Genomic DNA, 106,385 nt, shown 5'->3' on the forward strand with positions numbered 1-106,385 from the left:
ACCGTGACAGCTCTATAAGATATGATGCTGTAGTTTGCTTCCTTCACAAGGTAAAACTATGATGGAAGACACATGCAAGGAAATAAACATATGTAGTTTGAATTCAAGAACCTATCATGTTTTATTCAGTCTGATCTGGGATTAAAAAGATTTTCCTGTTATCAAAAAGGGTAAGGGCAAGAACCCACGGGGTGGTTGAGTCATGCACGATAGATCTCTGCTATCGCGTGCGAATAACCACTCTGAAAAGGCTTTCCTTCCCTCTCTATCTCACTTTCCTAGAAAGTGCTCTAAAAGAGTAACTAACTGGTCCTCCTTCACTGGGTCCCTGTCCCTGACTTCACTAGAGTAGTTGGTGACTCTAGGGTAAATTATGGCTTTATTGAGGCCCTGTTGATCCCAGGCTCAGTGGACCTGAGACACAGCTAAACACTATATTGGAGTGCAAAGGGTGGAGTCAACCTGTAAACCAATATGGCACATATGCAAAACTATAAACTGGATACATGGGTATTTGCCCAGTAACATAAACTAGGGAGTTGTAGGGTTTAAAGCCATAGGGGCAGATTAACCCTATGGGTCCCTACACTTTTGTAACTTACGTATAAACTCCACTGCCCCCCCCAATTAAAATACTGACTTATTAGCACATTTATTTTTATGAACTACTACTGACTAGTTATTGGGCCCCTAAACTTAGGTAGTTTATGTATGTATGTATGTATATCTTTATTTATAAAGCGCTACTTATGTACGCAGCGCTGTACAGTAAAATACATTAATACAAACCGGGTTATTAAGATAATAATAGATAAATAAAAAGTAAAACAATAAATACAGATAGATACAACATAAATACAGTTGCAATAAGTCAAAGACACAAGAGGATGGAGGTCCCAGCCCCGTAGAGCTTACAATCTATATGGGAGGATAACTTACAGACACAAATAGGCAAATATAAGTGCTGTAGGTCACAGTGGGTGACACTACAATATAAGTGCTGGTTCCCAGATCAGGTGCTGGGTGAGTGCTCCAAAAGGCAGTCTTTAAGTTAAGTTTTAAAAAGACTGAGGGAGGATTCTCTCCGGAGGAAATCAGGGAGGGCATTCCAAATGTAAGGGGCAGCAAGGCAGAAAGGTTTGAGGTGGGAAACAGCAGTAGTAGTGGGGGGCGCAACCAAACAATTGCTCTGCGAGGAACGAAGGAGTCGGCCAGGAACATACGGAGACACAAGAGAAGAGATGTAGTGAGGAGCAGAGGAATGGAGGGCTTTGAAGGTTAAGAGGAGTTTGTAAGATATTCTTTGTTTAATAGGAAGCCACGATAAGGCCTTTAGCAGGGGAAGGGCCTGAACTCTCCTGGAGAGGAGGAGAATTCAGGCAGCAGTATTTAATACAGACTGTAGGGGGAAAGATGGGCGTTAGGGAGGCCGGTTAGTAGCAGGTTACAGTAGGCAAGTCAGGATAGGATGAGAGCATGCATGAGCAGCCTAGCTGTTACAGTAGAGAGAAAGGGACGGATTTTGGCAATATTGTGTAAGAAAAAGTGACAGGTTTTGACAGTTTACGTAACTTATACAAAACTGTACACAACTTCCATATTAATCAATGACAGCGCAGAGCAGGTGCAGGAAAGGGTTAAACTTATGGCAAACTCTGTTGACCCCCCAATGAATTGACTGAATTACTAGCACTTTACTCAGTGGAACGCTGTATATGAACTGCTTATTATACAGTAACATTAGCCGTTTATATCGCACACAAGGGACGTGGCCACATTTCGGTACTGCGCTTGCGTTCATGGGGGGGGCAAAGTTTCGGTAAGCCATTGCGGCCCTGAAATCCTCCAGAAATGCCATTTGCAGGGTATAAACCACCACTAACTTGTTTAAATGAAACCGCGCCTTCACCCGACTTTTCCTGTCCAATACTAAGCCTCACTCCTCCCACTCCCAGCCATGTGACCATAACATTAGGGAAAGTCCGTTCCGGCATTAGAATTTACCTTCCGCTTCTGGCAGTGCTAGAGATACAGGAGGGCGTGTCCTCAGTTTGAGCCAATCACATGCTCCCCCGGCTCTTGCTAGCGGCTGCTCGGAAGGGTTGGCGGCTTGTGGGACGGATAGCGAGCATTTCCGGGTTAGGAGGAAGAAGGAATGAGCTGTCTGTCACTGGAGCCTGGGTGGCTGTTGTGGCTGCTAAGGAACGCGTCCCCAGGGCTTTCTCCCTGAGTGAGACATACCGGCTCCCTGAGCTGCAATGCTTTAGGCTGCGGTACTGTACGGAAGGCACAGGCCTGGCCCCGGGGTGCAGTCATTTTCTAGGCATAAGGACGGTATATACGCACCGCTGGCAGGCTTCAGGGTAGGGATCCCTCCATACAGCTGCAGTATTATGGGCTCGGAGAACAGCTCCCTGCGAGGATTTACTCTCCAAGATCCTCCCTGGACTCAACCATCTGGGCTCACTATATACCCGGCTCTCCTAGCGGAGGGGCGTCCTGCTTCTGTGTTTGTCTATCAGCCGGAAAATCAGGATAAAGTGGATAAAGCTGCCAAGGTAAATGGCTGAGTTTGTGGTGATGGCTGTCTGTCTGTCTGTCTGTCTGTCTGCTGGGTTACATCAGGTGCACTCGGTAGGGATAATTCTGCCATTTCTGTAATTCTTACCTGCAGCTGTTGGGCCTGATAAGTATAGGGGGATATAAAGCCTCATACGATAGTCCCTCAGTCCATATGTACTCAAGGAAAGCTCTGTGGGAGTAACTTAGTGCCACTAACACCATACAGTGACAGTGTTTTATTTACATTTAGTGGTTCTGTCTGTTTGTCAAGAACCTGGAATTAAAGATTTATTGATAAAAGAAGCAGTATTAAAAATCTGATTGGGTGTTATTTCTTAACCAAAACTGGGCAGACCTCTTTTCGTTATTACTTTCAGTGGAGGCGCTTGACTTTAGAAGTGGGCCAAAGTCTCAATAGCTGAGAAATATTACGGTAATAATTGTGCCCATTACCCATGTCACTTCCTGTGATGGGGGAGCAGGAGGCGGCACAAGGCCACTAACGAAAAAGCAAGCTTAGCACTAGGAATCATATTGGATTAAGGCTGAAGACACATGGAGCTACTTAGTAGCAGCTATTGGTCACAACTACTAAATGCAAGAAAATACCCTGCTATAGACAATACTGAGAATTGCCTCTGCTAAAACACTCATAGAGACAATTATCAGGAAATGATCAGCATTGTCTGTAGCCGTTTCAAGTAGCTGCTACTAGTAGCTCTGTGTGTCTTCCAGACTAATGTCCCCGAAATGCCATCCCACTGGCTAGAATGTAAAATGCTGGTGGGATGGCATATGCAGCACCGCGATTTGCCGAAGTCGCTTGAGTTTTTGGGGCTAATCTCCCCGTGTGTCACAGCCCTAAGGGCAGTGGCAGACGGGGAGATTAGTTGCCCTGTGACAAATCTTCATTGCCGTGGACAACTAATCTCCCCACAGTGCCATCCCACCTCCAAGAATGTAAATCGCTGGTGGGATGGCATACGCGTCGCTACGATTTCCCAAAGTTGCTCTTGAGAGGAAACTTTGGGTGACTTCAGGAAATCGTAGTGACGCGTATGCCATCCCACCAGCGATTGCGGGGAGATTAATCGCCCGTGGCAACAAAGATTAGCGACTAATCTCCCCGTCTACCACAGCTCTAATAGTACACTGATAAACCCTCTGCATAAGGCCATGGGTTTTTAAACGGCCAGTTCGCTCCTTTGTTCAACATGAGCGCAATTAATAAGGTTTGTGCTGAACATACTTTTAGCCTATTGTTTTAATCACAAAAATCTATTGTTTTTGTTATTTTTTGAGTTAAACAGGGCAAACTGGGAAATTAAAGCTACTCAATGTTTGGTCCTTGTTAGGCTGATAATTAAATTTCTCCCTGAATAATGCTCATCTGCTTATCCCCCTGCTTATGTGCACTAGTAATCTAATTATCCACCTTACAAGGACCAAACATGGTGTAGCTTCACTCTCCCTCTTTGCCCAGTCATTAAAAGGGACATATTGCGTGAAAAACAATATTGTGGCAATGAATTGTATTCATCTGAATATAGAAAGAATGTGCTTTAAAAAGTAGCATTTTTGGCTGATTTATTGAAAATTTCTTCAAAAACCCCTCTAGTCCCGCCCATCTGTTCCACTTCCTACTTTTTCCTTTCCCAGGCTGTGCAGGGGGGACGGCGCACTTGGCACACTGCACTGAAGAGAACAGATCAGCCACTAGGGCCGGGCTGACCTGATAGGGAAATGAAGCCTGTCAGAACCACAGTAGGAGGGGGTTAGCCAAACACAGTCCTGCAGTCACACAAGACTGGACTGTTAGGATACTCCCACAACTCATTTGAAACACAGACTGGTACCTTAGCAGATCTATAGAGAACTCCAATAAATGGGCCATTTTTAAAGATAGTGTTTACTTTTAGCCCAGAGTGAAACCAGCACCATATATTATTCATAATTGCTTACTTTTTATCCTGTATGTCTCTTTTAAAACAATCTGCAAAAAGTATGTTTGTCATAAGCGCACGGGCAGTAGAGTGAAAAGCTGAACTTTAACAAAAAAGCAATTTTTTTCACTGTACTGTCATGCGTGGCCATGGGATTCCCAAAATAGACTAGAGAAGGAAGAGTATCACCGTCTCACATCTACCCTGGGCTGGTGTCGTTTTCTTCTAACAGGAGCACCAGCCTGGGGTATCAGGTAAGCAGTTACAATCACTGGGGGGTACCTAACATTTTGGCACCCCCCAGTGACTTTACCTTTCCTTCTCCTTTAGACCATGGGGCGGTTCGGAGCATAGTGGTTTCCTTCACAGTAGCCTAATGGTATTCCTCTTATCTGTAAGCCAAAACAGACACAACAAAAAGGGTTGAATCCTAAACAAACCTAAGTGTTTGGCCGAATGGAATCCAAACCATGTGAATGCAGCACTTTTGTTGGTTTTTGTAATTGATGCAATTTTTTAAAAATGCTTTTCTTAATATTGAACATGTAAATAAGGGCTCAGTTATTCTGCCAAATCTTATGTGGAGATTCGGTAATGGCCAAATCCAGCATTTATAGATCTGGTGCATCCTTAGTTTATACAGAGCTCATTCTCTCAGGTTAAACTAACTTAGCTGATTATAGGGAGAGGGAGCAGGATATAGTAAGTGTCAAAACAATTATCTAGTAGTGCTTTGTAAATAAAAAATACAAATGCTGTTATAGGCAGAATATGTTTTCAGCTTAACTGTTGTTTATTTGTCACTGTTGAAAATACTTCCTCTAATCAGTATATTGTAAACTGCTTATCTGCTATGCAAATATAGACCCTGCACTCAGCCCTACTGAAACTTGAATAACCCTGTCACCAGATAACAGCTTATTTATACAAATGATACAAGTGCTTCTGAAGCAAATACATTGTGTGTGGGGCAAAGCTGACCATACACAGGCTTATATTAGCTACCAGTCGCATTGGGGGCACAAAAGCCCTATTATGTGGTGCTCTACCAAACTATCTATAGGCATTTATTATTTTTCAATGTTTGGCCCAGGGGACAAATGATCAGATTAGGCTAATTTAGCCCACTGTGTATGGCCAATTCAGGTAAAATCTGCTTGTTTCGCAAAGAGCAGATCTGTTTGTGAATACCTATCTTAAATGGCAAGGAAAGTCCTATCTAGTCTATTAGGAAACCCCAGCTAAACCAATTACATTTTCCTCCCAGGCTGTTGCCCCTTAGGAAACAACATGCACCAACCTGGGGGGAAAAGTAGCACTGCCCTGCCATCATTACACTTATACTCACATGTGGACAGCCAAGTAAAATGTGAAAATATGCGCTTAGGATTTTGGGCTTTTCCTTTCCTAAAAAAAAAAAAATAGCAAAACATAATTCTTTCCTAAATAAAGCAATGACATCAATTTGGTTCATCACAAACCCTATGTGTTGCACAAGAGGATGTATTGGCCCTTTAAGGCTATAGCCAAAAGGGGCACTATTGGCACTATTTTCCCATATAGTATTAAATATTACCACTGATTTGCAAGATTTAACCCCTATGCTCTGATCAGCCCTTACATGTGCTTTAATGTGCCTTAATTCGGAGTCAGCCTAGTTACTGGGACAGATTTCGTGGCTGAGAAACGAGAGTATGTATTTTGGCACCAAAATCCGCTCTGTGCACCTGCACCCAGGCCAACACAGTGGCGCCGCATTCAGGCATATGTGATAGCTGATCTGAGCGTAGGCTCTTATACTCGCCCTGGGTAATATCGGTGGTGTTCCACATTTAGCAGAAAACAGTGCCATTATTTCCCTGCTAGAGTATATAATGAGGCTTCTGTTCTCGCTGGCAGGATAACACTATTTGGTTTGCAGTTGTTAAGACAAATCATAGCAAATAATGGATAACTTGTATCCATTAACACATGGTTTATTCTTGTGCAAAGTGTAAACAAAAAGATCCTCTTAACCCTTTCCATGCCAGCCCTCAAGTGAGATCACAAGTTGCCAGATAGCCTGCACTGAGAGACACCTGGAAATATGGAATCTCTGCTGCTGGCACTCTAACTTTGTACACAGGGGGTTATGTACTATACATGCCAATGCATCTGAAACACTTGAAACACTGATTTGAGCAGTTCAGGCTGTTTATACCCCGGTCTTTCATTCAAACCACTGCCCAGCTGCTAAGGTAAAACCCTAGCAACTAGAAAGCTGATGAAATTTTAGAGCTACTGAACAAACCGTTAAATTATTAAAATAAAAACACTCAGATAAAAAATAAAACAAGAAGTTTTACTGTCTATATAATACTAAAACATGCTTTAAAAAATATACAGTATGCATATAGGTTAAAATCATGTCAGCAGCTTATTGGCCCTTGTACGGGGCCCGTTACCTGATTGGCCCATAACGGGGCCTGATGTTTCTTTTGTTTGCATTAGAATGTCATGGAAGATCTAAATTCTATAAAGAAAGATTCAGACTTAATTTATTTGCATTGTTGTACTTTGTTTTTTTATATTTAGCACTTGAAAACACTGCGTCACCCATGTCTGCTGCGCTTCCTGTCTTGTGCAGTGGAGGAGGATGGCATCTACTTGGTGACAGAACGGGTGCAGCCCCTGGAGATGCTTCTAGAAAAGTTGTCAACAGATGAAATCTGTGCTGGCATCTATGATATTCTGCAAGCTCTGGTTTTCTTACATGACCGGGTAACAAGTTATAAGATTTAAGATATATGTTCTTTAAAATGTAGTAGTGAGCAAGCTACATGTGCCTGCCGGCCATTAGAAAAGTCTCTGTTCCCTTGCTGTCTCATATACATGCCCCAAAGGTTATGCACGCACCTATTCTATTTATACTCATTGTATAATGCATCCTGTTATATTACAATATATAATTGTTCTGCATTTTTCTGTATTGTAGTTTGTCTTCCCTAAGCTGTCCATGTTAGTTTTTCCCAGCCTCCCTTATCCCTCCTGTAGCCGTCAATGCCATGTAACTGTTATCATAGCTCCCACCCCTGTGCTTAGCACTTTTCTTGAAGTGTAGTGTCATTTGACTACTGTCCCTTTATTCTTATTTGCACAGGGTAAAGTGTCCCACAACAATGTCTGTCTGTCCTCTGTGTTTGTGAGTGAAGATGGGCACTGGAAACTTGGTGGTATGGAAATGGTCTGTAATTTAACAGAAGTGTCTCCTGAGGTAGGTGTTCTTCTTTGTTTCCTATTATTCTGTTGTTTTAATGCCTTAAAGGAACAGTAACACCAAAAGATCAAAGTGTATAAAAGGAACTACAGTATAATGTACTGTTGCCCTGCACTGGTGCAACTGGTGTATTTGCTTTAGAAACATTACTATAGTTTAGTGAATGAAACTGCTGTGTAGCCCCGGGGGCAGCCATTTAAAAGAGAAAAGGCACAGGTTGCATAGCAGATAACAGATAAGTTCTGTACAATACAATGGTGTTTTATCTGTTATCTGCTATGTAACCTGTGCCTTTTCTCCTTTTTCCAGCTTGAATGGCTGCCCCCATGGCTACACAGCAACTTTTTATATAAACTATAGAAGTGTTTCTAAAGCAAATGTGCAATTTTTACCAGTGCAGGGCAACAGTGCATTGTATTATGATTACTTAAAAACATTTTTATTTTTTGGTGTTACTGTTCCTTTAAAGTGAAATGGACCCAATATCTAACTTGCATTACCTCCAGTTTGATTGTAAGTCCCAGGGCATTGCTTAATGTGTGCACAAAACAATCACTTTGTGCTTTGTTGTATTTAAAATATTGATAGTAGCAGATCAAATAATGTTGTCTGCATTGATCTATGCTCTGGTTTCCTCTATACACAGAGAGGAATTTGCATACTTGAAGTAGTTGTTTATGCATACTGCTGCTTTAAAAGCCAGGGCCTGCAGGGGCTTTTTGATATTGCTGTGCCATATGTTGCCATTAAACATGCAATGCATAGTTAAAAAAAAGTAAGGTGAACTAAACCACTCCTTTGTGCATTTGTAAATGAACGCGCTAAAAACATTGGTACCTCCATCGTAAAGTTCTCTGCCCCCCCCCATACCAACTATTTAACTGCAGAGGACTTACATAGGAGTGAGTGGAGTTGGTGCCGCCATCTTTGGCCCCATCACATCCAGTTTCAGAATCCTTGTCACAAATCTGGTTGGTACTATTACCAATGCCAACTAGAAAAACCATTCATGATTTGTATGGTGGGTAAAACGGAGGGTTTCTTTTGGTAAATGTGAACAAATATTTGCTGCTTATTTGTCTGCTTATTTTGATCTGTGCATTAGATTACCTCTTCAGAGCAATCATAGCAGCTCCCACTGATAAAAATAAACAAATGCAGAAAAATAATAGCAACAGTAACATATGCCAGTAGGTTTTACTGATCACAAGTCAGTCGTATAGGTATCTGTACTCTAAGGCTCCTGTGTTTTCTGTACTTACCTCTTCATTTTTTGGGAATGGTATTGAATAGATTATAGAAAGGTTAAAGGCATATATTCTCACATAATTAACCCCTAGCTCTGTAATTCAGCTTCAATCGTTACTAGGGTATAATTACTGTTCAGTTAATGTATGTCATGTGAAAGGTGCTTATGTACCACTTTAAGGGACAAAAAGGCATTTCCCAACAAATTACTTCATTTATTTATTTTATGACTTGACTTGTAAGTTTTTCTGCAGCGTCTGTCACATTTAATATTGCATTTACTGGTGCACTATTCCACTGGGTAATGGTTTCCACAGTAGGTGTGATGGTGATTTTTGGGTCCCAAGATATTTCTTGCTGTCAGCTCCCTGGAGATTGTTCTTGGCTGACTTAATTAATGGCATCTTTATCATCAGTTCTTTGTGCAGCTTCACAGAAGCTGGCATACAAAATCATCTATGTTTATATCCCGTTGCTCATGTTGCTCTCTGATTGTGCTCATTGGAGCAAATATCATGTTTTGTAAATGTGAAGTTAGTGTTGTGCCCCCAGCTAATAGAGTTGTGAATTGCAGAAAAACTGAAGCAGCAGTGTTCATGTACAGCTTGAGCTTTTATCCAGAACAGACAATATCGAAGAAGCTCTGGTTTCATTATGGAACACCATACTATGAGGCATGCTTCTAAATGTGCGCTTAGAATAGAATATATCCAGTTTCTTTTCTGTGGGGTTGGGGAGAGGAAGCAGAATATGTTTATACTGTATTAATGCAAAAAATGTTAATTTTTTTGTTTTTTGTACAGTCGGCGGAATTTGGGATTATTCCAATGGCCCTCAGTCATGCCCGTGATGCATTCTCGTTTGGTCGACTGATTGAAAGTCTTTTGGCCCATGTTAGTGATCAAAGTAAGTACCTATTTTCATACAGAAATGTTTCTTTTGTATTGTGCCTAAGTTTCCAGGCCCTACTTTACTTTAGGAACTGATTTTTAGGATTTTTTTTTTACAAATGCCAATTTTAAAATAATAAAATATAGAACACTTGGATATCTCTAGTGAACTGATTTGTAGCTGTTAGAGGTCATTTTAGTTATACATTTGCAAACATTTTTTTAGATGAACCATTGTCCAACTTTAAGTCAACCGTGAAGAACTCTCTCCTGAACCCAGAACCAGAACTCCGACCTGCACTCTCCACTTTACTATCCCATGATTTCTTTAGGTATGTAATTGTTTGAATCCCACCTCAGTATCTGTTACTTTTCATATCCTATTTGGGGGCACAGATAATGGCACTGAGGTGTGCATCTGTCTGTACCCAGCAGCTAGTTGACAGATTTATTCTTCCTATAAGGAGGGCCTTGGGCTCTTGTTTTGGGAACTTAAACGCTAGAACCAATCCTTCACTTGACAGGTATCAGATGTTAGGGGACAGTCTAACCAGTGCTAATGGCTAATGACTTAAACACATGCTCGCAAAGAAATAAGGATAGAAGATATGTGTGTTGAAGCTCAGTAGGCCTTTATCTTTAATTACAGTTTTCATTTCATTCATAGTGCAAATGTTTGTTTTGGCTTTGTTTCTATTCATTGTCCTAATATTTTAGTACTTATTTCCCGTCAATAAATATATAGTACAATATAAATTAAACCTGCTGTGGAAAGACATCCTACACCTTTTCTATTTTAAGTTGGGAAAATAACTGTCTGGTTCAAATCCAGACAATTTTTTTATTATTTATTTATTTTTTCCAAAACTGTTTCAGTACTGGATGGGTCAGCCTTCACAGGATTCTGTCAGCCACTGTTGTCCTTCTCAGGGAAATACATGCAGTTTATGTGTAAACCAAGCAAATATATAAACTGTTGAATTAAAATGTAACCAGTTGTACCAAGGTACCTGCATAACCCCTCCTTCATGAGCTTTCTCTTGCTGGAGTCAGTAACATGGCACATCTACATAAATTAAGCTGCAGCCAAAATTCTGCTGCTCCAGTTTGGAACTGGAAGTTTCCAGCAAGTCATTTTTATTGGAGTCCCTGCTATGGTGTTTATTTACATTTTTTCTGCATTAGCACCTTGTGTGCTTGCAAACAGAGTTCCAACGCTCTGTCTGTTTCAAGTTTGTCCCTGAGGAAGGTCACATTTTGTGACTGAACCTTTAAACTAATCAAATAAATGTTTAATGTGCCTTTGATATATATTTATTATATTTTTGTGCTTTAATTACATTTGACAAAATTATGCCATGGTTATATGTTGAGCCATGACCATTTGTCATACCCTGAAGGATGTAGATAAGGATTGCATTTTACTTACTTGCTGTACCTGACTGTTATGTCACAACCACGTGGCCACTAACAGTGACAGACATTTTACATATCCAGTTACCATTTTGTTTTCTTCATTGAACAGGAATGATTTCTTAGAAGTTGTGAACTTTTTGGAAAGCTTAACTGTGAAAACAGAAGAGGAGAAGAATGAGTTTTTCAAGTGAGTTTTAAATGGCATTTACTGCATATCTATTATCCCAGTGATGCTGCAGCCCAGCTGTATTACACTTTTAGTATTACTTGTAGGAAATATTTAGTTGCCCTCCCAACTCTCTCTCCCTTTTACTGTCTGTTTTAATATGTTGGTTTCAATAGGAACTTCTGGGGGAATCAAACTAATTCCTGTTCAGAATACATGATCATCTATCTAAAAGACTTTAGTATAATTAATGGCATTGTCAGAATAAGTTTCTGATACATTTGCAGTCCTCTGCAGCTTTTCTAGCCTAATAATCAGATTGACAAGCAATATACCTACCTGTTTATGGGAAACATGGTACCTGAAGCACAAGTAGCAATGATAGTCAGACCTCTGTTCAGAAATGCTCTCCGTTTTAGCTGGTTTCTGCTCTGCTTGAGCATTTTTGTTAGCATTGTTGCTTTCATCCACCTCTCGTCACTTTGGGCAGGAGTTCTACAATGTTTACATGTACTTTTGGAGAAAGTGTTTGGCCATAATAGATTCCAGGACAGATATTTTGGCGGTATGCTTACTAATTAGATAAGCAGGACATATAGGTTTATGTTTGCATCTTATAATTACATACTGGCATTATAAAATCTTAATTTGTCTGTGTACAGATTTCTTTTAGACAGAGTGTCGTCTTTGTCAGAGGAACTTATCTCTTCGCGGCTGGTTCCTCTGTTACTGAATCAGCTTGTGTTTGCAGAGCCAGTGGCAGTAAAAAGCTTCCTACCCCATCTTCTCAGGCCAAAGCGAGGTACCCTTCTGCTTAAAGAACGCTATGCTGTAGTTGCTCTGAACACATATGAGCACTGATCAGTGATGTTTAGTGTATAATTGACAAAACATTTTTGGAAACCATATTTTCTCATTGTCTTCTTGCCTTACTTTTCTCAAATAGATATTATGGGACGAACCCGAGAAGATTGCCTTTTGTCCCCAGCACTCTTTCAGAGTCGGGTCATCCCTGTGTTGATGAAGATGTTCGAAGTCCATGAAGAACACGTGCGTGTGGTTTTGCTGACCCACATAGATGCCTATGGGGAGCTTTTCACTTTGAAGGAACTAAAAGATATAATTCTTCCACAGGTCAGAAGACATTAGTATTTAGTATTTTAGTTACTATTACAGTTTTAGGCTGTTGTAATGAGAGTGGTTTTGGGGATCTTTTCAGAGAAGGGAAAATAACAAGCAAGCTACAAACAGTATTGGAGCAATATGCTACAGAGTTTATGTCCAAATTTAACTGACCACAGCCTTAACTCTTATCAGGCCATGGTCTGGGTTGCTGGACTACTTCTGAGCTGACTTCTGCAAGTGGTGGACCTTAAACTTGTCTGTTTTTAAGAACTCTGTAGTAGTGTAGACTAAATAGAAAGACTAATTAACGCAGTGTATTTGGTATGTGTTAATACAGTATAGCCATTAAAATACTTGTTTATGTATATACTTCAGTTAAAAGCCAGTGGGGAATAATGTACTTGTGTTGCACTTTTTTTTATCAGGTTCTCTTGGGCTTGAGAGACACCAGTGATATGCTGGTGGCAGTTACTCTTCGTGGCCTGGCTGCCTTAGTCTGTCTGCTTGGGCCTGAGACGGTTGTGGGAGGTGGAAGGGTAAAGATCTTCAAAAGTACAACACCAGGATTTACAAAAAACGCAGACATCACTCCAGAAGGTGCCTATATCCATTTACTGGTTGTTTTTATAACTGCTTTATTTGTTTGAACTATTGTTTTGCATTACCAGTGTCAACTCAGCTGGAAGTAATAGAAGTAAACTTTAAAATGAAGTTGTAATATTTTATTATTTAGTCTGTGGTTTTTGGCATTTATTTAAAAAAAAAAAAATGTAAATGCTGTTTTGGTTACTAGGTTCAGACAGTGGTTTAAAGATGATGAATAGGAAAGGAGGTAAACAGAACCAAGTACTCTTTTTGGAGAGTCCTGTGACAAAGAAATAAAACTAAAGATCAGTTAAAATATGTTTATCTTTATGTTGACAACATACAAGGAATTAAAGTTTGGGGGTATAATGTCTGATTTATCTGCTGGTGGCTGTTAAGTGGTTTGAACTACAACAGAAGGCTTCCTATCCAGTTTGGCTATTAAGCAGACAAGTTGTGGTTCAGGCTTTTTAGTATGCAGCTGTTATGACTCTTAGGAGAAAATGCTGCATTGTGGGAAAATACATCTTTTGTCTGTTTTGGAATTTGGCACATTGCACTGTTCTTGAATGAACTTTTATATTTCACACATTTAAAAAGTAATGTGCTAGATATTTATTAGACAGGTTTACAAATTTCGTTGGGCATGGATTGCAACAACCATTTATGTGGTCCTCCCCTGGCACATGTACATTGGCTTCTATTATGATACAATTGTTTGTGCCTTGGCAAATACTTGGATCCATCTGGGTGGCCATAGATTAAACAAAGGTCTGATAGATTTGAGGGGGAGCTGTTGTAAAAGTAAAAATTTAAAATAAGCTTCATCTGAATGAAATAGGATATTTTCTAAATATAATTAGTTACAAATTCTGAGAAATCAAGTTACTCTTCACTGTTCCTCAGCATTCTGTCTTTCTTCATGCAGGAGTTGGGTTTAGATCGGGGGTTTATGAATAGTAATTTGATTATTTCAGAAACTGTACAGAATTTCAAAATGCATATATATATATATATATATATAGATAGAAAGCACTCACGGCATATAGAGATAAAAACAAAAGTTTTTGTTTTATTAGCTCATCGCATCAATGCGTTTCGATCCCAATAGGATCGTCATCAGGACGATGACGATCCTATTGGGATCGAAACGCGTTGATGCGATGAGCTAATAAAACAAAAACTTTTGTTTTTATCTCTATATGCCGTGAGTGCTTTCTATCTATCTACTTCCTATATTTTTTGGTTAGCACCCGGCTAGTACTCATATAAAGGTGAGTGCCGATTTCTTTTGGATTATATATATATATATATATATATATATATATATATAATATATATATAATATATATATAATATATATATATATAATATATATATATATAATATATATAATATATAATATAGAAACTTATAATAATTTTTTATGTTCACGATTGTTCCCCTGAGGTAAGAGTCCAGAACATTTTTGTGAAAGCTGGGGGCACATAGACAAACCAAAAGGGCTCAGGGACTCCTATGCATTTCCTCTTATCTTTTGGGGGGGAAATCATTTTTATTGCCCTTAATGCCCTGCCTGTATAGTTCTTCATTAGAGTTTTCTTTTGCTAAAGATTAAGATAATAAGATACTGTAGCTGAACAAAGGAGTTCCCTTAAGTACTGTACTGTTGTGACAAAATACAGAGCCTGAGTCTTTATCAAGGCCAATAATGATCTGTAAATGTTGAGCTGTGTTTTTGTATTGGGTTGTACAAATAGTGCTTTCTGTATATATGGTTATTGCTGTGGCAATGAGCAGCCGGTTTTGGTGCGGTGCTCCATAGGAAAGCGCAAATTTACAGCCTAGAAATCAAATTGCATAATGAGAAAGGGAATATTTAGCTGCTCTTCCACAAGAACAGGTTGTCATGAAGGAGCTACAATATTTTAGTAAACAACTGCTGTTAGAGGCAATGCAAGTCTAATTTTCCCCACAGGACGCTTCTCTCTATCTTTATTAGCTCAGTAGGGAACACAGAACACGGGAGGAATGCACTGAGACATTGTGTGCCTACTGGCAATTCAGAGAGATGCCTTTGAAAATAATCACTGTTTAGGATGTAAAACCTCATTACAGACAATTTCTTTCACAGTTATGTTTCGGTAATCCTTCTATTTATGTGAACAGAACCACTCTTTGTTTGTTTGTTTGTTTATTTTTTTAAGAGACACAGTGAAACCTCAATTTTCTCAGTAATATATAATGCACTTTCCCAGATTTTACATCAGTTTTTTTTCTGATCCCCTGAAAATAGTAGTTCTACTTTATTTAGGTGCTACTATAGAGCAAGCTGATCCTGGCATCAGGCCTGGTACCTGATTAATAGAGAGATAATTACAGCCTAGGAGAGATCAGTGTGAGAAAGTATCAAGGGATTTTACCTCTGTGGTTAGAATCCAGTCTCTATCTGACTTGCAGGGAACCATTTCTTTTTATATTTAGACCAAACAGGTTTACTATGTCTAAATGCTGTAGTTAAACCTGCTTATAGTAATAATGACACTGTGTACTGCCAGGAAAGTAAACGCCCATTGCACACTAGGCAGTCCTAACTGCTAACAATCAGATGTGTGTTTATGGCCATAGTTTTCTGCAGTCGCCGATAAGCATCTCCTTTATTTATTGTAACTTCCTTCTGTTCGGACAAGGATTATTGGGGCACATAAATCACATGTGAGTTAAACAGATATATTCAGAGGATTCTGCCTATACAAGAGAATATACCTTTATTACAAGGTGCTGCTGTGTTTATAAGCGGAATATCTATCTATCTATCTAGAAAACTCCATGTCCTGAGCATTCTTGATTTGAGTGCATTTATGGAAACAAAAATACAAATAAAATGATAAAACCGCAACATTAAAATCTCAGCTCAGCCATGGTTAAGGTTGGAAAGTAAATGAGCTATAGCTATTGTTTGTAAATAATATTGCCTTTATCACAGAATCCTAGGTGGGTAACTAAGATTCTCATGGCTTCATCCATGCAATGGACAGGCTATCTATGAAGCAGTGCATTTGTTTTAGACATTTTATAACCACACTAAAATATTGGGTTTTTCTTTATAGATATACCCTATACATCTGTTCACTCTCCTCCTGACTGGATTTAACTGTAAGACTGAAACGCTGCCATGGGCTGTAGGCACAATGGATCTTTCAGTTATGGGAAGCAGATGTCCTGTATTCAGCTCTGATCTTAAGGCGACATTAGCTATATTCAGTATAATGTCCCTACACGCTGCATGATGAGTGCATTATTTCAGTTCAGGTTAATCATCAGCAATATGGAAAATATCTTGTCATCTCTTACCATAATTTGCTTCCCTGCCTCTCGTTCAGAAACCTTGGGGGGCACTTTCTATTGTATGACTGATTAAGTTCAGTTTGTACACATAAGCCTGATGGCTTGGGCCTTTATTGGCCAGTACGTCTGAAATTGCTGACTTCTTGTTTGTCATTAGATGTTGCACTTTGGTGACTGATGATGATGATGGAGAAACTTCTTCTATAACAAAACGGAAAACCATGTCATTTGTCATCTCCTTTGCCTCCACCAACATTGCTTTGCTGGAAATATCCATTGCAACATCTTTCGTGTTTGTGCTGCGCCAATAGTCATGTGATTAATCCCAATTCCAAATCTGGATGAAATAACTGATCAATCAAAAGCTAATAATAACTTGAGAACAGAATTGAATGCCTTTGCAAGTACCTCATTCATTGTAAAGAAACCACCATTTCTCATCGGGTGTCAGCCTTGTGTTCAGCTTCAACAGATCAAGATTTTTTTGAATGATCGCATTTGTTAATGTTTATATTGTACACACTTGGACTGATTTGACAGCCGACTTGTTTTCTATTCTCCATCTTTAGAAAAGTAATTTCAAGAAATCTGTTTTGTTTGTAGAACCCTTTTATCTACTGGAATGAATGTAGCAAATGCTCTTGAACATGGCATATCCAGTTTGTTAGAACTTTATAGAACTTGTATGCTTTCATTTTTTAGCTTAAACAAAAGGACATAATGTATATTTTATTTAGTAGCTGTAGCTGGATTATATTTATTTTCATATTTATATGTTTTGGAAATGTGCACTTAATGTAATCTATTTTCACTATTTATACTTAGCAATTTATTTTTATTGAAAATGTTTCTGGTCTTAGTGGTTTTAGGGTTTTTGTTTGTGTAGAGAGTAGATGACATTGTGTGTCACCCCATAATGTAGAAAGAAGACATTTCAGGCGGGCGTCACACACAGAATGGCGCAGGTACATTGAAATGGCTTCTCCCTACTAAGGGGTAGGATCTTTGATGTTGGGGAGAGGTGGTGATAAAGCCCCTATTTGCTTCATGCAGCCAAACAAAGCACCAAAACACTATGCTGAATGCCTCTGTGCTACAGACTGAGTGTAGTGTATACATTGCATCACATGCCCTGGGACTTGTTTTTTTAATAAATAAAAGCCAGATAATATTATACAAAGGTAAGGTTTTCTTTTGCTGTGTGTAAAATGTATAACAGTTCAATACAATAAATACAAGTATGGGATCTAGTATCAGGAAACGCGTTATCCAGACTTCTTACTTGGAGGAAAGCCATCTTTCATAGATTACATTTTAATCAAATAACTTACATTTTTTGTATCTGTCATAATAAAACAGTACCTTGTACTTAAATACTAACTAAGATATAATTAATCCTTATTGGAGGCAAAACAATCCTATTGGGTTTATTTAATGTTTAAATGATTTTTTTTTAGTAGAATTATGTTATGGAGATTCAAGTTACACTGGGTCCTGAGCATTCTGGATAACCGGTCCCACACCTGTAAAATCACCCTTAATTCTAAAATCCCAGTGATTATACTTGTGTGTCTTACTTTGGGAGAGACTTGGGGGGACTTTAAACAGTAAACGCAATAGATCCTTGCTCCTAGCGTTACCCCTTGTATAGTTGTATCTTCCTGATAAATTATATAAGCTGCAGGACTGTATGCCTTCTGTCTTGGGGTTACAGTAATGCCATAAATGGCAACCGCCTGTTCATTTGTATATCTGCCCCATGTGTGCACTGACAGGAGGATGCCATTAATGTCAATTGTAAATAGACACAGGTGGTAGTAGCAGTGAATGCCACCTGTGAATTAGGATTAGAGGGGAAAATTGTGGTTTCATTGTGAATTCAACCCAGTCTATTGCAGATTATGTGATGGTTTATCTGAAATGACTATTCACAGGCTGTTACTAGGTGACTATATACTGACTACCTTACATTATCTTATTCCTTAAAGGGGATGAAAATTATTATGGGCTTCGTCACATGAAAATAAGAAGCTTCCTATTTATAATTAATTGAAAATTCTGGACTTTTTATTAAGCCATTATTCTTTCCTTTTCCCCTCAGCATCTATCTGTTCCTGCGCCCCCCCCCCCCTCAGCATCTGTCTCTGTTCCCCCCTCTCTCTGCATCTGTCTCTGTTGCCCCCCATCTCAGCATCTGTCTGTTCCCCACTCTCTCAGCATCTGTCTCTGTTCCCCACTCTCTCAGCATCTGTCTCTGTTCCCCCCCTCTCTCAGCATCTGTCTCTGTTCCCCCCCTCTCTTTGCATCTGTCTCTGTTCCCCCCTCTCTCTGCATCTGTATCTGTTCCCCCTCTCTCAGCATCTGTCTCTGTTCCCCCCTCTCTCAGCATCTGTCTCTGTTCCCCCCCTCTCTTTGCATCTGTCTCTGTTCCCCCCTCTCTCTGCATCTGTATCTGTTCCCCACTCTCTCAGCATCTGTCTCTGTTCCCCACTCTCTCAGCATCTGTCTCTGTTCCCCACTCTCTCAGCATCTGTCTCTGTTCCCCCCCTCTCTCAGCATCTGTCTCTGTTCCCCCCCTCTCTTTGCATCTGTCTCTGTTCCCCCCTCTCTCTGCATCTGTATCTGTTCCCCCTCTCTCAGCATCTCTCTGTTCCCCCCTCTCTCAGCATCTGTCTCTGTTCCCACCTCTCTCTCTGCATCTGTCTCTCTTCCCCCACCTCTCTCTGCATCTGTCTCTCTTCCCCCCCCCTCTCTCTGCATCTGTCTCTCTTCCCCCCCCTCTCTCTCTGCATCTGTCTCTCTTCCCCCCCCCTCTCTCTCTGCATCTGTCTCTCTTCCCCCCCCCTCTCTCTCTGCATCTGTCTCTGTTCCCCCCCTCTCTCTGCATCTGTCTCTGTTCCCCCCCCTCTCTCTGCATCTGTCTCTGTTCCCCCCCCTCTCTCTGTATCTGTCTCTCTCCCCCCCCCCTCTCTCTGCATCTGTCTCTCTTCCCCCCCCCTCTCTGCATCTGTCTCTGTTCCCCCCCCTCTCTCTGCATCTGTCTCTGTTCCCCCCCTCTCTCTGCATCTGTCTCTGTTCCCCCCCCTCTCTCTGCATCTGTCTCTGTTCCCCCCTCTCTCTGCATCTGTCTCTGTTCCCCCCCTCTCTCTGCATCTGTCTCTGTCCCCTCCCCCTCTCTGCATCTGTCTCTGTCCCCTCCCCCTCTCTGCATCTGTCTCTGTTCATGCAGCTTTATGTTGGGTATTTTTGATGGGCAGTTGGCTCTAACACACTATTGGTCAGTGCTGCCTGGATGATACACTTGTCAGTAGGGCATGGTTAGTGGCACGCAGGAATGATAATTGATTATTGCTCCCCATTGGTATATGCCACATGCAATAAGAAGCAATCGGCTGTAATGCCATGTGAATGCTTACTGTGCTCTTGTTTTATTGTTTGATTTAGAACTTAATGGGGAAATTTTACGCCAAAGCTGTCTGTTCCACAAGGAATGAACTTGTATTTCTAAGCAACATTCCAACATGCACATTTTTATGCTTTCAGTCCTCCTTAAGTTATTTTTAAATCTTATTGCTTTGAAAAGCCATGTGCCGTGTAGAAGTCCGTTCTTCTCCAGGTCTGTGAATCAGCTGACTTGCAAAGCTTGAGGAGTCAGAACCAGTAGTGCAGAGAGTGTAAACACAAGACAGTTACTGCTTTCAACAACTTTGAAACCAATGAATATTTGTAGTTAATTGGAAGTATTGGAAGGTTACTGGGGGTGTATGACCTGTCTAGGAACAACAAACTTACACATCAAAACATAAGTTCAAGGGGTTGATTCATCCTGCGTTTTTCAGAATATGGGGATACGCTAATAAATTGAATCATTCATTAAAGGTGATCCCTTTGAGATTGAATGCTTTGACCCATCCCTAACCACTCCTTAGGTTTACATATATGTGTAAATTGAAGGGGGGGGGGGGGTGTATATAGATAGAGATATATATATATATTGATAAGCACTTTATTTTTTCATAAGTCCTGTGAGAGCGGCTTCTATCCAACACATTATACATATAATGCGCGCGTGTTTATATAGGTATAGGTGTGTGTGTGTGTATATAAAGCAAGTGAAAGTGCTGAAAAGTGCTGTAAAGCACTTTTCAGCACTTTCACTTGCTTTATGGCTTCAGCCACTTTATGGCAGCACACTGTGATGTCACTTCCTATTGATTTACTGGTTTTTGGTGATTTAAAGATGTGTGTTACAAGGCATGGATGCCCTGAGAAAGGTCCCGATGGGGACCGAAACCAGTATGGTGCTAAATTCTGTGCAAAGTAGACAGTTTAAGGAGAGGGTCTGCTTTCCAAAATTACACAATTATTGCCAATATTTATCTCCTGTGCAATGTAGCTTTACTGTTAGCGCTCATAGTGCTTGTGTTTATGTGCAAGTGTTGTGGGATATAAAGAGCTATGAGGGGCAGTAACACAGATTGCTGGGAAGGCTTCTGGGGTTGAAGCTCCCTTTCACATTTGCTGTCAGTTGTGTATATGAGGTGCTGTACAGAGGGGAAGAGAAAAACCAATAAAATACGCAATGGAATACGCAGAAGGATACTTGTGTACTGGGGCTCATATGCTGGGGTCTAATCAGAAATAATGCTGCTGCCTTGGGAATACATGGTTATGTGTTGGCAGATAAGGGATATCAGTGATAACTGCTGAGTTTTTTGTTTTCCCTGTAGGTTCCCCAGTGCATTCCATCTATAAACAGCAGATGTTGCTGAATCAGGAGAACGTGCTGGCTAAAGGCGCTCTCTCTGGGATCAAGCCAGCCACCCCGAGCAGTCTCTTTCACCAGCATCGCACAAACCCTTCCAGCAAATTCACTAGTGGTAAGTTGCACCTTTCCGCCCCACTACAACCATGTTTCTGTGGCGTATATCTGGCAGTAAGTGTCTAAAGGGCAGGGTTCCCAAACTGTAGGGCCCAAGGCATAACTATGGGTATAGTGGCTTGTGGTGACAAAGCTTGCTATCTACACCACATTCATTCATAAATGCATTTTATTGCCATAATCTGAAGGGCAATATTTACTCATTTAAGGTAATTTTATAAAGTTTTTTTGGTTTTCTTTAAACGGGGAAGCCATATGAATTAATTCATATTTTTTGGACAGTTTTTTTTTTTTATTTTATTTATCCATTTCTGATAATGCATCTCATATTAGCATTGGCAAAATAGGAATAAAGGGAATAATGCCTGCAATGCAATGTGAGTAATAACAGTTACAAAAAATAACTTTATTTAGGGAAAAAAAATCACCCTCTGAATCATGTGTACAATGATAGCTTAGGCCTGTTTATATATAATGAAATGGTTCTTTTGTGTAATGCTATATCATTTGGGGGTATAGTTTTTCCCTTTAAGCTTAGTAAGTGCTAAACAAGTGGTATGGGCCAATGTGTGCAGTTGCTTTCTTGCTTTCCTTGGCCCTAATGAGATCTAAAGGGCACAAATAGATTTACTGTTTTCCAATACAGTACATAGAGTATTTTTCAGCTGGAACAGACAATATCCATACATACAGAAAAGGAAAGATATGCACAAACCATATGCTCTCGTGCAAAGGGGGCAGATGAAAGATAAAAAGTTCCTTCTGAACATCTATGTTTCCTTTCTAACTGTGAGTGGCGGTACCTGCTGACTGATAGCTGCCAGTCATGATGGCACTTGTGTTGTGCTTCATAGTTAATGACTTTCTCAGGACAGGGTCAGCATTACTGACTTTTTTTTTTTTTTTTTTTTTTTTTTTTTAAATGACTGCAACCAAAAATATTGCCATTTATTTTTTCCCCCTTTTTTACATTTCTACAGCAGATAGTTGTTCATCTCTGAATGGAATCACTGACCTCAAGAAGCCAAAGGTAACCAGCCATACTATTGTAACCAAGCCGCCAGAAGATTGGGTCGACTGGAACGAACCGGAGCCGTTACAGGGCACGGAGCAGCCTGTGAGGGAGAAGGTGCAGCCAGCAGAAGAGATTCGGATCCATGTGCTCCCCCAGGACAGTGAACCATGGGATGATTTTGGCTCATCTGATGATATTTCTGAACCAGCGGCTGCTGAAGGTCCAGTCCCTGCTCAGCAGGACGTTGGAGAGGGCACTAATAGCACTGCTCATTTCACTTCCAGTCTTAGTTTGGACAGTAATTCAGTTGCTCCGGTCACCAACGCCCCAAACCAGACTAAGGGAACAAACAAACTTGTTTTAACTCACCCTAAAGCCCCCCATGAAAAGAAATCCGCCCTGGGGTTTGGTCTGGGAGAGGAATTTACAATAACAGTAAAAAGCACAAGCAGAGATCCTGAGCTCGACCTGTTCGCTGACATGGCGCCCGATATCAAAGTGTCATCGTCTGTGTATAACGTACCTGCTGCTGGAACAAACGGGATTCTTGCACATTATGGAGAGATTAAAACTGAAGTTCCTGATGCCAAAGGAAGTTCCCAAACAACTGCTTTCTCTTCCAAGTTTGCAGCTGCTGCAGTGACAGAGGTAAGGTTATAGCTACCCCTGCAAGGCTCATTCTCATTGGTCAGAAAAGCTTTGCTTCTGTAGCTGGGCACAGCCATGGAAGAACCATGGGGGAGGCACATCCAGCAATAACATTCTGGGTTGTGTGAGTAGGAAAGGCGAGAAGGTAAGTTAGTGTCAGGTTTCCATTCATGAGAAAATCTAATGAAATATCAAATTGTCAGTGCTGTTTGGGGTGAACATGTTGGGGTTGTTCACCTTTACATTAACTCTTAGTATGATGTAGAGTGTTATGCTGAGGCAATTTGCAGTTGGTCTTCATTTTTTATTTGCAATTTTTGAATTTTTTTGCCTTTTGTTCAAGAGCACTCTCCAGTTTGGAATTTCAGCAGCCATTTGGTTGCTAGGGTCTAATTTTCCATAGCAACCAGGCAGTGGTTTGAAGGGAATATAAATAGAGGAGGGCCTTAATAGAAAGATAAGTAATAAAAGTCCCACGGGAGAAAAGCGCTTTACAAATGTTTGTTGTTGTTGTTGTTAAAAGTAGCAATAACAATAAAATTGTATCGTTTTTTGGCTGCCGGGGTCAGTGACCCCCATTTGAACGCTGGAAGGAGGCAGAAGAGGAAGGCAAACCATTAAAATACTATATAAAATAAAAAAATGAAGACCAAAAAATGAAAAATTGGACATTTTATAACATAATAAAAGTTATCTTGAAGGTGAAGCACTCCTTTACCTCCTGAATGTTCCACCTCAAATGGAAACTTTTAGGGCTCTGGCACACGGGGGAGATTAGTCGCCCGCGACTAAACTCCCCGAGTTGCCTACCCCTGCCATCCCACCGGCGAACATGTAAGTCGCGCGTCTTTTCCGGCAATTTCGGGAAATCGCGCCGCCGCGGGATGGCGGGTCATGGCAACTCGGGGAGATTAGTCGCCCGCGAACAGGGAGTTTTGTCGCGGGCGACTAATCTCCCCTGTGTGCCAGAGCCCTTAGAGAAGTTTTGGTCAGGCTGGGCATGTTTTTCTTATAATATGATGTGTTTGTACAATGTTCAATTGTACAATGTTTGTACAGAGTTCTGGCTGAATGTTGGTTCTGCTGGATGCTCAGAAAGAGACCCACTTTGCTTGTTACATCTCAGTGCAGAAATATCTCTCCTGAACTTAGTTTTCTTCCATACGTGACCAAGGCTGTTTCTCATTGGCTCTGCAGGCAGAGGGCGAAGGCTGGGGAGAGGAGAATGACTTCAGCTGGGAAGAGGATGCAAATACCTGGTGACCCTTCTGGGGCGCGCAGCCCAAGCTACGTAATGAATAAGTGACCCCCTATGGGACCCCTAGCCAGAGACTGAAGAGTGCCCTGTATGCAGTAATATGAGGGGTGCTGGGGCACCTTGCACTGGAACGTGCACAAGGGGCATTTCTTTGAGTGTAGGTGATGCTATGGGAATGAAGGAGATTTTCAGATTTTATATCTTATGGGCAGAAATGTTTTAAACTGGGAATTACGAGACTTTTGTACGAGACTTGGTGTTTGTCATAAGAACAAGAAACCCAGAGAAAAAATGCAGTTTCAAAGAATATAAAGATTTAATGGAAACCCTATGCCACCAGTTGCCACTGTGCCAGGCTGAAAAGAATCCTGAAATAATGCCACAGACTTTCTGTATCCAGGGATTTCCAGGTGTGTTTAAACTACAGCTCCCAGCATCCCACGGGCTTGTGGTGGGAGTTGTAGTCCTGGCACAGCTGGGATGGCAAAGGCTGCCTGCAATGTGTGGCTTTCTGTTTTACTGAGAACAATCCGCTTCATTTATCCCCTTGTGCTTTTTAGATTTAATTTCAGCATTTGCTTTATTTCTCCAGTTCTACAAACCTGTAGTTCAGATCTGCACTGCTGGTTTCACTAAGGAATAAGTGTTCTCCAAATCGCATTATTTAATGAGCACCGTACCCTTTAATGTTCCAGGATAATTTTGGTTACAGGGCAGTGCCACGCTGGCACAGGTTATGGCTGTACAGGCAATGAGTACTCCCCTGCCTGTTGCCAATGGCATTATACAGCAGGGGCTCTGTGGGAGTAGAGTGTGGGAGGGCTAGACACACATGTTTCATATATGGACTCTTGGTCACACAACTGTGCAGCATACACACTGCGCCTGGGGCCTTTCCAAGCAACCTAATGGGTTTTATGTTTGTTATGCCTGCTCTAGTCCCACTATAGGGTATGTGATTTGAAGGGAAATATTCTGTACTTTGCCAGAGCTAGAAGTCACTGATCTACAATGTATTCCAAGAGGCAGTAGCGCATCTTTCACCGTGGCTGATGAACTCCCACAAACATACTTGGTCGGCCACATTTTCAGCCCAGAGAGGCCACATTCCAGTGGTATCAGCATTGAACTGCTGCCCAAGAGCTGTAGGTGGGCACGTTGTTAAACTAACATGTCGCTCTGGGTATAACCAGCCCTGGTGTAAGTGATGATATAAAAAGAAAAAAATTGAAGTGTAGATATTCAAATCTATCCCATAGCCATCTGCGCTGAATGGCCATCTCAGGCAGTACTGTACAGGTATGGGATCTGTTATCCAGAAAGGGAAAACCATCTCCAATAGGCTCAATTTTAATCAAATAATTATTTTTTAAAACTGATTTTCTTTTTCTCTGTAATAATAAAACAGTACCTTGTACTTGATCCCAACTAAGATATAATTAATCCTTATTGGAGGCAAAACAATCCTATTGGGTTTACTTATGTTTAAATGATTTTTTTGGTGAATTAAAGGAACAGTAACACCAAAAAATGAAAGTGTATAAACGTAACTAAAATATAATGTGCTGCTGCCCTGCACTGGTAAAAGTTGTGTGTTTACTTCAGAAAGTCTACTATAATTTATATAAATAAGCTGCTGTGTAGCCATGGAGGCAGCCATTCAAAGGAGAAAAGGCACAGGCACATAGCAGATAACAGATAAAACACTATTGTATTCTACAGAACTTATCTGTTATCTGCTATGTAACCTGTGCCTTTTTTCCAGCTTGAATGGCTGCCCCCAGGGCTACACAGCAGCTTATTATATAAACTATAGTAGCGTTACTGTAGCAAACACACCAGTTTTACCAGTGCAGGGCAACAGTGCATTATATTTTTATTACTTTAAAGCTCTTTCATTTTTTAGTGTTACTGTTCCTTTAAGGTATGAAGATCCAAATTACAGAAAGACCTCTTATCTTGAAAACTCCAGGTCCCGAACATTCTGGATAACAGGTCCCATACCTGTAATAGAGGCGGCTGCTCTGGCAGTGTCTGTGAGGCCAGAGGCATGCAATGTAGCAGTTTCCATGCATTTGTATTGTAAATGTAGAGAAAGGAGTGGTGAGGAGAGGGAGTGCACAGTCTTCTCTAACAGAGGATTATTTCACTTAAAGGAACAGTAACACCAAAAAATGAAAGAGCTTTAAAGTAATAAAAATATAATGCACTGTTGCCCTGCACTGGTAAAACTGGTGTGTTTGCTACAGTAACACTACTATAGTTTATATAAATAAGCTGCTGTGTAGCCCTGGGGGCAGCCATTCAAGGTGAAATAGGGTTACATCTGGTGCTTATCTCTATGTAACCTGTGCCATTTAGCCCTATTTCAGTTTGGATGGCTGCCCCCAGGGCTAAACTATAGTAGGGTTTCTGGAGCAAACACACCAGTTGTACCAATGCAGGGAACAGTACAGTATATTTTAATTTCTTTGCGGAACTTTCATTGTTTTGGTGTTACCGTTCCTTTAAACCTTCAGTATCACTAGTAGAACAGCAAAGAATTTGGCATCTTGACCCATCTGTGTCAGTGTTTGCTGGTGGGGCACTCGCTAGCAGTAATGCTGTGGCCTATGATTCCAATACTGTTATTTCTGCTGCTGCTGCTGCATCTCCAAGGGTCTCATTGTCTTTGCACCAGGGGGGAGTATCTCCTTTTCCATTTTTCTAGTACATTATTTTGCTGCGTATAGTACCGAAGCCATAATAGGCCTGTCTGGGTTGTGATTTACATGCAGCACCTCCGCTGGGTGCTGTTCCACTTACTGGTGCTGGTTCCAGCAGTGCCCAACAGCAGCGAGCTGGCAAGTCCCAGGTTTTAAATTTGCACAGATGTACCGGCCGCTGCCTCCAGTCTCTGCCTCAGTTGAGGACCAGTGCTGCTGCTTAAGGGTCCCTCTATGGCCTTTGCCTGCTTTCAAATGACCGCTTTATGTTTAGAAAACCTTATTTTACTGCAAATTCCATTAAATTGGGTTTAATACAAAGTGCCAAACTTTGTATTGTGTGGGTACCCCCCACCCCGACTGTTGGGGATGCTGCTTGTACAGTTACTCATTATCATGTATTTATTTCATGGGGCAGAGATACTGGTTATAATGAAGTCGGGCTTCTGTTTTATTAAGCTGTGAATTTGTAAATAAATATTTACTGTGTGGAATTGTGTGAAGCCTAAATAATTATCCTATTCATGTCATTATAGACAGTGCACTAATTACATTCTGATTAATGCCATTGGGTACAACAATGTGTCACATCCTCCCTCCTCAGCACAGAAGGGGTGCAATAGTTCAGGGTTGGCTGATCCGTATTTATGACCATGGGGTTCTACTGTATATGGAGCACACAAACCAATTCTAACACTGTAGGAAGTGAGCAGAACTTTTGTCTGATTTTAAAAAAAAAAAAAATCAGTAGCCGTGTATACAAGGCCTGGGGCCACAGGGGGGGCCCTCTGTCTCACTGCTTCTGACTCCCAAACAGCAATGCTGTCTGGTTATGCAGTGTGTCTGGTTATGCAGTGTGTCTGCATAATGAAGTGTGTGCTCAGTGCAAACTACAGGCTTGTGTGATAGGAACTATGTGACAAGGGCCCAATAAAATGATCATGTAATACAGAGGAAAACACACCGGACAATATGTATAATTATATAAAGAAATTTATTTTCAGGATATCAACATTAAAATATTTACAGTAGGGAAACGGTTACTGGAAGGTATTTACATACATACAGTTCATGGCACAACTATTAAATGTTTTGGTTTCTGTACCAATTTTTTTTATGATAAATATTGTGGAAATTGCAAACAAATATAAATTCAGATCATTAGAGTTAATGGCGAGTAGCAATTCCAGTTCTTCAGACTGTTGGACAGATACCGGCCGGTAACATGGCTGCTTGTTCTATCATCATACGCGCTGTGATAATCACCACAATAAATAATAAATCTTCATTTGTGGCTAGAAACGTAAAATCCTATTTTTCCCCCACAGTCTGCAAAGCAAGCAGAATATATAAGCAGGAATTGTAACAATCACATTTATTGCAAAAATCGAGCTTCATTAAAACCCTGCATTAGCATGCTTGTACTCCTGTATGAGACTTCTGAGTATATTTATCATAAAACACAGAAAGAAATCGCCAGCGCTCGGTCTAACCCACGCTGTAGTGTTGACCAGCTGCTAGAAACACACTATTGTGCCAGCGCTTGGTCTAACCCACAATCTGGAGTTGACCAGCTGCTATAAACGATAAAAAGCCATTAATTATACACAAAGAGAAAGAAAGTTTGCCAGCGCTTAGTTTGCCTTTAAAAATAATTTTTACAAAAAATGAGGTGTTAGTACCACACTTTGGCCAAAATATGTAAGCTCACGTGCCACGTCAAGGCCCCTCACTGTACGTGAGTCCTACACTGTCTAATGACTTTGAGTCTGTGATGCAATTAAAATAAAGTCCCCCAGAAAACAATGTGACTGAGTAGTAAGACCTATTGCACCTACCTTTGGCTCAAAAAGGCCCTAGTGGGAAAGCAGGGAGCTTTTAAGCCCCAGCTCATTAGCACACACATGAAAGTGATTCATTGGTTTAAAGGCTACATAGCAGCTAGAAGCAAAATTTGGCTACAATTTGTACACAAAACACATCATGCTGTGTAAAAGGTTGAGTGAAACAGTACCAGTGATGTTGCTCATAGCAGCCAATCGGATACTTTGCTTTGGTTTTCTAACTGTTGAAACCTAAATGCTGATTGGTTGCATGATAAATATACCCCTTGCTGTACAGCAGCCTTTGGACCCAGTTTTAAGATGGCCGTAAATTGAGAGAAGTTACCAAGTGAGCAGATCTTTCCCCAATAGGCCTACCATGAGCTGGGCAATATCAGACAGATATCAGACAAGCAGGTTCATCTGAGGGCCCCATTCAAGGGCCAATAAGCAGCTTTTATCAGCCTGCATGGGCACCTTAAAGAGTTCTAACCCCGCCATGTGAATATGCCCCACCACTAAGTGCGGCAAATGTCCTGTCTGTACAGAAGCAGCGCAGTCTCTCCTAGGGAAGCTGTGCCCTTACTGGCTTGTTTCATAGCCCTGTGATACACACACTGGGTACAGAGCGCCAGTTCTTGGGTTATGTATCCGGGAGCATGACACACAGTAACAACAATTGCTGTTCTCCCTAATCCATTTACGGAAAGATAGGAAAAGTAGCCTGATATTTAAAGGAGAAGGAAACCCTGGGGACTCGCAGTTTGTAAGGAGCCGTATCAGACATGTGCGAAGCCACTAAAAGTAATGTGTTGGAGTGCCCAGGCAACATGGCACCACAGTGCCTCTAAAGAAAACTACCAGGACCACTGATCGTTCAAAAGAAAAGGACTGGAGTACCCAAAGGGTACCTTAAAATTGGCAAATTGTTAATATGATGGCAAGCCCTAATCAGATGGAGGTGGGTAAGGTTTCGGGGCCATACACAGTTAAACAGAATGACAATTTAGTCAAAAGGGCAACTTAAAGGGCAGTGTATATTATACTAGATTAAAACATCCAGGAGGTTTACAATACATATGAGCAGGCAGTGTATAATGTGTAGTGGATACAATACTAGTGACAGACTTGTGGCACATGAGGTCTATTCTCCGGTGGCGGTTTTTATATTGATCAGATACCCATAAGGCGCTCAACTTTGCCCCATTGCTCTGACCATGAAACAGGAAATAGTTACGTACGTCAGATCCCATTGAAAATAGTTTATTCCATATTTCCCACTGATTTGTTTCATACCAAGCCGTGTATAATCCTGGGCGCAATTATACAAACTCTCAACAGGATTGAACAGGCAAAGCAGAAAGGGCCTGAAACTTCATAACATGGATCTTTCACTCTCAGTCTGCTTTTACCGAAAAACACACAGTCTGATGGCAGCTCCACTTTGCCTTTGATACGGGAATGAGTGTATTATTGTGCGGATGATTACACAGCAGAAATTTAGAAATCATGAGGGCTTATTTGCAAACCAAGCACAACACGCACAGTGCAAGAAGAAAAAAAAAGCGTAATTTATTGCACTTTTCACGCTATGCTTGGGTGTGCGCTAATAGCCACAGGCTAGTGATGTGTGGCAAAACATTAACCCAAAGCCAAATCTAAAGGCAGCCATACACTGTAATACAGTGCTGCTCCTGACGCTAAGTGCAGAGCACACAAGGAGGCAAGTGTACAGAGAATGAGCACTAATGGATGACCCCTATGGAATAGACTCTCTGCATTCAAGTGAGGTCATTGTGTGTGACTATTTTTTTGTATTACAGTTGAGGATTTTCCCTAGGGCTAAGGGCATGATGCCTGACTTACTTGTATGGGGTTGTGAGCCTCCATCTGTTTAGTTGTTAAATTGCTTCAGCTACTATAATGTTAGTAACCAAATCATAGAATAATCCACAAGCAATCTGACAGAAGTACCAGAGCCGTACCTTGGCAGTGCATGATGTGTGCTGGCCTGCCTGAGCGCTCCGCTGTAGAGCAGTCAGTAGGGTTTGGATGTGCTGAAGCTTTTCTGAGAGCCAAGCAGGAGCGGTGCTTTTCTGGAGCAGGGATTGGACAGCCGTGAATGCTCTCTCTGCAGCCTCAATATGGCCTTCATATTGCTCCTCATTATAGTCGGCCGGCCGAGCTCGCTTGGCTAAAGGCTAACAAGCACAAATGTATTATGGCAAGTGAATGAAAGGATTATACCCACTGTACAAAGAGGTGCTTATTGCAGAGACTACAAACCACATAGTAAGGTACATAACTGTTCAGCATCCCCCCATACTATATTGGGGAACCTCCTGCACCAACATTTCATGCCTAAGAAAAAGGTAAGTACTACTTACAAATGTTAAACCTGTAACATTGATGAGAGCTATTCCATGTACTTTTGCAATTTATATTCATATTTATATTTTTGAAGTTAAGCTGTTTTTAAACAGATTTAATGAATTTTGTAACAGTGCCAGCTGCTGTTCAGCTGTTCCTTGGCCAACAGGGATTTTCAGCTGAACCCCAACCAGATGCTGGAAGGGGGGGGTGTTTGTCCCATACACAAGATAATACATTTTTGCCTCTGCAGGCAGTATCACCCCGTGTATGGCAAGCTTTAGCAATCAAACAATTTAATTAAGCATCTCATTAAGTCACATTTTACATTAGGATGAATTGCACCAAATATGTGCTACGCTTCTTGTGCAAAAAAAAGATATATATTAGGTAAGTTGATATGCCCTCTACAGTGAGAAAGAAGCAATGACAGTGTTAGGCTTATGGTACACAGACTTATAAACAGGCATCACATACCTCTGGGGTCTCTTGCTCACTATTGCGTGTGGCTTTTACAAAGAAATCAGCGAGAAGCCCTCTCTCTCCTTTTATTCTTTCTAGGCGAGCGCTCTCACTTTCTGCTGGGGACACGGCCTGGAAGAGCCATCATTTATTCATTTCAAATGAGCAGCTTTTAACTGTTATTTCCCATCTAAATGATGCTCCCTCTCCTCCTAAGGCCCTGACACCAGCTCTAGGGGGGGTAGACAAGTGGTTTCAGAATGAAATGTTAGTACCACTTACTGTACATGATTCAGCACGGGAGATTTAAACAACACAAAGGGGGAATTCACAAAAGTAGAGAGTGCCCTTTTTGGAGTAAAAGTGGTGGTAAAACCGGTGTAAAACACTTTCTTCATATGCCCCTAGCAAATAAAATGCAAAGTTATGCTGGCAAAATCATTATGTAGATGTGGGACTGGGATTTACAGCACAACAACAGATTTAACAAAAAATCTGAAAACTGTCCGTTTAAAAGGCAAATTCACAAAAGTGGAGATAGAGCTTTGTGAATAAGGTGGAAAATTTGACAAATCTATGCCAGGTCTGAGGTGCAGCACAGATGGTATAACTGCCTGCTATACACGCCTTTATAAAGAATCCATTCAGGTCTTTCAATGGATTTTGTCCAAAGGTTTCTGTGATCACAAAGAATGGCATTATTCCCATGAAAGGGCTGCAATGGAACTTTATAAACTATGCCAACTTTATTTACACCACTGTTTTTTTAGGGTTTTACATTGGGTTATAAATATGGCCTTTCTTTTGGAAAGATTCCATATCTCGCCTGAATGTGGACTTTGTATGTCAGCTTCACTTTAACAGCGGTTTCATTTCATTGTAATCAAAGAATGGGAGCAGCAGGCTGAGGGTCACAAGGAGCAAATGTACCTTGTTCAGAAAAGCGATGACTTGGCTCTTTGTATGTTCAGAGGTGAGGCTGTCTGGTACTACTTGCTCATGGCTGGTTTCCTGTAGAGCGGATAACATGGTTTTACCTAAATATTAGGTTATGGGGCACAATGCATACTTCACTGTTACCATCTTTAGCAGAAGAAGAATATTCCCAAGGTTATAAGCCCAGAATTTACTAAAACTAAGAGATACAATTCCATCTAGAAAGGCAACGTTCATTTACCGACTTATATTTTTGTTGTGCTTGAAAATACTTTTCCCCCAAAGGGGTCATTTTACCTTTAACAACTTTTTAGAGTAGTATTCTGATAAATGTATAATTGCCTACTAAAAAAAAATAAACTGTGACTTTCAGTTTTCCCATCCTCCAGCCTGCAATTAAACTTGCTATATAGAGAGGCATACAAAGCAGTGTTTCGCGATGCAGCTTTTTACTCCAGATTTCATAGAGATATTCTTCTCAGCCTGAACTTGTTTTGCTGAGTGAGTTATACAAGGTGTTATGAAGCCATGCCATATACAGCACATATCTGTGCCTTACCTCGGCAAACTGGGTGAATGTTTCCAGCGCATGTTGTTTGGTCAGCCAGAAGCTGTCCCCAAGCAGCACGGAGAACAAACTGGATAACTTGGGAAGAACCACAGCCTACAAGGTACAACATATGGTTAAGGATTAAGCATAAATAGAACAAATGTGCAGTTCCTACACAGAACTAGATAATGAAGAGAAAAATTTGATTATAATTTGTGTTTTTTTAATAATTTAGCTTTTATGTAGCAGCTACCCAATATGGAATTTCAGCAGCTATCTGGTTGCAAGGGTTCAAATTACCTGCAGTTAGGGTAACCGCAAACCTGCATTATTTTAAGGACTGATGCTGCAAGCAGCACTATCCTGCCGAAGCATAAAGGGAGCATGGCACTGTCATTTGCTGGTGTTATTAGCACTTAAAATAATACAGGTTTGCGGTTACCCTGGTTGCAGATATCATGGGCTTAATATACTTTTACACTTTAGGCATTTACTCTCTAGATATTTTGAACCCATCCACAGAATCACAATACCCAACCTTTACAGGTTATAAGTCTCTATTGTGTGTTGTGCTCCTTGCAAAGTGATGTCAGAGGCCTCTTTTGCTTTATTAAGTTGGAAAAATGTGCTTTACCATCACTTAATTAACCATCCTAGCTAGTGCTAATTAGCATCACCCACTTGTACATTATAATTATGCATAGAACATTATGTCACAATTATAAAATCCACCATTGGGGCACGTTTTCCCCCTCAGCTAGGGATGTGTGTGTGTCTGTGAGAGTTCCCCATCTGCTGAGCCAAGCTATAGCACAAATGAGACAGAAGGTGTGGCCAAGATGATCTTGCACAAGCATTCCAGAGCATTCAGCAATTACAATATATAATTACATGGTTAATTAGAGTTTAAAAATAAGACAGTTCATCAAGTTCAAGACTTCTATGTCAGTCTGCATCATCACTGACAATAAAAGGAAAAAAATGCACATACAGTGGCTTGCAAAAGTATTCGGCCCCCTTGAACTTTTCCACATTTTGTCACATTACAGCCACAAACATGAATCAATTTTATTGGAATTCCACGTGAAAGACCAATACAAAGTGGTGTACACGTGAGAAGTGGAACAAAAATCATACATGATTCCAAACATTTTTTTACAAATAAATAACTGCAAAGTGGGGTGTGCGTAATTATTCAGCCCCCTGAGTCAATACTTTGTAGAACCACCTTTTGCTGCAATTACAGCTGCCAGTCTTTTAGGGTATGTCTCTACCAGCTTTGCACATCTAGAGACTGAAATCCTTGCCCATTCTTCTTTGCAAAACAGCTCCAGCTCAGTCAGATTAGATGGACAGCGTTTGTGAACAGCAGTTTTCAGATCTTGCCACAGATTCTCGATTGGATTTATATCTGGACTGTGACTGGGCCATTCTAACACATGGATATGCTTTGTTTTAAACCATTCCATTGTTGCCCTGGCTTTATGTTTAGGGTCATTGTCCTGCTGGAAGGTGAACCTCCACCCCAGTCTCAAGTCTTTTGCAGACTCCAAGAGGTTTTCTTCCAAGATTGCCCTGTATTTGGCTCCATCCATCTTCCCATCAACTCTGAGCAGCTTCCCTGTCCCTGCTGAAGAGAAGCACCCCCAGAGCATGATGCTGCCACCGCCATATTTGACAGTGGGGATGGTGTGTTCAGAGTGATGTGCAGTGTTAGTTTTCCGCCACACATAGCGTTTTGCATTTCGGCCAAAAAGTTCCATTTTGGTCTCATCTGACCAGAGCACCTTCTCCCACATGTTTGCAGTTTGCCACAAGCCATGTGGGGGACACAGCAAACTGGACTTCTTATGGTTTTCTGTTAACAATGGCTTTCTTCTTGCCACTCTTCCATAAAGGCCAACTTTGTGCAGTGCACGACTAATAGTTGTCCCCCACCTGAGCTGTAGATCTCTGCAGCTCGTCCAGAGTCACCATGGGCCTCTTGGCTGCATTTCTGATCAGCGCTCTCCTTGTTCGGCCTGTGAGTTTAGGTGGACGGCCTTGTCTTGGTAGGTTTACAGTTGTGCCATACTCCTTCCATTTCTGAATGATCGCATGAACAGTGCTCCGTGGGATGTTCAAGGCTTTGGAAATCTTTTTGTAGCCTAAGCCTGCTTTAAATTTCTCAATAACTTTATCCCTGACCTGTCTGGTGTGTTCTTTGGACTTCATGGTGTTGTTGCTCCCAATATTCTCTTAGACAACCTCTGAGGCCATCACAGAGCAGCTGTATTTGTACTGACATTAGATTACACACAGGTGCACTCTATTTAGTCATTTGCACTCATCAGGCAATGTCTATGGGCAACTGACTGCACTCAGACCAAAGGGGGCTGAATAATTACGCACACCCCACTTTGCAGTTATTTATTTGTAAAAAATGTTTGGAATCATGTATGATTTTCGTTCCACTTCTCACGTGTACACCACTTTGTATTGGTCTTTCACGTGGAATTCCAATAAAATTGATTCATGTTTGTGGCTGTAATGTGACAAAATGTGGAAAAGTTCAAGGGGGCCCGAATACTTTTGTAAGCCACTGTATATTCACAGACCTGGACATTTTTTCTGTCCAAAAAATTACGTTTCTCAACTGTAAGGAGTGAAGTCTTTTGTCCTTAGTTTTTCTCTATGTGAAATAATCACAATGCTATTTCTCTACAGGGTCCTCTAAAGTAAACATCTACATTATAAATCAGATACCACACATGTATTACCTGTGCATCCTGAGGGATAAAAATATTTCCCAAAAGAGTTAAGAAGTCCAGAGCTGCTAGTCGCACAACATCTGGAGGGTTCTCCTTAAACAGGGATGCAAGCAGGGATATAACCTGAAAGAGAAATAATTATGGCAAGCCCAAACAAACTCAAGAAGTAGCCTGTATGATAGGTATTTACACAAAAAGCTTTGGTAACAAAGGAAATGTAAGAACAGAATAAATTAAAAGTACAGGTGCAAGGATGACCCTGCATTGTTCCTAGCAAGCAAATATATAGAATGTATTTTACCTGAATTAGCAAAGATGGTTCCAGGGTTTGTATAGTGGAAGCAAGCAAGGCCAATAATACACAGAATGTATGCTGCAGACAGGGCTGACTGGCAATCTGAACAAGATAAAGTAAGAGAATCAAGTTTTAAAATTTAGAATTGCATTCGTATTAGTCAAGTGACAGGCAAAGTGCAATACTACAAAGCATTGGTGTAACATGAGGGTTTCCCACCGACACACAGCAGTCACTCTCAGGCACACGGCCCATAGCACTTTCTGACTGTCACAGTTCTCTCAGGGAGAGGGGTGGGGAGCTAAATGCCCTTCCCATTTACGTGGCACATTTGTGTGTAATCTGACAATAATTACAATTTATATTAATAGGAAAGGGTTGCAGCAGGGGAAGGTACAGTATTTTGACACTACGACATTTCTCTTAAATGGACCAAGGCAGTCAAAACTCTACCAGGGTGTAGGCCAAACTAAAAATTCAAATATTAGAATGAATCCTCAACCCAAGCTTAAAGCATTTTTAGGGGGAACTATTAGAAAAAACATATAATAAAAGCTAGTAAGCCAAGTAATTAACCTTCTGCTTTGTATTTATGTACCTTTTCACTGGTGGGAACTAAAGCACTTTAGCAGCCATATACTCTGAGACACTAGGAGATAAGCGGTGTCTACACATAAATCCGAAAAAGAAGTTCCACTCACCATATGACCAAAAGGATGTTTGTTATAGTCGTATGGCGCGTGGAACTTCTTTTTCGCATAGCTGGTTTGCCTTTGGGGCTCTAGGCACCCGGACCACTTCTCAGCAACAGTGAGACCAGTTTATTTACATTGTTCTCATTACTCAGCCTTTTGTTACATCAAGTGACAGGCCTGAGGTGTGCACAATAAGGTCATTAGGACTTGGGTGGGACCATGTCTTTTTACTTACTGGTTCTATTTGTTGAAGGATCCTTTTTGGAACCTTGTATAGTTGACTAGTCAAAGTTTCTATTATGGTTGTATCTACACATAACATACACTGGAATTAATATGCAATGCAAGAGACAGGACACTAAGGGGTGTATTTAATAACATTGGAGACAAACATCACTTTAGATGTTACCCATAGCAACCAATCAGAAATTAGATTTAATCGGTCACCTACAAGTTATGACAACAAAAGCAAAGAACTGAATGGTTGCAACATCTCCTGTGATGCTTGTCTCCAATGTTAATAAACACACCCCTAAATGTCTAGGCCAACTCCTCCCATATTTTTTGTTCTATTTTATTTTAAGTACATTTGAAAGTTTAAAAACTCCTTTCCTTCTCTAATTGATTTAGTATATTCTCACCTGTTTTGCAGAAAGCAGAGGCCATAACTGGCTCACAACTCCCAGCACATCAGACTGCTGCTGCTGCTTATCAAAGGTTTCCCCAGATGACGTGCATGCAGCCAGTAAGGCAGACAGTGAAGCATTCTGTGCATGTAACGGAATTAAACATAAACAAATTATCTGTATACAACTATGGAGAACAAAAACCCTACCGTGCAGCTATGAATTTACACCAGTTCCCTGTCTCTACGTCTCCATGCAAAAGCGTAAATTATACAGCTTTTGCTCAAAAACAATGGAGAGACAGGTGACATCAAAGAGGACATGTAAACTCCACACACAAAAATGTAATCAGTGAACAGCCTCTTTGAAATCTTTCAATACCTTTCCTTCTCCTCCTGTAACCCACTCAGCCCCCTCCCTCAGGAATGTGCTTTGGCTGTTGGCTTGTGGGCATGCTCAGTTGTTCTAAGATCAGATTACTAAACACGCCCCCCAGTCTAGCAGCCAGTAAAGAGATGGCATTGCTGGTTCCCATAGAAACTCAGCTCTAGCTGCCTGCTTAAGTTTTTTTCTCCTGAGCTCAGCTTTACCATTACAGTGCTCAAACAAAGCAGAACTTGTATCAGAGACAGTTGTGCCTGTGTGAGCCTGTATTCTTGATGAAATGTATGCTGAATAAGGGTCTGTGTGTGTGTGTAGGATGTTTGCAGATTTAAATGTATCTGATTATGTATCAGAGGAAAAATGGCTGCCGGGCGAAAGCTGCTATTTGCTTTAGGAAAATGTGATGGTGCTGGCAAACAGAGGGGATATATGCAGTACAAATGATGCCATTTGGGTGGGGGAGACGTGCCCAACTGAAATACATTGTAGGCAAATGTAGGCTTTACATGTCCTTTAAAGGTAAATCCATGTGTGCAAATTGGAAATATTTTCCACATGCTTTATGTGATGGCCACAGCCTTGCTTTGCAGTCATTTGTATTTAACAAGATGTCTAAGGCCAGTGGCACACAGATCAATTTCAGGTATTTGCCTTCCACACTTTTTTAGCAGCCCAAGTGGGGGGGGGGGGACATTCAACCTCCCTCTTTGACAATTACCTGAAAGTAAAAAAGTGTAATTTCTCATAAGTTTTTTCTATATGCCAAAAGTTCTTCACAGTGGCAGGCAGGTACATGTGCTAGGGTGAAGTTGCCAGAAGGAATAAATGGCATAGCAGGCTCTTTTGTGCTCCTATCAGCCTACAATCCATGATAATATGACATTAGAAAGGAGTACAGACGGTTTAATGTGCTATAACAAAGTTTTTACTGCCTGCCCTAGGCTGCCTGTGTGTGCCATACTCTGCCTGCCCTATGCTGCCTGTGTGTGCCCTACTCTGCCTGCCCTACTCTGCCTGCCCTACTCTGCCTGCCCTACTCTGCCTGCCCTACTCTGCCTGCCCTACTCTGCCTGCCCTACTCTGCCTGCCCTACTCTGCCTGCCCTACTCTGCCTGTGTGAGGGCAGGGATTTGTTCTGGGAATTCGATAGCATAATTACACACCTTAGCATTTCCCTAAGGTGTATAATTATGTGCTGGGGGTTTCTGTGCTATCCACAGGGGAGGGGTTAACATATGGATATAAGGGTACGTATTAATATAACATAATAAACATCTTTCACATATGAATGAAGGGTGAGATCCCTGCAGTGAGCACCAACCATTTGAGTTTTTGCTGCGCTACCACCATTAATGTGGATATGGTCTTAAAAAAGACCTGTCACCAAGACCTTCCACAGACATCCAGTGTAAACAATATACCAAAGTGTCTGGCAGTCTAAGATGCACACATTGTACTGGTAACTACCCCCTCATGTTACAGAAAGAATGCTCTTTAGTGACATGAGCCACAGTCATGCCTTTGTATCACTACGGAATATATATATATATATATATATATATATATATATATACACTCACCTAAAGGTTTATTAGGAACACCTGTTCAATTTCTCATTAATGCAATTATCTAATCAACCAATCACATGGCAGTTGCTTCAATGCATTTAGGGGTGTGGTCCTGGTCAAGACAATCTCCTAAACTCCAAACTGAATGTCAGAATGGGAAAGAAAGGTGATTTAAACAATTTTGAGCGTGGCAGGTTGTTGGTGCCAGACGGGCCGTTCTGAGTATTTCACAATCTGCTTAGTTACTGGGATTTTCACGCACAACCATTTCTAGGGTTTACAAAGAATGGTGTGAAAAGGGAAAAACATCCAGTATGCGGCAGTCCTGAGGGGAAAATGCCTTGTTGATGCTAGAGGTCAGAGAAGGGTATTAGTATGGTGTTCCTAATAATCCTTTAGGTGAGTGTATGTATATATATATATATATATGTGTGTATGTATATATATATATATATATATATATATATATATATATATATATATATTATGCTAAATAATGAAATATAGAGTGTGGATGAGTTGCAAGGTAACCCCCTGAACCAGCAGAAACAGTCCCCTGCTGAGTGGCTGTTATGGTCACGCCCTGCTAGGTGTCTGAACAACCCCCTGTATTTCTACATAGTCCCTTTTGTTTTTCTGAATCTTAAGAGTTGGCCAGGCATGAGTTACTATGTGCAGAATGCAAGATGAAACAACTCACCAACTGCAGCAAGTCTCCAAGTGTGCAGGATCCTTTCAGCCAGCTTATGCACTGAGAGATCCCTGCAGTAAGGAGGTTGTGCTTTATCTGTGCACTCAGTGAATTTGGAAGTGCATTAAGGCAAAGATGCTCCCACACAGGAAAATTATCTGTTTCGAGAGGAGAAAACGCTTTGATAAATTCTCCCTAAAAAAAAAAAGAGTAACAGATACAACAGTTTCATTTTAACATTTGTAACAGAAACCATATATTACATTTTTCAAGAGACTAGAAAAAAAAAATGGTGAAATGGGAAAATCTGGGAAAATGTAAAATCAGAGACATTGATTGTGTATATATTGGTGGGACGACAAAAAAACAGTAAAATGCAGGAAAACCTAAAATAAGGATATGTAAAATGTAAGTTACACTGCATTGCATTTTCCTACAGAATTTAAACCTGCAAGTCTGTTTAGGTTAAGAAATACTGTAGTGAATTATAACTGAAGTTTTAAAATTAAATAAATTATATTATAAGAAAAAGCCCAGAGTTATGCAAACGTATAGGAAAAGGAATCTCATCACGTTCCTACTAAATGGTACAAGAAGAATTTGATATTGGCAACAAACTAGGTCAAACCGACTTAACTAACCACTGTCTGCAGGAAGACAAGGCATCTTTCCAGATGGATGACATGCACTTCTCCAAAACAGCATCCTACCAATATCTAATTCCAGGGTATAGGCTGAAGCAGAGGCTCCTTTAAACATAATCAGGAATGAAATAACAGGGCAGCTGGGCCTGCAATTGAATTCTTCCCCATTTTCCTGTGATTAAGTTGGATGGATGTATGTAAAGTGTTTTACATGCAGAGATCCCTATTCTGCTGGATTAAAAGGTTTTTTGCTACTTTGTACCCTAGGGGATTGGCGATGTCCTGTAGGCAACAAACCACTACATCTGTCATTGCCCTTACAGGAACGCAGAACCAGCTAACATGTACTACAAAACAGAAGTTGACATGGAAAATAAATGCTGCTTTAGTTTCCAAAGCTTGATCTGCATCTGGGTTAAGATCTATTTACAGTTCTTTTCCATACTACATATGTTAAATGAACAGTAACACCAAAATATGAAAGTATTAAAGTAATTAAAATGTAATGTACTGTTGCCCTGCAATGGTAACACTGGTTTATTTACTTTAGAAACTCTACTATAGTTTATATAAATACTCTGCTGTATATCCATGGGGGCAGCCATTCAAGCTGGAAAAAAGGAGAAAGGGCACAGGTTACTGACCCTTCAGTTACATTGTAGATAAAAGGTAAGTCCTGTAGAATACAATGGTGTTTCATCTGTTATCTGCTACATAACCTGTGCCTTTTCTCCTTTTTTTTCCAGCTTGAATGGCTACCCCCATGGCTATACAAGCAGGGTATTTATATAAACTATAGAAGGTTTTCTTAAACAAACACACAACTTTTACCAGTGCAGGGAAACAATACATTATATTTTAATTACACATTCTATTTCATTTCTTGGTGTTACTGTTCCTTTAACATGTTTTCAAACATTGTTAAAATTATTTGCATCAAATCAGTCATCTTAAATTTGACATAACACTCAGGATTGGCACTCACCAATTTCAGTGGCGATTGTCTGAACCAATGGGTGCACTTGGTCATTTAAGGGCATATTTATTACGCTGTGTAAAAAACGGCGAGAAAATTAGCCACACATCCCCAGGCTTCGCTGTGTAAAAACGGCATAAAATTGGAGTAATTTTTTTACACGTTTTTTCTTCCACCGGAACTTATGGAAAATAACGGCGTAATATCCGGCGATCTTTTCCATTTATTTTACACAGCTTTTTACTCCGTTTTTTCGGTGAATTAGTTTTACACAGCATAATAAATACGCCCCCAAGATACATGAAGTCAGCTTTTCTAAGCAATAATCGCCTGACCTACAAGTGCACCAGTGCTCATAGGCCTTAGGCTTATGCCAGACACTGGCTTCAACCTTCCCTGTACCCGGAACCACTGTGTCGGCCTAGGTGCAGGTACACAGTAGATTTCAGAACCGAAATATGCAAGTATGCATTTTGGCGTAAAAATCTGCACTTGGGCTGAAGCAATGGCTCTGGGTGTAGGCACAGGGAAAGGCTGATGCTAGCATTGGGGCAGATTCTTTGCCTGCATTTATCCTCAGGGTGAGAATCAGCCTGGTCTGGCATTAGCCTTAAAGTTCAGGATGCAAATTCTAAGGGTTTCCTTTCTTATAATTTGCACAAAGATACTATGCACTAGCAAGTAAAGACAAACTTCTATTTAGTACCTGGTGGTCAGCCGCCATTAAGAAAAGCAGACGTCTAAGCAGCATAGTCAGTTGGAACCTCTGAAGGCTGGCACCAGGACATGACTTCACCTGCCCATACATGCATTTTATTAGTACATTTTACATTGAAAGTAGAAACAAAAAACATACATATTGTAGGCACTATATAAATAACAGGTAGTAAAAATATGTTTGTATGCCTTTAAATATGTCCATTCATCTCTTGATTATACGGAAGGTTGGTTAATGTGGCCACAATACCAAGTACAACAAGGCTGCTGATGTTTGTGACACAGGCTCTACTGGACACCATTAAGGAGTGCTTTAGTGCTGGTCTGTGTGCCTAGTCACTGGGAACGAAAGTATGCACAATATTTGGATTCCCAGAATGCAAAAAGTATCAGAACATATTGATACAAACTCACCACATGGGCCAAAACATGGACATGATGAGCGCAGAGTTCTGCTGTTCCATATCTAAATTTCAGAAAGACAATATGTGTAAGCTATAACGTAATTCATGAAATATAACTAATTAAAAATGTATTGGGTTTTTTTTATTATGGCCTGTGGATTAGTAAGGAAAGGGCATATATGGCAAACAGGTGCCCCCAAGCTGAGATAGGGCAACAGAAATTATACTGGATACCCAACCCTAGGAGTACAAGAGTGTATACAGACTGCATTGCTTACCTCGAAAACTGGCCATGTACTAAAACTATAAAATTCATTTTAAAAGAATTCTACCACTAAGAATCCTTACCTAGCAAGGAAACACCATGTATCCATTGCCAGAAGAGAAGTCATAAGACTGTGGCTCAAAACAGCATCCAGCAGGGCATGTTCCTGAGAGAAGGGAGCACATTAAATATAGAAGCTTGCTATAAAAATAAAATCTAGTTCACCATGGCTTTGAAAACTTACCAGTTCAGGAAAGAAAGTTGGAGGGAGTGACACAATGTAAGCACAAAGGTGATTGCAGACATATTCATAAAAGGTGATATCCAGTGGATTTTGTCCCTTCACAGACACCCCCTGCAGACGGAGTGGTAAAGAGAGCTCTGGAGAGCACTGCATGAAGCTATGGAACACAGCTTGAAATATGTTCTTTCTAAATAAACAAAGAGATACAATGAACTATAGCTGTTTCCACTTAAAAACAAAAAAGCACAAACACCACATAAGTCTTAAAGTTTAGTTTTTTTCTTATTTGGGTTTGGGATACTTTACTGCAAGCACAGATACCTGATTTGCAAGACTTTAGGGCTCTGGCACACGGGGAGATTAGTCGCCCGCGGTAAAACTCCCTGTTCGCGGGCGACTAACATGTTCGCCGGTGGGATGGCAGGGGTAGGCAACTCGGGGAGATTAGTCGCCCGCGAACAGGGAGTTTTGTCGCGGGCGACTAATCTCCCCGTGTGCCAGAGCCCTTAAAAGCCAGATAACAAAAAAACATGCCTGGCCCTATATGATGTAGTTTCCTCCTTTGAGGTACACAGGGATAGTGGGTTTATAAATTCAGATAGGAGATTCCTGTGATAACACTACTACCTGCACCTCATACCACTGTACACACCCTGCAGTGAACCTGGACACTTGGTGGGGATGTGAACAAATACATTATTCTTTGTTTCAAAAGAGGGTATGAGCAACCAGAATTTAGGAGAGTGACAAGTCCTCCTACTTAAAAGGAGATTTATGTACTTACGGTTAAATCCTTTTCTCTCCAGTCGTAAGGGGGACACAGGGACCGTGGGGTAAAGGGCCCCTCCCATCAGGAGGCAGGACACTGAAGAACAGAGTTGTGGACCCTCCTCCTCCTCTCCCCTTTATCCCCTCTCAACCCGGAAGGGATTCAGTTTGTAACAAAGAATTAACCCATAACCGAACTACAACTCTCAACTGACTGAGGATAACTAGAACAAGAGTTCAGGGGGGGAAGCCCTGTGTCCCCCTTACGACTGGAGAGAAAAGGATTTAACCGTAAGTACATAAATCTCCTTTCCTCCCACGTCTAGGGGGACACAGGGACCGTGGGGACGTACCAAAGCCACCCCACAGTAGGGAGGGCAGAACTCTGACCATTTAGGAAATTACTGCCTGGAGTACCTTCCTTCCGAAGGTAGCTTCCGCCGACAGGTATGTGTTGAATTGATAGAACTTAGTAAAAGTGTGGAGAGAGGACCAAGTGGCCGCTCTGCAAACTTGTTCAGCCGATGCGAAGTTTCTGTGTGCCCATGAGGTTCCCAGAGATCTGGTAGAGTGTGCTCTGATCTTGATTGGTGGCACCTTCTTCTTCGCCAGGTAAGATCTTCTTATTGTCTCCTTTATCCAGCGTGCAATGGTGGTTTTCGTGGCTGGAAGACCTTTTCTAGCTCCCGACGGAATCACGAATAGGGAGTCTGTCTTCCTAAAAGTTCGAGTGCGAGAAATGTAAGTCTTAAGCGCTCTGACCACGTCCAGTTGATGCAATCTGGTCTCCTTGTCATTCTTAGGTCTGTTGCAGAATGAGGGTAGCACGATCTCCGTATTTATATGGAAATTGGATACCACCTTGGGCAGGAAGCCGGGTGTTGTCCTAAGTACTGCCCTATCTTCATGGAAAACTAGGAAGGGTTCTGAGCAGGATAGTGCCCCCAGTTCTGACACTCTTCTGGCTGAAGAAATTGCGACTAGAAAAACAGTCTTCCATGTGAGTGTCTCTATCCCCACCTCCGACAGAGGTTCGAAGGGACTGTCGAGGAGGGCGTTTAGAACCAGGTTCAGGTCCCATGGAGGTATGGGGTGTCTGAACGTGGGAGAGATGCGAGCAACACCCTGAAGAAACGTGCGAACGTCCTCTGAGAGGGCTATGCGTTCCTGGAAGAGGATGGACAAGGCCGAGATCTAAGTCTTTAGGGAACCCAGTTTGAGACCCTTTCGAAGTCCTATTTGGAGGAATTGTAGAATCTGAGGTATTCTTAATTCCGTGAACGAGAGCTCTTCGTCCTTGCACCATCGTCGATAGCACTCCCACACCCTGTGGTAGATCTTTGACGTCACTGGTTTTCGGGCTTTAATCATGGTCATGATTACCTCCTCTGAAAACCCCTTCTGTCTCAACACTGACGCCTCAAGAGCCATCCCGTTAAGGTGAAGAGCTGAGGTTTGTGATGAAAAACCGGGCCCTGGGACAGAAACTGTGGAAACACTGGGAGAGATATTGGAGGTTCTAATGAGAGTTCTAGAAGACTTGAGTACCAGGATCTCCTGGGCCACCGTGGTGCAACGAGAATCACTGTGACCGGTTCTCTGGCTATCTTCCGTAATACGCGAGGTAGCATTGGGAGAGGGGGAAACACGTATGCCAGTCGAAATCTCCACGGTAGGGTCATGGCGTCCACTCCTTCGGCCAGGGGGTCGCGGTACCTTGCATAGAATCTGGGGACTCTCCGATTGTGCCTGGAGGCCATGAGGTCTATTTCCGGCATCCCCCATTTCCGTGTCAGGCACAGAAATGCATCCTGGTGTAGTTGCCACTCTCCCGGGTCCAGATGGTGCCTGCTGAGAAAGTCGGCCTCTACGTTGCTCACTCCGGGGATGTGAATTGCCGAGAGTAGAGTGGCGGTTCTTTCTGCCCACTCTAGGATGAAGGACACTTCCTGATTTGCCCTGTTGCTTCTTGTGCCACCCTGTTGATTTATATATGCCACTGCTGTGGCGTTGTCTGACTGTATTCGAACCGCTTGGTTTCTCAGAAGGTGTTCCCATGACTGGAGTGCTAGCAGTATGGCTCGTAGTTCCAATATGTTTATTGGTAGAAGTGCTTCCTCCTGTGTCCAAAGTCCCTGTGCGGCTCTTCCTTGAAAAGTTGCTCCCCATCCGGTGAGGCTGGCGTCTGTGGTTACTAGTAACCACACTGGTTCCAGAAATGTCTTTCCTTGTGTTAGCCGTTCCGGTGTTAGCCACCAGCTGAGCGACCTCAGAGAGTCCTCTGGTAGTGTTATTCTCTGATGAAGCGATGTCCTGTTCCAGAGTTTCAACACCGTCGTCTGAAGGGGCCGAAGACGGAACTGGGCGATTGAGACTGCCTCCATGGTGGAGACCATCAGTCCCAGAACTCTCATGCACATCTGGATTGTTGGGTGTGCTGTGGATCTGAGTATTCTGATCGATCTCTGGATCTTGAGCTGTTTGTCCTGTGGGAGGAATACCTTCTGTATGTCCGTCTGGAACTGTAGACCCAGGAATATCATGTTCTGGCTGGGAGATAAGGACGACTTGTCCAAGTTGATGGACCATCCGAACATCCGGAGGCTCTGGACTGTCAGCTGTACATTGTGTTCGGCCAATGTCTTGGATCTCGCCTTGATGAGTAGGTCGTCCAAGTAAGGCATTATGAATACACCTCGGACACGAAGGAAGGCTGCCATGGATGCCATGATCTTCGTGAATATTCGGGGGGCCGAAGATAGACCGAAGGCTAGTGCGACAAATTGAAAGTGTTGATTCCAAAAGGTGAAACGGAGGTATTTTTGATGTGGTTGAAAAATTGGAACGTGCAAGTATGCGTCCCGAATGTCCAAAGAGGCCAGAGAAAGTCTCCTGGTTCCAGGGCTCGAATGATGGTGCGGACTGACTCCATTTTGAACTTGTGGTAGACTATCCATCTGTTCAGGAGCTTTAAGTCCAGAATAGGGCGGAAGGAGCCATCTTTCTTTGGGACTATAAAAAGGTTTGAATAGAATTCCCAGAACCTCTGGTTTTGGGGTACTGGTACAATTACCCCGGTCTTGCGCAGCTTTTCTATTATGGAGAGAAAGGCTTGCTGTTTGGGTGTCTGATGTGGTACCCTGGACATGAAGAAATGTGCTGGAGGGATTTAGTGAAATTCCAGTCGATAGCCGGTTGCGACGGTCTGAACTACCCATGCGTCTTCCACGTGCAGTCTCCAGACATCCGCGAAGAACCGAAGACGTCCCCCTATGGAACCCGCTTCTGGAGTCTCCCGAGTGTAGTCAGGAGTGAGTGGTCTTGTCGACTGGTGACTTGGATTGAGGCTTGCGGGACTGCCAGGGGGACTTTCCCTTGTTGGGGAAGCGTCCCTTGAATGATGACTGGTGAGTCGTGGTCGGATTGGTCTTGTTGTTGCGAAAGCCTTCACTGCGAAAGGAGTGACCCCTTCTTGGGTTGAAGGCTGATTTGGGTTTGGTTTGAGGCAGCAGGGTACTCTTGCCCCCCGTGGCCTGTGAAATAATCTTGTCAAGTTCCTCTCCGAATAATTTGGAACCCTGGAAGGGTATGGCAACCAGAGATTTTTTAGAGCTCAAGTCAGCGGACCAAAGTTTCAGCCACAGGGCCCTGCGGGCTGCAACCGAGAGGGCAGATGCCCTGGCTAGAACCCTAGCTGCGTCCAGGGAAGCGTCGGCTAGGAACTGGTTGGCTTCCTGAATGTAGGCCGCTAGCTGGATCATTTGTTCCCTAGATCCCCCCTCCTGAGCAGTCTGTAGGAGAGAGGTGGACCATGTCTCAACTGTGCGGCTCACCCAGGCGGAGGCTAGGACAGGCCGTAGGGCTGATCCCACGGAGAGAAAGTTTGCTTTGAGCAGGCCCTCCATCTTTTTGTCGGTAGGATCCTTAAAGGCCGAGGCATCTGGCACTGGAAGGGCGGTAGCTTTGGAAAGGCGTGATACTGGAGCGTCAACCACTGGGGGGGTGCTCCATTTCTCGACGGCCTCCTTGGGAAAGGGATATTGCCGGTTGAAATGTTTTGAGGTCTGGAATTTCTTGTCTGGTGTCTTCCATTCCTCTGAGATCAAGGCCTGCATCTGATCATGAGCTGGGAAGACCGCAGAGGTCTTGTGTTGTCTCTTAAATAGTGACGCTGACTTCGTCTTGGTGGTCTCTTCCTCTTGAATCTGTAGGGTTTCTAGTACTGCTCTGATTAGGCTGTCTATGTTGGGGGCTGCGCTGACGGCATTGTCCTCTTCGTCTGAGTTGGGCGTGGAAGAAGAGGAAAATATTTCTCCTTCGCTCGCCTCCTCTTCGTCAGATGAAGGGATAGATAGTGAGTCGCTGGTGGTTAGTGCTGGACGACTGGACATCCTCTTTCGCTTCTTGCTAGTGTTAGGTGAAGAAGTTAGTTTGGTTATCATCTTGTCAATGGATGATGTCAGTTGCGGTATGCATTGCAAACTGGCCAGGGACTGTGACAGCGTGACTGCCCAACCTGGGACGTCAGAGGAGCCCTGAGGGTCAGTGGCCCTTGTGGGTGAGGGAACCCTGGGTGCCCCTTCTGAGGTTGCCGCGGAGCATGAAGCAGTGGTGTCAGATGATAGGGGCAGAGCTGGGCTGCAAGTTGAACAGAGCGGTTCAGTTTGGCCCTCTCTAAATTTGGTAAGGCATTTTGAGCAGGCAAAAAAGGACACCGCATGGTTAGGATGTCTGCCCCCCCTAGAGAAAAGATCCCCCCTACCGTCAGTCATGCTGGTTGCCTGGAGTAGCACCGCAGAGTGCTGATGTGTGGAGAGAGAGAAGAGGGGTGTCCGCACTCCCTGTCCCCCAGGTGAGTCCCCTGAGTTGCTGGCTGCTTCTCCCTGTGAGCCCGACCGCGTTGTGGGGAGCGCGAGAGTGGCGCGAAGAAGTGGCGCGAAGGAAGGGCGCGCACAAGTGACGTCACGCTGGCCGCGCCACCGGCTGAGGCGCGTAGCCGGCCAGAGCGCAGAGGGCAGAGCGGAGCCGACGTGGGAGGCTGCAGTCGCACGGGGTCATGTGGGTAGGAGTGCGGCACAGGCAGGCAGGTAGGGGGGTTCTAGGGGTTGAGCGCTCACCTTACCGCTTGATAGGGGAGCGCCGATGCGGAGCATTTGTCTCCCTTACCTGTGCCCTGACAGGGCACGGATCGATATTCCCGCGGGGGGGGGGGGGGCTAGCTCTCAGTGAGCAGGCTAGGCTGACACGGCTTCGCCCCGGTTGTTAGTGCTAACCACTAACCGCAGATTCCTTTGATGGGCCTACCTAGAGGCCACTCCTAACCTCCTGAAGGCAGGACACTGAAAGAACTGAATCCCTTCCGGGTTGAGAGGGGATAAAGGGGAGAGGAGGAGGAGGGTCCACAACTCTGTTCTTCAGTGTCCTGCCTCCTGATGGGAGGGGCCCTTTACCCCATGGTCCCTGTGTCCCCCTAGACGTGGGAGAAATTAAAGTCTATTGCACATCTGTTTCACGCTTGAGGTAGCCAAGGCATGTGGGTACCTGACCTTCCCCAATGAAAACAGTTAGTGGTTTCCTTCTTTGCTTCATTGTCCAATGAGCGTCTCTGCTGACACTAACTGCAGTCATGTATTAGCATTATAGCTTTGGCCATGTATTAGCGGTAATTGAAACACCCACATCTTGATTCTTACACTGAAGGGAGGCTTCACTAGTTGTTATCATTCAGTGGTGATTGAACCCCCCCACATACAGTCACTCTACACAGCGATTTTAAAGATTTGTTTTTAAAGATCGTTTCAGCCAGGCACTTGGATTTGGCAAAATCAGTATCCTGCTGAAAAAGGCTGAATCCCAAACCAAATCTTGGATTTGAGGCATCCCTAATTTCTACTGGACATTAAGGGGTTCATTAGGAACTTATGTCATTTTTAAACTACAGACAAAAGATTTGAGGGATCTGTGTGGCTCTTTACAATGCAGAATATTGCGGCACCAGGTAATGGAAAAATACAAAGGATTTAATTCCTTTTACAACATACAACAAATGCATTCAACTAAAAAGCAAACATCTAAAAGGCACACTAAGTTAAACACTATTTAACACTTATTAGTCCGTTGAATTGCAATAGAGGACTCCACTTACTAGCCACATTCACAAACAGCTGTAAAACCCCCAGCAAGTACATAACCAAAAGAGGAAATCTATTTAGAATGTACCTGGTTATTTCTTCTGGATTTCTGCTTCCTGTGCACCATAACTTCTGAATATCTTCCAGTTGAGTGGGAAGTATGTCCATTATGTTTATAAAAAGCATACACTGAGGGAAGCTATGCTCACGGGGAAGATCTGCATAAGAACGCATACAAAATATTACAGTTGCTGATATATTTATAAAAAAACAAAAAGACAGAACTTGGGTTGTATACATTAAGGGGGGCAGAATTTTTCAATGATTATACTTAGATCTCGTTTCCATGAGATGAAGCTATATTAAATACACGTTAATTATTCCAATAGTTCTCCTTTAAAGAGGACTCTCAGTTACAGACTCTCACTTGAGCAAAAAGCCTGCAATTAGCAGTCTTAAAAAAAAGCAAAACATGTTCAGAAAGGTACCCTGAATATGTTTACATGTATTGGTTTTATGGGTTAAGATTACCTTTAAGACAAATTTAAATGCAATTCGAAGCAAACTGTTCCATTTAAAATACAACAAAGTTATTGCCAGAAACACTACCTAAACAATCCCCTAACACTGACTCCACAAAAGATGTGCAAGAAAGAAGCTGGAGAATCAGAGGATCGAGAGCCACCAGAAAAACGCGAGCAATTTCATTCTTGTGTGCCTCAGAGATGGGTGATGCATACAGACTTGGGGGAAACTGACTGGAAGACAAAAGTTATAAAGATTTAAAAAAAAAAAAAAATGCAAAAAATGACCATTACCATTTCTTTTTAAATTAAACATGCACTACTGCTTTCTTATACATTTGAGGAAAAAACTTTACTGAGCTGTAACTTTTACACTAACTAGAGTTCTATTATTGGTGATGATCTGAAGAAGCTGTTTCAATAGAATACATGGCTAGCATTTGTCTAACACACAGATAAGTTTGCATTCCTTTTGACCCGTTGAAGAAAGAATCAGGTGTTCCAGGTGATCTGGACACTGAAGAGGCAGCAGCACAAATGCTTTTATTTTTCGGTTACCCTTACCTGTGTATCTGAATATATAGCTGGTGCAGGCGGGTACAAGATCCAGACAAAAAAGGCAGAAATTCCTAAAAGTGATTAGACTTTGTTAGTATCCAAAGAGCAATTAAACCTGACACAGAGTCTCTGCACATATTTATGTAAATGAATATACAACCATCCTCCACACATAGGGGGAGATTTACTAATCCACGAACAGTCCGAAGGCATCCAAATGCGTTATTTCGTAATGATTGTTATTTTTGTGACTTTTTCGTCGCCGTCGCGAAAAAGTCGCACAAAATCCGAGAAAGTCACGACTAAAAAATCACGACAAATAAGAAAAATCTCGACGACGACGAAAAAGTCGCAAAATTTTCGTTTCCAATACGATTTTTTCCATTTCGGGATTCGGATTCGTGGATTAGTAAATCTGCCCCATAGAGTAGTTTGTTAGCATTCTTCCTCCTAGCTGCCATTACCAAAGCTGTTCACCATATCTAAAACACACATACAGTGCCTGCACTAGAGGGGTTATTTACAAACACGAACTTTGAACATTGCACTCAGCTGTTGCAGACTAGCCACAGGCCTCTGTGCTCCTATTCAGAGTAAAATGACCTTGGCAAGCTGGCATATCCCTGCTAACTTGCAAGTTAGGGAGCTGAAGAAGATGAATTCCATGACAGGGCCCTGTTGCGCCCTGGAGAAAATAAAATTACCCTTAGGTGGTTTGGCACCCAAGGCAAAACTAGCAAATTACCCCCTACTTTTATCCACTGTTAAATTCTTTCTCTGCCTTGCTTCTCTGTCTGACCACTGTCTTACACCCTTTTTGCTGTAATACAATTAATTAAATAACACACTGGTACAAATATATTCAAATTGTGCTAATTGGTTCAAACTTTCCTGATGTTCTGTAGCTGTACTTTAGCAAAGTGAACGCACAAAATTGTAAACCTATTCAAATTACTTACCTTTGTGTAGTGAACTAGTGAATTGGCAAAGAACCGGCACAGTTTTGCAGTCTTTTGGAACAACTTCTGGTCTGTGTTTTCCTGCCAAAATACAGCATTTTCTATTGAAAATGCTTTTCTTATATATCATCACAAATCACACCATAATGAGTTTGCTCTGCATATTTACATTTGTGGGGTTTCATCATCCCTTGAAGCATCCATACACTCAAAAAAAAAAAAAACTTGCCCCATTGGGACATCTTGGGTCCAAAACCTTACAATGATTAATAACATGTATTTATAAAGAGCAAACATTTTTTTGCATCACTGTACATTAACTAGTTTCTAGAATAATGAATAAGGATACAGCCACAGTGTCATCTTGTCTACAGAGCGAGCTTTGCTTTTGTGTTTAGAGCTTGTTTCCGCTCAAAAAAAAAAAAGCTAATCAAATTCCTATACCTCAATCTTACCACTGCCAAGCTACATCCCTGTCATGACACAATAAGAGCAATGTATAATTACCTGTGATCCCGACACTTGCATGTGTTCTGCTAGTTGGAGGCAAGACTGGAAAGACAGAAGAATATCATCACACAATCCATTTACAATGTCATGATGACGTAGATGGCTTTCAACTGATGCATGGTGCTTCAGACTCTGTCTGGAACAGAAAAAGGCACTTTAGAACAATGTAAAAAACCAAGGGCTAAACAATTTTTTTTGATTTAATAATGCCATATGAAAGTTAACAAACTCACACATTTATTAACGTTGATACCTGTCAGAATCCGTCTAAGCTTTTGAAAAGTCAACATTTTGCTCTATGAGAAGATGTTGCACAGAGCAGCTCAGTAGCTCCCTGGTGTGATTCACAACAAGGAAGAAAGGATTCAAACATTTGTTTTCTATGCCACTGTCCCTGTCTTTCACACAGTGTACCTCTCAGTATTATGCAATAATGTGCAGTATTATATTAGTCGTAATATCTGTCATTTTTCTATTTCTCTACTTTCACCTAATGAGAAGAGAGGACAGGACCATAGAAGTCTATACTGTGGGCAAATTAAGCTCTTCTAGATAGCTGATAATGAAAAAAAATTCAATATTCTGACAAAAGTATATATAATCATGAAGTGCTACAGGCCAGATATAGATCAGTTAATTTTCCTTGTCACTGTAAATTCTATTTGCCTTGTATCTAGTGATCCTTTTAATATGGGGAAGTGTCCTACATAAACAAATCAGAAATAGTCACTAATCACAATTAGTTTTGAGAGGTACAAAGACAGATATTGCACAACAGAAATTTTAATATCAACTTCACTGTCCAACATACATATATATATTGCCTTTAGAAGCACTAACAAACTCACCTGCACTCATGCAGGTAACAATTTATTTTCTTAGCAAGTTAAATCCCTGTATCTTCCTTTTGCAAAATAAAAAGGTATTTTATTGAGGTCTGGTCAGTAAAACAGAATATTGAACATTTTCTCAAAGACTTACTTGATAATAAACTTCCATGTGTTAGCGTGCAGAGCATGATCCATTTTAGACACAACTGAACAAATTTCTAAAACCATATGCAGCACTGAAATGACAAAACATTTAAAAAGTTAAGAGAGATTGAGAGAGTGCATTTAACAAGTTGCCTTAATGCAATGTTTCAGCCCACATAGGAGCTATTATCAAGCAGCCCATTAAAGGTTAGGAATCTTTTACACAAAATGCGTGAGACCTCAGAATACCTTAGGACTACTAAAAAGCCTTTGTCTGGCTTTAAATCTTTAACCTTGAAATGCACTGCAAAGCAATTCTATTTTACGTAGATCAGAAAATGCCTGCAACATGGTCAGAAACCAACCTGCTACCATATCAGCAGTCTCCTTTTCTAAACCTAAAGGGTTTACATTGGTTTTATCTAGTAGTTCCATTATGTGCTTCTGAAGAGAAACGGCTTCCTTGAAGAGAGCTTGCAGCAGGTCAGAAACCAGATGGAGGCGGCCACTGTACAACGAATCACTGTCCTGCCATATATAAAAAAAATTATCAAAGTCTTATTAGTTATGATATTTACAATTCAACAGGAGTAGAAGATATTGCTGTTTGTTTGGAAATTATTTTTCTCAGACTGCAAACTGTAATTCATATAAACAATTGCCTGACTAGCAAATCAGTGAACTAGGGTGATTCAGTTATTAGAAACCCACTGATACAGACTTTTTCTACACTCAAGAAACTGAAGTATACTAACTGTCCTCTACTGTACTGAAACAACACATTTATAATTAGTTTTCCCCAAAAAAAACTGGATAAAAAGTTTGTGCATATATACTGGTATCATTTATTAAAACATTTGCAAAACGCAGTAACATACCTTACAGTGACAGAATGCTGTTCTAAGAACATGCAGAACAGATTTAGGAAGCGAATGGACATTTTCCAAATTCAAAGATTCTTCAAATGAACAAACTTGTCGGACAAATGCAGTTAAAGAACCCAGCCAGTGAACCATGTTCTGCATGCAAAAAAAAAATGTTCTAGATTAACAGAATAAAATTACATTAAAGATATATATGCTTACAACAAATGATGTGCCCAACCTGAAGCAGGTCTAGATACCCAGAAGCTAAAACAAAATGCATATTAAGTTGTCCCCAGGTAGTGTGCTTTTTAGGCTTACTTGAATGGAAACGGGTATATATATTTTGGCCTTTTATATATTTGTTTGAATTATTTCTATCTACATGTGCACTTTTTATATTGCTTTCGGGTCATTCAGGCTGGGGTTTATACAATTTCTAATAATGTAAATTACTCTTGGGTCTCTTGTACTCTTTGCATGTTCGGTTTTGCTTTTTTATATTATCTGGAATTCTTTAGACACGTTTGCCATGTACTGTAATGGTACCTTGGCTGATATTTTTCTGGTTTGCACTTAAGTGAGACTAACCTTAAACTGCACTACACATTGGTCTTCTTTTCAAACACAAACAAATAAAAAAATCTTATTTATAATTTAACATACACTTAAATGGGTGGAATAAAAAATGAATACATGCTGATGATAGCAAGTTCCCCATAGTAACCAATAAACAGTAAATACAACCATGTGTGTCCCTTCTGTTACAGCCTGTTGAAGACACAGAGCTACAAGTAGTAGCTACTTGTTGCGGCTATTAAAATAGATAATGCTGGTTTTAGAGGAGACAATTCTCAGTATTGTCTATGGCAAGGTATTTTTTGGAGCTTAGTAGCCATGGAAAATTAGCTGCTACTAGTAGCAGAGTGTGTATTCACCCTAAAGGTGACCATAATCAAGCCATTACAATCTGCAGACTTGGCCTCTTGAGATTTAGTGAGCACCTTAAAGACTCATGTATGAGGCCCTCCTGATAACCTGCCCAAAAGGTGGGTTTTGATCTAACAGTACACCACCAGAGAAGATTACTGTCTGCTGATAGCTGCATTATATTACCATATTAGGTGCTTCCCATTTAAAAAGAAGTAGAACAGAAATGTTATATTTTACACAGCCCAAGGCAACCACTAGTTTCAAAAAAATTACTTGGGTGGATAGGCATGGTCCATTTTAATATAGTTAGTTAATATTGGCAGTTTCATGCAATTAATTTGCATGTTTATATTGAACTTCTGTAGCTTGCTGTAGGTAAAAGATCCTGAAGTGATAATGACGCTAAAATTAGAGCACTGGTAAAATATGGGCAATCCTATTCTAATACATACATTCTTGGTGTCTGTCAAAGTACCTGTTGGATTCCTTTCTTAAACTGGAGTAAAATACAATCATACAGGTGGACAAATTTAGAAGAGATATAATTGCTTTAAAAAGGAAAACCCAAAAGAAAATGTAACAACTTCAGGACATGTACCTGCAATATATTTCGCAATGAAGATTTCAAATCTGTGTTTTGACTTGATAATCCAGATGCTTGGCTTGAAATTTCATGAACTAAATTGTCAAATAATTTAACAGCCTAGGAAACAATAAGCACAACTCATCAAAAACATATCATTAAAGGAGAACTATACTGTTGAATATGGGTAGAATTGCCATATTTTATATACTGATTTTTGCACCACCATAAAGTTCAGAATCTCTATAGTAGTACAGACCCAGGCCTTCAAATTTGTCACAGGAGCTCTCCATCTTCGATTCTGTTAGGAGCCTCTGTGAGACTCACATGTTCAGTGTGCTCTGGGCAGCCATTGACAAGCTAAACTTATCATTAAGCAGAAAATGAGGTGTAACTGTCAAATAAGCAGATGCCAAGGGGCTGATTATTACATTCTGATGCTAACTGCACTGGTTTCTGAGGTGCTTTGTACTAATACTATGATTTACTAATTAGCCTTACATTATAACATTTATAATCTATATATAGAGTATATTCTGCCTCCTTAAGCGGAGGTCACTGAAAACAGTACAGAGCATGTTTCGAAAAGAAGATGGGGACCTACTGTGGGTAGCCACAGATGTTTATTGCTTAAGGGTAGTGGTTGCCTTGGGCTGTGTAAAATATAACATTTCTGTTCTACTTCTTTAGTTAAGCTTTAGTTCTTCTTTAAGAAGGGAAATGTAAGGTAGTGTATCAGAAGTCTCGTTTTATAGAAGACTAAAACCCCTTTAGACTAATGCCAGACGAGGCATAGGGCGGATATTTCTGCCCTACGCCTCCTACACGTGCCTGCACCCGAATGAATGAGATACGCTTGGGTGCAGGCACATGTAGCCGAAATACACATAAAAATGCGACAATGCAGCTTTTCTGCTTGCTGAAAATATCCACCCTACGCCTCGTCTGGCATTAGCCTTATACCATTTCAGTCCCATAAAGGGGTTAACAAATTTCACCTGCTCTAGCTGGCTCATTCAAGCCCGTGTCCATTACTTCCCTACTGATGTTGTGTTCACCATTATAGAACATTGTGGGACATTTTGAATGCAATTCTCTTTTCAAGGATAAACACGGCAATCAAAACTCCCTTTCCCACAGGCAGCTGCTTCCCATTCAACTTAAATGAAAACGTATTAATTACAAAACATGGGCAAGCAGGTGTGTATCACTCACAAATATGGAAGTCTGTACCCTGTCTACCATCACCCATACGATACTGGCTTGCTAGCATGTGTTTTTTCCATGGATACATTTTGTTCCCTTGCAATCAGCCTACTCACCAGCGATCCTTTCTGCGTTTCCCTGTGGTGTGTTCCTCTGCTTTCCACAACAGGGAAGCACATCCTCTTCTTCCTAATGTGCCATACTCAGTTGGCACTTACATCCACCAGTGTAAGTACGGGCACATTAGGAAGAATATGGTGCATTTTTTTCTGCGCTTCCCTAAAGTGGAACGCAGAGGAAAGCAATGCTTGTGAGTACGAGCCCTAACATTTTTAGTTGGTTCAGAATTTTTCCCTTGTCAAGCACCTTCCTTGTAACAAGAAGCAGGTTTTCTATATTAGTAGTCCCTAGCAGCACCACCAACGATGAGTGGTAAGCATGTGCTTTGGGTAACTGCATATTACTCAATATGTTAATATTTGTTGTTACTACAAACCTTTGGCAAAACTTTTGATAACACACTCTGTTCCAGCTCCAGCACACTAACATGCGGCAAAAACATTTCAGTTAGCAGGTTAAATACCCCTGAAAGAGAAGGAAATCACTGCTCTATTAAATCTGAACCTGGTGCAGCCACATTACTTTATACATCTTATGCTATAGAGATCATACTGAAAAGATTATTATCAGCAGTTTATGATATTTTTGTGTTTGCATGTTGGATTCATGCTTGTCTTTATAAAGAAGTTAATTTTCTGATACAAATGTGCCGACAATCTAGTTCTAAACAGAATGTAAGTGACCTTTAAAGGGCCCCGGTGCACGGTTATCAGCTGTATAGTCTATTTTCCACTTCAGGAGTAACATGCATTTGAATTTAATTATCCACCATAAACGAGAATTGGACCTTTGCATGTGATTTCCTAAATATCATTCTGAATTGAACTATATAGTATATGATCTCATTGTGTGAACTAAACCATGCAATGCTTCTTCAGTACCCTTTATGAAACATGATTAAAGTGAATATGACACTTCTAAATATTCTGCACCAACATACAGTTCTTTGCAAGTTGTTTTGCAACATTTGTTCACTTCTACCTGTCTGGAAATACAAAGGAACTGCATACATGAGTATTAAGTCTCCCTCCTTCATTGGTAAAGGTTCTAGATTAAACACAATCTACATACCCCAAAACTACTTCCCTAATGCTTACCCCTATGGCACGACCTGGCTGAAACAAAGACGTGTGTCACTATGTTATCTTCCTGACCGTGATCAAAATTAAAACACCAGTTCAGTGCTGTTATTTTTTTTTTAACCTGCTTCAATTTCCATACCGGCAGCTCACAAATATATCTTGCCTTCTTACAATCATTGAACCATATTTCATAAACTGCAGACTCCTTACTTAAAAGCATATGAAGAAGCTTGAAAAACGTATTTTTGAGAAAAAAATATTTCATCAAAGCAATGATCTCCCTTTAAAAAGCATAAACTGATTTTCAAAGTACATGGAAAGGACAATAATGCAAAATACTGTCACCAGTTTTACTTACGAATATCCTCTGTCCAGCTCTCTGAATTCTGATACATGGAGTAGAAATCGTTAAGGAAACCTGCAATATTATAGTTAAGAACAATGATATGGTCCTACTAATAAACACTGGTAACATTTAGTGCCTGCTATGGCAGCTGTTTCATCAGAGTCCATAGGGATACAATCCCCTTTAAAGAGCCAACAGAATTATTTTTTGCAAAGAACAGGACTTTTTATCGAGTGATTAAAAACTGCAAATACAAAGACTTCAATAAAGTGAAGGAGACAGAACACAGAAAGGCAAAATTGTTATGCTGTCTTGATTTTGCTTTAATCAGGCCTGTCCACCAAGTTTAGATATATTCATCCATGTGTATTTCTCCTGTTGCTGTGGAACCACAGCACTAACATAGGAGTTGTATTATAACAGCTGCAGGAGGAACTAGGTGGCATTTAGGAGAGGCTGCCCCATAATCCACAAGTTTACCTCTTGGCAAGGCCTGGCTGTCAGATAATTTGTGTCAGCAAAAAAGCTGTGGGGGTATAAATGGGCAGGTTTAAGACAACTCGTCACTGACAGCATAGGAAATAACCATGGCGGAGACAGGCTGTGTGTTGTAGGATACACTTATAGCAGCCACCAATGTAAAACACAATGTTCCTACAAAGACTAAACTTATAGTCTCTTACCCCATAAAACCCTGACCCTTGTTACCAAAGGCTTAATAAATAAGTCCAGTTATGACGGCAATGCTGATTAGAAAGAGAGGAGCAGATGATGGTGTTGGTATGAGAGATTCCATTCACATTATTATTATTATTGTCATGTTACAAAGCAAAACTTTTACTGATATGCTTTGAAACAAGATTCAGAGAGGGTGTCATTAAATACAAATGCATGGGGCACCCAGAGGGCAAGGACCTGTCCCTATGGGGCATTTTATTATACTAACAGTTCACTCTGGGAATGTTGTTTAGAACATAACTGTATTCGGGGTGATACCCCTTTAAGCCAAATGATTATGTTATTTTCAAGTGCAAAGATTACATTGCCTACAGTCTGTCAGGCTCACATGTCACTAATGTCCAACTGACTGCTTCGTCCCTAAGCCCAGTAGTAACATTGGGCTGGAGCAGGATGCTGGGATGTGCAGCAGAGGATGCTGGGATGTGCAGCAGAGGATGCTGGGATGTGCAGCAGAGGATGCTGGGATGTGCAGCAGAGGGCACACACTGGAGCATGCTGGGATGTGCAGCTGAGGGCACACACCGGACCCATGCCGGGCTGGCATTACTCTTTTGTACCCACCCGCGGGAACAACTATCACAATAACTTAAATAAGGATATGAGAAGTTTGGTTAAACTTCCCGGCAGCTCTCTCCGACACACGTCTGGACTCCAGTGCCTCATTTCCTCCAACAGCTCCGCCTGCGACATCGCACAAGGACCCAAATGCCCCACCGCAGGCAGAGTTAATAGAACTGCCCCTGAGAAGAACCCGCCAAAGCCCCGAAACCAACTCTCGCGAGAGGTGCATGTCTCGGCGCTGAGGGAAGTGGCCCGCGTTGCTAGGCGCTCTCTTGTGTTGCTATGTGCTCTGTACAACTACTGCCTGCAGGGGCAATAGCGCAGCGCCTAGTAGTCATTATATATATTATTACCCCTCTACTTTTCACTGTGACATGCGCATGTAGCGTAAGGGCTACGTTCCCAAAGTAAAAGTTTCATACCTTCTGATACACCAAAACATTACAGGGATTCATTTTTTGTACATTTTTTTACTGTATAGACAACATGGCTGGAGTAAGGGGTAGGCAGCAGGGTACATAGCCAGTGCGCAACTATTTTGGAACAGGGATGGCAAGGAAATGCACAATTGTTCTCTCTCTTTCTCTGGTGTCCCATTTTTGCAACCACAGCCCCTATATACCACTCCAATCTGACTACATTTGGCAGGTTATTTAAAGTTTGGACACGTTTCTGGGGGTTTGGGGTCCTGTTTTATGTGTTAATACAGTTTTGCTGAAAAAGGTGAAATTGCCCTTTGCTGCAAATCTCAGTTCCCCCAAGAGACTTGTTAAGCTTATTAGTTACAATTGTATCTCAGTGCAGGGGGGGCTTTTTACCTTTCTGGGCTCTCTGCCAAAAGCCCACTTATTTAATTAAAAGCGAGAAACAATGTATCTAAGTGTAGGTGACGCTCGTTAAGATTTCTGGGCCAAAAGCAACTTTTAATTAAATTTGTATCTTTTTTAGCTTCAGTGCAGGAGATCAAAGGGAAATGAGGGACTTTTCAGTAAGGCTAATGTCAGACCAGGCATATGGTGTATATTTTTGGCAAGCTGAAAAACGCTTGCCGAAAATACCGCCATACACCTCCTACCTGTGCCTGCACCCGAGCATATTCCATTAATATGTTCTGCTTTGCTCTGATTGGATCTTTCTTCTTGTGGATTCTCCACTCAGAGCACAGCTTTCTTGACAGACAGTAAAATTGACCAATCAAAGCACAGATGCAGACAGGGCTCGGGAGATATAACAAACTGAAGGCAGTGCAGAAATGAAGACTGAAAAGAAGAAACTGCAGACTGTAAACTTTACCTGAGAACTAACTCTGAACTTTTGCTGCAGATTTCATCCCACTCCCACAGGTACTGTACAGTTCTAAAGGCTGAATCACTAGCTGATATTAAATTGTTTTTTTGCCTGACCTGACATCTATAATAATTTATAATCTATCACCTGTCCTAACAGATGGAGGGTAAGTTAACTCTTTCCCCCTAAAAAAGCTCATTGTGCTTTTATATATCTGTTGTTGTTGTTTTTTGCACTTACTATTTTTTTTGTCATTGTTTTGTCATTTCTAGTTAGTTACAGTGGGGCCAATGTTGTGTATCTGTGCGAGTGTTATAGTGCCAGGGCCTGAATATCTGCCATCAGTACCCACTGCCTCTCACTGCATATAATGTGCTGGTTTGTAAATACAAACTACGTCTCACTGTATATAATGTGCCTGGGGTGTCAGTACCCACTGCCTTTCTTGCTATAAAACTAACGTGAACACATCTAAAGGGGAGGTTCACTTTTAAGTTAAATTTTAGTATATTATAAAATGGCCTATTCCTAGCAACTTTGCAATTGGTCTTCATAATTAATTATTTTGAATAATTTGCCTTTCACTTCTGCCTCTTTCCATATTTCAAATGGGGGCCAAAAATTATTGCAGCGAATCCACTAAATCTCACATTAGCTGTAGGTCAGTCTATATATGGCCCATCTTTAGCCTCCCCAAACAAAAAAGTCAACCTCCGCCTATGATGGCCATTGACACACAAATACATTACCTATGATTATCTTTTCATGTACAGAGACCTGGCAATTCCAACTTGATACTCATGTACCATGGATATTAGCTGCTTTGGCCAGTGCATGGTATATTAGCAAATAGAATGAGACATTAGAAACAGAAAGGTGGTCATGCTGAGAATCATTAGATCACCTCATGTATGGACACCTTTAATCTCAGCAGTGACATTCTGGAGGATGTAGTTCAATTGGAGGGCTGCAAATTTGACAGCTCTGATGATATTGATTGACTTTGTCATTGGTTTTACCCCAAGGCAAATGCACTCTATGCGTTTACACAGAAATCTCTGATTTTAATTTGGGATCACAGGCAATGTGCAGCTTTAACCACCATGCTTAGCAGTAGGGGCCTTGTTAGTTCAAAAACCCCAAACCTCCACTATGTTCACCACTTCATTTTGTACAATGTGTGTGCTGCCTAGGTATTTTTGTTTAATGTATACCGGTCCATCAGATAGACGTGCTGGAACATATCATCACCATATCTGGTGCATTGTTAGAGGAGGAAGTGAAGAGAAGCTGCAATGCCTTTACACTCCAGCCTGCTCCAGTTATTCAGGGTGTCAGCTGCAATGAACTGAACATTGACCATACACATCCAACTCAAATGGGGAATGCCTTATAGCAATGATCCCCAACCAGTGGCTCACAAACATGTTGCTCACCAACTCTCCCATTGACCTTAAAGCAGAACTGGCAGAATTACTAGCTTTGGGGTATATTTATCATGCTGTGTAAAAAGTGGAATGAAGCTTTACCAGTGATGTTGCCCAGGGCAACCAATCAGCAATTAGATTTCAACAGTTAGAGAACCAAAGCAAATCATCTGATTGGCTCCTATGAGCAACATCACTGGTAATGTTTCACTCCACTTTTTATACAGCATGATAAATATACCACTAAGCCAGGTGTACTGCCAAACAGAGCCTCTAGTAGGCAGCCAGTCCACATAGGGGCTACCAAATAGTCCATCACAGCCCTTATATGGAACCCCCAAGGAAAGGTTAATGCTTTTGTTGCTCCCCAACCTTTTTTATTTAATTGATAATAGCTAAAAAATAGTGAAAAAAATTTGGGATCACCTGCCTTAGCATTACGGAAGCCCCATGGATGGGGTCCAAAACCGTGTAACCCCCAGGAAGTATGGGGTAGTTGGCAGGAGTGTTAAGGCTACCTCCTTAAGTCCTGCATGGGCTAGTAAGGTGGAGTTACTGTATACGCACCCTAAAAAACCATCTGTTGCTTGTATTGTAAAGGTATATTATGGCCTTAGAACATAGAAGGTAGAGTTTATCACAAGCAATTTAACACTGGGGGGACAGTATTTTAAAAAAACGCTGTGCTTTATTTTAATAGGTGCAACATTTTATATAATCCAGGAAGGAGATAGCATCACTTTAAATAAATAAACATTTTTAATAACCATGGAACCATGGAAATATTATTCCAGGAAAGGCCTGGCATGTTTAACAATAATGCTTCCTAAGCACTGAGACTAAACTTCCTAAGACTTCCCTTTTGGCTGTGTGCAGAAATCACCAGGCTTTGATCTACACGCTTAACAAACCCATTAGAGAAATACAGCTGATATTTTACTGTATCTCCAGTACCCATAATTAGAGTATTGTTTCTCATTCATTTTGTGTAATGGATCTGCTATTTGAATACCAATGATATGAAGGTTTTAATATACATGTAAACATTACTCACTGTTCAGTTATGTGCTATAAATGCAGTTATCTCTATGGGAAATCACATTTGCATGAATGATAACCAGTTGATAGACTTAAGACCTTACCAGAAGAGCCCATCATTTCATTGGCAATGGAATGTGCCTGTTTGATCATGTGGGTCTGTGACAGTGGCTGAACCTAAATATTTAATATTTAATTCTGCTCATTCTAGGATTTTGGTTTAGTTTATACTTGTAACCAGGGACCCCCACAATGTTATGGAAAGTGCCATTACACTCTAATTCTAAACTTATTTCCTTGACACTCTGGTGGGGACTGGGAATGTTATAGTTCATCCATTATAGTTATTTTGTTTCTAAGTAGCACATCTGCACATAAAATGTGTTATTACTTGGTCAAAGTGACCTAATTTAATGGTTGGGTTAATACTTAAATAGCTGCTTTTTCTGTGGCTTCACTTTTGTGCGGTTCGTGTCAGGGGTATGTAAAAGGACAAGTGACTTCCAATCTGACACAGAGCAGAAGCAGCTTTAAAATAACAATCAAAAAGTTTAGGGTAAACTTATAGTGGATAATCTCTGATTGAGAACAGTTTTGTGGTCGAGGCTGAGCAAAAGACAGCTTTTTAACCTGTGTAAGAAACTGAGGGTGTCCAAAAGTATAACATTTCAGTATGATATGAAGAAGGTTTGGCAGGTCTAGAACAGTATAAGAATATTTCTTGTAAGCCTGAGTGGGTGTTGAGCATGTGTTATAGTACCTTCACTATTAACTGCACATAAAAATTGTTTTGAAATAAACTTTAACTTTACTTTTATAGGTTTTTGGTACACTACTTGCTTATCCAAACATTAAACAGATACTGACACCGGAAATTAAACCTTTTTTTATCATAACATTTTGGCTTTAAAGTATTTGCCCAATGCTTTTATATTATCTATCTGATCCCCAATGTTCCTCTATGAAGGGGCGGCCATATCTGTGCAGCAGGAGGCCGTTAGCATTAGAAGCTATAATTGACAGGCTGAGAAGGGACAGTCAGGTTAGCAAAACAGTCAGGTTTAGGGACTTCAAGTAACAATTATTTACAAAAGCAGCCCTATCAGTGAAAAACAATTAACATGACCTATAGGGAATTTTTAGTGTACATTCATATTTTGAAAAGTAGTTTTTTAGTGTCACTGTGACTTTAATAATACCTAAATCAACCAGAAAGTATTCTCTTAGTAATGTGGGAATATGATTTTATAAAATCTTCTCTCATATTAACAGCTTTACTGTTGGAAGCAATTTTAGGTACCTGGACTTCAACTCCTAATACATTTAAATTGTAATGAAAAACAATACAATATGTTACAATGTCCTATTTTATAGATAAAAGTCTTAATAAAGTACTTCTCGGCTTTAAAGGACAAGGAAAGGTTAATATAAATTAAAAGTAAGTCTAAAGGCATTCTTTTTAAGTACTTACTGCATATCTAAATTCCCAGATCCCTGCTTGCTTCTCTGAGATGCTGGCAGCCTACAGCAGTGTGAAGACTACAGTGACATCACTGAAATCTCTCTCCCCTTCCTGTAGGTGCCAGCGGCAGCCTTCCTATTCTCTGAGCATGTGTGTAACTTGATACTGTCTCCAGTTCTGAGCTACACATGCCCACCAGCCAATCAGAAGCGGATCTGCCGGGGGGGGGGGAGGAAATGAAACACATGTGCAGTATGAAGTAAGGAGGGAAAGGAAGGGAGAATACCTTTTTAAAGATGGCTGCCTGTTCAAGAAAACAGATAGAAAATGTGAAGTAAGTGTGACTGAGTAAATATTTGATTAGGTGAGCCAAAAGTGTGGTGTTTTTACTAAACGATTGGGCAGTATGCTTTTTAAATTTTGACTTGCATTCTCCTTTAAGAATAAAGCCCAGTGTGTAGTTTCACTAGTGTGAAGTCCAGCTGAGCTATTATAATCTTAATGTTTTCATTTTTTGTCTTTTGTTTAAACTTAGATTAAACTAGATTTAAAGGAGAAGGAAAGGTAAAAACTAAGTAAGGCTGATGCCACACCAGACGTATGGCGTATATTTTCGGCAAGCTGAGAAAAACACGTGCCAAAAATATTGCCCTAAGCCTCCTACCTGTGCCTGCAAGCGTTATTCAGCTTGCCAAAAATATACGCCATACGCCTGGTCTGACATTAGCCTCAGCTTTATCAGAAAGCTCTATGTAAATACAGCCATAAGCACTCACAGAAATGCTGCACTGAGTTCTGTCAAAAGAAACAGGATTTGTTGTCTCTTAGTTTTCCTGTGCCAGAGACTGTGCAGCTCTCTCCTCTCTCCTGCTCCCCCCTCTCTCAAGAATGCTAAGAACTCAATCCCCCCCTTAGGAATGTGTGATCTGAGCCATTCAGCAGGAAGCTTCCAGATAGTCTTACAAACTGAGCGTTTACACTAGTCTTGGTGCAGGAGTGAGGCATTATGGGAACTTTCTTTACAGAGCTTAGCGTTTTTTTTCCTATGAGGCTTCTGGTCATCTGAACGGGAGGAATGTGGGGAGAATTAAGGGCACTATTAAGAGAACTGAAGGTATGCCTGCTGCTTGAGATTAACTTTTTATTAGCCTTTCCTTTAAGGAACATTTGTAGTTTATTTAATAAATAAAATAAACACCCAAAATGACATAGGCTTAGTTATAGATTTAGACCCAGACTTGAACAGTATCCTCATTCATGTTGGCAGTGCCAGGCTTGGATGGCCAATAGGGTAGTGTGTCAACAGAGCTTGCACTCCGGCTGGGAGAAAACAATAGTTTGTTTTTCTATTAAAAAATTGCACCCACCAGCGCTGGGCCACCCACACCGGGAGGGAGGCCTTGTCGTCTAATGCACATTTGTAATATGAGCAAGTCTCTCTGCTTGCTTATTATGCACATGCATCTGATATATAGGTGCGGTGGATGCGCCTCACACGTATGTGTAAAATCATCAAATTGTGACACTTATTATGCTCATGTGTGTGCCCAACCTTTCTACTGGTGGGGGTGGCTTAGCACTGACAGGGGCTACTTTAAAAAAAAAATAAAAAAAAATATATATGTATATATATAAATATATATATTGTTTCCCCCAACCGGAGAGTGGGCTCAGATGCCCTTTAAGGTCACATGCATTGGAGCACCAGAAGTGATGCTATCACTAGTGATGACATTTTTTGTGACACAAAACCACCTATAGACTCCAATGGCAGCAAAAAAAAAAAAGTTGTGCGACAGCTGTCTGTGAAAATAAGCTTATTGACTCCAATGTGTTTTATGAATTAAATTGTGCATGCTAGGTAAGATGTGGTGAAGGCAGTTTGCTGTATGGCAACGATACAAATTCTGGGGGAAAGTTATGCATTGTGGGAGGAAAAAAGTGCAAATTACATCCAAAAAGTGCCCCATTGCACACTGCGCAAAAAATACACCATTGTGTAGAGATCAAGTGCAGCAATGAGCAATGTCTGTAAAGCACTACAGAATGTTAGAGCTATGTGAATAAAGAATAATAGCAATATCCTTGACAGATATGTATGTTTATCTGGAAAAGTCATCCTTTCAGGGAGCAATTACAGCATAATAATAATAATATATATATATATATAGCAGCAATAGTCTGCCTTCTTTATCAGCATCTTGCCAATGCTTCCTCCCTTTGTTTATAAAGCAGAAGGTTTCTGAACTTTGTCGCTCTCCCCATCCTCTTCTGGAAAACTGGTCATCATAACAACTATTTTCGAAAAATATCGTTTAGAAGATGCGGGCGCAATTGTTTTGTTAACAGTCAGGACAGGGCAGACTTGCTTCTAATGAGGCCCCATGGCATTTTGTCTAAGTAAGGCAGTTAATCTTTATACTTTATATATTAATTTACCTTGACATTTACTAGTCTTAAGGCACAAAGGGCATGTTGAACACTGCCACTTATACAGTGGCTTGCAAAAGTATTCGGCCCCCTTGAACTTTTCCACATTTTGTCACATTACAGCCACAAACATGAATCCATTTTATTGGAATTCCACGTGAAAGACCAATACAAAGTGGTGTACACATGAGAAGTGGAACGAAAATCATACATGATTCCAAACATTTTTTTACAAATAAATAACTGCAAAGTGGGGTGTGCGTAATTATTCAGCCCCCTTTGGTCTGAGTGCAGTCAGTTGCCCATAGACATTGCCTGATGAGTGCTAATGACTAAATAGAGTGCCCCTGTGTGTAATCTAATGTCAGTACAAATACAGCTGCTCTGTGACGGCCTCAGAGGTTGTCTAAGAGAATATTGGGAGCGACAACACCATGAAGTCCAAAGAACACACCAGACAGGTCAGGGATAAAGTTATTGAGAAATTTAAAGCAGGCTTAGGCTACAAAAAGATTTCCAAAGCTTTAAACATGCCACGGAGCACTGTTCAAGCGATCATTCAGAAATGGAAGGAGTATGGCACAACTGTAAACCTACCAAGGCAAGGCTGTCCCCCTAAACCTACAGGCCGAACAAGGAGAGCGCTGATCAGAAATGCAGCCAAGAGGCCCATGGTGACTCTGGACGAGCTGCAGAGATCTACAGCTCAGGTGGGGGAATCTGTCCATAGGACAACTATAAGTCGTGCACTGCACAAAGTTGGCCTTTATGGAAGAGTGGCAAGAAGAAAGCCATTGTTAACAGAAAACCATAAGAAGTCCCGTTTGCAGTTTGCCACAAGCCATGTGGGGGACACAGCAAACATGTGGAAGAAGGTGCTCTGGTCAGATGAGACCAAAATGGAACTTTTTGGCCAAAATGCAAAACGCTATGTGTGGCGGAAAACTAACACTGCACATCACTCTGAACACACCATCCCCACTGTCAAATATGGTGGTGGCAGCATCATGCTCTGGGGGTGCTTCTCTTCAGCAGGGACAGGGGAGCTGGTCAGAGTTGATGGGAAGATGGATGGAGCCAAATACAGGGCAATCTTGGAAGAAAAACTGGGGCGGAGGTTCACCTTCCAGCAGGACAACGACCCTAAACATAAAGCCAGGGCAACAATGGAATGGTTTAAAACAAAACATATCCATGTGTTAGAATGGTCCAGTCACAGTCCAGATCTAAATCCAATCGAGATTCTGTGGCAAGATCTGAAAACTGCTGTTCACAAACGCTGTCCATCTAATCTGACTGAGCTGGAGCTGTTTTGCAAAGAAGAATGGGCAAGGATTTCAGTCTCTAGATGTGCAAAGCTGGTAGAGACATACCCTAAAAGCCTGGCAGCTGTAATTGCAGCAAAAGGTGGTTCTACAAAGTATTGACTCAGGGGGCTGAATAATTACGCACACCCCACTTTGCAGTTATTTATTTGTAAAAAATGTTTGGAATCATGTATGATTTTCGTTCCCCTTCTCACGTGTACACCACTTTGTATTGGTCTTTCACGTGGAATTCCAATAAAATTGATTCATGTTTGTGGCTGTAATGTGACAAAATGTGGAAAAGTTCAAGGGGGCTGAATACTTTTGCAAGCCACTGTAGTTTTGATCGATATACCCACAATTCCACACTGACTGCTTCTAATTGACATGAAAAGGAGGTCCTGCAGGCTACTCACTGTGATGTCCTTTCAATTTAAGTAGGAAGGGATCCATATTTGGAAACTGGAGGCTTGATAGCAAAATAGGGTTTCCACCTGTCCAGTTTTCACTTGGACAGCCTAGTTTTCAGCGGGGTTGTCCGGAAGAAAACTGCCTGTCCAGATTTCCAAATTAAGAAATCTGGACAGTGCTTTAAGGAGAATGGCTTGGTGATAAGCCAATCATTTCTTCCTGACATCATGGCCCCACCCCCAAAATTTCACCCACCCTACCTCCTGCCCAGATAAAACAGCAGAAGATGGCAACCCTACACCAGGGCTGCCATCAGGGGGGTAGAGAGGGTACTGTTGTGCCGGGCCCGGTGAGAATCTGGTTTGGAATGGGGCCCAGTCGCATTGCAAAAGTTACGCAAATTGCGTACGCTACGTAAATTCCACAAAAGTTGCTTAGCAGCTTTTGAAACTGATGTAACTTGCCTAGAAACTTGCTTATTAGTATATTTATTATTCATTTTAACTATTTATATAAACTGCTTATTAAAGTGAAACATTAGCTGTTTATTTTGGGAGATATTTACTAAATTTTGTTAGTGTCTCCTACATGAACTTTCAGCGGTGAAATGACTGATTATTGGCCCTGCCATCAATATAATTGGGCCCCTACACTTGTGAAATTTACGTAATGTGTGCAAAAACTTACGTTACTTTCAAAGAAACTTATATAACTTACATATGAACTCCACTGACCCCCGAATTAAAAGACTGACTTATTAGCACATTAATTATTTTTACTATGTGTATGAACTACTACTGACTAATAATTGGGCCCCTAAACTTACAGAGTTTATGTAACTAAAGCAAAGACTTATGTAACTTTCAAATCAAGCAATGACAGGGCAGAGCAGGGGCAAGATTGAACTTAGGGCAAACTCTACTGACCGTTAGTGAACTGACCATTAATTAGCACATTAATTAATGAAATTCTTCCTAATAACTGCTTATTTTAGAGTAACATCAGCTGTTTATATTGCAGGCACAAAGGTGGTGGCAAAGATTTTGGCACTGTATGCTTGTGTTCATGGGGGCCCCATAAAATAACTTGTACGGGACCCCAAAGTTTCTAAAGGCGGACTTGCCCTACACCAAAAGCAAATTGCACTGAAGTAGCAAGACACTGACCCTACAGAAACCATTACCATTTGCGGCATATTTTACAGAAAATAAAATGTACAGCAAAAGTCATGCACACATATAGAAAACTTTCCCCATAGCAAACACTTCTCTAACCCAAAGGAAATTATCTACAGAGATAGCCATGGGGTTTTACATTAAATGGATCCCCTGTGGTACTGTTATTGGTAGGGACAGGGGGTAACACATAGTTACATAGGGTTGAAAAAAGACCAGAGTCCATCAAGTTCAACCCATCCAAGTAAACCCAACAGCCACAACCCAACACCCCCCAATCCATACACCCACATACACAAACCACACATACAACCACCAACACTAACTGTAGATATTAGTATCACAATAGCCTTGGATATTCTGATTGTTCAAGAACTCATCCAGGCCCCTCTTAAAGGCATTAACAGAGTCTGTCATTACCACATCTCTAGGAAGGGCATTCCACAGCCTCACTGCCCTCACCGTGAAAAACCACCTACGCTGCTTCAAATGGAAGCACCGTTCCTCTAATCTAAAGGGGTGACCTCTGGTGCGCTGATTGTTTTTATGGGAAAAAAGAAAATCCCCCATCTGCCTATAATCCCCTCTAATGTACTTGTACAGAGTAATCATGTCCCCTCGCAAGCGCCTCTTTTCCAGAGAAAACAACCCCAACCTCAACAGTCTAACCTCATAGCTTAAATCTCCCATCCCCTTTAGTAGCCACAGAATGACACTGCCTGGAATTAGGCAACTTGTTATCAACAAAAACCCCGTAGATCCTTCTCCATTAAGGATACCCCCAACACACTACCATTCAGTAGATACTTTGCGTTTATATTATTTCTACCAAAATGCATAACTTTGCACTTATCAACATTGAACCTCATTTTCCAGTTTGCTGCCCAGTTTTCCAATTTTGTCAAATCGCTCTGCAAAGCGGCAGCATCCTGCATGGAACTTATAGTTTTGCACAATTTAGTGCCATCAGCAAAAATAGAAACAGTACTCTCTATGCCCACCTCCAGGTCATTAATAAACAAGTTAAAAAGCAAAGGACCAAGGACTGACCCCTGCGGTACTCCACTAACAACACTGGTCCAATTAGAAAATGTTCCATTTACCACCACTCTTTGTACTCTATCCTTCAGCCAGTTCTCTATCCAATTACAAATATTATGTTCAAGGGCAATATTCCTTAATTTGATCATTAACCTTCTGTGAGGTACTGTATCAAACGCTTTAGCAAAGTCCAAGTAGATGACATCAACTGCCATTCCAGCATCGAGGTTCCTACTCACCTCCTCATAAAAGGCGACTAAATTAGTCTGGCAAGATCTGTTACGCATAAAACCATGTGGCACAAACTAATAGTATTGTGAACTGCAATGTATTCAAGTACCCTATCCCTTATTACCCCTTCCAAAAGTTTTCCTACTACTGATGCTATTAGTTAAGTGCCTTTAATCTCATGTATTTGCTATTTTCAATACTTGTTGTTGCAATGAATGCCAGTAGAGTACAGAATAAACTTTGCTTACGTTATCTGCCTTCATTTGCTGCAGTGTGTCCACTAGATGGTGCTCTCTCGTTGTAAATAAATCATCAGTAAGTAGTTGTGTATGTATATTATTTATATAACACTACTTGTACATTTTTGTAATATATTAATAGTACAGATAGATTAAACACGGCAATAAATAAATATATACAGTTTAAAAGATTTAATCAGATACTCTGATAGTGCTCCAAAATGTAGGACTAATGTTTAGTTTTGAAGAGCCTGAGAGACACAGATGGATTTAGGCATATAATTTTCAGGGTAAGAGGAACCTATAAATAAAAGACGCAGATTTTCTCAGAAACATATATTAACAGCAGAGAATTCTAGCAGAATTCCAGCAGCAGAGTTAGACTGATAAAGACAGACTGAAAGAGAGAAAGGTTAGAACAGGGATCCACCTTTTACACCTGTGAGCCACATTTAAATGGAAAAAGGTTTGGAGAGAAACACAAGCATATAAAAAGACCCTGGAGGTGCCAATGAGAGTTATAATTGGCTATTTAATAGCCTCCTAACCAGAATTTCAAAAATAAGCTCCTGCTTTGAGGCCATTGGCGAGCAACATGTTGCCTGCAAGTCACTGGTTGGGGAACACTGGAGTTTGGTAGTCCAGTTAGCAGTGGGTTGCAGTAATCTAGGTGGGATAGGATAAGCCACCCTTTGGCCTCCATTTCATCTAGAGGTACAAGTGGTGTCAGATCTCTGGCGCTGAAGTCAAGAAGAGGCAGCGTTGGGTAGTTTTGGCTTAAATATACAAGCAGAAAAACTATACAATGTGCCATAACACAAGAACTACGTTGCAGTCCTGCTTACAGGACTGGGGTTCCCTGGACAACACTGGGCTGCAAACTACATTTTTTGGAATTATTAATGTTATTCTTTATTTATTTAGAGATGAAGTGTTATGTAACCCTTTACAGGGACTGTTTATCATCAGCACCCTGTATGTGTCAGGCTTGCTAGAGAAATTCCCAAGCAAGACTAGGCTTCCAGGCGGGATCAAGGCAGCCAGGAATGGAGGGCAGTTGTCCCTAAATAAGCACAGGTTTAGGCACCAACATAAGTGCAGCAATGCCTACTGCATCAAGACATCTGCATTAAGACTTTTAACATAAAAACCAGCAAGAGCAGAAAGACACAGTAGCGCATTCTTATGACCAAGAAGCTACTAGCACTGGTAAATATCCTTACAGTATGTTTTTGGAGTATATGAGAAGCCAAATTATGCAGGGGAACTCTATACAGACACACAAACTCCATGTACTCTACAATGTGTCCTGTTCAGAATCAAAACTAGAACCTAGTAACTAATGATACATGGGCCAACATATAGATGACTTGGGCCCCACTCTAATCTGCCCCCTCCCAATTGATCCTGATGCTTCCTAATAATTTGTGACCGCTCCGCCCCCACTGTTGATAGAGAGGAGTGGGGTTGAAAAAGGGCTGATGTTACCAAAGGGGCAGAGACAGGAGGGTGACACCACCAGTAGGGTAAGGGTAGGTCCAGGCCATCTGCAAACTCCTAAGACGGAATCTCTGGTCAGAACCTACCATGCCTTAAGGATTCAGGCTGGTCCATGCACCACTAATGGCAACCAAAACAGTTCAACTGTAAGTTACCAAGTTATGTTACCAAGCTACTTCCCAGTGACTAGGGTAAGTAAGCACAAACAACCAGATAGCACTTAAGTTTCCAATCCTGAGAGATGTAGAATACAAAAAGAAAAATGAAGACCAATTACCCACCTAGAATACACATATTGCAACAGCACTATACAGTCTGAATATGCAGAAAATTCACTTCCAATGTGATTTCTCTGCAGGGTTAAGAAAGAACACAAAGCACTATTGTAAATTCACTGGAAGATATCACTTCAAGCATATAGTGGGTTACGAGTGGAACAGCAATGCAGCCAGTTCACTTGGGTAGGCAGAGTGTTCTGCATTTTGTGATTATGCCAAAAGGCACAAAAAAAACTGTATATTCCCTAAAGTGATTATTAAATAAATTTATTCTGAATAAGGCATTCTATGAACTGGTACCTACTAGGTCTGTCATAGTTTAAATGGTAACAAGAGCTTATCACAGTGGTATTTTAGGGCACTTATAAAAGGTCCAATAAAAGGTGAATTGCAGACTGAAATACTGTGGTTTCTGTCTTGTCTCTAAATCTCATCGTGTAATTGTTATCACACAGAAAAAAGGAATTCGCTCTTATTCTTACTAAACACTTAAAATCCTAATGCACACCATTTATTAAGAATCTGTGCCCCGTCCCAGCTATAAGGCCTTTATCATAGTTTAACTACACAGAGACATCATTAATTTACAATTCATGTTCATTTTACTAATTAAAAATACACAAAACCTTGCCAGAATGGAAATTATTTATTATTTTTTCAAAATGAAAAATGTTTCTACAAGAAAATTAGTAGCATGGTTGCCTGAAAGTACTTGGGATAGAAAGATGTACCCTCCAAATGGTTGGGGAGAAAAAGGGCTCTCATTTCTTGTCATCAGACCAAGTCACCTCATAGTCACTGTATGCCTTCTTCAGCTTTTCTGCAGTGACTGAATGGTCTGCTTTGCCATATCCCTGTGGGGAAGGAAAACACATTGCTTCATTTCTTAGGATTTCATGCAATGAAAAAAAAAAAACATTGTACAATTGTAAAACTGTACACTACAGCATGGTTGACATTTTAAAAAATATCAGTGACCCGGCATATTTCAGAACTTGTTCCTCTAGTACAGTGATCCCCCACCAGTGGCTCTCCAACATCTTGGATGTTGATCCCAGTGGCCTCAAAGCAGGTGCATATTTTTTAATTCTTGGCTTGGAGGCAAGTTTTGGTTGCATAAAAACCAGGTGTACTGCTAAACAGATCCTTCTGTAGGCTGCCAGTCCATATTGGGGCTACCAAATAGCCAATAAAAGTCCTTATTTGGCACCCCCAGGAATATGTTTATGCTGGTGTTGCTCCCCAAGTCTTTTAAATTTGAATGTGGCTCACAGGTAAAAAAGGTTGGGGATCCCTGCTTTAGTACATAGAATACTACAATCTATGGCAGGGGTGGGCAAACTACGGCCCGCGGGCCACATCCGGCCCCTTGGCCTTTTTAATCCGGCCCGCCGACGACGCCAAGTTTCATCACGCGAGACTTGGTGTCATTGGCGGGCCGGAATTAAAGAGACGAAGGGGGCGTAACGCTGACCTGGCCCTGCCCGCCCTGGCCCGGGGGTAAGTAAATGTGGCCCGTGAGCCAAAAAGTTTGCCCACCCCTGATCTATGGCATTGCTAATACAGAATAAGGGTTCCCAACACATACCAAAATGATGCTGCAGGAGTATATCATTACGCCATTCCAATGATAAAACTACAGGGGGGTATATTATTCACCTCTCTATACTGAAGAACTGTGTCCTTCTGACACAACCAATATGCTGGCTGGAAAGCTGAAAGAGAACTGCTTATATACTTGGTGCTAAAATTAAATTGTTATATACACCTGGAACGGCCCTTGGGTATATTGGACAATAGTTTACCCTAAAATAGACAGATGCTGTCTATCACTGTCTAACTGGGCCGTACTCAAAACTAATGCCCATACAGTTGCCCGAAAATGATTGACTAGTGCCTAGAGAAAAAGTTTCCCTTTAAAATAGCACCTAGAACCATGAGCTCAGAGCATATGCTGTGAAGAAATGGTTGGGTTAGTGGCACACATGGTATTAAATGGCAAGCACCCTGGCTGATAAGGCCAAATCAGCATCTTAAATTTACACTTGGTCAGTTAAATTATTTACAATGATTTTCTGTTTTTATTTAGTTCTGCAGCTCTTTCTGAAGGCCAGTGGGGTAGTAACCCATAGCAAACAATCATTGACTGTCTTTTTTCTGCCAGCTGCAGGTGGAACAATGAATGAAACAATATGATCGGTTTAAGATTGTCGTACAATTAAATGCATCTAAACTAACATTCAGACTGAAATTGTAGGATAAAGCCCTTAAAATAACAAATCAGGGGTTGTTCTGAACATGAAATAGTTGGCAGGCACCAATCATACAAAAGTGACTTCCATTAAATTTCCCCCAAGCATATTGTCCGATACACAATACATGCACAGAATTTATCGTTGTCTAAAATGGCCGATCGACTAAACGACCGATCACCATGGTCCAGAAATTATAATATATATTATAATATATAATTCTGAGCCCACACACAGTCCAAAAGTTTTGTCCGATTTTATCAGTACATGTACGGCCAGCTTAACTGCCCATGGGCAAATTTGCCCAGTGTTGTCAACCCCAAGTCTGTCAGCGACCCTAATGGTCTGTGCACTTCCTGTATTTACTTAACCATAGGGTAGCTGACTTTTAGTTAAGCCAAAATGTAAATAACTTGGAAACTGATAATAGAAAATTAATGTAAATTATGCTGAGAAAAGCACTCTGTTTAAGTTTATATCAATTCATTTTCTGGATTTAGATTCCCTTTCACTTGGCTGTAGCATATGTAAGAAACGAGAATGTAGATCAGGGATTACACAAATACTCACTGTGGATTCACCGAATATTCTTATTTTCTTGTCTTTGTTATTATGTTCAATTTTCCCCCCTCCAAGGCACTTACATTCCAAACCTAATGCCTGGATTTCAGGATTTACCTTATCAAATATGTGATCTGCAGATAAATAAAGCAAAGTAAGTCTGATGATGAATAAAGGCACGCCAGAGTCAGTCAAGCACAACTGTGGAACTTCCAACCAAGCAGGCGGTTCTAGAACCTACAAGACAGGTACTACGCGGGATGTTCTTTGCACTTGGGGTAGTGGATTTTAATGCATTCCACCAAACAGCAGCATGTGTACCACATGTTGTCCTTACAAGTTGCCAGTGGCATGCTGCATGTGTATTACATTAATGCTTCAAGTACGTACGACTCTACTATTGGTTAAGCTTGCTGCAATGGAGAAGTGCCAAGCCTGAAGCAGTAATGTAATGAGAATAAAGGGAACTGGGTGGCACTGCATCGAACACCAGAGAAAGCTGGCAAGAAGCAGCGTCGGACTGGGCCGCCTTGATGAGAAAAAACCTGGTGGGCCCTGGACAACCCTCCAGATCACTACTGCATTGGAGATTACAAAGTACAGAGTTGGACTGGGGGGTTCGGAGCCCACCGGGGCTAGTATCTCAGGTCCCCCAACCTCAGTCGTAAGATCACTGTCAAGTCCTCCACAGAATACACAATGCTGCAAATGCTTACCTCCATTGCGTACACCTTGTAATCTCTGATTCAGCAGCAATCTGGCTGGGGGTCAGGGAGTAAGCAAGTCTGGGTCAGTGGGGCCCACCGGGTTTCCCAGTGTCCTCTTGGCCCAGTCCAATGCTGACAAGGTATGCCCGATAGAGGGAGCGGTGTGTGGCATTGCGTATTCTTTGGAGGACTCGTCTGTGACCACCTGGGCTGGGGGGCATGGGGGGGCCTGAGGTGGCAGCTCTCCAGGCCATCTCTGGCAAGATAGCGCAGCCATGGCCTCTACCTACTCAAGATATTGCTACAGCTGGTGACCTAATAACTCAACATGGCCCTGCCTGCTGGAGCCTGAAGCTACGCTCTGCAGAGCTATAACTGTGCTACCTAACATGTCTGATGTGCTTCTTGTAGCTTATGGCCAGTACTGGAGACTGGGAGATCAGCATTACCCAAGGGACAAACAAGTGTATTATGGCAGCACTACCTGCAGCTACAGTCTCAGCAGACACTTGGTTCTTTTGCTGCAGCTCAAGATGGACTATGCTGGGCATTTTAGGGAATAATAATATTGTAGCTGCCCAGAAATGCCATTAAGTACCATACAAAACATGATATTTATATAATATAAAACAATGTAGGCTCCTGTTTGGCAGAAACAGAGTTAAATCCAGTAACAATAATCACAACGCTTCTGGTAGGTGATCTGTGACATCTAACTGGAAATAGTAAGCAGTTGAATATAGGCCAAAACTATATTTAGCAGCCATAATATCAGCTGAAGAGCAGAATTACTGTTCCAAAGTGCTCTGTGAGCGTGTCTGTCTGTATGAGGCGTAAGCAGCCTGACAGATGTTGCTAAACTACTGCTCCCAGCATACCAGGCACAGGCTGTGGGCAGGGTGCTGTTAATAGTACAGGTAGCCTATGACTACCTATGATGTTACATGGAGGAAAAAACAGATCAGTGGCTATACACAAGCAAATTTAATCTGCAAACCCAGACAGCAGCCTATCTGCCCGTATATAGGCCCTCCCCACACTTATCTGGCCAGGCTAGATATCTATTGGGCAGGTTTAAATACGCTGTTGGGCAAATACAATTGGATCAGGCAGATATGGCCCAGCATATAGGTGGCCAAAGATACACCTGGATCTACAGGTGTAGGACTACCTTAACTACTAGGTGAGCAGAGGGGCAAATGCCACAGGGCCACCATTCCCACTGGGAGTCTGGCTTTACCAAGCCCAGGGACCACTAAGCCCAGCGAGGCCTGAAGAGCTCACAGCAGCAAGGTGTTGGCATGGGGGGCTCAGTGCAAATCCTGCCCCTTGGTCTATGAGCCCTATTTATGCCGCTAAATCATCAGCATGGAGATATGTTTTTACACAGACAGGTACACAATGAGTTAACTGTTAATCTGGGGAAACAACAAATACGTCAAGGTGAAAGGCAGTTTTTTTTATCAAGCTAGTAAACAATACCATGGTTTATTCTTTTTTCCATCACAAAGTTGTGGATTCATAGAATGTGTGTTTAACTGCATCCGATACCCAGAGCAGGCCGTGCATGCTGGGAGTTGTAGTGCAGTAAAGGGCTCGGAATCACCATGTAACAACACACACAGGTCCCACAAGGGACCCCAACACACCAGCAGCATTAGGAGGCAGCAGTACTTCCGTGCCCTACGCCAGGGGGCGCTATCTAGCTGCATGCAACACCTGCCCACAGTAGTTTTCAGCGGCGGCCTCCTTACTGTGGAACTCAGCGCTCTTGGTGCCTCTGACAATATCCCGGTGCTGCTCAGGATCCGAGTTCCCAGAGCTCACCCTGAGTAGTATGTACTTAAAGACTCCCTCGGGATCTATCTGCACCTCGGCGACTGACTCCAACGCAGCCATATCCTCCCCTGTCCGCCCACTCGCTCCCCAAGCGAGAAAGTGACAACCGCCGACACGTGACCGGGATAGTGCCGGGGGCGGGGCTAAGGCGCAGCGCTAACACGCTAGTAGTTGAAGAGTAGTGTGGGTGTGAGTAAGGGCTTGGCGCTGCGGTCTGTTGGTTTCATGTGGTTTTATACCCGAGCGCAAGGTGTTCGCTGCAAGGGTGCTGCTTGCTAAGTCTTTTACTTTGAGGCGCTATAGTAGCTGCTGCAGCACTTTGAAGGGCACCAGTTTGTAGAATAAATGGCTTGGAGTAGACAAAGGCCATCTGAGTTTTAAAAAAACACAAAGTTGATAAATACTGTAAATCATTAGTAGTGCTTTTGCAATTAGCAAACCATAACATTGTACTGTGTTTGGGGCCACCATTAGAAACTTTGGGGCCCTGTCCAAGGTATTAATGATCTTGATGTGGGGCCCAGTAACTAGTCAGTAGTAGTTCATAAAATAGTAAAAGTAATTGATTTGCTAGTAAGTAGTGTATACAAGTTACAGAAGTTTCTAGGCAGCCATGGCCAACCAAGCAAGTTTCATTGGCATCAACTTAATGTGGACTGTATCACTGTTCCCTATAGTGACCCACCGAGCGGGCACCCTAGGCAGCTGTGAGAGCAAAACCCTATTGTATCTTATAACTGTCCTGAAGGCAAGGTCCACAGGAAAAAGAAGCGGATAAGGGTTGTTGCTAGATATAACAGGTAATACCCTGGCCACATGGTGTAAATTGTCCTAGTTTTAAATTAGATTTGTGATTTATGCAGCTTGGGTTGCTGACCACTAAAGATGAGGAATTATAGGGATCATGTACTGTTGCCTCAGACCCAAGTATATGACCACTTAGGAACAGGGCCGGATTTGTGAGTCGACCACGCATGCGCACAACCCTCCCCCCCACCATGCGCATGCACATCACTTTACTTTAGACGGAGCATTGGGAAGAGGACGCGCTAAAGTTTCCGGGCCTCTGTGGCCTTGCCACAAATCCGGGCCTGCTTTGGAAGGAAAATTTACACTAAGTGGTATAAATTCGCGTCAGCATTAAGGCAGGGTTTCAGGTGTCCTGGTAAATAATTGAATCCCACCCTCTCACTATCTGCCCCTACGCCCTTGGAACATGTACTTTGGGTAGGATTGCCATCTTTTTTAGAAAAAAAAATACTGTGCGTCCTTTAATATTATTATCTTTCTGCCCTATTAATAATTGGCATCAAGCATCATTTTTATAGCGGTTAGGTAGTACAGTAAATCGTCAAAAACTTGTTTGCAGTGGAGTCCAGGACCCTAGTACCCATGAATAGAGAAGTCCTGAGACAGCTATAGTTGAGGCCACTACTGTACTTGTGTACAGCAAGAATATTGTGCCTCTGCCATTGTAGTAATATAGGTGTGGGGTCCATTATCCAGAAACCCATTATCCAAAAAGCTCTAAATTACAGAATGGCCATCTCCCTTTGTCTTCCTTTTAATCATATAGTTAAAAATTTTTTTCTCTGTAATAACAAAACAGTACCTTGTACTTAGTTTAATCCTAACAACGTTATAATTAAGCCTTATAGGAGGAAAAATATTCCTATTTGGTTTATTTAATGTTATTTTTTTTTAGACTTATAGTATGGTGATCTAAATTATGTAAAGACCCTTTATCTGGAAAACCCCAGGTCCCAAGTATTCTGGATATCCGTTTCTATACCAATTCAGGCAGTCCTATAGATTTTTAGAGGAACGCATAAGTTTCGCTTAAATTAAAATGAATGGACATGACTTAACAAAAATGCCTGTATTTTTATATTTACATTTGTGTACTGTTGTCTGTACAGTGTGTACTCTAGTGATTCACACATTACCTATTGCTGATATTGTTGGGGCTTCCTGCATTTGCAAAGAAAGTGTCTCGATTAAGACATGAGTAGCCATTAGTCACATGTGATTGGAACAAACTTACACTTAGAGACGTCTTCTCAGGAAATTCAAATTCATCCTGACGCTGTGCTAGAAATGAAACATTCTCACTGGAGACAGGGGCAAGCTGTCCTAGAAAATAAATATATATGCTTCATGGTGAATGTATGAGTGAGGTTCTGGTTTCTAAAGCATCAGCATCCAGTAAAAAATCCCTTATTGCTCAAAATACCTGATAAAAGAAATTAAATGACCTTTGTATTCTGTGACAATATGCATTTGGTCTTCATTTTGTAATTGATTTAGCTTTTTGTTCTACAGCTATCTGGTTGCCAGATAGTAGGGCAAGCCAGTATATGGATTTAACAAGATCTATCTAATTAGGAATTCTTCAGTTTTGTTTCATGCAGATATGGGACCTGTTATCCAGAATGTTCGGGACCTGGGGTTTTCCCACATAAGGGGTCTTTATGTAATTTGGATATCCATACCTTAAGTCTACTGAAGATCATTAATTAAACCTTATAGGGTTGTTTTGCCTCCAATAAGGATTAATTATATTATAGTTAGGATTACATACAAGGTACTATTTTATTTTTACAGAGAGCAAGGGAATCATTTTTAAAATTTAGAATTATATGCTTATAGTGGAGTCTTCAAGAGATGGCCTTCCCGTAATTCCAAACTTTCTAGATATTGAGTTTCTGGGACCCATAATGAATCCCGTACCCGTATTAAAATATTTATCTTTTCAATTAAGGGCACATAATAAAAATAGTGGCTGGGAGTCAGTGTTATGAACACCTGTAAGTTACTAATGCACTGTAAATGTGATAGACAACGGCATGGCAGGAGGTGACGCATTGTGTTTGCTCCAGTTCTAGTAAACCCTAGCAACCAGCCAACTGGTCACTTGTTGTTGCCTGGGCGTAAACAACGGAAAATATGTGATATTTGCCACATAAAACAGATAGAGATCATATCCATTCCTGGTAACAAATATGTTTGATGAGCACTGGCAAGCAATACCATTAGACGCCCAACATCTACAGAAGTTACCGTTAGTTCTGGATGGGGAAAACCAACATTACCTGCCGATTGTGGGAAGATCACAAAACAAATAACTTTTCCACAATTCATCATCTTCATTATGTGGCATTCATCTCAAAGACGAAAGGAAGTTCAGATTTCCCAGTGGTGTCATCATTAACATTAAGTGCCAAATTTGTCTTATTTCCAGTGCCAGAAATAATGTTTTTAGTCCAGAATAGGACATTATATTAAATTAACAAATTTTAACTTTTTAACCAAGATTATTCTCTTTTAATTATAGGGTCATCTTACGTGATCGCAAACCAGAGGTGTTTTCCAACAGTCATTATGTTTGGTATATTATATGAAATTTAATACGAAAATAGATGTTCAGATATCTCAAGTGTCTCATAATCATCATCAGTTGCAGCTGCCATACTTACTATACAGTCATAAAGATGTGTTTCTTCCACCGCAGGGGAGTGCAGGAAAAAGCACATCCCATTCTTTTTTATGGGGCTTTTTCTTACACAGGAGCATGTAAAAAGCACATCCCATTCTTTTTTATGGGGCTTTTTCTTACACAGGAGCATGTAAAAAGCACATCCCATTCTTTTTTATGGGGCTTTCCTAACACAGAAGCATTTAAAAAGCACATCCCATTCTTTTTTATGGGGCTTTCCTAACACAGGAGCATGTAAGCACCAAACACAGGTGGAATGCAGGAGTTTGGTGTCAAACTCTCAGTCCTATAGGTAACAAACAAGCTGTAATAGAGTGAAAACTAAAAACCCGAAGATGGCATGCGAGTGGCATTAAACAGAGCAGTTTAACAGACCCACACCTAAAAACCCCAAGATGGAACAAAAGTAGATGTAAAAAGATGATTTTAACATATACACACCTACAAAAACCTAAAATAGTGCCCAAAGTGCAGTGTATCAGACTCAATCTTAAAATCTCTCATAAAAAACATAGGCCTAGCAACTAAAGGGTTCATTTAATGTATTAAAATTTTAAACCATGTTAAGTAACCCATTTAAAAATAAAAAAATTATTGGTGAACTTTGTATAAAGTACTTACGAAAAAAGCTTTAGCTCCTAGTTGTTGCTCTGTGCTGCAACCAAATACAACTGCAAAAATCCAAAAAGTAGGAAAGAAGCTTCAGCAGATTTACTGCAAACCATTTATTGTGGGTAGTGGTAACACCGTGTTACCACTACCCACAATAAATTATTTGCAGTAAATCTGCTGAAGCTTTTTTCCTACTTTTTGGATTTTTGAAGTAACCCATTTACTAGCACCTGTTCAAAATCAAACCGCTCATTAGTTTCTATTGGATACAAGACCGAAGGGCCCATTTACAAAGTGCTGGGTACAACTGCAGAAGCCTTAATGGGTGCAACATTATAGCTACTTAGCAAAATTGTGGCCCCTTTTAGTAGCACAAACTACATTGGGGCCCCATTTTGGTAAATCAACTAACTACTCTACTAATGGGTGCGCTAAACATTTCATGATTCTTGACAATATTTAGACAGCAGATTCAAAATGACAAAATAAGAATATGTCTATAGGAATTGAGAGTGTGCCCTGATTCCAATGTATTGTATCAGAGTCAGGCCAAGAGGTACTGGTGCCCAAGTGCAGTATCGCCACCCATCTGAAATGTGCCCCTTAGGTCGCCAACCACGCACCCCCCAGTAGCCCCCCACACACTTGCATGCAACTAACCACCTTCCTAGCAAGTGCTAACCTGCTGCATGATGTACAAGTCATGCTTCTGGATGTGGAACACCCACAAATTCTGAGAGAAGGCAGCAGAGGCATGTGTTGCTAGTTCCACCTGTGCCTCTGGTACTCACTCCACACTTTTAGACTGTAAACTGTTCTTTTAACTACTCCAAACAAGTCAAGTTATTTGCATCCCAGTGAATCTGTCCCATTTTGCTTTGCTGAAAAATTTGCGAAACTTTGAAAAAAATTAGCAAAATGGGAAAAATGTTGTACAAAAAATTGTCGCAACGTGTGTAATTTTCTTTTGACATGTGCTGAATTTTTTGTGCTCGTTTCACGAAAAAATCAGCCAATGGTAAAACGCAGAAATTTTCTGCAAATCCATGCCTGGCAAAAAATTTTGCTCATCACTAAACATTACAAAACAAATACATCATATAATGCTGTATAATGCCATTTTGGAGAAATAGACTGAAGTCTGTGAATCTGAAATGCTTCATTTTTAAAGAATTGCTTAAATTCCCTTTTTTGTTGATTCCATTACCAATTAACTAACAAAGTGCTTAAGCTTATTTAAAAGAGAATTGTGATAGATAGACAGACAGGTAGACAGACTGATTGGCCTTTATGTCTAGTATACCAGTATACTGTATATATATGTATATAGATATGTTCAGATATGCAATTAAATAGATTCCCCATTACATAGCTGCCCACACAGGATGAGATACAGAGACACAGAATTTGGATATTTTTGCAGAACTATTTCCAGAACCTGATCTCCTCCATAATTTTAGAGCTACATCCCACTGATCCTGTAGGCTACAGTCACTAAGTAGCCCCAGAATCCAGGTTCCTCCCATTTTTTCTTTGTGGAATATTGTCACAACCCAACTGCATAAAGGCCTTTAAGATACAATTGAGTCGAGTTTGTATTTTTAGGGTTAGGTTAAAACTATGGATTGAAAAAAAAAAAGCCATATTCAGGATATTAGGTCCTGCACCCAGGCCATCAGAATGGATTTTGACATGAGAGCCTGCCTTTTGTGACTTTATATCTTGAGAAAGGTCTTAGGAGGAGACCGAAAGGTCGACCTAATCCACTGATTTTTTATGGAATAATAAAGGTTTTTTTTTTTGTTTTTTTTTAAAGGATCCCGGTGTGCACCTCTCTACCTTGGAATGTACCTTGAAAAAGGTCCCAAAAGGGACCGAAACGTCGGTTGTACATGCAATTATAATACACAAGAGATTTTTTGAAACACAAAGACCCTTGGTGCTGGCTGTTTTATTTTGATATTTATATGATATCCCGTGCACAGGGGCAGCTGCAGAGCAGCGGATTTTGGAGTGTGGTGCTGTCGTGTGGACTGTTTTATATATATATATATATATATATATATTGATTAAACATTTTCACTTGAATAAATACAGACTCTCTTGGTAGACTAGAGGCCATATTTGGAACACAATGCATTTTATCATCATGGAAAACACTCACTCCACCCATGTCAGAAAAGGGCTGTGTGGAAAGTGCCATGAGCAAAGTTGCCAAGAAACTTACAAGAAAGAAGGAAATATATCATTCCTAATTAGGATTCTTCCTAGGTCTGGTAGACCCCATGTCTACAGCCAGCCTATAACAAATAATCTTTGGGACTTAATTATCCATGTTAAGGAAACTAGACTGTTTTCTTTGGCTGGGTAATATTCAAGGTCACACTGAATTCTAGACCTAAAAATACGAATGCCTTCTCAAGAATAACTGAAAATTCCCGGCAGTTATTTATACTCAGTTTTCTTTATACCCTGAAACATATTCACATCACAAACTAATCCAAGATATTTGTCAGATTCATAGAAATTCACTCATGGTAATAGTAAAACTTCCAACATACGGCCTGTTTATTAGGAATGCACCAAATTTATAATATTTAGATTTAATCAGATACTAAAATCTGCACAAAAAATTTAGCTGAAAAACAATTTTACATTTAAATTTGAGATCAATAAAAACATTAAAAATTGTATTAAGATCTGTCCTCAAACAACAGCAAAGGAATGTTGGACAGGATGTGGACAGGAAGGTTCGCTTATACATACATGGTGGGACTGTCCCAAACTAACACCTTAATGGACTCATGTGTTTGAGTTAACAAATAAGATCAAGGACTGCCCAGTTCCCAAAACAGTATCGACTGTGCTTCTAAACTTGGATTTAGATCTCCTAAAGTACCGTCAGAAACTACTAGTTGTTCACATACATTACTTGAAGCAGCAAGACTATTGATAGCACAAAGATGGAAATCAGACTCAATTGCCACTATATCTGAAATGGTAAACCTCATTAACTTAACTGAAACATTTGAGTATTCTGATGCTAGAAACAAAAACACGCTCAGCAATCACCATAGTAAATGGTCTTTATGGCAAAATTTTATGGATAACTTTGGCGTAAACACATCTTATCTTACATCTTATATCTCTTGTTCTTTCTTTTCGGTCCCTAAAGCTGGCCATACATGCACCGATAATATCGTACGAAATCTCGTTGCGTACGATATTCGGTGCGTGTATGGCAAGCCCGCGAGTCGACTGATATTGCAGGAGGCTGCTGATATCGGTCGACTCGCCGATCGGCCAGGTTAAAAGATTTTGAATCGGCAGAAGGAGGTAGAAATCCTATTGTTTTTACCTCCTTATCTGCCGTTCCAGTCCTGAACGGTTAGTGGCAGATTGAACAATCTTTTGTGTGACCATCGATCACAAATCGCCACGTGTGTGGCCACCTTAACTTGGACCTAACCCTCCTTTATCATTCTTTTCTTTTTCTTCTCTAATTTTTCTTTCCATTTTGTTTTTTTTTTCCTTTTTCAGTTCTTTTAAAATGTATAACCAACAAAAGTTATGATTGGGCCTTTGAGGCAACATTGGATGGATTCAAACATGTTCAAAGGCTTAATCTGTTTTGCTATAAGATTGGAAATTGTTAATAAAAACAAAAAAAATTGTAGCCAAGTACAGGTTTCTACTTGGTCTGTCATCACTTTGTTATGGTTCCAGATTTCCTGACATGAGCTTGCAAGGAATGCAAAGCTACTAGCTACTATTAAGATACACCAAATGGTGTATCTTAATAGTAGCTAGTAGCGTAATAGTAGCATGTTAAAAAAAAGTCCTGCATTGGTAAATCTATAATACGTCCAAATTAGTACTACTGCAAACTAGCAGGGATTCCAGCCTACTTGGGGGCATAATATGGTATAATGTAATAACCTTAATACACTACCCACAACGGTAGCTAGAACAACTCTAAAATATGGGTATACTACAGTTGCATCTATTAGCCAACACTGAAAAAATATTAATTATTACTAAAAAAATATTAATTATGTCTATGAATCAAGTGGAGAGCATGAACTCAACCACTACATGACATTCCATTTCATTCACATGTTGCATTGCATTCCCTAGCAGGTACCCACATTACTTGGCAATCTGCTCATAAGGCAACCTGGCTATACGATTGCTATAGACATATGAGGGCAATTTTTGACTAGTTTTTTAAGAAAGCAATATAGCAGTGCAATAAACTACAATTCTATAACCAGTTCGTTTTGATCTGTCTAGTGCATATTTGACATTTTCGTTCGCAAGAGCAGTGAGCAAAGTGCAATTTTGAGAGCAATCACAATGTTTTTTCCCCCAGAATTCTGGCATCATTGAAGATGGAAACGGTGATTTTCTTGACACAATTGAAGTAGGTGCATGAACACAACAGCACGTGCACTTTTTTTTTGCCAAATATTCTTCCTGATGTAATTTCCGATGTTTGGTGTGCACCCTATTCTTTTGGTACAACTGAACTCCTCCAATTGATGCAGTGCTTCTGGTTCAGAGGTGGTGGTAGCTCCAGGGCTCCCCTGCATAAATATCCACAGCACTACCTGATTTGAAAACCGAAGTCTGAGTGGCACCATGCGCAACCATAGGAAGAAGCAAATAGCGCATTTTGACACAATTACCTGCAGGGAAAAGTGCAAGTAGTCCTCTGAGCTTGCAGACATAAATAAGTCCTAATTAAAGGAGATATATGATGGATTACATCTAATTTACTGCACATGATTTTTTTTTTTTTTAGTTTTGCCAAGTTTTTAGGAAATGAGCCTGGAGCAGTGTTGGTTAGCACAGCAATCAGCAAATTGTGTTGTCAGTCTATTTTGTATTAGATAATAAAATGGGAAATATTTAAATTAATGCTATGAGTAACCGATTTGACGCTATGGGCTCTAATTATAAATATCTTTTTGAAGTTATTGGTAGAAATATTTTGATTATAATATTTGAAACAAGGAATAATGTAATCCATAGGCATCATATCCCTTTCTAAATTCAAACTGTAAAGAGATTTAAACATAGCACATTTAAGATTACCTTTCATCCTCTTTTCCTGGTCTAATTAAAACGGAAGAGGAAAGTTACAAATAGGAAACTAATAATTGTAAAATGTCATCTTTTCTGACCTCCGGATTTCTAAGAAAACACAGTTTTAACAATAACAAAGAATAATAATCTGAAAAATGAATTAACATAACAGTTTTTATATTTAAATATTTAAATACACAAGATTGATGACAGCAACTGCCTTTTACCAAATAACAGTAACAGTGCTAATAATACAAGTTAACAGAAAGCTGCGCTTATCCTCAGAATCCTCAATGCAGATGTTACTGCAGGCATTCTTTGCATCCTTGCACCCTGTACTTTGCACATTGAGAACTTTGCACAAGGAGAGCATATAGGAACATGTACCTTGGTGAACAGCGTTTAAGTGCATACATTTGTGCTTTCTAACTGCACTCGTGTTTATAAACAAGTGCTTTAGCATGCTGTAGAGTGTAGGCAATGGTACACTACTCGCCTTCATCTTGTTTATATCTGATTTTCAAACTCATATTTTGTTCTTCAGCTCTCTACATATAGTTACATAGTTACATAGGGTTGAAAAAAGACCAGTGTCCATCAAGTTCAACCCATCCAAGTAAACCCAGCACACCTAACCCACACCTACCAATCTATACACTCACATACATAAACTATATATACAACCACTAATACTAACTGTAGATATTAGTATCACAATAGCCTTGGATATTTTGATTGTTCAAGAACTCATCTAGGCCCCTCTTAAAGGCATTAACAGAATCTGCCATTACCACATCTCTAGGAAGGGCATTCCACAACCTCACTGCCCTCACCGTGAAAAACCACCTACGCTGCTTCAAATGGAAGCTCCGTTCCTCTAATCTAAAGGGGTGACCTCTGGTGCGTTGATTGTTTTTATGGGAAAAAAGAAAATCCCCCAACCAAGCCTATAATCCCCTCTAATGTACTTGTACAGAGTAATCATGTCCCCTCGCAAGCGCCTCTTTTCCAGAGAAAACAACCTCAACCTCGACAGTCTCACCTCATAGTTTAAATCTTCCATCCCCTTTACCAGTTTAGTTGCAGTCTCTGCACTCTCTCCAGCTCATTAATATCCTTCTTAAGGACTGGAGCCCAAAACTGCACCGCATACTCAAGGTGAGGCCTTACCAGGGACCTATAAAGGGGCAAAATTATGTTTTCATCCCTTGAGTCAATGCCCTTTTTTATACAAGACAGCACTTTATTTGCTTTAGTAGCCACAGAATGACACTGCCTGGAATTAGACAACTTGTTATCAACAAAAACCCCTAGATCCTTCTCTAGTTTTGGATTAAAGCTGTAGTTTGACTTTTGGGTCCCCCATTCATCCTGGTTCATCCAGTTATCTGAAAGATGGATTAGATGATCAATAGGAGAGGACTTGAATAGAAATATAAAAAAATAAACCTAAATTATAAAAAGGATGCTCTAGTGTCCGGCACTTGCTTCCATGGCTACTTCCAGCTAAGGCAACAGCCCTGATGCTGTTCCTACAAACCCTCTCTGTGCTTATCTCTTTGGTGTTTGAGCAGGTCAAATGGGTGCTACATCACTAGTAAAGAGAACGCATTCTTTGCCCTAGAAGAGCAGAATGTTCACTATAAAGTTGGATCTTAAAATTAATTAAAGTAATTTATAAACCCCCTGCAGGTTTGTGGATACTGCCCCAGGGCATAGTTGAATAGGCTGAATCCATGGCTCCTTTCATTGCAGGAAAGTAGGAGAAGCAAAGATAGTAAAGCCGGCCATACACGCAGCGATAATATCTGATGATTCAGCCCTGAACGTCAGTGGAGGGTGGGAACGATCTGATAGGTGAGTGATCTGATCTGCAATTTTTTTGCAGTCAACAGGATGTCACAAACTTACAAATAACACTTGCGTGTTCTGTAACTATGGCGTTTATACACATTTGCTGTTTTTGTACGGTATTAAGTATTCCACCACATGACAACACAAGCGTTAACTGATTTTCGTCTGTAACAAAGGTTTTCACAGTTTTGGTTCAGTTCCCATTTGCAGGCTAACATTTTACAATACAGTCACACATATATGAAAACATAGTTGTAAAAGTCACTCTGCTTTATTTCCAAAGATATACCAAACAGTAGATTGACTGTCAGATTTTTTGGCCTTTAGGTGAAACTCTTTCACTGCCTTGGGCCCAGCAAGGGGAGGGCAACTCCACAGATTTGGATTTTGATATAGAAGATAAAGGTTTGCAATTCCTGCCAAACTGTGGTTTACATGCATGTTGGCACAAAGCATGAATGTGACTATTTCAGGAGCCTTAGGCAAATTTCCTAAATACACTAATAAGAACAATGGTAGTGTGGTAGTGGCGTGGCCCGCACAGTGAATAATACCCTTGAGAAATCTGAGCTTCCTAGTTTTTCTTTCAAACAATATGGCACAGAAATTTTTAGGGAAAACTGGATATGCTGAAAAACTCTGTGTTTCCCAAACATAGTGGGTACTGTTGGTTTTCCCCATCCAAAAAGACTTTTATCTAAGGATGTTTGGCATTATGTTTTTTCCTATGTGGTACACACAGCCAAAGCTCATCAAATACATTCTTTCTATTGTTAAAATAACTAAAATAATAAATATTGCAAATGTATATGTGTAACCCACCACTTACAATACCTACCGCCTAAATAAAAACAATGTCAAAAATGTATTAAAAAATGCAGAGAAATATAGTTCTAATTGTGATGAAAGCACCTTGATTAGCTGCCAGACAGGTTCAAGCTGAGGGGGCAAAGCTGTTACACACATACCTGACTGGGGCCAGGAACTGAGAAATGAGGCCTCTCCTACTGCTCTGTGAGTGATTGCAGGGCAGCACCAGTATGGAGTGGCAGAAGTGCCCTAGAACCATGAAATAGAATGCTTAGCAGAGGATTGTGGCTTTAGGAATAGCAAGGAATCAAGTTGATTGCACTTTGCCCACTGTGTCCACTGCAGACTGCTGCTGGAATCTAGTGCAGCCACATCCTGCATAGCTAATTAGTAATGAATTTAGATGCATTCTGCAGATCTGTTTTATGTGCAGCCATGCAGCTTGCATCTAAATTAATTGCTAGTTAGCTATGTAGGTTCAATATGTGGCCGGTATTAAAGTAGTAAGGTGGCAACCCTGTTTACACCTCAGGGGCATAATGCAAGGAACACTTACATACCTCCTGCAGCCCGCCTCATATATTGAGCACTGCCTAAAGCAGGCAGCACTTGATTCAAAGCGCAGTCCACAGATTTCTGCCTTTTTTTGAACTGCTGATTGCTGCACACTGCGTGGGGCATTGTGATTATGGCCTAATATCTTATGCTGATGCCAGACGTGGCGTAGGGCTGATATTTTAGGCAAGCGGAAAAACGCTTGGCGAAAATAGAGCCCTATGCCTGCTACTTGTGCCTGCACCTGAATGAATGGAATACGCTCGGGTGCAGGCACATGTAGCCGATATATACATGAAAACGTGAGATAATGCAAAGTCTCGTGTTTTCATGCGTATATCAGCTACATGTGCCTGGACCCAAGCGTATCTCATTCATTCAGGTGCAGGCACAAGTAGCAGGCATAGGGCTGTATTTTCGCAAAGAGTTTTTCCACTTGCCGAAAATATCAGCCCTACGCCACGTCTGCCATCAGCCTTAACTTGTGATCCATGCACATACAAGGTAAGTATATCAAATAGCCTATTGAGGGCAGTAGTGACTAGGTTAAAAACTCGAGTTCATGTCAAGAAAATGTATATGTTCATTGTGAATATTTTTTTATGGAAATTTTAAGACCAAGCAGAATATTAGATAGCAACATGCTGTGTTCCACCTGCCTGCACCTGTGTTAGTACAGCCCTGTTAGAAAGGATGATGTGAGTTTCATCCTGCGCTCCCCTGCAGTAGAATGCAGGAGAAACAAATGCTCATGAGTATGACAACATATTAATAATATTACATTTAAACCAGATACCAATGTAGCTAAACACATCTCTGAATGTGGAAATGCTCATTTAGATATTTTTCTTATCCAAGGAATCAAAATGGTCTCTCTGGGGGGGGGGGGTGTTGGAGAGATTTGCTTAAGAAGAGAGGGGGAGATTTGCTTAAGATGCTCCTGCACCATGAAACTAGGTGGATCTTTACACTAGCTACTACAAGATCCCCCCTAATATGAAGCCACTTCTAGATTTCATAATGTCTCTTTTATAACTGAAAATATTTGGTAATTTTTTTATAACTATTGTATACATGAATAAAGTTTTCATCGTTTTGAACATGTAGAATGTGCAATGTGTTCCCATGGAGGCTGAACTTTTATTTAGGCTAATGCCAGATGAGGCGTAGGGCAGATATTTTCGACAAGCAGAAAATGCTTGCCGAAAATTCCGCCCTACGCCTCCTACTTGTGCCTGCACCCGAATGAATGGAATATGCTCGGGTGCAGGCACATGTAGCAGAAATACGCATAAAAATGCAGACTTTCAAATTCTCGTTTGCCGAAAATATCCGCCCTACGCCTCGTCTGTCATTAGCCTTATATCGTTACCTGACTGGTGCACTTTACACCACATATGTGTTCAATTGTATTAATTTGAGACATGATTGGTGGACATTACTTTAAATACCATTCAGTGGAAGTAGCTGAAGTGTTGGGAAACACAAAATGCGCAAGGCTGTCTCTATTGTTGGTGTCAATAACCCTATATTGATTTTACTTCCTGCCTTGATGAACTGCTGATTGAGTGACTGTCTATCTTCATACAGTTAACTCTGCTCCCACAGCTGAAGGCCCAGGGTGGTGCACCTGAGCTTTCTGGTGACCTTTAGAGAGTTGTGGACAAGAGACTGTCAGTTGTATGTTCATAAGTGCAACATGGTCTTACTTCTTAGTCACACTGTTTGCTGGGGGACTTGCGTTTAATTGCACTACAGAGTTAGAATACTAATAGGCAATGTAGGATTCATGTACAATGAAGGGCCTTGACATGGCACATGAGCTTACATATTTTGGCTAAAGTGTGGTACTAACCTCATTTTTGCAACAGTTATTTTTAAAGGCAGACACTGTGCGCTGGCAACCATTATTCTTTTTGTTGTGTAGAAATAATGGCTTTCCATCAGCTGGCTTTTCTAGCAGCTGGTCAACTCCAGCTTTGCTGCCAGTTTTAGTGTTCATATTGGTGGATTGGGGGGATTTTTTTTCCATACAGACACCCAAGGGACTCCCCCCTAAAACTGTCACCCTAGGCACTGGCCCTTGGATGTCTTTGTGGTAAATACAGCCTTGCAGGTACACAAGCAAACAAGTCATTAAGGCATCCATTTATTTACGTTTGTAAAATTTGTCTGTAACTCATCTTCCATTAAAGGTGCAATTGTATTGCAATGAAATTAACGCTGCTCCTATGTTTAATAGAACCAAATTTGTCTTGAAATAACTGCCATTATCTACACAGCGTAGCAGCAGTATTTCTTGTGGGTTGCAAGTATTTTGACTCATTGCCCAATCTGCTACAAATCTTGAACTTATATGAACTGATATGTGAATTAGGGTCCAGCTTGGTTTTTCAAGGGGCTGTCTGGGTAAAACCCCCCCAGCCCCAGATGATGTTGCCAAACCCCCCAGATGATGTTGGCAAAGCACAGCGTGGTCCCTTTGTCTGGGTTTATAACCATAGGTGGCAACCCTAATGTGAACAAAGCAGCTCATGGAGATAAAAATTACAGAAAGACCTGTTGCCAAAAAGCCTTAGGTTCCAAGCATTAAATTACCCTATAGGACTGTTTTGCCACCAATATGGATTCATTCAGTCTAGTAAGGACCAATTTTAAGATACTGTTTTATTATTGCAAAGAAAATGGAAATAATTTTTTATAATTTTGAAATATTTGCTTAAAATAGAGCTTCCTATAATTCGGAGCTTTCAGAATTACGATTTTCTGGATAAAGGATCCCATACCTTACCCGAAATATGCAGCGTATTGAAATGTTTAATTCATATTCCATAATATTCCATGTCATTATTAACAGTATAAAATTCCCTTATCACCATGTTAATATTAAAAAAGACCATGTCATCTGGTTTCTCAACCTTTCAGAAATAAATTCCATTAAGGAATACTAATAGGCATATATTTAACATTTCTCATTAGCTGAAATAAATGCATTTCATCATTTGACAGTCTAACTGTGGCGGCAGACTTTAAGGGAAACTTTTCGGGAAAAAATTCTCCGAGCAGCCAGGAATTTCTCCACTTGATCAGAATGACTTCCTTCTATTTAATGCAGATGAGCCACGTCATTTGGGAATTTCTAGCAGCCTAAGAACTCCGGCTATAAAACCAGTAGCAAAATGCAGGATTTGACATTTCAACAGCCGGAGTAGTCCACTTTCCATTTCCAGTCAACTTTCCATTATCAGCCGTTTGCAGCTGTCAGAACTGAACTTCATATAGAGCAACAGAGAACTGAAAGGCTTTTTATCAAGTAAGCATTGGACTGTTTAATAGTTTTACATTTAAGATTAAATTCTATTTGCATTGGTTAGAGTTTTCTATTCCTACTACCATAGGCAATTCTATTTTATTGGGATCGTTCTCAGTTGTTTTAATGCTGTTTTAAGACTTTTAATTAGGTAAAAATTCTGGAATAACATATTACAAACAATTGTTCTTGATAGATTGTCCATATGCTCATTTACTGAAATACACAGCAGATTACAGTTTAATGGTTAATGTTATTATTAATTAAATAAAGGTAACGGTAATTATATTGAATATTTCATATAAAATCATATTGTTTTGTATATTAAAACATACGTATATATATACATTATTATGTTACATTATATTATATAATAGTGTATAATATACACACACACTAATTTAGCAATGCAAGCATCAATATCAGTTTATTTTAGCAAGCAGACAAATAATAACAGAATTAATTGTGTTGAGTGCAAACATATAATTCTTTTAATGTGTCTTACAGGTTTATTTTCTTGCCTCTGCTGATTCCATTTCATCAAAAGAAAAATGATCTCACTTTTCTACTGCTCGCTAACTGCCTTTGGTAAGTGATCAGAATATTGACTGATACTGAGACATACTTCACACATATATAGTTTTACTGCTCCTATTCTATAGCCATTGTATTTGGACCTCATTTCATTTTATGACTAAAACATATATAAAACACCTGTGCATCCAAGTTCTCATTGGACTTTGACAGAATATGACACAATGCAGCTCTTAAGGTGTAACAAGCTTTGTTACTTAATTTACTTGAACTGGAGACAACAGTGTTTAATTCTGTACTTTTTTGTCACATGCAGTGCTGGCTGGGGTTCAAGGCTGGTCCTATCACTATTCAGACACCAACATGACATATGAGGATGCTAGGAAATTCTGTCAAACTAGATATACTGCTTTAGTGGCTATTCAAAACAGAGAAGAGAATGACTACCTGAACAGCATTCTTCCATTCAACCCCGCCTACTACTGGATCGGGATACGTTTAATCGAAAACCAATGGACCTGGGAAGGAACCAAAAAGGTCTTGACGGAGGAGGCAAAGAACTGGGCCTTGAATGAACCCAACAACAAGAAGAGTAATGAGGACTGTGTGGAGATGTACGTCAAAAGGGAAAAAGATGGCGGAAAATGGAATGATGAGCCTTGCAGAAAAAAAAAAGTGGCCTTGTGTTACACAGGTGTGGAAGGATAGTTAAAGAATTTTATTGCAAATTGCTTGGTAATATAATTAGAATATAATATGTAAAGAAACATAAATTGGTAAAGATTCAACTGTTGAAACAGTGTTACATAACGTACCTATAAAATGGTACAATAATCACCTAGACGTGCACTTATTTAAAGAACAATATACAGGGCTGGTTTTAGGGTAGGCCAGAGGGGGACCCCAGCTTTAAAGAAGAGCTTTAAAGCTTAAAGCATATATGGCTTAACAGTTGTTGGCTATTTTTATTATACATTATACTGCAGGGTTGTGTGATTGAACAACAGCTAAAGGGATGCAAGTTGTACATTATTCCTTGAAGATTAGTTTTGGGAGAGTAGGGAGAAAAGCCTTTCTGAAACTGGCCTACCCGATTTTTGATTCTGGGCTGGTGGTTAACAACTCGTTTTGTTTACATTTCAGCTGCTTGTAGCCCTTCCTCCTGCAGTGGGCATGGGGAATGCATCGAAACAATCAACAATTACACCTGCAGTTGCTATGAAGGATTTTATGGCTCTGCATGCGAGCACGGTAATAATATTTTCCATTGTATATTAGTCTTTCTTTACTTTGAGGACTTTTGTCGAGTACGTTAGAGATTCATTTCTTGCTAAACTTACCATATTTACTTTTTCAGTGCTAGATTGTAAAATGCCAAGCGTTCCAACCCATGGTCACATGAATTGCAATGGTCTTTCCGGGGAAGTCATGTACAATTCAAGCTGTGAATTTTCATGTGATGAAGGATTTGCTTTAACTGGAAACAAAGTGATTCAGTGCAAAGAAGAATGGAGTGGGCTGGTGCCACAGTGTGCAGGTATGAAACACATAGGAAGCAACCCATTGTTTGTTTAACTTACTAATTAAGGATCTAGGTAAGAAACTGAGGATCATTCTCTTTAAATGCATAGATGTGAAAAGACTTGTGCTCCTACATAAAGAGCAGGGCAAAGTGCTATTTTTATTCTTAGTTCATATGGTTTGAGCTAAGTTCTGGCATGGTAACTGGTTTACCATCATTCCTTGAGGAATCAGCAACTGAAGGGCAATAGGTTGTATAGTTCCACAAAATCTGCTTTGCCATGGCCCCACTGCTTCTACAGAATGTCCAGCCAAATGTAAAATGCTAGCCTAGAGTTACAACACACAAGTGTGGGGCAAAACCACATAATCAACACTCTGCTTGATTAACTGATAACTGCGGAGCTTCTTGCAGTACTTTGTGTCCCCACAACACGGTACCAATCAGTCTTACATGCTGCACAGTATTTGGCAACTTGCTTCTAAAGTTTAATATGCAGTGCCTTTAGTGTCATAATTATGTATGAAGCATTGTTCTCCAGATAACTTGCAGCAAAAATTACACTAATTATTTAATCTAGCATGATATTTGTATCTTTAATATTTTCTTCAACTTACAAAACCAAAAAGTAAAAAAACATGACTTATTGTTTTCAGGTTTATGAAAACAGACCTGTTAATTGTATTATTTTTTTGCAGTTGTGGACTGTCCACGCCTTGTAGTCCCAGAACTTGGTTCCATGGAATGTAAGGATGAGTATGGGAAATTCCAGTACAATTCAAATTGTTCATTTTCATGCAATGAGGGTTTCACCTTGACTGGGCCCAATTCTCTGCAGTGCACCTCATCTGGATCTTGGAGCTCTGATGTTCCTGCATGTAAAGGTATGCTTATGTGTGAAAACAACATGTATATATGATTGTATAAACAACATAGTACACTTGTAAAAATATAGACATTTACATTCTTAAAATGAATTACTCTATTTTTTAGCTGTGGTCTGCCCAAGTATCCCAGTGCCAGAACATGGTTCCATGAAGTGTGAAGATGATTATGAAGAATTTCAGTACAACTCAAATTGTTCATTTTCATGCAATGAGGGTTTCACCTTGGCTGGATCTAATTCTCTGCAGTGCACCTCATCTGGATCTTGGAGCTCAAATGTCCCCACATGTGAAGGTATTGCTAATATGTTAAACTATATATAAGTAATTCAATGAACCAAAACTTTCCTGTTCTGAAAGAAAAGTGTTCTTTTTGTTTTATTCCTATAATATATTAATTTCTACGTTTCCTTTTTTAGCTGTGGTTTGCCCACCTATCACCTGCCCAGAACATGGTTCCAAGGAGTGTGAGGATGATTTTGGAGAATTCCAGTATAACTCAAATTGTTCATTTTCATGCAGTGAGGGTTTTATCTTGACTGGGTCCAATTCTCTGCAGTGCACCTCATCTGGATCTTGGAGCTCGGATGTTCCTGCATGTAAAGGTATGCTTATGCGTAAAATAACAATCTATAATTGTATATATATTCCACTTTATATAAATAATGTGTCCCACAAATTCTGCTGAGCCCACTATTCTACAGAGAGCACAGCAACAGGTAAAAATCTAGCCCACAGGCACAAAAGTACATCAAAACCAAGTATTTAACTGTCTGCTTGATTAACCTGGTAATACACTGTGTGCCCTGCAGGCAAGGTACCAATCTAAACTTTAATATACACAAACCTTTAGTGTTAAGGTTAAGTATGAAGCATTGTTTAATGGGGATGTCCCAGATAACTTGCTGCAAAGGTTGTACTAATTATTTAATCTAGCATGATATTTGTATATTTAATATTTTCTTCAATTTGCAAAACCAAAAAGTAAAAAAAAACATGACTTATATTTAAGATTTATGACAACAGACCTGTTAATAATGTTATTTATTGCAGCTGTGGACTGTCCACACCTTGTAGTCCCAGAACTTGGTTCCATGGAATGTAAGGATGAGCACGGGGAATTCAAGTACAATTCAAATTGTTCATTTTCATGCAAGGAGGGTTTCACCTTGACTGAATCCAATTCTCTGCAGTGCACCTCATCTGGATCTTGGAGCTCTGATGTTCCTGCATGTAAAGGTATGCTTATGTGTGAAAACAACATGTATATATGATTATATAAACAACACAGTACACTTGTAAAAATATGGACATCTGCATTCTTAAAATGAAATACTCTGTATTTTTTAGCTGTGGTCTGCCCAAGTATCCCAGTGCCAGAACATGGTTCCATGAAATGTGAAGATGATTATGAAGAATTTCAGTACAACTCAAAATGTTCATTTTCATGCAATGAGGGTTTCATCTTGGCTGGATCCAATTCTCTGCAGTGCACCTCATCTGGATCTTGGAGCTCAGATGTCCCCACATGCAAAGGTATTGCTATCTTGTTAAAACTATATATAAGTAATTCAATGAACCAAAACTTTCCTGTTCTGAAAGAATTGTGTTCTTTTTATTTTATTCTTATAATATATTCATTTTTACTTTTGCTTTGTTTTAGCTGTGGTCTGCCCAAGTATCCCATTGCCAGAACATGGTTCCAAGGAGTGTGAGAATGATTATGGAGAATTCCAGTACAACTCAAATTGTTCATTTTCATGCAGTGAGGGTTTCACCTTGACTGGGCCCAATTCTCTGCAGTGCACCTCATCTGGATCTTGGAGCTCGGATGTTCCTGCATGTAAAGGTATGTTTATCTATAATTATATAAATATTACCACAACTTCTGCTTTGCCATGGGCCCACAATTCTACAGACAGCCCAGCTAAAGGTAAAAAGCTAGCCCACAGGCAGAAAAGGGTTCAGAAAAACCAAGTCAAAGCATTGTTTAATGGGGATCTGTCAAGATAGTTTGCTGCAAAGATTACACTAATTGCACTAATTATTTAATCTAGGTATAGGATCTTTTATCCAGAATGCGTGGGACCTGAGGTTTCTGGAGAAGGAATGTTTCCATAATTTGGATCTCCATACCTTATGTCTACTAAAAATTCATTTAAACATTAAATAAACCCAATAGGATTGTTTTCCCTTCAGTAAGGATTAACTATATTTTGGTTGGGATCAAGTACAAGGTACTGCTTTATTATTACAGAAAAAATTGAATTATTTGATTAAAATGGAGTCTATGGGAGATGGCCTTCCCGTAATTTGGGAGTTTTCTGGATAACAGGTTTCTGGATAATGGATCCTCTACCCATATTTGTATATTTAATAAAACATGACATTTTTAAGGTTTAAGATAATATTCATGTTATTATTTATTTCAGCTGTGGACTGCCCACACCTTGTAGTCCCAGAACTTGGTTCCATGGAATGTAAGGATGAGTATGGGAGATTCCAGTACAACTCAAATTGTTCATTTTCATGCAAGGAGGGTTTCACCTTGACTGGATCCAATTCTCTGCAGTGCATCTCATCTGGATCTTGGGGCTCAGATGTTCCCACGTGTGAAGGTATTGCTATCCTGTTAATTAAAACTATATTTGTGTAATTCAGTAAACAATAAGTCCCTCTTTCTGAAAGCAATGTGTTTTTAATACCATGTTCCTTTTGACGATTTCTTTTCTAGCTGTAGCCTGTCCCGATATTCCAGTGCCAGAACACGGTTTCATAAAATGTGAGGATGACTATGGGAAATTCCAGTACAACTCAAATTGTTCAGTTTCATGCAATGAGGGTTTCTTCTTGACTGGGTCTGATTCTCTAAAGTGTACATCATCTGGATCTTGGAGCTCAGATGTCCCTGCATGTGAAGGTATTGCTGTTCTCTGATAATAACAAATATTTATAACTCAATCAATGATAATTCACACCTGGGGAAAATATCATAATACATGCCAAGAAGCTGACTTTTTTTCCATTTATTGTGCTAATTTATATTTTTATCTTTTTCAGCTGTGCAGTGTGAGACTTTAAAAGACCCAGAAAATGGCCATGTAAAATGCCCAGAAAAGTCAGAGTACAACTCCACCTGTTCATATACCTGTGCAGAAGGGTATAACCTGGTTGGATTATCAGAAGTCCAATGTTTAGCATCTGGAGACTGGATGTCCCCTCCACCCATATGTGAAGGTAACTGATACCCGTTGAAGCACTTATTAAAGCTGTTAGCTTTAAAAATAAAAATAATAGCAATAAAAATATAAAACATTACATTACACAATTTGCTAGATGTATAACCCAACTATTTTTAATATACAGACCTTCTTTGAGGCTGATAAAGCCTCCATTTATCTATATTATTAACCAGCACTCACGTCATTTGCAGTTGTACAATGTGCATCTCTGAACAATCCTGAAAATGGCTGGGTTAAATGCCAGGAGAAACCTTATTATAAATCCAAGTGTACATATGGCTGTGCAGAGGGCTACACATTGTCTGGATCATCAGAACACCAGTGTTTGTCATCTGGAGAGTGGACATCCTCTGCACCTACATGCGAAGGTACTTGTATGTTATGTTGTTGCATTTTAAACAGTATTCATTCATGTGATATTTATAGCTTTAAGAACACTATAGTAGTTGATACTGTTTCCCATTTTGAAGTCAAAATATTTGTTCTTTTCAGTAGTGGAATGCAAAGTTCCTTTTATTCCGGACATGGGCAAAATGAACTGTTCTCATCCTTTTGGAGATTTCAAATATGGCTCTGTCTGCAAATTTGAATGTGAGGGCGATCGACTCTTGAATGGGACCAATACCCTCGAGTGTGAAAGTACCGGAACATGGAGCTCAGAGGTCCCAACATGTGAAGGTATTACAAGATTGAATTGCTTCCTCACATTTACCAGAGATAGCAGTACATTTATGTTTGTAACAATATCCCCCTTAGACAATAATAACATGATAAAAATATGCAATACATGCTGCTAGACATGTTCATATATCCAACATTTTAAGTGCTTAAAGTTTAGTCGGAATAAGTGATGTCTCTAAGGCAACAATGAAGTATATTAGTTAAAACTGGAATTGAACCTGGTCTGTCTGAGACCAGTTTTGCTTGTTAGAACAATTCTGTTACTAAAGGTCCCAATACACGGGCTGACTATAGCTGCCGATATCTGTCCTTTCGACCGATTCGGCAGCTAATCGGCCCGTGTATGGGCAGAACAGAGCGGGCTGGCCGACCGATATCTGGCCTGAAATTGGCCAGATCTCGATTGGCCAGGTTAGAAAATCTGGTCGGATCGGGGACCGCATCGGCTCGTTGATGCGGTCCCCGAACCGACTGCCCCATAGCCACAAATGTAATCCGATCGTTTGGCCCCAGGGCCAAACGATCGGATTATTTTTTTTTAAGTTACTTTCTACCCGATATCGCCCACCCGTAGGTGGGGATATCGGGTGAAGATCCGCTCGCTTGGCCAAGCGAGCGGATCTTATAGTGTATGGGGACCTTAACTAGTTATGAAAATACCATTTCTAGTGATGAGTGAATCTGTCTTTTTGACACGCGCAACTTGTTTTTATCGCGTGCCAAATTTTTCGGCGGCAAGTGGCAAAACGTGGAAATTCACTTTGAATCCATGCCTGTTTATTTCGCTGCTAATAAATTTCTGTCTCATTTTGACAGCCCCTAGAGTACCTGACTCTGGTGTGGTCAATGTAGCAGTTGGAGTTGCAGCAACTGGAGCATCCCTTCTATCAGTCACTTCCCTCATGATCTGGCTTGTAAAGCGTCTTCGGAAATCAGGTGAGATAATGTTAAGGACTGTGTTACAAATGATAAAACATTGAGGTAACTTGGAATGCTATTGGATTGGATGGTGAAGGCGGCTTGTTTTGTAAGCATATATTGAGCTGCACACAGTGGGGCTCTTTATAGTGCAGGGATACTTTGCTGCCCTATCATTCATTTACAATGTTTATTTTTACTAATGAGGAGATGAAAACAATCAGAATTTTCCCTTGATTATTATTTATGGTACAAGCCACAGTTAATACACAATTATGGAGTCTCCAAAGACATCTAGAAAAGACTATGAAAACAGTGTATTTTGTTTGAGTTAGACAAGAATTAGCCACCATTCTGCCAAGATCAAGGAAATGCCATTGTTTGGATACATGCCAGCTTTGTTAATTTTGATTGAATTCTAAAACTATTGTTTTTTTCTCTTTGCAGCAAAGAAATTTACACCTTCAAGGTGAGGAAACTTTCTATATTGTTATTATTTAATTTCATCATTTATATGTTTATCGGATTTACATATTGAAGGGTGGTGGTTTACCAAGTCTTTTCCTTTTACAGTAGCTGCCAGAAACTTGAAGAAGCTGGTGTTTATCAAAATATAGAAGATAATATTTAGGTATGTAGAACTGTTAACTTTGCTCCTCTTGCTTCTTGATCCTACTTTGTGGCATTTCCTATTCACATGAAAAACCTCATTGGACAAACTCACCTTCTGTAGTTGTCACTTTTCTCTTCATCCCCTCCTACATCTGATACTTTCCTTATTCTTTTAAGCTCTTCGGAATCTCAGGACTTTGCTCACTTCTGGCACATTCCCTTCTCTGTAAATAGCTACTGCCACTAGGTATAGGTATTAAGGGGCTGATTTACTAAGACACAAATTCAAATCCGAATTGGAAAAATTCCGATTGGAAAACGAACATTTTGCGACTTTTTCGTATTTTTTGCGATTTTTTCGGCGACTTTACGACTTTTCGGAAAATATCGCGACTTTTTCGTTACCAATACGATTTTTTGTAGCCATTCCGAAAGTTGCGCAAAATCTTGCGATTTTTCCGTAGCGTTAAAACTTAAAAGGCGCGCTGTTTCGCGCAACTTTTAACACTACGAAAAAATCTCGACTTTTCGCGCAAGTTTTAACGCTACGAAAAATCGCAAGATTTGGCGCAACTTTCGGAATGGCTACGAAAAACTCGTGTTTTTTCGCACAAATCGTATTGGTAACGAAAAAGTCGCGAAAATTTTCCGAAAAAAACCGCAAAATACCGATCATTACGAAAAAAACGCAATCGGACGCATTCGGCCCGTTCGTGGGTTAGTAAATGTGCCCCAAAGTGTTGTGAATTGTAAGGTCTATAGCAGGGAAGGCCAACCTGTAACAACCTGTGGCTGTAGATGGTTCTAGAAAAATGAAGCTTATTTCAAGAGTTTAAGAACCAGAGCATATATACTTGATTTGTAGACATTAAATTACTATGTACTATAGATAATGTGATAGTAAAGTGTTAATAATTTAAAATGAACAAGTAGAGGCAGCTTTGTGCATTCCATCTCTATATATATTATTATAAGGAAAGTACTTGCGGGGCAAAATAGTGAATGGCTTCTAGGGAATGATTTTGCCATTTTGTACCTATAGCAGACAGAATAATAATTTTCAGTCACTATATATTTCTTGCATTGCTTTGCTGTACCCCCTTTTTTGCAGTCACATCATTAACTAACATTGGCTCTTATGCCTTCTTTCTTCAATCACACCATGATTAGTTATAGTCTTTTTTTTATTTGCATTTTCTAGATGATCACATCACATGACAAGCTCAGTGTTCCTATACTTTGAAGATTACTAAGTAACATATTGAAGATGGATTTAGTTGATCATTACCGGTTGGGTCAACCTTCCAGTTTCGTCACACCAAACGAATACTAACTGCAGTGTAAAGTACTTCTGTCATTATTATTAATGATATCAATATCTTTCATTTTGAAATTCCATATTGTAGGTACCTACCACCTGTTCTATCATTTCTGAAAAGTTAAAGTTCAGTTGTCATAATCATGAATTGTAAACTGGTACAATACTTTTAACTGGCAAGCAAGCTTCATATCTGGCAGCTGATCCCTGAATCCCTGAATGCTAGCAATAGCAAGACATACAAAAATATGCAGTCTGACTTGAGTATCCTATTTATAATTGTGCAGGATAAACTGCTGAACATTTGTGATAGAAGTGCTTGTCAATAATTTGTAATGACAAATATTATTACTTTGTATTTTTACACACAATCGTAATGTTCAAAGACACAATGTAAGGTATCTGTTTGTAACAGTGCAGAATATATTTTCTTCCCTATGGGACAGAGTACATTAATGGTACATGGAAAGTAGGGTTATAAAAACCTTAAACTCATTGCCAAGGGTTCAGACAATCTTTAGAAAAAGACATGGAGTCCAAACTAGTGTTATATAACCTTTTTTTTATTGGATGGGAACTATCAAGTCAGGATTATAAACTGTGAGATCAAGTACGTGGCATTGAGTAAATCATGTATCTGATTTTAATTACTGTTATCTAAAAACTGGAAGTATTATATTGTTGTAGGAGGAGACAATCATAGTGACTTACCTAAAAGAACTTGAGAACCTTAAAGAACTTCTAATCTGCACAGTTTAACTGTCTTTTTTTAGTTCACTGGGGGTTTACTCAAAATCAGATTCAAAGATGGGCATTTTTTAGATATATGGTTTTGGTCCTGCAGGCAAGATCAAAGCAATAGGTGAGTAATCATTCCAGAGAGAAATGATGTCCTCTATTATTGTGTAAGCTGCTTTAGAATGAGGCAGTGTTTTATGTTTTATATTAATATTATTGATGTCATATTTTATATAATTTATTTAATGTATAAGTCTTAATAAATATTATTAGTTTATCAATAAAGTTTTTTTTTTGCAAGGATATGTATATCTGTGTTTTTATTTGTTTATTTAAACAAATGTAATGTATATGTTATATCTTCTGTTTTATTTTATATTATACATACAAAGAATATCTCTATTTCGATCATGTCCGCTAAAAATATATCTGATTCTCATTTTGGGGTAGAAAGAAAGAACCCAGGTAATCTTTTTACATGGGAGTCATAGGAAGATTACTTCACAGGGACTTATTACAATATCAGTGAGCCCAGTGTTTAACTAGATCAGTGATCCCCAACCCTGGGCTTGAGAGCAACAAGTTGCTCACCAACCCCTTTGATGTTACTCCCAGTAACGCCTCAAAGAAAGTGATTATTTTTAAGTCCCTGGCTTAGAGGCAAGTTTTAGTTGCATAAAAACCAGGTGTACTACCAAACACAGTCTCATGTAGACTGCC

General features: G+C 40.5%; 4 protein-coding genes across 6 annotated transcripts; 2 read left to right on the forward strand and 2 right to left on the reverse strand.

Moving 5' to 3' along the window:
• The first annotated feature begins 2,004 nt into the window (after positions 1-2,004).
• Positions 2,005-25,569, forward strand: scyl3 (SCY1 like pseudokinase 3). 2 transcript variants are annotated; one of them, XM_018093646.2, is made up of 12 exons: positions 2,005-2,558; positions 7,080-7,265; positions 7,645-7,758; positions 9,813-9,915; positions 10,126-10,231; positions 11,425-11,502; positions 12,144-12,283; positions 12,428-12,615; positions 13,032-13,203; positions 21,270-21,419; positions 22,405-23,084; positions 24,282-25,569. In XM_018093646.2, the coding sequence occupies exons 1-12, from the start codon at positions 2,394-2,396 to the stop codon at positions 24,345-24,347; spliced, it is 2,148 nt and encodes a 715-aa protein (XP_017949135.1). In that variant the 5' UTR covers positions 2,005-2,393; the 3' UTR covers positions 24,348-25,569. The 2 variants fall into 2 exon arrangements, with proteins under 2 accessions (XP_017949135.1, XP_002933830.2); XM_002933784.5 differs by having other exon boundaries at positions 2,006-2,558; positions 22,402-23,084.
• Positions 25,570-28,022: 2,453 nt separating this feature from the next.
• Positions 28,023-60,570, reverse strand: c1orf112 (chromosome 1 open reading frame 112). 2 transcript variants are annotated; one of them, XM_031899857.1, is made up of 25 exons: positions 60,346-60,570; positions 59,017-59,056; positions 57,953-58,041; positions 56,266-56,370; positions 54,750-54,890; positions 54,237-54,399; positions 53,879-53,963; positions 52,895-53,033; positions 52,388-52,468; positions 51,435-51,499; positions 50,956-51,104; positions 50,435-50,564; positions 43,448-43,634; positions 43,287-43,369; positions 42,949-43,000; positions 42,524-42,613; positions 40,207-40,392; positions 37,570-37,695; positions 36,240-36,335; positions 35,948-36,061; positions 33,198-33,302; positions 32,633-32,713; positions 31,718-31,834; positions 30,856-31,071; positions 28,023-28,376 (listed from the first exon to the last, which is right to left on the reverse strand). In XM_031899857.1, exons 1-25 carry the CDS (start codon positions 60,433-60,435, stop codon positions 28,359-28,361), a joined length of 2,748 nt encoding a protein of 915 aa, XP_031755717.1. In that variant the 5' UTR covers positions 60,436-60,570; the 3' UTR covers positions 28,023-28,358.
• Positions 60,571-74,759: 14,189 nt separating this feature from the next.
• On the reverse strand, positions 74,760-79,688 carry LOC100494164 (14 kDa phosphohistidine phosphatase). The gene is made up of 3 exons (XM_002933754.5): positions 79,407-79,688; positions 76,955-77,079; positions 74,760-74,986 (listed from the first exon to the last, which is right to left on the reverse strand). The coding sequence occupies exons 1-3, from the start codon at positions 79,549-79,551 to the stop codon at positions 74,894-74,896; spliced, it is 363 nt and encodes a 120-aa protein (XP_002933800.1). The 5' UTR covers positions 79,552-79,688; the 3' UTR covers positions 74,760-74,893.
• A 15,348-nt stretch (positions 79,689-95,036) lies between these two features.
• selp (selectin P) lies at positions 95,037-105,960 on the forward strand. Its single transcript, XM_031901064.1, has 20 exons — positions 95,037-95,219; positions 95,724-95,804; positions 96,067-96,444; positions 96,894-97,001; positions 97,108-97,287; positions 97,971-98,156; positions 98,266-98,451; positions 98,576-98,761; positions 99,210-99,395; positions 99,507-99,692; positions 99,820-100,005; positions 100,589-100,774; positions 100,891-101,076; positions 101,217-101,393; positions 101,590-101,766; positions 101,891-102,076; positions 102,896-103,015; positions 103,445-103,466; positions 103,571-103,628; positions 104,811-105,960. Exons 2-19 carry the CDS (start codon positions 95,768-95,770, stop codon positions 103,626-103,628), a joined length of 2,931 nt encoding a protein of 976 aa, XP_031756924.1. The 5' UTR covers positions 95,037-95,219; positions 95,724-95,767; the 3' UTR covers positions 104,811-105,960.
• Positions 105,961-106,385: the final 425 nt, after the last annotated feature.

The sequence above is a fragment of the Xenopus tropicalis genome, chromosome 4 (assembly GCF_000004195.4).
Source record: "Xenopus tropicalis strain Nigerian chromosome 4, UCB_Xtro_10.0, whole genome shotgun sequence".
Classification (NCBI taxonomy): Eukaryota; Metazoa; Chordata; class Amphibia; order Anura; family Pipidae; genus Xenopus; species Xenopus tropicalis.

Bases quoted from the DNA above. Each gene is read 5' to 3' on its own strand.
- scyl3 (XM_002933784.5), top strand. From the start codon at position 2,394: ATGGGCTCGGAGAACAGCTCCCTGCGAGGATTTACTCTCCAAGATCCT. The intron at 12,616-13,031 runs GTCAGAAGACAT...TTTTTTTATCAG, and splicing joins AAGATATAATTCTTCCACAG to GTTCTCTTGGGCTTGAGAGA. The intron at 23,085-24,281 runs GTAAGGTTATAG...TTGGCTCTGCAG, and splicing joins CAGCTGCTGCAGTGACAGAG to GCAGAGGGCGAAGGCTGGGG.
- c1orf112 (XM_031899857.1), bottom strand. From the start codon at position 60,435: ATGTCGCAGGCGGAGCTGTTGGAGGAAATGAGGCACTGGAGTCCAGAC. The intron at 54,891-56,265 runs GTACATGTCCTG...TTTTGCATGCAG, and splicing joins CATTGCGAAATATATTGCAG to AACATGGTTCACTGGCTGGG. The intron at 36,062-36,239 runs GTAAAATACATT...TTTCTCTTTCAG, and splicing joins AACCATCTTTGCTAATTCAG to GTTATATCCCTGCTTGCATC.
- LOC100494164 (XM_002933754.5), bottom strand. From the start codon at position 79,551: ATGGCTGCGTTGGAGTCAGTCGCCGAGGTGCAGATAGATCCCGAGGGA. The intron at 77,080-79,406 runs GTAAGGAGGCCG...ATTTATCTGCAG, and splicing joins CAAGAGCGCTGAGTTCCACA to ATCACATATTTGATAAGGTA. The intron at 74,987-76,954 runs GTGAGTATTTGT...CCTTCCCCACAG, and splicing joins GAATATTCGGTGAATCCACA to GGATATGGCAAAGCAGACCA.
- selp (XM_031901064.1), top strand. From the start codon at position 95,768: ATGATCTCACTTTTCTACTGCTCGCTAACTGCCTTTG. The intron at 95,805-96,066 runs GTAAGTGATCAG...TGTCACATGCAG, and splicing joins CTGCTCGCTAACTGCCTTTG to TGCTGGCTGGGGTTCAAGGC. The intron at 102,077-102,895 runs GTATTACAAGAT...TCATTTTGACAG, and splicing joins AGAGGTCCCAACATGTGAAG to CCCCTAGAGTACCTGACTCT.